This window comes from Crinia signifera, chromosome 4, assembly GCF_055691185.1.
Source record: "Crinia signifera chromosome 4, ASM5569118v1, whole genome shotgun sequence".
Classification (NCBI taxonomy): Eukaryota; Metazoa; Chordata; class Amphibia; order Anura; family Myobatrachidae; genus Crinia; species Crinia signifera.
The window spans coordinates 110,670,044-110,814,222 of NC_139220.1; the positions used below are offsets into that span (position 1 = coordinate 110,670,044).

At 44.8% G+C, this 144,179-nt stretch overlaps 1 protein-coding gene and 1 long non-coding RNA gene across 2 annotated transcripts; one reads left to right on the forward strand and one right to left on the reverse strand.

The window, feature by feature from the left end:
* Window positions 1-732: 732 nt before the first annotated feature.
* ARL1 (ARF like GTPase 1) lies at window positions 733-14,284 on the reverse strand. The gene is made up of 6 exons (XM_083182219.1): window positions 13,932-14,284; window positions 11,037-11,174; window positions 9,619-9,700; window positions 6,502-6,613; window positions 5,534-5,712; window positions 733-2,627 (listed from the first exon to the last, which is right to left on the reverse strand). The coding sequence occupies exons 1-6, from the start codon at window positions 13,933-13,935 to the stop codon at window positions 2,597-2,599; spliced, it is 546 nt and encodes a 181-aa protein (XP_083038345.1). The 5' UTR covers window positions 13,936-14,284; the 3' UTR covers window positions 733-2,596.
* A 3,647-nt stretch (window positions 14,285-17,931) lies between these two features.
* Window positions 17,932-87,890, forward strand: LOC146072390 (uncharacterized). The gene is made up of 4 exons (XR_014473104.1): window positions 17,932-18,072; window positions 84,718-84,762; window positions 86,439-86,573; window positions 87,803-87,890. It is a non-coding gene; the product is annotated as an uncharacterized LOC146072390 (long non-coding RNA).
* Window positions 87,891-144,179: the final 56,289 nt, after the last annotated feature.

Below are 144,179 nucleotides of genomic sequence, written 5' to 3' on the forward strand. Positions count from 1 at the left end.
CCACCCAAATCTAATTCTCTCTGCACAAGTAACATCTGCCCCACCTGCAGTGCACATGGTTTTGTCCAAATAAGAAGGAATTGGTCAGAAAGAGTGAAGCAAAATAACCCACACAAGCACTAGGTAGATAATGGACAACTTGTGCCCACAGGTGGTATTTCATATCCTACCATCCACTAGGGTGTGGAGTATGGCAAGCATCATACATGGATACGATGTCCATGTCGACGTGCGTCGAAATTCGGGACAAAAAAAAAAGCGTGATAAACTCACCCTTCCAAATCTGCAACCTCATGCTTATGTCGTCCTGCCAACCTAAGACATGTCGATATATATTTCATGTGTCCACCTAAGCCCTGTCGACCTTTAGTGGTCGATCCTATGACCCCATACCCGTGCAAAACATATACGCTCAAAATGCCAGCGTTGCTCGCACTTGTTATATAAATTCAAATAAATAAAGTGTAAAAATAGATTCTATTTCCTATATAAAAGGTAACATTACAGGTTATGATGATGAAAAGATGATGCCAATTTTCACACCTATTTTGACAAATTCACTTGGCACTCAAAGGGTTAACTTAAAGTATTTGATATAAATATCAAATCACAAAATGGTCTCTATTCGCTGCCAATGGTATTACCCTTCTCATAATCATGCATTCTTGCACACAAGAATTGATCACCGCAGGGGACAGATATGCTTAAACAAAGAGCAGCACAAACAACCTATAAATACAAATGACATTTATTTTTTGTTACAGAGAAAGTTTCTTCAATAATCATCTTTATACAGGTCTGCTTGAAGGCTTAAGGTCAATTTTCATCATCATTGGAAATATTCCAACAAACATCCCAGGTACTTGCAGGACCGTGGTCACTGTGCTCCTGGGATGAGGTCTACAATAGCAACAAACTGTAGCAAAAGTCAACCTCAAACTGCTATGATTATCACATAATATTACACAGTGCAAAGAACAGATTTCCCACCAATAAGTTATATGCATTTAGAAAACAAGATCCAGATATGACTGGTATAAATCATTTGTATTTAAGATGTATTCAGCCACGATTATGTGGTTCTAACTGCATGTCAAAATCTAGTGTTTAAAGTCCCGCGCTTCAAAATGGGTGCAGCTAGATTACCAAAAGCAGTCACCGCCTATTCGATAATAAAGTTGTGAAAGAGAGGGTGGAATCTGCATTCCCGATTGGGAAAAGTATCATACATATAGAACCTTATTCTGGTTGACTCACAAGGCTGCGAAGTTCGCAAGTCCACAAACGCCGCCAGCCCCTTCCACACACACGCATGCAAATGTTTTGCATAAACATCCATTCGCAGGTTGCATGCGGGGAGGAAATCATTCGATGGTTGCCGACCATCGAATGATTTCTACAGCGCTCACAGACCTAAGACACCTCTGTGGTGTCTTAGGTCTGCGGGCGCCCTGTGTGGAGCAAATAGACCAGAATAAGGTCCATAGTGCACAAAAATGAGTGAAATTGTCCAACTCAATATTGCTAAAGAAACTCTCCCTACAGGCCTGTCCACTGCAAGAGTTTCCAAACGTAGGAGTCTCAAGCTTGGGAACTATTCCAGGTGGAAATGCCTGTACGGAGAAGGTTTTCTTGGCGATGTAATGGTAGACAGTTTCACTCATTTTTGTGCACTGGATATTTATCCCAATTGGGAACGCCGACTTCATCCTCTCTATACTTTGGCCATGCCGTTAATGTAAAATTGTCCAATCCATAGAGTTCTGTTTTGAAATAGCCAGGGCAAGTTAGAATTCAGGAGACTTAAAAAATATATAAATACACTTTCTATTTAGTAACTTTTTTATATATACAAAGGTATTTTGAACAGTAATGTTTCTCCCGCTCAGTAACTCCGTAAGACAACACAGATGTTGTGCTATGCTCCTACCCTAGGATCCAGTTTTCTGTCAGGGGGAGAAATTACCACTCCTTTAACATTCAGTTAGTTCCTTCTTCCTCCTCAGCTGACCACTTGCCCAGCAAGTGTATACGGTTAAAAAGAAAAGAGTAGAACATAGAACAAGCATTTCTGCATTGGAAAATCTGGATGGTGTTAGCGAACAGGAGAAGGAAAAACAAAGAAGTGGGAGGAGATTTGGAGTATTACAGGAGAAGCATTTTCCCCCCAATACCATAACCTAACATCTGTACCCCCTCCGTTTCTAAAAGAGAAATTAAGATTTTTTTCATTACAGTATAAACAATTTATTTGTTGTTTTGTTGTACAGGCGGTCTTGAAAAGGAGTCAGGATACACATCAGGGCCATTCTTCCTGCTGACCATTAAAGGAAGATGCGCAGTCTCAGAACAAATGTGCATTCTGCAAACTACTAGAATCATTACAGAAAAAGGTTAAATAAATGTAAACTACACTACATAAAAAGGTCCAACTAAAAGTGCAGAATGATACATTGCTATTGGAGATTGGTATGTAAGACATCTCTTTCAGAACATCCTTTTTAATCACTGTGGGGACAACAACAGGCGGTGATGGTGCATTATGTACATCTGGAGGCATTCTTATTGTGATTCAAAATATATAGCAGGACAGGATTTATTGCCTGCTCTTCAGAGACTCCACCAACCTGCAACACATGAAAACAAACTGTAAGAATTGCACCAAAATTGATCTCTTACATCCTAGCTATTTACTTTTTTTCCCTTCAACCTACGGTGTACCACTGCGACCATGGGTATTGCAGGTCCTCTGACCAGGCACCAAGGAATTAAACTGGAGTGCAGTTGGGAGAGGTTCCTCCTCCCCAATACCCATCCTGCCCCAGGCCAGTCCGTTTTTTTCCTTGGTGCCTCAGGAAAACTTTTTTTTAACTTTAATTATCAATGTGCTGCAGGCGCTGTGTAAGCACAGTGTGCCTGCAGCAGTGTGACAGCCGCACTGTTGCTGGGTCTCTGACCTCCACGACCAGAAGCCCCAGCATCTCCACAGGCATTGGGTGAGCCGCTGCAGGGCAGGAATACGTCACTCTGCGAAGTCCCGTTTGGGGCTCTGACAAATTAAGTGGCGACCACCACCAGTGGTCCAGGCAGTGGGGTCCCGATCATTCAGTCTCCCCTCTAGGCCACCAGAGCTGACCTTTTTAGGCCATGTATGGGCTTTATGCCCTGGTATATGTCCCAGCGCAGATCTCTGTCTGCAGCTTCCTGTCTGGGTGACGTCACTCCCGCCCTCTCTGCTCAACGCGGCCATTTACTCACAGAGCAGTACGTGGGCAAGCCACTTTGCTGCAGAGGCATACGGCTCTTGGCTTTGTCACCCAGCCTGCAAATCACCCTGCATGGAGTGGGAGACACAGAAGGAGGGAGTAGCTGGTGCTGAGTGCTATCCTGCCTCCCTGTCCTACACTGCCCTGGTATCAAGTTGTATATTCCCCTTCCTCACCTCATGGTGTTGGGATTAGATGCCTATATAGGGGAGTTGTGTTTTTTTTTTTTTGTGTTTTTTTATGCACCCTATTTTCTCACTAATTTGGGGATATCTGTGATAGAGTTTTCTATGTTATATTCAATATACTGTTACCTTACAGTTTATTACTGCTGTGGTAGGATTACAGATACCAGATCCACTTATTCATATTTGTGGTTCTCCCCATTAGTGTAGTGCCTGTCATAACCCACTGTCCTATTTAGGTCTGTGTGTGATTTGTGTCTCTGTACTGTTTTATTGGTGTCATGACTTCCAAGAGACCTTCCCACAAGAGTAAAGGAACCTCTGCACTGCATGCTTACACCTGCACTAGGTGCAATGAAACCAGAGACCATGATGGTATTTATGATCTCCTGCGTGGGTGCGCCTAGCGAATCGCCACCCAGTCGCTCCGTGCCAGCTGAGCCTGACTGGGCTTCTAATTTGGCACAGGCTATGTACAATTTATCTGCCCAACTAGCGGCGCCTAGACCATCGCAGTCTGCCTCTGCAACGGACACGGTTCTGATCCAGTCTGCCCCAGAGCCAGCATCAGGGGTTAGCGCAGTCGGTACAGGGGTTGGTGCAGGTTTCGTCAAATCTGCAGCAATCCCTAGGAGACAGGCGCAGACCTCGGGCTAGGCCTCTCAGGGTCTTGCCTACGTCAGATGATATGGACTCAGAGGGTCCCCTACAGCAACAGGGATCCACTGGGGAGGAGGAGGAAGACTAGGAGGCACCTGATCAGGCCAAGCCTTGGGAGGAGCATATGATGCTCGCTAGAGTTGAGGAATTGGTAAAAGCCGTTAGGGAGGTGCTGCAGATTGCAGACTCAGACCCTCCTTCACAAATGCCATTGTTTAAACATAAAAAGAAGGATGCCATGGTTTTCCCTCCATCTACATAGTTAGTGGGACATTTTAAAGAGGCGTGGAAACACCCTAATAAAAAGTTTCTTCTTACCAGGCGATTTACTAAGTTTTATCCCATGGCGAAAGGGGATATAAAGATTTGGGAGACTCCTCCTCCCACAGACGCACATATTGCCCGTCTTGTCCATTCTTTCACTCCTGACGTGACTTTCTTGAAAGAACCTATGTAAAGGAAAATTGAGCAATTTCTCAAGGGAATTTACTCAAATGCGGGGGCGGCTATCATTCCTGCTACTGCAGGGGCTTGGGTCTCTCTGGCCATCAGTGGATAGCTGGATGCTCTAAGAGGGGGTTCCCGCAGATCAGACCTTATGATGTTCGTAGAAAACATCTGCTAAGCGAACTTTAGTGAGGCTACAGTAGACTAAGGTACCTTCGCCTCTAAGATCCTGGCAGCCTCTGTCACAGCCAGAGGCATGCTGATAGCGAATCCAAGGAGGCCTTGGAAGCTCTCCCTTTCTCAGGGGAGGTTCTTTTTGGTACCAAATTAGACAGTTCGGGAGCATTCTCACCCTTTAGGGACTGCTTTGGAACATATCATGGTCCCAGTGGTACACCATAGGCTGAAGGAAAAAACAGGATTTTTGGTCTTACCTGTTAAATATGTTGTTCTGAAGGCACCACTGAGTGCCCACCCTTCGCTCTTCTCTACAGAGTTTGTCCTAACTATCTATCTATCATGTCTTTACCAAGATTTTATGTGTATAGGCATGTCTATGGGTCTGCTTCACCTTTCCCTGTTCCTTTGGCTTTTTAAGTAAATATTAGAAATTTACATTTAAAAACAATCAAAAAATATAAAAAATTGCACACTGCATTAGAATTATGCCAATAAACATTTTCATACTCTGCTATGCCCATTACATATTCTGTCATAACAATGATGCATTATGGCACACACTGAAAGTTCTCAGCGGCATCTCAGCGCGGGGCAGCGAAAGGGCGCACACACAGAAAAAGGACAGGGTGCATTTTGAGGTTTTAAAAAACGGGCAGGGTGCAGCACCCTGCAACAGAAGCTTAGAACACGTCATGGGCTAGCCCTACAAGTATTGGCGAGCTCTAACAATCTAGATTAAGGTTGCTTTGTCAGTACAAAATACTAGATGCACTTGTGTGTCCATGTCCTACTTACCATTCCATTGCCTCATCAAGTCCAGTGCCCTTTGTAGCAGACGTCTTGAAAATCTGCCATTTACGATCCTTTAAAGCGGGTAATCCCAGTGAATTTGCTACCTCTGTGGGAGTCATTGCCTGTTCCATGTCTTGCTTGTTTGCAAAAACCACTAGAATAGCTTTCTTTAACTCTTCCTCCTGAAATTGTTATATTTGAATTAACTTTTTTATTTTGATGCCAACATCAATTACGTATGAAACACATTTAGTAACTATTCTGCAAGAACATTCACTAAATGTATTGAGTTCTGTAAGGACCCTTAAACACTAATGAACCACATTTTTTGCAGCAGTAATCTCACGTTCCAAAATATTGGTTGATTAACCTGTGCTTTCTCTGGCTAGAATGTGATCTGGGAAACTTCCTGGGGGTGCCGGACGGCTCCCCGACAGTCGGGATTCCGACAGTCCGTACTCTGACGTCGGAATCCCGACTGCTCCCTCGTGGGGGTCCACGACCCCCATAGAGGGAGAATAAAATAGGTGGCGAGCAGCGTAGCGAGCCCGCAAGTGGCTTCATTGCGCTATCCCCCGCTGTGCAGTTGGGATTCCGACATCTGAGTAATGACTGTCGGAGTATTATATCACACCCCTTCCTGGTGCAGAGTGTCCAGACACATATGCAATGGAATGCTGCACTTACACAGTCAGGGAACTGGGATATTCAACATGTTGAATTTCCCAATCTAAAAAAAAGGTCTGTAGTCAGCATATCAGAGGCTTTTTACATAAAGAATCAACATTACATGTAATATTACATGGTTGTGATAAGGTGCATTGAAATTAATTTGACCCGAACATTAAAATAACAGATTTATAATTATAAGTATTATGCAAAAGAATTTACACAAGTAATGTAAAAAAACAAAACAAAAAAAGAAAAACAATGAAAGGATATAAAGTTATTTAAATATATTTCAATATTACCTCTAACATAGCAACCAGTTCAGATTTGGAGATCCCAATCCTGTCTCTGTCACAGCTGTCTACGACGTAAATCACAGCATCTGTATTGGAATAGTAGCACCGCCAATATGGCCTGTAATACAACAAACAGGTCATTTACTGCACAGTTTTGTCACAAATTTCAGTATCTCCTGCATGCATGCATGCTTGTCTTATCCAGGTTTACTTCAACTCCAATTAAGGGCGGTTTTCAATCCTGATAAATATCTGCCATTTTCTACAAGAATTTACATTGAACCTATTCAATGTCCGTTCCACCCTACTAATTTTTGAAAACATTCTACAGCCTGTACAGGTGCAGCAGGCTGGGTTTCAGAGGCAGTTGGCACAGAGCAATGGCAGCTAAAAGATCCACTAGCTGTGTCCTGACCTGTGTTAGAGAAGTCAACCATGCTGGTTCCTGGTCAGATGTTGCTGCAGGGACCTCCCACTGTATGTCCCTGTCATATTGGACGCATGGACCTTCCTGCAGTGGGGGTGCGAGCAACCCAACCACCCATTAGCCAGCGCAGCTTGGTGGTCCACACACCAGAAGCTGTGAGCCGCAATCAGCTTCCTGCTTATGTGAACCATCCAGCTGTGGTCCTGTGTGTGCAGTGCATGTTCTGGGTCACAGTCGCCGCGCTGAGGCCACCAGCACAGGGGGTGTTGAACTGACAGTGCAGGCATCCTATGGGACACCCAGCACTGCACACTAAAACTAAAAGTAATAGTAAAAAGGTGCACTCCAGCTCCTGCCGGCACCAAATTGAAACTGGCTGCTTGGGCTGGGGGCAGGAGGAGCCTGGACTGCCCAGAAGCAAAAGTTTTAACTGTTTGTGCCCAGTCCTATAACAATCTATACACCAGCATCAAGCCCTGTGTCTCCTATGGAGCAAAGAATAAATAGTCAAATCCGCAGCAGCGAATCTTGTCCGAAAACATCGGGGATTGGATAGGTCTTGGAGGATATTTCCTACTATCGGAAAAATTGGTCAGGATTGAATACCCCCCTAAGGCATGACCCTATAAGACCTCTGCTTTTATCTACTGGCAAACGGCATAACTTACTCGTCATTTATCCTTATATAATTCCTTATTATGCAAAATTAAAATAGTCGGGCCAGCCGTGACCCGGGATTGAATATAGATTGTAAACTCCCCAGCAGCTTTGGTCTACCTTGTATGATCCTGATTTGTGATGTTATTTAAACCATAAAGTCTTGCATACAAAAAAGGAAAGGGATAGATTGGCATGTCATGAAAAGAGATGTTATTGCAAGGCTGAAATAAGACTAATTTATTTTCAGCATAGAGGTGGCACTAGAAGCCATAGTTTATAATTCTACCAAGAGAAGCATTGTTGTTGTTTGTTAAAGGAAGAAAACCCAGGACAGGAGCTGGATATCGGCATACATCTATTCAATGCAGCCTTTTCCGAACGCATTCATGGCATGCAGATAAGACTTTTTAAAAAGTCGAATCCACAGCTGTTATCGACAATCTGCATTTCCAACAAATTTGACGTCAAATTGACATCGGAAAAGGTTGATATTCCGAGCTGTACTATCAGTAGATAAATGTCAAATGCAATAATCAAGCTCAATTTTCACACACTGATCTTCAACATGTTTTAAGACAATTACCATATAAAGAAAACTACTTCTCTAAAATCTCTGCACAAATGTATTGATATCATAATCACCAGTCTGGTGTATGGCGATATTAAACTGCCAGCTCATATTAAAAATCAACACGTTAACCTTTCTGGCTTATTTATTTCAGATATCAGCAGGATTTCCTGCAAATGGGTTCTCACTATATTGACATGCTAGGAGGGATTCAGTATGAAATCCCGGCGGTCGGGATCCCGGCGTTCAAAATCCCGCCCGTCCCGAGGATCCCCAGGGAGCCGCGACACACAGTTTGGGAACGATTAAATAGGGTGATGTGCTATGGGACTTACTGAGTTCATAAGCGTAAAGGGGGTTTCTCCTATGAGATGCTAATACAACTCAACATTAATGATTCCGGAGGCTCCCTGATAAAAGGCGATGTAGGAAGAGCTTTAGTAGCACATTACAAGACAATGGGGGTTATTCTGGTTGATTTGCAAGGCTGCGAATTAGCAGCCTTACGAGACCACCATATCTCGCCTTGTGAATGGTCGTCTGGCCATTGGTGGCCTGGCGATTCCCTCGCAGGGCCTGCGAATGGATAAGTGTTCATTCTAGCACCTGCCATCTTTGAAAAAACATGCAGTTCCTTTTCCCTGCCTGGGCTGTCATTGTCTGCTGTAGTGCTTCTAGCACAGTGTGGTCTGTATATCAGCACCGATATGCAAACCAGACCTGTGCTAGAAACACCACAGCAGACAGCGACACCCCAGGCAGGGAATAGGAACGGCATGGGTTTTCAAAGATGGCGGGTGCTAGAATGAACATTATGGATGTTCCACAGTACCATCCATTCGCAGTCTAGGGGGATCCACCCACATCATTCGATGGTCAGCAACCATCGAATGATGGCGAAGGTGCACGCATATAAAAGGGACTCTGAAGTCACTTACATATGTGTGGATGCTCGGGAGGAAGTGGAAGGGCAGCTGACATCCAGTAATTACAGCTGGCTGCCCCCAGCAATCGCGTCATCAGGGCATTTGTATGAGAACGCCCATTGTTCTCATGAAAAAGCCCATGAAACTTTGGGTGTTCCCATATGCAAATGGCCCGCCCCGCCGCCCCATGCCAGCACACTTGGGTGCTTGCGCCCAGCAAACACCTGTTCCCCGTGGTCGCCGCACCCAGCGTATGCACAGAAATTACCCTGCACATGTGCCCACCATTGGAGCCACTGCCAATATTCTGGTCCATGTGAACGGACCAGAATAAGGCCCAATGTGGTTAAGTGAGGTCTTAATAGATCATGGAGGCGATGCATAGTTACAGGAACACTGTATAATAATTACTTTTGTATTCGAACACAGTAAAACCTTTCTATGATAGCTAAACTGCTATAGACCCTTCCATTTGAGTCAATTACGGTCATTGTATTTTACACTGAGAAACAACTACTTGTAAGCAGAAGAGTCATCATTACCGGATACTTGTTTGACCTCCCAAGTCCCATACTTGAAACTTAAGATTCTTGTAAGTCACCGTTTCCACATTAAACCCGATTGCTGAAAAAAAATTAAATAATTTACTTATTGTACTGAGTAGTTCAATTCAAAGCTAGAGACAGCATCAAAACCAATAACAAAAGTCCAATTCTGGGAGGGTGATTCTTATAAATTACGTTTATACGCCATTAATGATGTCCGTTATTGGAAAGCCAGCAATCAAAATACCAGTGCATGAATGCTGACCAGCCGACAACACCGGTGCCGGGATACTGGCATCATTAAAGATGCTGATGCTGGAATCCCCATTGTAAGCATAGAAACAACAATATTGATGGCTTCCTAATGGCGCTCTTATCACCTTATGTTAATGGTGTACCGAATAAAGGCCTCTTTCTGGGATTCTCCCCATTTCCACCTCTCTCCTTGTTCTCCAGAAAGTATATGAAAACAATAAGAGAGGAAAAGAGAATAGTGTAATACGTCCAAACAAGAATAGTCAGAAATGGTCAAAATCAGGGGTATAAGTCCTCCCCCCTACGGGTAGTGTTGAGTTGTTCTTTTTATAGGATCACCACAGTGTGAAGACCTCAGAAACGGCTTACATGAAGCTTACATCCATTCTGGTGTTCACAAGCTCATAAAGGTATCTCTCTCCTACTTGCATACACATACACAGATCATCAAAAAGGTGCTCACACAATTGCTTACACCAACTCGCTGTATCTCCTCAGAAACCCTGATAGGAGGAGATACAGCGAGTTGGTGTAAGCAATTGTGTGAGCACCTTTTTGATGATATGTGTATGCAAGTAGGAGAGAGATACTGTACCTTTATGAGCTTGTGAACACCAGAATGAATGTAAGCTTCATGTAAGCCCTTTCTGAGGTCTACACACTGTGGTGACCCTATAAAAAGAACTCAACACTACCCGTAGGGGGGAGGACTTATACCCCTGTTTTTTACTATTCTTGTTTGGACGTATTACACTATTCTCTTTTCCTCTCTTATTGTTTTTCATATACTTGATGGAGAACAAGGAGAGAGGAGGAAAGGGCGAGAATCCCACAAAGAGGACTTTATTCGGTACACCATTAACATCAGGTGATAAGAGCGCCATTAGGAAGCCATCAATATTGTTGTTTATGTATCTATTTTAGGAGATTTGGCGACCTCTTTATTTGATGGTCTCCATATAGCTGCTCTAGGCGCAGTTTCAAATCTGTCAGTTTTTGCCCATTGTAAGTATGCCAGGGGTCTTCTGGCTGGCGTTTGATAGAAGCATGCACAGATCAGTGAGATCCGTGCATGCTTCTGTCTGTGAAACTTATGAAAGAGTTAAAAATAAAAAAATGGATATAAAGATAAAATATTTATCGCTTTAATATATACATACTTGGTATTGTAGTGACAACTTCTCCGACTTGCAACCGATAAAGTATTGTGGTCTTTCCAGCTCCATCAAGACCAAGAATCAAAATCCTCATCTCCCGAGTTCCAAAAAGGCTGGAAAAGATGCTAGAAAAGAAGTTCCCTGCAAACAAAGAAATGTGTTCTAGGTTAGCCACTATATACTACATACAGAGCATATTATGTCAAAGTGCAAATTAAACATGGAGGTGATGGCATTATGCTGTTTAAGATGGTTTTAAAGCAAATTCAGTAACCCAAATTGACAAATTGAGTCCAGATCTTAACCCCACTCAGAACCTCTGTTATGAATTGGAGCAACGGGTGCATTCTAGGCAAGCTCAAACTTCTTCAGTGTCAGTTGGCCACTGTACTTATGGCAGATTTGCAAAACAGACTGCCTGCATCGTCCAGGAACTTGTGGACAGTTTGCCAAGAAGGGTGTCTACAGTAATCTGCCAACAACAATGGCTGGATATCGCAATTAATGACTGATGGTAATTTACTGACATTTTTTCTTCTTGAATACTCCAGGATTTAGGAGTAAATAGTTGATTGTAATTTTGGGCCTTATTCTAGCTCACTCTTTAATGACAAAATCCTTCTTAGATGGACAAAACCATGTGCACTGCTGATGTTACTTGTGCTGATATATTTAGATTTGGGCGGCGTTTTACTTCAAAGTGAGATCTATATTGCAGTGTAAAAATAAAGCAATCAGTATTTACCCTGCACAGAAATAAAATAACTCACCCAAATCTAATTCTCTCTCCACATTTTACATCTGCCCCACCTGCAGTGCACACGGTTTTGTCCATCTAAGAAGGATTTTGTCAGAAAGAGTGAACTAGAATAAGGCCCTTTATCCCATACATTACTACATTTTGCTCCCACCAGACAGATTGGACACATAAAGCTCTAGGCGTGTACCCAGCTTAACTGTTAAATATTGTAGGACACAATAGTTGCACAAGTCTCCTTTGCGAAATTGGGGTACATTTACTTAGCAGCAACAGTTATACTCCTTTCATATTGCACAAATAACCTGGGTCCAACCTGGGTTGTTGCCGGGTCGATGTGAAAGGGCCTTCTGAAAATATTTGGGTCCAGCAACCCAGCATTTCGGACTCAAGTTGCTGTGCAGTGTGAACACTATAGGAAGGAGGCAGTGTCAGCTCCAAGCGCTGCGTCCTCCCACAGACCCCCCTGCCGCACCCCCAATGACATCAGCGACCAAGGCATGTTGCTGGGTCGCTGTGGGGGACCAATCATCACATATGTTGGGTCGCTTGCAGGACGGACCCATGTCCAAATCCCAGGTGCGACACTGCATTTGTGATGTGAAAGGGGTGTCATCAAAAGCTGACAAACCAGGCTTTTGTTTTGTAGGGAGGAGGGGGGCTTATTACCCTTTTATATCACTCCCTGATTTTGAAAAATAAACAATCGTCCGTAAAGACACCAAATAGGGTGAGTATTTAGTTTAATCCAATTTTGCAAAGTGTGTATTTAACAGTGCAGTCTTGTGTATATACAGTTTAAATATATAACCCAAGTATACATGCAGCCAACACTTCTGCATTTCCAAATCAAAATTCATTGTACCGGTCCTGACAGAACCTGAAATTGAAAGCAATCAATGTGTCCTGATCACAACCAGTGGATAGACCTGATGAAGACACCTCCGGGACTATGTAAAAACCGGACCGGACTAGACTCCGGACCGCCGGACAGGACATCAAAATCTGCAGTCCGGAGCTTATAGGGTCCGGTCCTGGGGGTGTCCTGTTCGGGGGGTGTCTTGTCCGGGGGGGTCCCTGTGCAGTGCCGGTGCAAGGCGCCGGAGCGCCCCAGGTGGGGGGGCGCCCCGGCACTCACCCGCTTCACGGGTGGAGGTGGGGAGGAATAAGCCGCCGTGCTGCTCTGGGAGGGGGGGGGGGGGGATCCGGTGTATATATTACTCACCCTTCAGGAGGTGAGGCGCTCAGGTCTAGCTCAGCGGGCGGGAGGGAGAGCTGGAGAGCTTAGCAGGCAGGAGGAAGGCCTCACAGTTCAGTCCCGGCGCAGTGTGACTGACATCTTCCTGACTTCCTCCACCCGCACTGTGTACAGTCGCTCAGCTGGGCAGGAATGAGCACTTGGCTCACCCTCAGACGCTGCCCGGCTGAGCGGCTGTACGCGGTGCGGGTGAAGGAAAATGTCAGTTAACATGCACCGGGGTCCGGGACTGAACTGCACACAGCGCAGCAAGCCCTCCCTCCTGTCCTCTAAGCCAGACCTCCAGCCCTGCTCCCAACTACCGCCCCCCAGTGGCCGGCGCCCTAGGCAAATGCCTAACACTGCCTAGTGGTGGCGCAGGCCCTGTCCCTGTGATAGCTATCATCAGGGACATGGGGAGGGAGATTACAGCCTCCCCCTGTGGTCCGGACCGTCCGTTTTTTGCTACATGCCCGGACCATACAGGGAGACTTTATTCTACCCCTCCTCCTCTACCTGGTGACAGGTGTCACAGGCAGAACCCCCAGACAGGACACCCCCTGGACCGGACGCTACAAGCTCCAAAATGCAGAGTTTGATGTCTGGTCCGGCGGTCCGGGGGTTTTGTCCTGGTCCGGTTTTTACCCATACCCGACACCTCCAGCCAGTGGGATCACTGCTCCTGAACCTAGCACATTACCCTATGAGAAAATCTGTACAAGGGAGAGCCCATGTAATCTCAGGTCACTGCCCATCTCTAGAATGCCATGATAAGGTGTCACCGGTTACTGGTACAAGGGAATACCCGAGCTGTATACAGAGTAGTACCTTGGGCATGTATATATATATATATATATATATATATATATATATAACACTATGAAGCTGTACGCTGTGGTCTCACCCATGGTGGTGCCCAGGGACGCCGCTGCCTGGCCGGGCTACGCTGTGTGCTTCTGCTGGTGGTGGTAGTATCTCGCCGTCCCGGAAGCTCCGCACACTCGCACAGAGCTCCACGTCACACGGTGGCAGCAGCAACCATTCTGCGCATTGTACATACACGATTCGACTCGAAGTGAGGTCACAGATTAGTTGTTGAGTAGATGCGGCATAATAATTATAGGAGTAGTTCTGTTGCTGGCTTGACACATATAGGAAATAAAGATTCCGCCAATCTGGCTTCTGCCTATTGCGTATATTTTTGTTTTTGTAGCGAATGTGCGGGCTGCTGGTGTGTGCTCATGCTGTGTGCTGTTATAATGATAGAGAGTGGACGAGGTATTTCCGGGTGTGCGGTGTACCGTGTGTCAGGCGGCTGCAATAACATCAAGCCAGTTAGTTGCTGGGCAGGTAGAGCCTGTTCCCCCAGATGCAGCCAACGCAACAGTGTGTGGCGCAGGGTTACAGCTATACACCGGGTGCCACAGCGATTGTAACACTTGTGTGTGTATTAGAATCTAAGAAGGCGCATCAATCCTCAGTATATAAATAAAAAATCGCGTGTATCTGGTTGTTACCCATACGCGTTTAATGCATAGTTGCCTACCCCCCCTGTCTCCCTGAAATAGCAATCTCCCTCTCTCCCTCATTGGTCTAGCAATCTCCCTCATTTCACCTAGCCCACATTTGATTACACTGTTACATTTTAGGGGAAAAAAAGGAATGAAAGATAGATACATTTACATTGAATCATCAGCACCATTTCCCAGCACTTTAGCACATATAGTAGCTCTTAATTTCTGCTTTGGGGATCATCTACATTTGGATATAATTAATTTTAAAAGATTCTAAGTGCTACGTTCACAATCTTTTTTCACAATCTCTCCATATATGGAAGCAGACACGCCCCTTTGTGTGGAGCATGTCAAGCCCCCTTAATGGGGCACAGTGCAAACTTCTACTACCAACTATAATCTCCCTGAAACTCGTTTTCAAAAGTAGGCAAGTATGGTTTAATGTATGACTTTACTCAGCCTTGCCTATTGTACCTGGTTTCCCGGGACTGACCCAAAAGGATTCAAATATTCCTACCAGTAGAGTGATTTAAAAAAAAGATATGATTGTGTTGTGTATGTGGATGAATCAATATATATTTGTAGAAAGGGTAACTTACCACAAAAGTATTGTAAAGATTTAAGTGTACATCCAGAATTTTCTGCATTAGATGCTATCTGTGTAATAACCTGCAAAGTTAGGTGCAGCTGCATTAATAATAGAGATGGGCGCCAGGGCCGAATATTTAGATTGGATTTGTCACCGGGATTTACCTGTCAAGCGGCGGTGAAAGGCTTTTGATCTGGGTTATTTTCAAAAATGGTCAAAAAAAGCCTAAATCACGTAATTTTTGTGTTGTTTTTTTTGTCCCTAGAGTATTATTAACCTTAATGTCATTAATTTCCAGCCCTTTCCAGAAAATTTTGACCACTTTACAGCTCACAATGGCCCTTATTCTGATCTGTGCGGCCGGAGCCGCATACGTTGCTCCGGCCGCACAAACCAATCCCCGCCTACAATACGGATCGCCACGGCCGTCCGTACGCGGACGGCTGGCGATCCGCATGAAAATGGTGGGGCGTACGCCTCCACCATGGTGGGAGCTGCCCCCTGCATTCGATGGTCGGCGACCATCGAAGGCAGGGCCGCACGCTCCAGCAGCTCCCGCAAGCTTAGACCACACGGACAATCGTCCGTGTGAAAGCTTGTATGGGGGCGGAGAGCTGACATCCGGCGATGTCAGCTTTCCGCCCCCATCACTGGCGTCATAGCCTCATTACCATGCATACGCCCCGCGTTTGCATGGGAACGCCCATGAAACGCTGGGCGTATTCATAGGTAAATGAGGCTATTAAGCCCCTCACGCCCCTATACGCCCCCTTTGCGGCGTATAAAATTTTTGTGCGGCGATTTCCCCTGCACATGCGCAGAGTGACCTCTGCGCATGTGCAGAGCGAAAACATCGGCGGTACGGCCGCACGCGGGCCGTACCGCCCACATCAGAATAAGGGCCAATGTTGTTTTCATTCAATTTAGGTCAAGGTCTGCAGCAAGCTGGCTGTTTATTAATATTATACTAGGCAACAGAGCCTCGGCACAAACAGATGGTAGTTTGTTGCTACATATCTGCCTCCCAGCAGTGGGATTAATGGTGATGCAAGATGGAATTGTCCCTGGGCCTGGGCCCACCCACCCTTAGCTTGTAAAAAAAAGGACATGCGCATTGCACACTTGAACACAAACCAATCATTTCAGTTAGAGGGACTGCCGAACCTGAGACTGAAATGACTGGTTTGTTTGGGCCCCCCACAAAAAGCTACAGATTGCCTGATGTCATTAATTGCCATCCTAATCCTCACTCTCATCAGTGTGTACATCCTTCGAGGAGTCATCATCACACAATATCACAGTTCATCACTGCTGGAATCCTCCTAGAGCGATGTCTGTGTTTTCCGATGGCATTGGTGGGAAAGGTCTTCCTCGTGAAATTTGTAGTTCATTTTTATGAACATAATTTTTTCAACATTTTGAGGAAGTAGCCTCCGACGTCGCTCACTCACAAGGTTCCTAGCAATGCTGAAGACTCTATCCTAGTACACACTGGAGGGTGGGCAGCTTAAGGAATACAAAGCCAGCCTGTACAAGGACCTCCATATTACCTTTTTTTCTTTCCAGTGCGTGAAAGGACTCTCTGACATGCCTACTATTACGCTGTCCTGAAAATAATCCGCCACTAATCTTTGCATGGTGACCGTACCTGAAAAAGTCACGCTAGAGGTGTCACTAATACTGGGCAATTCCCTTAGACCCGACCAGATGTCAAAAGGACTGCTTTTCATCAGACTAGATCTTTTGGGAAAATTTATTTTTTTATGGGCAGATTCTTGATAAATTAAAGGAGGAGACGTCACTTCAGCTGCCAACTTGCTCACCAGGAGCTCTTTGCATGTCTTAGAATCTGTGTCAGTTGGAAAGAAAGACACAGCATAGGACTTGGATCAAGCACGGTTGCCAAAATGTAGTGTTCCGCTTTCAACATACTGTATTAACTTGTGTATCCTGTTGAATGCAAAAAAGGACTTGATCTATAAGTCCAGCATATTTTGCGCATGGGCCTTGTTTGATCTCCTTCTTCAATTTCTCAAGTTGTTTCTCCAAAAGCCTAATTAAGGAAACCACCTGCCTCAAACTAGCAGTCTTGGCACTAACTGCACAGTTGGCTACTTCAGAGGGTTTGAGCACCTTGCACAGCACAGAAATTAGTTTCCAATGCTGGGCTAAGGTACATACCCCCTCCTCTCCCAAAGTCATGGCTTGTTGTATAGCTGTGAATGGCTTTCTGCTGTTCTTCCATCTGCTAAAGCATATACAGGGTGGAGTTCCACCTTTTTGGCACCTCCTGCTTCAGTTGATTGAAAAGCAGATTAAAGTCCTCTTGCAGCTGCTGCAATCTCCTGCACACTGTTGCAGAATGCCAGAAATGCCAGCATCTCTTGCGTGCCCTTGTTGTTCCTTAAAAAAGCCTGAACCACTAAGTTTATCGTGTGAGCAAAACAGGGGATGTGTTGGAATTCACCCAGCTGTAATGCTTTCACGATATTACTGGCATTATCAGAAATGTCAAATCCTGAGGAGAGTCCAAGTGTCGCCATGACATCTCTCAGTTTTTCCAAGAGGTTCTCGGCGGTATGCCTCTTAGTAAAGCCGGTGATACATAGAGTAGCCTGCCTATGAATGAGCTAGTGATGCTTGGTAGATGCTACTGCTGCTGCTGAAGGTGATTGAACCACCCAGTGGGCTGTCACAGTCAAATAATCCTTAGTCTGTCCACTGCTGCTTGTCCACATATCCGTGGTTAAGTGGACACTAGCTACAATCCCACTTTTCATTTCAGGCCATGGATTACTTTTGACTTAATGAAATGGAACTGAGATGGAATCTGATACCAGGGATATGCCGCCATTAACTGTCTACAACCCACAGAATTAATATTGAACGACATCTAATACTATCATGGCAGTCATGGCTTCAGTGATCCGCTGTGCCACTGGGTGAGAACTAATATACTTGTTTTTCCTTGCCAAGCACTGCTTACCTTCAGTTGTTTTTTATGCGTTTTCTGGGTTGAAGAACTACCCCCAGCAGCAGTAACAGAAGACCTTGTGATCAAGGATTCTTCTGCAGAATCCTGGAAAGGGGGAGGATTCATCTAACATTACAATAGTAGTATCAGAAGAACCATCCCTGGTCATTACTGAGGATATTGAGGGTGAGGTCATTGGTGCCAGTGGTGGAGATTGCAAGTGCTGGGGTCCACTAAAGAGAAGGGACACATTTGATGCTGGACTGCTTCTTGATGTTCATTTTTGAGCACCAATTTTGGAACCCTCCCTATACTTCCCATGAGCTCGCTGCAGATGATGTAGTAGGGTAGATATTTTGAGATGCTTAATGTCCTTACCTCTACTTATTTTGTTTCCACAAAGGTCACAGATGACTTGGCAAATGTTTTCTGAATTAGTGTGAAGATATTTCCACACATAAGACATGCATTTGTTGGTCCTATGACCAGGCATGACAATGGCAGTCTTATTATGCCCAACAGATGCTTCAACTTGTGCCTCACTTATGCACACAACATCCTCATCCTCAATATCCGATTCCTCAGTAGTGCCATCATCTGTTACACCAGTATCTCCCTCATTCTCTTGCTGTAACTCGACGGGAGCAACTTCGAGGACTATGTTACCAGCAATACTAATGCTGCTCATCCCCACATATGCAGAGTGAGCAGTAACGGTGGAAGGTGGCTTCTCTGAGAGATTAGGCTCACATGTAGGACGCAAGGACACACTTGGACTCCCCTCAATGGTTTGTGACATTTCTGTTCCTAGACGCACAGTTTGTTTTGCAGACTTAATGGTTTGGACTGTTTTCTCACTTAGGAAAGCGGAATGACAAGGTCTTTCATTGTCAGACTCATGAGATACATGAGATGCCTCACTGACAGCTGCAGATTCCCAAGTTTGACTCAGAAATAGAGGGCAAGGCTGGTGTCTTTCCTTGCCACTGCATGATTTGAATGGCATTCTGGCAATTTTAAGTCTTTCAGCAACAGGAGGAACAAACTTTCATTTTACACCTGTTTGAGGTATTTTTTTAAACACTTTTTTTTGTAACTCTCCTTGCCTGGTTTGAGCATCAGTGATGGCTTTAGTAGATAACATAAAATCGTCACCAGCAGCTGGATCGGGAGTATTTGGTCCTTTAAACTGTTTGTTATCCATTTTTAAATTAAATTTAAACAAGAGAAAAATATATTTTTTGTTTTTGAGGACGCAGCTTGTCCAACACTGCATGGAGGCAAAACAATCACACACGCAACTTCTGACAGTATATCAGTATGAAGTATTGGGGTGCATATAGTATGGTGTATTTGGGTGCAGAACACACAAACAATAAAGAGCAAAAAAAAAATTGTATTTTATTTTTCTTAAGGATGGACCTTGTCCAACACTGCGTGGAGGCAGAACAATCACACATGGAACCTTTGACAGTATATCAGTATGAAGTATTGGGGTGCATTGCACACAAACAATAAAGAGAAAAATAATTGTTACTTGTTTCCTAGCACGGCCACAACGATCATGATCGTGGGCATCGTGAGGAAAAATCGGGGGCGATTTCCCCATAGGGAACAATGTTAAATGCCTCAATTTACCCGCAAAGCCCCCGATTTCCCATAGGAATCAATGTTAAATGGCTCAATTTACCCAAATCATCATAGGGAACAATGGTAAATGTCACACCAGGGGGCTTAGTCGACGAGACTGAGACCTCTGGTGGGGACCTGGACCGGGGAGGTTGGAGAGGACCCTTGCGCATGGAGTGCGCGACGGTGCACCCAGAGCCAATAAGCAGTCAGAGGTAAAATACAACCGGCGTTTATTTGCAGATGGTTGTAATATAAACAGACAGTAAAGTATGCAGGAGAAATAACAGAGTTCATGCAGATTGCAATACTTTACAGATGTGATGTGGGATCGATGGTGGAACATCGGATGTGAAGACTGTGGGTCCGGAATGACTTGAGCTTGACTGTGGGTCCGGAATGACGGACGGAAGCTTGGCTTGGAGATCCGGAATATCGGACTATCGATGATGATGTGGAAACATCGGATTCAGGTATCGGATATGGAAGATGACTGTGGGTCCGGAATGACGGACGGGAGATGAGACTGTGGGTCCGGAATGACGGACAGAAGCAGGAGATCCGGAATATCGGACTAGCGATGAAACATCGATGGTGGATGATGCTGGAGCATCGGAAGGACCAGAGTCCCGGAGCTAGGCTTGGTCGCTGGGCTGAGAGGCAGGATCACAGGCGGTGGAATAACCTGGACTTCACAGGAGATGGAACAACCTGGAACACACTGCAGCATGGAAAACAACACCAGCAGAGAAATACACTTGCACGGAGACAAGGACAGCTGACCATACACTGGAGACAACTGAAGCACTAGCACTGGTTCTGAGAGCTCCCAGCATACTTATCCCCACTGGGTGGCCAGGATTGGCCGAGGAAGTATGACAGGGAGATCAGAACCAACAGGATTGGACAGCACAGACATGTGACTGGAAAGAACATGGCAGCCCCCATGTCTGCTATGGCGGGAAAGTGTGTTTGTGCACACCATGCTGGATACTGGGAGCAATGGCGGCGGACAGGTGGATTGCCGTGCACTGGGGACTGTCACTGGGAGACAGGAGGCCGGCAGAGATGACGTCTGGACCGCAAGCTGAACCTGCGGAGGCACTTAGCCGGTAGGAAAGTCTGTCTGACAGCTCGGATCGTGACAGCACCCCCCCCTTTAAGGGTGGCCCCAGGACACCTTTTAGGCTTGCGGGGAAACTTGGAGTGGAACGCCCGGATGAGTCTGGGAGCATGGACATCGATGGCATTGGTCCATGATCGCTCTTCGGGGCCGTAGCCCTTCCAATCGATCAGATATTGCAGACGACCATATCGGATGCGGGAGTCCAAGATCTTACTGACCTCATATTCTGTTCCACGCTGGGTGCAAACCTTAGGAGCCTTGGGGAGCTTGGAATGAAAGCGATTCAAGACCAGTTGCTTGAGCAGCGAAATGTGGAATGTAGCTGGCACTTTCAAATAGGGCGGCAACTTGAGTTTGTAAGCTACTGGATTGACGACTCGCTCAACTGGGAAAGGACCAATATATCGGGGAGCGAACTTCATCAATGGCACTCTCAATCGAAGATTCTTAGTTGACAACCAGACACGATCTCCTGGACGGAGGGCTGGCACAGCTCTGCGTTTCCTGTCGGCAAATTTTTTGTACCTGCTTGAAGCCTTCAGAAGTGAAGAACGAATGAGCTTCCAGGATTTGACGAATTGCCGGATGGTCGTGTCGATCGCTGGAACAGAGGACACAGGTTGCAGAGTGAAGTCAGGAACTCGAGGATGAAACCCATAATTGGCAAGGAATGGAGTGACATTTGATGAAGAATGATATTGGGACTTCCGCTTCCGGCCCCGAGCAAGACGGCCGCGTGAGAAGGAGCTCCGTGGACGGCGAGGCGGGCGGCACCCCTAACTTGCCTGACCACGGTCCCCAGCAGCTCAGCCGAGTGGAGGACAGCACAGAGCGGCAGGCGCGGTGCAGAGAGAGGGGTCTCTCTCCCATGCCGAAGCGCCAGAGCCGCCGAGCCACAGCGCCAGCACAGACGCCGCAGCAGCCCAAGATGGCGACCGCCCCAGCACACGCTGACACAGAGTCCCTGCAGGACCAGCCAAGACGCTCCCCACCGCAGCAGGTACAGCCTCAGCCCAGCCAGCGGCAACAGGTAACAAGGGGACCCCCAGATTCCCCCACGGCATCCCTCAAAGGCACCCCAGAATGTTTTATAAGAGACATAAGCAGAGGGGATGAGGAAGACACAGGGAATGAGGCATACCAAAGCATGGTGCGGGCAATTAAAGCCACCATTACCCCTATGTTCAGGGAACAGGCAGAGGCATTCAACCAAAGCTTTGCTGACTTAAAGGGGCACATGTCGCAGCTCACACAGAGAGTCTCACATAACGAAGCACAGATAGGAGCAACGTTCCATGATGTCCAGGAGCTGAAAGCTCACAATAATGCTTTACAGAAGTCTGTGTACACACTAACCAATAAGGTCGATGACCTTGAAAATAGGTCTAGGAGATCAAATCTGAGATTGGTGGGCCTCCCAGAGACGGTCAGGGGACCGGCACTACATCACTTTATCCGCAATACCTTACCGGCCTTATTAGGAGTGGAGCAGGATTGCACAGATATGGTAATTGAGAGAGCCCACAGACTGGGACCCGAAAAAGAAGGGGTGAATGTCAGACCAAGAGTAACCATATTCAAATGTTTGAATTATTTGCACAAGGAGACTATGTGGACAGCATCGCGCAAGCAGAAATCATTACAGTGGGAGGGCCATAAACTGCACCTCTTTCAAGACTATTCAGCTGAGGTCACCAGAGCGCGTAAGGAATTCACTAGTATTTGCTCCAGATTGATTTCAGACAAGAGGAAGTTTGCTCTGCTCTACCCCGCTCGCCTTAGGGTATTTGAAGGAGACTCATTTAAGGACTTTTCCACAGCGGCAGATGCAAGAGCATACCTTAGAATGGAAAACACAGATGCAGCCCCGTCACGTGGCCCTTCAGGCCCGTTGGGAGGTGACTGACTATTGCCTTATAGACGCTATGCAGAATGACTGATAAGTATACTTACGATGGAGAATATACACGAAAACGGTCAATGCAACTGAATATTCACATAACTCAGCCCCTCATACATACGTTTGTGTATGACTAGTTATGCTATGTATATTCTAAAAGATACTCATGGAAGGATAAGGGGAACGTGGTTCAAATTGTTATAAGTTAATTGTTACTATTAGGGGTGCCGACCCAACTACGCAGTCTGGGAGATTGATTGGATCTCGCCAAACCAGGTGCGTAGAGGTAGACGGAAGTTGGGCAAACTGCCAATAGAATTGTGTTAGCAGGGAAAGGGCTAGTTGTTTAGGGCCTGATCCCTCGCTGCTAGAAGTTGCATTTTATACACTACGTGATATGGGAGTAAATACACTCTCGAGGGAATTCTTCCCGGTACAGGGAGGGGGGAAGGGGGAGGGAATTCATTGCACATCATTGTTGGGAAAGGGGGGTACTGGGTTAGGGAAGGGGAAGGGAGGGACTGGAGACTTGATGCACCAATGGTCAGATATTATTTTACTAGTAATGTTAAATGTCTAATATTAGACTGTGCTCGTGGAATGTGGGGGGCATAAACTCCCCGATAAAACGGAAAAAACTCCTGTTATATCTCAGAAAGCAGAGGGCAGATGTAATACTACTTCAGGAGACCCATCTTACAGATAGTGAACATGACAAACTAGGGACCATGGGATTTAAAGTAGAGGCATATGCCTCATATAATTCAAAAGCTAGGGGGGTGGCTATATTATCAAGGAGAACACTGGGAGCAACAGTCTCCAAAATAGTTAAAGACCCAGAGGGACGTTTTGTTATAACAGAAATGCTGATACAAGGAGAACAATACATCATATGTAATATCTACGCGCCCAATACCTATTCCAGGAAATTTTTTACCAGTTTACTTTCAAAATTGTACCCCTATGCTGACTCATGGTTAATACTAGGGGGAGACTTCAACATGGTGGCCCAACCGACACTAGATAAATCCTCCCAGCCCAAAAGCAAGCCAGCAAGGCCGCCACTGGGTATAGGAGAGCTTTCAGCGCAGCTCCAGTTGGTAGACAGCTGGAGACTGCTACATCCCACGGATAGGGAATATTCATGTCTCTCGGCGGCACATGGGACTCTGTCGCGTATCGACTACATACTCCTGTCCACTGGCCTCTGTGGCCGACTGCTTGAGGCAGGAATGGAGCCGATATGCGTTTCGGACCACTCCACGATATGGATAATTATAGAGACGGTCTTAGATGTTGGGGGCCATCGTCAGTGGAGGTTCCCCTCATATCTGGCGTCCTCAAAAACGTTTAGAGACGCCCTGGAGGCCAAGTGGATGGAGTATCAATTTAATAATGAGGAACATAATTCTGACCCATTACTTAAGTGGCAGGCAGCCAAAGCGGTGTTGAGGGGAGAGATCATATCCTTTGTAAACAAGCACCGCAAAGAGAGATCGGCGGATATAGTCAAGGCCCAGGAACATTTAACAAATACATATGCTACATATAGCTCCTCCCCAACTTTGGAACATAAAAAGGAATATTCCCAGGCAAAGACTCAGTTCGACGCACTACTAGAATCTCAAACGCTAAAACATGTGAACAATACTAATTTTCAGTTCTATAGACATGGGAACAAAAATGGGCGTTTGTTATCTAACTTAATGAGAGGTGCTAGACCCCCAACACTTATAAAATCCCTAAAAACAATGGACGGGGACAGGGTGCATAAGGGGACAGACATCCTAGAGACACTTAGAAAGTTTTATTCCAAACTGTACTCGCAGGGAGAGATTAAGCAAGAGGAAAAGGAAAAATTTTGGAGGGATATCGAGCTGCCTCAAATATCCAGTGAGGCAGCCGATCGCATTCTGGCTCCAATTTCAAGGGAAGAGATGGAGCAGGCCATAGCCAAGCTGAAACCCCTCAAAGCTCCAGGACCAGATGGCTATTCAGGAGAATTTTACAAAATCCTAAAACCAAAACTGAGCGAAACTCTAGTCACAGCCTTTAACATGATACTCAAGGGACAACAACTACCACTATATTTTAATTCTGCGGTGGTTAAGGTTCTCCCGAAACCGGGAAGGGATCTGGAGGACCCCGGCTCCTACAGACCTATCTCGTTCCTCAACACCGACTATAAGCTGTTAACTAAAATAATATCAGAAAGAATTAAACATATTTTGCCTACAGTCATCTCTGAGGACCAGACCGGTTTTATACATGGCCGACACTCGGTAGTGAATGTACGCAAACTGCTGGCGGTGGTACAAAAATTAGAAGAGACAGGCGGCTCGGGTGATCAGGTCATAATTTCTATGGACGCTGAAAAGGCGTTTGACCTGGTCACCTGGGATCACCTTTATGAAACACTAGGGAGATTCGGGTTCCCGCTGGCCTTTATTAACATCATAAAGTCCCTTTATACTCTACCCTATACTCAAGTAGCGTGCAACGGTTTCATATCTTCACCCTTCCTTATTCAAAAGGGGACAAGGCAGGGGTGCCCGCTGTCCCCATTGCTGTTTGCACTGGCTTTGGAGCCACTGGCGGTAGCGTTGAGAACAAGTCAGCAATATACGGGTATCAGAATAGGATCAGTAGAACTAAAGGTCAGTCTCTTTGCAGACGACATGTTATTATTTGTGACAAATCTAACTGAGTCTTTGCCAACTATTAGAGGGATTATTACTAAATTTGGGTCATTTGCGGGATATAGAATCAACTTCCACAAATCAGAAATCTTACAAGTACTAGGACCCCGGGTTGCTGAGGCCCCTGCTCACACTATATCCCCATTCAAGTTAAACACTAAAGCCATCAAATACCTAGGAATTAATATCCCAAGTAAGACAAGTGATTTATATCACATAAATTATTCCCCCATCATTGCAGAAATAGAGAGGCTACTGAAAATATGGAAACCACTACCACTTTCGTTACTAGGAAGGGCAACAGTATTACAGGCAATAGCATTCCCAAAGCTGTCTTACTGTATGCAGATGCTGCCACTAAAACTATCTAGAAACAGTATAAAAAAAAAAAATAAGGCTTTTTTTGAATTCTTATGGCAAAGTAAAAAGGCGAGGATTGCCAGGCACAAAGTTTATCTTAAAAAAACAGATGGAGGATTGGGGATCCCAAATGTCTTAGCCTTTAACCAGGCGGTATTTATGCGGTATATTTTAGACTGGATGATGGGGACAAATTCTTATACTCACAAAGGGTTGGAAGAAAACATGGTAGCGCCGTTCTCCCTGGCAGGATTGTTACATGTCCCACGGGCCAAACTACCCCAAACGGTCCGAAATAACATAATATTCAAAGACACATACTCCGCATGGTTATACATTAACAAACAACTAGGCTGAAATCACCAGAATACTAAATATGACACACTCTGGGGAAACCCAGGCTTCACACCGGGCTTGACAGAAATAGGCTATGATAGGTGGCGGAAAAACGGAATAATGGCAGTCAAAGATGTATTTGACCCCGGGGGACACCTTCTCTCATTCAGTGAGCTGTCGACCAAATATTCGCTGCCCAGCAGGGACTTCTTTATGTTCCTGCAGGTCAGACATTTTATTCAGGCGAAGGGAGGACCTATGTGGAATGTGGATCAACAAGATGTGATAAATCAGGTTTTTGTGCTGAGTGCCACTGGACCTTTTAGAATTAGATACATCTATGGAAATTTACTTCCAGCCACCCCAGAGGTGGTTTGGAAGGCTATGGTACCCAAGTGGCAGGCCGACATCCCGGGGATAACCTCGGCAGAAATATTATGTAAACATATGGAAAAAACATTGAAGGTATTACACTCGGCCATGCTGCAAGAGGTTCACATAAAAACTATACACAGGGCATACATCTCCCAAGCCCAGAGAAAACACTTTGTCCCTGGAGAGATGGGAATCTGTCTCAAATGTAAGGGGTCCAACGCCACATTCTTCCACCATGTGTGGGAGTGTGGGAAAATTAGAAAATTCTGGGACAAAGTTGCAGCTTATATAAATACAGTATGTGGTTTAAAACTTACAAAAGACCCACTAGCAATGCTTTGTGCAAACTTCTCTAACTGGGATATACGTGGTCGAAAGAAAGAACTGATCCCATTCCTGACTGTAACGGTAACAGTGGCAAAAAAAGCTATATTGAGGAATTGGACGGTGGCCACTCCTCCCTTTTTGCAAGACGTTAAAATAGCCCTGTTACAAATGCTTTACTTTGATAGGAGAGCCACTCTCCCATTGGTGGAGGAAGGGGTCAAAAATTTTTATGCTAAATGGGGAACGTATATTAAGTCACTGGAGGTGGAGGCACAGAAAAATGTCATGAAACTATTTGAGGGCACATCCTGGTACTTGCTTAAATCATTGTCTATTAATCAAGATGCACCGAGTCTCTAAAAGGAAGGGGGGAGGGGGAAAGGAGGGAGGAGGGGGGGATTCGATCAGTTTTAGCTTAAAGGGAGGGGGGGGGGGAGGGCTAAAGGGAAGTTAAGTATAAGTTAATTTTATGTTATGATATAATGCTGTAACTGAAGATATAATAATATACCACGGTTATTATAAACAGATTCATAGGTTATTATGACTGAGAATTTTTGGAGAAATTAGCTGGCATATACTATATAGAGTAAAAACGATACACAAATTGAGATTGATTGTACAATAGTGTTTTATTAATTACAACATAGTTTATTTGTTCAAACATGAGATGCAAAACCTTTATAATGCGAATGGAAAGTATATTGTATTTTGCTATGGAAAATCAATAAAAACGTTTAAATAAAAAAAAAAAGAATGATATTGGTTATTATGGCAGAACTCTGCCCATGGAAGGAGTTGAGCCCAGTCATCTTGGGAAGAAGAGACATATGTGCGGAGAAATGCTTCAAGGTCCTGATTCACCCTCTCCGTTTGGCCATTGGTTTGAGGGTGGTAGGCTGTGGAAAATTTTAACTTGATTTGAAGCAGGGAGCACAGGCTTCGCCAGAACTTGGCTACGAATTGGACGCCTCTATCGGAGATGATTTCAAGAGGCAGCCCGTGAAGCTTGAATATCTCTTTGATGAATAGCTGGGACAGCTTGGAAGCTGACGGAAGACCGGTGAGGGGAACGAAGTGAGCCATCTTGGTGAACCGGTCAACAATCACCCAGATGGTGGTGAATTTGTCAGACTCTGGAAGATCAGTTACAAAGTCCATAGAAATATGCGTCCAAGGACGATGTGGCACTGACAATGGCATCAATTGCCCAGGAGGAGACTGACGACTGATCTTGTGCTGAGCACATTTAGCACAAGAGGAAACAAAGTCCTGTACATCCTGTTTGAGGGACGGCCACCAGTAGGACCTGGTGATAAACTCGTACGTTTTCTGAATGCCTGCATGGCCAGCGAATTTTGCAGAATGCGCCCAACAGAGCAACTTCTTTCTTAGAGCTGGCTTTACATATCTTTTCCCTGTAGGGGGCGTGAGATTTGAAACTCTCGTTGCGGAGAATGCCACTGGATCAATAATAAAGTGTTGATGTGTGGACTTAGACTCACTTTCTTGCTCCCATGAGCGGGAAAGGGCATCAGCTTTTCGGTTTTGTGTCCCTGGACAGAACGACAGCTTGAAACGGAACCTGGAAAAGAAAAGTGTCCATCTGGCTTGACGGGGATTTAAACATTGAGCAGACTTGAGATACAGAAGATTCTTGTGGTCTGTGATAATTGTGATCTCATGAACAGCGCCCTCTAGAAGATATCTCCATTCTTCTAATGCCAACTTGATGGCGAGGAGCTCTTGGTCACCGATGGCATAGTTACGCTCTGCAGGCAGGAACTTACGGGAGTAGAACCCACAGGGATGAAGACGACCATCGGGCGCTTTCTGCGAGAGGACTGCCCCAACACCCACGGAGGAGGCATCAACCTCGATTATAAAGGGCAAGGTGGTATCAGGTTGTCTTAAAACAGGAGCGGAAGTGAACCTCTGTTTCAACAGATGGAAGGCTTCGATGGCTTCTGCCGGCCACTTCGCTGGATTAGACCCCTTTTTAGTCAAGGCAGTGATGGGAGCCACAATAGAAGAGAAGTTACGAATGAATTTTCTGTAATAATTGGCAAAACCCAGGAAACGTTGAATACCTTTCAGCGAAGAGGGAATTGGCCAATCTTGGATGGCCTGCAGTTTTCCTGGATCCATTTGAAGACCAGAACCGGAGACAATGTACCCTAGGAAGGGTATAGACTTCACCTCGAAGACACACTTCTCCAGTTTACAGTAGAGATGATTAGCTCGCAGCCGGGACAGAACCTCTTTGACCCAATAACGATGTTCAGTGATGTTATTGGCGTAGATTAAAATGTCATCGAGATATACAACTACATGACGATACAGAATGTCCCGAAAAATCTCATTGACGTAGTGCTGGAACACGGCTGGGGCATTGCTGAGCCCAAAGGGCATGACGAGGTACTCATAGTGGCCGTCTCTGGTATTAAACGCCGTCTTCCACTCGTCGCCCTCTCGTATGCGGATGAGATTGTATGCACCCCTCAGATCGAGTTTCGTAAAGATGGTTGCACCGCTGACACGGTCAAACAGCTCGGTGATGAGGGGCAACGGATATCGGTTCTTTACTGTAATGTCATTGAGGCCGCGATAATCAATGCAGGGACGTAGGCCTCCATCCTTCTTCTTGACGAAGAAGAATCCTGCGCCAGCAGGAGAAGTCGAAGGACGGATGAATCCCTTTGCCAGATTTTCCTTGATGTAATTGGTCATGGCTTGAGTCTCTGGAAGAGAGAGAGGATAGGTTCTACCTCTGGGTGGTTCTTTGCCTGGGATAAGTTCGATAGGGCAATCCCACGGTCTGTGAGGAGGTAGGACATCAGCGCCAGACTTGCTGAATACATCTGAGTACTCTTGGTAGGGAAGAGGCGGAAGGTCTGCTGCATCGGCTGAAGAATGACGAGCTGGAAGTACCTTTTGGAGACAGGTACCGGAGCAGGAAGGATCCCAGGAAAGGATTTCCGATGTCTTCCAAACAAGACGAGGATTGTGAAGACGGAGCCAGGGTAAACCCAGAACCAGAGCATGAGTGGCTCGGGGTAAAACCAGGAAGGACAAAAGTTCAGTGTGCAGGACTCCCACTTTTACTGTAAGTGGCAAAGTTCTGCGGGAGACTGTCGCATCAGGAATCCTACTGCCATCCACAGCAGTAAGGAAGACAGTCTTAGAAAGACTTTCAGTGGGTAACCCCCACTTGCGGACCAGTTCTGCAGTAACGAAGTTGCCAGCGGCACCGGAATCAAGAAGTGCGGAGACAGTCTTGAAATGCTGACCAACTTGTAGGGAAACTGGTAGGACACAATCAATTGCTGATGGAGAGGACTTAATTACTCCTAGCCTACCCTCTCCTTGACGGGCTAGGAGGAGGAGTTCTCCTTGACGCTTTGGGCATGCAGAAATTTGATGTGCAGGATCGGCACAATACAGGCAGAGCTGTGCCAACCGTCGACGTCGACGTTCTCCTGGAGACAAACGGAAACGGTTTATCTCCATTGGTTCTTCTTTGGAATGGACCGCAGGAGCAGTGGGTAAAGAAGGCGGAGGAGTTGGCACTTTAACTGGAGCGCTCTTGTGACGTTCTACTGCCCTTTCAGACAATGAATCACTTGGCTCTGCGCAGCCTCTTGCTGATCCAAGCGAACAGCCAGTTGCTGTACAGGGCTGGGTGGAGAAGCTTGGTTTGCGGCTGGATCCATTTGGCTAGTGCTTACTGTCACACCAGGGGGCTTAGTCGACGAGACTGAGACCTCTGGTGGGGACCTGGACCGGGGAGGTTGGAGAGGACCCTTGCGCATGGAGTGCGCGACAGTGCACCCAGAGCCAATAAGCAGTCAGAGGTAAAATGAAACCGGAGTTTATTTGCAGATGGTTGTAATATAAACAGACAGTAAAGTATGCAGGAGAAATAACAGAGTTCATGCACATTGCAATACTTTACAGATGTGATGTGATGTGGGATCGATGGTGGAACATCGGATGTGAAGACTGTGGGTCCGGAATGACGGACGGAAGACTTGAGCTTGACTGTGGGTCCGGAATGACGGACGGAAGCTTGGCTTGGAGATCCGGAATATCGGACTATCGATGATGATGTGGGAACATCGGATTCAGGTATCGGATATGGAAGATGACTGTGGGTCCGGAATGACGGACGGGAGATGAGACTGTGGGTCCGGAATGACGGACGGAAGCAGGAGATCCGGAATATCGGACTAGCGATGAAACATCGATGGTGGATGATGCTGGAGCATCGGAAGGACCAGAGTCCCGGAGCTAGGCTTGGTCGCTGGGCTGAGAGGCAGGATCACAGGCGGTGGAATAACCTGGACTTCACAGGAGATGGAACAACCTGGAACACACTGCAGCATGGAAAGCAACACCAGCAGAGAAATACACTTGCACGGAGACAAGGACAGCTGACCATACACTGGAGACAACTGAAGCACTAACACTGGTTCTGAGAGCTCCCAGCATACTTATCCCCACTGGGTGGCCAGGATTGGCCGAGGAAGTATGACAGGGAGATCAGAACCAACAGGATTGGACAGCACAGACATGTGACTGGAAAGAACATGGCAGCCCCCATGTCTGCTATGGCGGGAAAGTGTGTTTGTGCACACCATGCTGGATACTGGGAGCAATGGCGGCGGACAGGTGGATTGCCGTGCACTGGGGACTGTCACTGGGAGACAGGAGGCCGGCAGAGATGACGTCTGGACCGCAAGCTGAATCTGCGGAGGCACTTAGCCGGTAGGAAAGTCTGTCTGACAGCTCGGATCGTGACAGTAAATGGGCCAGAAATCCCCCAAAACACCCCTGAACAGTGAAATGTCCCCCCAAAAGTAGTTGACGCCACCCCACGATCAACGCGAACCCGAAGCGTGGCGAGCGGCGGCGGTACGCGTCCTCCGACCTTTTCATACCCCCACTATCCACGTCGGCGTGGAGTTGAGAATAGAATAGTGTGGCGAGCCACCGAGCCTGAAGCGGGGCGAGCGCACGCGGATACCTGTGAAGCCCGCGAAGGGACGCATTTACCTGCGAAGGTATCCGCGTCCCCTCGCTGGGCTCGCCACGCTTCGGGCTCGCTGCGCTCGCCACACTATTCTATTCTCAACTCCACGCCGACGTGGATAGTGGGGGTATGAAAAGGTCGGAGGACGCGTACCGCCGCCGCTCGCCACGCTTCGGGTTCGCGTTGATCGTGGGGTGGCGTCAACTACTTTTGGGGGGACATTTCACTGTTCAGGGGTGTTTTGGGGGTTTTCTGGCCCATTTACCATTGTTCCCTATGATGATTTGGGTAAATTGAGCCATTTAACATTGATTCCTATGGGAAATCGGGGGCATCGTGGGTAAATTGAGGCATTTAACATTGTTCCCTATGGGGAAATCGGGGGCATCGCGTCTGGACCATTTAAGCCTTTTTTAGCCGCATACGACGCGACCGACGCGATTTTGACTTTTTTCAATGCATTTCAATGGGAAAATCGGGGGCATCGCGTCGGTCGCGTCGCAGACCACTAAAAATGACACCCGATGCCCGCGATTGTGGCCGTGCTAGGAAACAAGTACCAAATAATTTTCTTTATTTTTTAATTTTTTTTGTTAAGGACGGGGCTTGTCCAACACTGTGTGGAGGCAGAACAATCACACACGGAACTTCTGACAGTATCTCAGTATGGTATATTGGGTGCAGTACACACAAACAATAAAGAGCAAAATATATATATTTTTTAAGGATGGACCTTGTCCAACACTGCGTGTACTCAGAACAATCACACACTGAACTTCAGACAGTATAACAGTGTGGTGTTTTGGGGTGCAGTATGGTGTAAACAGAAGCAAAATATTTTTTTTAGTTAATTTTTTGTGAAGGATGGGGCTTGTCCAACACTGCGTGGAGGCAGAACAATTACACACAGAACTTCTGACAGTATATCTCACTATGGTGTATTGGGGTTCAGTGCACACAAACAATAAAGAGCAAAATACTTTTTTTTTTGAGGATGCAGCTTGTCCAACACTGCGTGGAGGCAGAACAATCACACATGGAACTTTCTGACAGTATCTCTCACTATGGTGTATTGGGGTGCAGTACACACAAACAATAAAGAGCAATTTTTTTTTTGTTTAAGGATAGACCTTAAAGGCAGAACAATCACACATCTCAGTATGGTGTATTGGGGTGCATTGCACAAAAACAATAAAGAGAAATTTTTTTTTTTTTTAGTTTATTTTTGTTGTTAAGGAAGGGGCTTGCCCAACACTGTGTGGAGGCAGAACAATCACACACGGAACTTCTGACAGTATCTCAGTATGGTGTATTGGGGTGCAGTGCACACAAACAATAAACAGGAGCAAAATATTTTTTTTTTAAATTTTTTTGCTAAGGATGGGGCTTGTCCAACACTGCGTGGAGGCAGAACAATCACACACGGAACTTCTGACCGTATCTCAGTATGGTGTATTTGGGTGCAGTGCACACAAACAATAAAGAGAAAAATATTTTATTTTTTATTTTTTTGTTAAGGACGGGGCTTGTCCAACACTGTGGGTGCAGTGCACACAAACAATAAACAGGAGCAAAATACATTTTTTTTTTTGCTAAGAATGGGGCTTGTCGTGTATTGGGGTGCAGTGCGCACAAACAATAAAGAGCAAAATATATATATCTTTTTTTGAGGATGCAGCTTGTCCAGCTGTGTGGAGGCAGAACAATTGCACACAGAGTTTCTGACAGTATCTAACTATGGTGTATTGGGGTGCAGTGTAGTACACCAGACACCACAAACAATATAAAAAATTGGTACTCTTTACTTAGAAGGGCGCCCACGATTTTGATCGTGGGCATCGTTAGTAAAAAATCTCGGGCATCTCGGGCATTGAATGCACTAAAAAATCGGGTGCGATCAACCGACGAGATGCCCGAGATTTCCCATAGGGAACAATGTTAAATGTCTCAATTGACCCAATTTTCCTGTTCAATGCCTCAATTGACCCGATTTTTCCATAGGAAACAATGTTAAATGGGCCACAGAGGCCAAATAGGCACCCTGAAGTGTATAATGGCCACCCGAATTGTTAACGCCACCCCACGATCAACGTCAACCCGATGCGTGGCGAGCGCAGCGAGCCCGCGAGGGGCGGCGGTACGCGTCCTACGACCTTTTCATACCCCCACTATCCACGTCGGCGTGGAGTTGAGAATAGAAAGTGCCCGAAGCGTGGCGAGCGCAGCGAGCCCCGCGAGGGTACGTGGACAGCTGTGAAGCCCGCTCGCCACGCTTCGGGCTCGGTGGCTCGCTGCGCTCGCCACACTTTCTATTCTCAACTCCATGCCGACGTGGATAGTGGGGGTATGAAAAGGTCGTAGGACGCGTACCGCCGCCCCTCGCGGGCTCGCTGCGCTCGCCACGCTTCGGGTTGACGTTGATCGTGGGGTGGCGTTAACAATTCGGGTGGCCATTATTCACTTCAGGGTGCCTATTTGGCCTCTGTGGCCCATTTAACATTGTTTCCTATGGAAAAATTGGGTCAATTGAGGCATTGAACAGGAAAATCGGGTCAATTGAGACATTTAACATTGTTCCCTATGGGAAATCTCGGGCATCTCGTCTGTCGCATCGCACCTGATTTTTTAGTGCATTCAATGCCCGAGATGGCCGAGATGGGCGCCCTTCTAAGTAAAGAGTACCAAAAAATTAAGAGAAAAGCTGACTGACACAGCCTACCTGTGTGCACCTACACTCTACACTGACTGATAGCCTCTGCACTGACTGAAACAGCCTGTCTAACACAAGTACATTTAATGATACAGCCTGCCCACTATACTGATTAGTGTCAGTGATGATGATTACTGTCACTGACACAACCCAGCACAACCCCCACTGCAGAGCTGTACACTGCTCGGAAGCGTGGGCCAAATGGCACTGAATTCGCAAGATGCCGAGCCTTTAAAGACTAAATGTCACACGAGAATCCGACACTCGGGATTCCAAACAAAGCTGGAAACTCGGGAGCGCGGCTCGCAGACGACGAGACAGGCTGTGTTCAGAGCGGTTTGGATTCCACAGAATTTGAACCACTCATCTCTAATTAATAATAATGATACCTCAGTTTCTGCTTCTATTCCTTCTCTGTCAGTACAGTATGTCATGCTTGTACAGTTAAATGCCTAAGTGCAACTAAAACCTTTACTTCTAACAGTTCGACAGCTCTAACAGTAATATCTCATGCATAGTTGCATACCCTCCCACATCTTGCTTGAGACCCCTGGCTTGTCATAAATCCAGGGCTGGTGCTACCATTAGGCAGCTGCCTAAAGCGCCGGCTACTGGAGTGTGCATCCAACAGCAGGCACCTCCAACAGCAACCGCCTTTCCAACCTCACTTCGCTACAAGCACAGAGCATAATTGGGGCTGGTGAAGAATGGCGTAGAGGCGAGGGTGCTCTGCACCTTTTTGTACTCATTGTGTGGTTGTGCCGAACACCCATCTGGCGCACACCCCCTCCCCTGCCGGCACTGGTTACCAGTCCGCACTGACTCTGGTGCCTACAGGACGCTGGGAGGAGCAGCCTCCCACCACCTCCCGCTGTACCCAGTATGCTCCAGGCCTGCAGCTCCTCGTCTCCTACTACTGACACCCTCCATGTGCTCCCTGGCTGGCAGCTGTACCTGCACCAAAGACATTGTGTTTATGTTTTTTTTTTTTTTTGCAGTTTATACTTATATATTGGGGGGGGGGGAGTCAGAGGTTTTGGGGGATATTGGGGGGAGTCAGAGGTATTTTTGTGGAGGGGGACATTGAACGGGGGGAGGTAGTCAGAGGTTTTGTCTAGGGTACCAAGAAACCGATCGCCGGCCCTGCATAAATCTGCTGCCCTGCACTGTACTTTTTTTTCCTATATAATATTACGGGGTACTTGTTTAGTATTACGGTACTTTTTATTTAGACAACTGGCATAACAATTATGTAGTACATTGTGGCAGTAACAAAGAGAACAAGAAATTTGTGTGGACACAAGAAGCTGCATCCTTCTAAACAGGATTATTTATTACGTTTCTTATATAGTGGTGCTTTACAGAGAATATTTTAACCAAGGTTGCCTACATGACCCTCTCCTTCAAGGAGAAAATACTCTGTTCCTGGACTTCCCTGGTAATGTATGATTGCTAGCACCTGTGGTGAGCTAGGTAATTGATAAGAAAGGCGTTTCACCACAGGTGATGGCAATCATACATTACCAGGGAAGCCCAGGAACAGAGCATTTTCTCCCTGAAGGAGAGGGTCAGGTAGGCAAGTATGAAGTACTATATGTGCCAGTAACTTACCTGACTCCCCTCCCCCGTCATTTGGTTGGTATAGGTCATAGGGTCAACAGTCAAAAGGTCAATCACTAGTAGTCAACAGGCCATAGGTCGACAAATAAAAAATGTTGACATAGCTCAGGCCAACATGGTCAAAAGGTCAACACAATCAATAGGTCGACATGAAAAGGATCAACATGAGTTTTTAACATGTTTGTGTCTACGTCCACATGGACACCATATAAGTGTTTCACGTTCCCTCGCACATTGCTCGACATGCTTCGGGTGAAAAACTCAGACCTTTTTCATGTTGACCTATTGCTTGTGTCAACCTGTTCACTATTTCTACTTAAGATATGCTGACCTTTCTTATGTGTCAACCTATGGCCTGTCAACCAACAGTGGTGGACCTATTGACTGCCAACCGCAGCCCTTTGCGTGCAATTGCTGGGGCAGCCTTTGAACAGGGTCAGAAGTAAGGCAAGTGCAAGTATATACAGCATTGTGGTAGATAGGGGCAGAAAGATCATCAAAGCTCCTTAGAGTAAGGCCTGAAATCCCCCGGCAGACAAAATATTCTATCATGTAAAAAAACCCACAGCCCGTGATTAAGCCCCATCACGTGATTTGGCTCCGCCCCCTGTCAAACAGCCAGTAATCTTGAGTGCAATTTGTGCACTTGTCCAGGATGCAGCTGCTATGCTGCCCAATCTTTGTCCAAGGTCTGCCCCTGCACTCAGTCAAGCACAAATTGGGCAGTGAGGCACAGCTCCATGATGAGGCAGCTACTGCAACATCGAGCATTTGGAAATGGCAGCATATGGGGCCTTATTCTGGTCGATGCGTAATTTTACGCTAAACTGGGCGTAAACATGGGCCTACAGGAGGGAGTGCACTAATTCTGGTAGGCGTGCATTCGGACAGCACACCGACTGCACACGAACAAAAAGGCAGGAAATATGCTGTCTTCATAAGCAAGTATTGCTTTACGGGGCGGGGAACGTGAGCTCCGTGAACATCCTACATAAATATCCTGCCCCGGGACCTGCGGACGGTGTATGCATGCCCCAACTGCCTCCATAGACGCTTCTTTGTCACCTGTGCTCCCCGCAGCGCTCCTTGACGGCTTGTGAAGTCTCCGAACGCTGGGGCCTGCTGAGCTTCGCGCATCTACTCCAGGCGCCGGCGCCATCTTGGACCCTCCGGCAGTTCCGACTAGACGTGGTGCGCTGCTCCGGTGCCCGACTGCGTTGCTGCCGTTGACTGGGTGAAAAGGCGGGTGGGGGTTGCCGGTGACTCTCCGGAGGATAAGCGGGAGAGAGTGGGAGCTGTCTCCTTTGAGACACGCCGCTCAGCCGCACGGAGAGGCTGGCACCATCTTGCCTGTCTGTCCCCAGAGCTGCAGCTCATATATAGATCTGATCCTGCGCTGGGCTTGGCGGATACCTCTCACCTATACCTGCTGAAACCTGTAAGTCTCACACCTTCTGGACTGCATTATGCTAATGTGTTATCAGTGACACTGACTTTCCCTTAAGTCGCCCTTTATAACCCTGACGTCGTGCTAGCCGTCACCTTTTTACAGCTAAGGGTCGACTCTATTGCAGATTACACTTCTGCTGCCTACTGTGTGGTGTGTGCTGCCCTGTTTGAGACCTTGGTGCAGACTTTTTGTCCTCCAACTAACTACTTGGTCGAAATGGAGATGGCGCTGTGTCGGATCCTGCAGGCTATTGCCTCTTCTGCGGATAGGCTTATCAACAAACTCAATACTTTGCAACAGGCTACGGTCTCTATTCCCTACAATAATGCCGCACCTGCTGAAGCGCCAGAAGCCACTGTATCCACGCGTTGTGACACCGCATCTTATCTGACTACTTCTTATCCAGATATCTGTGATATGCAACCACAAGATCCTTGCTCAATAATTGAAAATTTGCCTACAGCTCTGCTTCACTGCTCTATATCCGTTGATGCCCGCCCGGGACCGTCCCACTCTCCTATAAAGTACCTGACATCATCTTGGAAGTGCCTGTATTATTATTGTGGAACTTATCCTACTCTTCCACCTGCCACTGACGAAGACCCGGGCCCTGGGGATGCCTGCCTGGGATCGTCCCACTCTCCCAAAATGTATCCAACACCATGGAACTGTTTGTACTCCTTCTGTGGAACTTGTCCTACTTTTCCAGTTGCTGCTGACAAAGACCCGGACCCTATGGACCTCTCTTCCCCTGGTTTTGAAAAATGGCCGGATTGATAATACACACCACACTATAACCTGAGATATCTCTTGCTGTTTAATTCATATTTCGTTATTTTTGTTATTCGCCAGATGATATCCTCCTCAGGTTATTTAGGGAAGTAAGCCTTTACTTGATTACATTTCTATTTCTTTCTCTACGGGGGGCGGGGGGGGGGGTGTATGCTTAGTTTAGTTTACTTAAGTTGCCTCTATATTCAAAAAAGTATCCTATTTTCTTTGCCCCTGCTAGTCATTCGGTCAATATCCTTTTTATTCTTTAAGTAGATGGGTGGGATGGGTGGGGGGGAATATTTTAGTAGTATGGTTAGGAGGGTAGGGGTTATGTTAACGGGATCCAGGTATACCTAGGTTGGGGGTAGGTCATACAGGGTGGGGGGTTATGGGGAGGTTTGTTTTGGGTTTTTGGGATTTTGCTTTAGTGTAGTTAGTGGGGGGTTGTTTTCAGGGATCCAGGTACGCCTAGTTGGGGATGGGTTGTACAGGGTGGGGGGGCTATAGGGGTGGGTTGCTTTGGGTTTTTGGATGGGTTTTGTTAATTTTCTATTACTCCTGTTAGACCAGACACTTGACTATGTAATGTCACATATAGTATACAGATTCTCCTTAATGGGTATTATATTGCCAAGCCAAACTACGTTAGTCACAAACGTTGATATTTGGCTACACTTTAGTGTGGTAATTAACTGTGGACGCATATGTATACAACTGATATTCCCGGAACCCAAATGGCGCCTTTGGGCAATGGGAACTTCTATATCCTGTGATGAAACGACTTCATTTTATTTCTTCCACACATAATACTCTTGATCTACTGTGATGTTTAAACACTAATTTTTTATTACTATTGACACTTTGTGTATCATATGTTTTATACGTACCCTGTTTCTTTATCTCAGTATATGAGGAATTTGTCTGTGTCTATTACACCCCATGCTTACTGTGTCTTGGGTGTTCTGTTTGTTTACTTAAAAATCACAATAAAAATTACTGAATTCAAAAAAAAAAGTATTGCTTTACGGACACCACTCGGTCGTGCGCTAGGCATTCAGAACGCCCAATCAGTACGGCCGCACCTGAACCAATGTCAGCTGAACACAATACAATCCACTCCTTTACTCATTACTCATTAATTACACTGTTTTCATTGCTTCAATTGGAACCATTGCAGCTTAAATGGATTACTAAACACACAAATATATGCTGAAAGCACGGCTGCATTTTTTACACACATTTACACTGTAAGCAATGGACAGAACTTGCTATCACTAATATAAATGTATATGTCACTTTTACATTCACCAATAACAGCACACATTTGGGGATAAAAAGAAAAAATTATTACAGGAAGATTTAAAACATAACATTTTAAAAGCATGTTCTTTGGCACATGCCAAAAATTAAAGTTACCATAACAGGAATTTTAAATAATAAAAAAAAAATAATAATAATAATGTATTCTTTTCATACATAACCACAGCAGAATCATTAGGAACACATCAGGTGGCTTCACAACAAAAGTATAGCACCAACACTTCAAGTACAGCAGACAGTAATGGTAGCCGAAAGAGGGCAACAGGGGAACCAAACAAAACATTTGAACCGAGGGCAAATATGGGTACCATGTGCACGGGATTGGGTTGCACACAGGAAGCTGACACACACAGCTAAATGAAAGATTTGAGAAGACATAAGGGTGGAGATTAATGCGGACACAAGTTCATTTGCAGGACTTTTTGGCCGTGGTAGGGCCCTTGCCACGTGCAGCAGCTCCTCAGCCACGGTCACGTTGGGCTGGTGGGGCAGGTGGAGCAGATGCTGTTGAAGGGGGGGATGGTGTTCCCCTTCTGCCAGCAGGGAGTGCTGGTGTTGGAAATGCACCAGAAACGACTGACAATAGGGCCCTATTGGTGGTAACTAGCTCCACCATAAGCTCATTATGGTGGAGGAGGAGGTCATTTTGGCGCAGGGCTTGATCTGCAGGCTGGCAGCTATGGCCTGCTGGGTGCCAGCCATGGCCTGCTGGGTGTCAGCAATTGCCTGCTGGCTCCCAGCTATTGCCTGCTGGGTGCTGACAATACCCTGCATGACCTCCTCGGTCCTACGCAGCCGCTCTGATGCTAACTCTCCCTGCTGGCGAATCTGCCCAAGCATCTGCACCCACCTGTCCAAATCCGGTGTGGCTGTTGGCTGCTGCTGCTGCACATGGCTGCCACTGGTGGCAGGTGGCACTGACTCCTCCGCCTCCTCAAGAGATTCACGACCAAACGGTGGGGATGCTGCTGAAAGAGAAACTTACAATTACAACACATTCCTTGAAAATTAGTAGAAACTACTTATGCCATGCAAACAAATTACCTTCTAAATCAGCAGCAAAAACGTCCACTGGGGCCTCACTATCCATGTTGCTCACCCCCCGGACATCCTCAATTGCTATACAGCCCTCAGCCATCTCCTCCAGGGGGGTGAGCTTCAGGCGGCCTGGCATGGGGCCATCCCCAGAGGTGTGGCTGTGTTCCCACTGTTTGGTCATTTTCTTCTTGAGGTTGGTTTTGAAGTCATGCCACCTGCAACCAAAGTTTACATATTACTACATGTCACTCCTGATGTTTGATGTAGCAGCCATTGCAATCTGCTACAGATTACAACATGTGCTTCATTCCACATAACTTACATTATTTTAAACTATAAAACCAACCCTTAGAAGATACATTCACACTCACCCTACAATAAATATAGACTAAGTGACATGGCAATCATGTCTGTTGCTCCTAGCAACGTGACCGACCATTTACCAACTCCATCTAACATCCATTAAAAACATTACTAGTCTTGTTCTGCTCAAATGTAACACACTTGAACTTGCCTCTTCTTCACATTCTCTGCCTCACGAACTTGTGGAGCTACCGCATTAATCTCCACAGTAATATCCTCCCAAATCTTTTATCTCCTTGTGTGTGTCAACCTCTCCTGTGGACACTCTATCCAATCCCGTGCACGGGGTACCAGTATGGCAAGCTCCTGCGGTTCGAATGCCATGTTCCTGCTGCTTGGTTCCTCTTTTGGCCACGGCCACAGTCGCTGTACTTGAAGTGGGAAGCCACCTGCTGTGTTCCCAATGATTCTGCTGAGGCAGAAGATGTCCCAGCTGCAGATTGGGCATCTGTAGATAGGGCTGATGTTGATGGCCCAGTTGCCTGCTCTCCTCCCAATGGCTGGTCTCTGTTGATGGGCACATAGGAGGTGCTGGAGTCCAGCCGAGCTATGAGGCCCTGGTACTCTTGCTCTCCCTCTGATTGAGAACCAGACATGTTTGCAACACCATTTTGTTATTCTAGCACACCTTTTTATACAATTTCTGTCATTGGCGTACATCAGCCACACCCTGTGTTCTTTGCGGCAGCGTTCCATACGGCAGCATTCCGTACGGCAGCGTGGACAAACAAAAGTACAAAACCAGGCATACTTTCAAAGTCTGATTTTGTACTTATTGGCAGATTTGAACATCAATAAACACCTACAACTTTGGCCAGACATAAAATCTATATGTGAATGTTCATTTGTACTGTGCACTTTTTTGGTATGTACAACAAATGACACTAACCCATTCCATATGTTAATCCAGTCCACAACTCATGCATTAGTAATCACTGCTTGCATCCAAATCACATGTGATAGGCCTATAAATACTGCCTTGATGCTAGGTACATAAATGGCACCATGGGAATAGGAAAAGGTACAGCACTATTTTGTATGTTAGTGGTGTATTGCTTTCTGAACAATAAGGCTGACTAATGTAGTACCTTGTACAGATATGTATAACTGTATATTGTGCCACACTATTTCACCTGTCGTTTTCTGCCATGTTTGGTGATTATATTGGTTTTCAAACTTCTTTCACCCTGTCTGTTTTGAATATACTAAGTACTGGCAAGGTTAGCTCAGCGATGCCAACCTACAGCAAGTGTTGTTTTGCCATGCGATGTTTTAGCCGTTTGTTGTGGCGCATACACGCTGTTAATGTAAAAATGAACAATAAAGTTAATACCAAATAACAATCTTACCAACCAATTACAGTCCATGATTGTTTGTGGTGCCCCATTGGGAAAATGGCGACCTCCCATCGTGCTGCGCCATTCTGTGCTGCTGAGCTAACATCCCTGGTCTCTGTAATGGAGACCAGGCTAGGGCGTGCGGGGCCCTTTATTACAAATGCACAAAAGCGCCAGGCCTATCGTGCAGCCCGCAGACGGATCTTCGCACGCACACAGGTGCGGAGGTCCGTGACCCAATTGGAGCGAAGGTGGTCAGATCTGCGGCGCCGGCAGCCTGAGCTACTGCAACGCCTAAGGCTACAGATCGCAAGATGTGAGTTTTTATGCAAATATTACATACTAGCTGACCCACCCGGCGTTGCCCGGGAAACCCTTGGGAATTCTTTATTTCCAAAATTGCTGAAAAATGTCATCTTACAATATGCTGTGCCAAAGACCCAAGATTGTAATTTGTTATAGATTCCACCATAATGTTAGAATGTGTTTGCATTGATACTCAATGATGGCAATGAAATCAGGAGTGATAACTTGTATGTGTTGATGAATTCCACATCCATTCCTGAGATTTAGCACCTACTGTATGACATATCCTCCAACATCTGAGGGTCAGAAATCGGTACAAAATCAGAAAGGGACGTGGCCACACCTCCATTTCTATACTTTCAAATTCTACAGTTTCTAGGGTGTGTAATTACAGGCGCTGAGTGCGAAGGGACCGGGGTGGGCGTTACTTACCCCGCCATAATTAATTAAAAATTCACTGCTCCCTGCCACTGCCACTCCCCTCACCGAACCTGCAGCAGTCTCTGAGGTCTGGGGATCTGTAAAGCACATGCACCGGGCATCTCTACCAAACAGTGGGGCAGCCCCTGAGTGTGGGAGCAGGTCCACGGGCCTGGCCACATGATGTCATGACGCGAGGCACGCTACCCGCACCACTGTAATGCCCCACTAGGAATGGGTGCAATGGGCCAAATTCTTCCCTACACCCGCCGAGCCAATCCACTGATCCAGCCATCACAATCATCAATGGGTGCATTGATAAGGTTTGAGTGTAAGAAGTTGAAGAATAAGACTGAGAAAAAGAATTGCCATGTTACAAAGTGTACAATTTACTCAATAAATCATGAAAAAAATGTAAGTGTACATAGAAGTACAATCAAGAAATTAAAGTAGGATTAAAAAATAAGTTCTGATTCAAACTGATAATTGTTTGGATGGGGTGGGTTGTGAAACAAATCTATAGGTGGGGGTATGGATATTGTGGGCATAATTGTTGTTTTTTACACCTACATGGGGCCCTCAATTGATGGGATTTTCACTACAGTGTCACGGTCATATTGTCACCATAGGGGGTTCCCAATTGGGGTCCAGGTGGTCTTTTAGGGACCCTTTACAATCCTGTAGGTCTCTTCTCCTTGAGCTTACGGTCTCCCTTAATGATAGTCAATCACTGAGGGAGACCATAGGCTCCAGGAGAAGAGAGCAACGGAATTGTAAAGGGGTCCCTAAAAGACCACCTGAACCCCAATTGGAAATCCCCCTACGGTGACACTGTAGTGAAAATTTCTCATCATCTGGGTACCCCCTGTAGGTATACCAAACACCAATTATGCCCACAATATCCATACCCCCTCCACCTATAGATTTGTTTCGCAACCCACCGCCATCCAAACAATTATCAGTTTGAATCATAATTTATTTTTTAATCCTACTTTCATTTCTTGATTGTACTTCTATGTACACATATTTTTTTCCCGATTTATTGAGTAAATTGTACACTATAACATGACAAATCTTCATCTCAGTCTTATTCTTCAACTTCTTATACTCATAACATTCAAACAAATGCATGCAGCGCTCATGCCCATCGACCAAACATTATCTATGAACCAAAAGAGTCTGGGAAACCCTTAAGGCAGAGCAGTGCCTGATATCCAACTGACTAACAGGGTGAGTGCAGTGTACCCACTTTGTATTGATCAATGGGTGCATTTCTCAGTACAACTGGAGGACTGGAGAGACGGATATGGGGAACAAAGTAGAAATGGTACATTAGGTACAGTTTTTATTTGCCGGTACAGACTGTTAAATAAACGGCAAATTATTTTTTATGTGTTCTGTGTGTTTGTGTGTGTTGTACTGTTTTTGTGTGTGTGTTGTAATGTATGTGGTTTTGTGTGTTATATTGTATGTATCTGTCCAATGCGTAAGTGTGTGAGGTGTGATATGTATATACAGCTTGCTCGAAAAAGGTCTTAAATACGCCCCCACTAACCATACCGATCCATTCAATTTTTATATTGATGTACAAAGGTTCATCTGCAAATTAACCTTAAAACGGTTTTTCTCCAAAGAAGAGGAAGCCAACAAATTAGAAGAAGGTAGGACGAACTTTAAACCAAAGTCCGTGTTCTACCCACAACACTGCAAAGGCCCCTTCTTGGAAACCTTTGCCACTATGGTGTTGGAAGAGGCAAAATGCATTGAAATAAATAAAAAACATTCCAATTTGTCTAAAAAAAGAAAAAGAGGCCATTAAATCACTAAAAAGCAACAACACCATTACTATCAAGCCCGCAGATAAAGGGGGGGGGGTGGTCATCTTAGACACCAGCAAATACGAGAAAGAGGTCATGCGACAACTCAATGATACGTCTACGTATAAAAAACTAAGAAACGATCCAACCACCACCACCCTCCCCAAATTACAAACACTTATCCAAAAGGCCGTCGAAAATAAAATAATCACCTATGTTTGGTCAACAAAACCCCCGGCTATGACCCGCTCCAAAATGTCGCTGCCTAGAGCATTTGGAGGACTTGATCTACCTGACTTATACCAATATCAAGCAGCCTGCCTCCTGGCCTCGTCTAAATACTATTCCGAAAGAGAAGCTCCGGTGGCATGGGTGTGCATTGAGCAAGCCTTCTCCCCTCAAATTCCTCTCCCTGACTTACTCAAGATCCCAAAGCACATCAGGCCTCCCCTAACTGACCTTCTTCCTGCAACTATTGCCACTCTCCACACATGGGACCAATTACTTACCACCCTCCGTGCTACGTCAGCCCTTATCACTACACTACCCATCACCACGGTGGCTAAGCTAATACCCAATCTCAACCTGAGCCGATGGAAAAGTGTCGGGATTAACACCCTGGGAGACGTGTTAGACGCCCACACAATTCTCACCTTCACCTCCCTTCGAGAAGCATACTCTCTCCCCCCCCAGGAACACCACCACTACTTACAACTGGCCCATTGGTGGACCGCCAACTTCTCCAACCGCCCTGCCCCAGATACATATAACCAAGCAGCCCTCTCTCGACCCACCCTAACGTTATCCAGGGGGGACATCTCCTTTTGGTATGGCACCCTGATTACCCCCTTTGAGTTCACTAAGACCTCTGCCCACAGGAAATGGGAGGCAGACCTGGGAACCCAGCTATCTGCTCCCCAGTGGCGTAGGATCTTTTTAACCTCCTACACAATGTCTCGATGCCTTAACCACTCGGAGATGCATATCAAACTAATCAACCGACTTTACCTAACGCCAGATCGACTTCACACATTTTGGCCTACATGCTCTAATAAGTGTTGGCGGCAGTGCGGAAATGTGGGCAATATCTACCATATCTTCTGGGCCTGCCCCAAGCTCAGGGAATACTGGGATGAAGTCTTTAAGTTAATCTCCACGGTACTTCAGTTGTCCCTCCTCCCCGACCCACTCATAGCCTTACTCCATATATACCCCCAAGGGCTCCCAACAGGGAAAACGTATGTTCTCGGACACATTCTGATTGCGGCCCGAGCAAACCTAGCCCAACAATGGAAACAGGCCCTCCCCCCCTCCCTCCTCCAGGTTATCTTAAAAACGAACCACCACTATTATATGGAGACTGGCTTTGCCCCCTCCCTGTCTAAGCCCTCCTCACTCCACTCCAAGTGGGCCCCCTGGAGGAGTTACATGACAGACGGGTCAGAGGCCGAGACTTCCACCCCCGATCATCCCGGGCAGGCACCACCGTTCAGTCTGAATGAACTCCCAGACCCAGATTCTCCCACGCTCCAAGAAACATAAGTACTACCATTAGACACGAGCTCCCAGATACGGAATACTGTACAGTCGGTTCTCTCTCTCAGGCTCCATGTTATACTGTATGCAACATATCTGATGTGTACTCGGCTCTGCGTAGTGCGAGATTGTCGCTATGTTATATTTGTAACTTTCGCCCTATTCATTGCACCCACTGTATTTATTGTATTGTTCCCCCAACTGAATGAAGTCCACCCCCCTCCCCCCCTCCCCTTTACCCCTGAGTACCCCCTCTTTTCTTTTGTACCCCTTATAAAACTTTATGTTAATAAAAATTTATTGATGGAAAAAAAAAAAGAAAATAAAATAATCACCAAAGGAGAAGCTCAATTTCTTGTTAACGACAAACCCCTCACACCGGTCCTATACATCTTACCTAAAGTCCATAAACAACTGACTGAACCCCCCGGGTCGCCCCATAATTTCTGGGGTAGACTCTTTAACAGCGAACTTATCTATGCTGATTGACCACCACCTTCAGCCACTAGTACTGTCAAATAAGTCACATCTTAAAGACACGGGGGACTTTCTCAAATTACTATCAACCATTGAGTGGGAAGAGGGGTACACACTCGTCACTGCCAACGTCAGTTCACTCTACACCATCATTGATCACAATGATGGTGTAGAGAGTGTTAAACGCTTCCTGGAATTATCAGACAAACCTGTGGACCTACAAAACTTCATAATAGAAGGGATCCAATTTATTCTCCAAAATAATTATTTCATTTTTAATAATGAATACTACTTATAGAAGGCGGGCACTGCGATGGGCACCAGATTCGCTCCGAGCTATGCAAACCTTTTCATGGGTGCATGGGAACTCGATAACATCTGGGTCACGAACCCCCTCGGAGCGGATCTGGTGTCCTACGCACGCTACATAGACGACATTTTCTTTATATGGAGGGGCAGTAAGGAAACCCTAGAAACCTTCTGCACATATCTAAATACCAACAATCTAAACATTAAACTAACGTTCGATGTTCAATCAACAGAAATAATTTTTTTGGACATCACGAAATATATTGAAGATAGCACTCTTAAATTCAAAAACTATGTGAAACCTACCGATTCAGGAACCTACATTCCCTATAACAGCTGTCACCATGACCACTGGTTAAATTCCATACCCACTGGTCAATTCAAAAGGCTTAGGAGGAATTGTAAAGACGATCATGTCTTCACAGAACAGGCAGAAAAAATGAAAAATAAATTCCTAGCCTGTGGCTATGAAGAAGGGTCGATACAAAAAGGCATGGAGGCTGCAACCCTGAATTCACCTCAACTCCCTAGCCAAAAGAAACAGCCCAAAAACAAAAATGAAAATAACCCTTTTGCCTATGCCTTTGTAACAACGTTCTCTGACGAACACAAAAAAATCGAAAATATATTTAAAAAACATTGGAACATCATCCTCAAAGATCCCATCCTGGGGAAAATTGTTCCACAATACCCTAAACATATATACCGCAAAGCACCAAACCTTCGCACCAATCTAGTAGGCAGCAACTTTTCCACAAAAAATACACCAGCTGGAATCACATCAAAAGGATTCTACCGATGTGGGAGTTGCCTGGGGTGCAAAAATACTAAGAGCACAGGAACAAATAAAATCCAAGAATACTGCATCAATGGTTATGCCATCAAAATAAAAGAATTTATATCCTGTAGCTCTAAAAATGTGATATACATGATCAAGTGCAGTTGCAACAAATACTATATTGGGAGAACGTCCAGACCGCTCAAAACCCGTCTAGAGGAACATCTCAGAAATATAAAAAAAAGGGATGGAAACCCATGCTTTCTCATTACTTTTTCAAACAGGTCCATCACTGCTCTACCAAGGAAATTATTGAATTTGGCGGTCTTCGGGCTGTAAAAGGAAATCTAAGACAGCCAGACTGTTCATCTTCCTTGGCAAAGGCAGAGATGAACCTGATTTATAATTGTAACACCTTAATACCTAATGGGCTCAATAGTGATTTTGAGCTCAAATGGTTTCTGTAAATAGTATGTTTTGCTCAAAATCATGTTTCACACATATATATATATATATATATATGTATATTTCTGCTATGAATGTTCGTCACTAATATTCTTAAGATTCTTAATATTCTATATGTTGTACACATAACTGTTCAATATCGCCATCTATATGTACAACATTATATATAAGAACGTGATATAACTATCCAATTTCTTTATCATCACTGCAGTGTCAACAGGTCCCGCTGTCATGGCAACACCTTCGCTTCCGGGATATCCCATAAAGAAGGGACAGCGTTACAATCACATACACCCTACGTTGGACCAATAAGAAAGCTTTCCCCCACGCAATGCGTTCCACAATGTTCTTCCGGACAACCTCGCCGGAAATCAGTAATCTCACCATGCGTTCCATGCTCAACCTATAGAAGAAGACTTCCGGCCAATACTTCCGGCGGCGTGCGTTCCACGGTTAGAGAACGCACCCCCAAACCTAATAAACGGAGGATATTGGGTGAAAATTGAGCCCTTCCAACTTCATCCTATAGGGCGCACCTAAGGCCATCCTGTACCCCACTCGGATTATTGCCAAATCTTCATTATAATGACGGGCTCCATTCTCAAAAAACGGAAGTGACACGGGTTCCCATGACAACGGCTCCGAGACACTAATCACCTTCTAGGGACTTCATAATTTTACAAATTTGTGCCATGTATTATGTTATACATGTATGTTAGGATTAAATATTGATAAACACAGATTAGTTTGGTGGGTGGAAATACCACTACACACTGTACACCCACCTCACTTCCTGTTGTTCTATGATTGGCTGTTCACCAGTTAAATATGAGCTGCTCACTCAGCTCCAGTACATCTTGAAAAAGGTCCTAGACCGAAACGCGTTGATGCCACTGGAGAGGAGTGAACAGCCACAAATTCCTCAGATGTATGTATTGGACTTTTAAAGATATTTTTATTTTTTTCTTGTTTTAAAATTTTTTCATGGTTTTTTCTATATGCATTGTTTTTTTTAAAAACAACTGTTGGATTTTATATTGATCTTGCTGTTTTGTGTTGATCCCCTGCATGGGAGATTTTTTACCCTGTGTATAAATTGGATTAAAGACTGTATTTTTGATACTTTTGATAAATACGGATTGGGCTTGAAGTTCTTTTCATAAGAAAAATTTGGGATAAAATAAACCGCTACAGGCTTTGCACCACCGTGTTAAACGGTGAGTAAGGTACGCTGTTTGGTGATTCAACAACACCCCATATTGCTAGCAGTGTATATATGACTGTCACTACATTCTGGCATATTCTTCCTTTATATGTAAACTGGACGGAAAAAACTCGTTAAAGAAAAATTTACCTCCACAAAAAGAAACCTTGATGAGCGGACCCCTGAACACACGAGTGTGAGTTAGGGTACGCCCACCAATTAATCTTTCATAAAATATTAAAACTAAGGGTAAGGTACACCATAAACCGGTGCAATAAAACCTTCACCCTTTGAACTAAACTGGTTACATGAAAAATTCTGATACATGGTATCTTTGATTCCCCCTTCTCTTTCGAGTAATGCCTGAGTGGTGAACCCCAACAGAAATCTGTAAGAACCAGGGACATCCTAAAGAAACCTTTTTGAGCGTAAACATCTAACAAACTCCGTGAGTAAGGGTACGCCCACAAACCCAAAGATACCTTTATATATGTAACTTCTGCATAATTTTGGTGAGTGAGGTACGCCATCAACTTTCTTCGGCTCCTCACAAATCAAATTAATCCCTCATACCTCAAAGAATCTACACATGTATTGTATTTTCCTTCTTTTTTGAGTACACTGGACAAACACCCCCCACACCCCAAAAAAAGGGAAAAGAAAGGGATTGCCACCACGTAAAGATACCTTGATGAGTTTCGTATCAACTTGCCTAACGTGAGTTTGGTACGCTATCAAATATTGGCCCTTCATAGATTGAAACCACTTTTTGCACTAGATGAATCCACACATGTGTTGTACTTTTTTCTTCTTTTGAGCACTCTGGAAAATCACCTTCCCCACCTAAACAAAAGAAAGAAATAACCACAGAAACCGCCACCAAGGGAAAAGATACCTTTATAAGCTTCGTACCAACTTGTTTAACGTGAGTTTGGTACGCACAATATATCTTCACCTCACTGAAAATCACTCAAATGTTTGATCACGTAGACGCATAACAAATAACCACACACACACGTTATAATTTACGTTTTTTTCATCTTTATTTTTTCTGCTCACGGACACCTACCTGGACGGAGAAACAGACATTAGGATCGAACACCATCAGAGACACCTTTGAGGAAGAAGAACTAAAGAAACTATTGAGTATACCTTGCGCCTTATTGTTTAAAAGTTCCAAATTGTTCTGTGTTGTATATACAGTATGTGTGTGTTGTGTCTTTGTGTATCTGTGCAATGTTTAAATGTGTGTTTTGTACTGTTTTTTGGGTGTGTGTGGTGAATGTGGGTGTGTGTTGTGCTGTTAGAGGTATGTTATGTGTGTGTATCTGTGCAATGTTTAAGTGTGTGTTCTGTGTATTGTTCTGTTTTTGGGTGTGTGTTGTAGTGAATGTTGGTGTGTGTTGTACTGTGAGTTGTGGGCTATGTGTGTGTGTGTTGTGTTGTGTGTATATCTGCCGAATGTGTAAGTTTGTGAGGTGCGCTACATATATATGTGTGTGTAGTGTGCTGTGCATATCCTGGCAATGTTTAAGTGTGTGTGTTCTCAGTGGCGTAGCTTGGTTTGGGGTGCCCCCCCCCCCCCGCCGTTAATGGGGGGGCGCCTCCCCCCCATCCCGCCGGCCTCCCCACCCCCGCCATTAATGGGGGGGCGCCTCCCCCCCATCCCGCCGGCCTCCCCACCCCCGCCGTTAATGGGGGGGGGGCGCCTCCCCCCCTCCCCACCCCGGCCGCCGGTGCCACCCCCCCCATCGCCGCAGGCTTACCTGTCTGCTTTATGGGGCGGCCATTTTATCGTGGTCCGTCTCCATAGAATTGATTGAAGCCAGGAGTTGTGTGTTTGTTGTACTGTTTTTGGGTGTGTGTTGTAGTGTGTATGGATTTGTATTGTACTGCATGCGGTGTGTTTCCAGCGATTTCAGCCCCTATCTCCCCCGTGTGTACACAGCTTAAGTGTGTGAGGTGCTCTACGTATAAATGTGTGTGTTGTGTGCTATGTGTGCGTATGTGGTGTACTGTGTGTGTGGGTGCGTGTACAATGTGTACGTGTGTGTGTGTTATGTGTGGTTTATGTATATCCTTAATTATTTCCTAATTGTTTAAAGCCTTCACCATAATGTTAGAATGTGTCTGTCATACTCAATGACAGCAATGAAATCAGGTGTGGAGTTGTTCTTTCGTCCACGGTTTCCCAGATCGTTGATCTTTTCCCCAGATCATCAATGAAGGAAAATTAAAACTTGGGGCGAAATGTAATGGGAGGCGTTTTTTTTTTTTTTTTGCGATTTTTCCCGCAAAATATGCAGTTTTCGGGCATTTCCTGAAAATCGCATTTTTTAAAGGTGCGATTTTTAGTGAGGCTAAAAATCGCATCCAGATGTTTTCCCATTAAAAAGGATAGAAGTCGCATATTTACTGGGTTGCGATTTTTAGTAAAGCTTATTAAAAATCGCAAAAAAAATAGACCAGGTTCTGCCTGGCGATTTTATCAGAAACATGCACAGATCATTGAGATCATTGAGATCTGTGCATGGTTCTGTTGTTAAAAAAAATAGTTAAAACAAAAAAAAAGAAAAAAAAACGGCGTGCGGTCCCCCCCCTAAGCATAACCATCCCCAGGCTCAAAAAGCCGGTGCTGGTATAATAAAATCAAAGGAACAGTCAAGTTGGGGTTCCCTGGATTTTATAAAACCAGCACCAGGCTCAAGGTCCGGCGCTGGTTCCCAAAATACGGGGGACAAAATGACTAGGGGTCCCCCGTATTTTAAGAACCAGCACCAGACCCAACCAGCCAGCAGGGTAATGCCACAGCCGGGGGACACTTATTATATAAGGTCCCGCGGCCAAAGCATTAACCCCCTGGCTGGTCAGCATGGGCAGGGGTCCTGGGGAAGTGGGGACCCCCCCAAAGAAGGGGTCCCCCCCCTCCAGGACTTACCAGCCCATGCTGAAAGTCCGGGGCTGTCCCCGATGCCCCTGGGCGGTGGGCATCGGGCTGATGTAAAGTGTAAAAAAAAGAATATAAACTATTGTTTTCTACTGTAGAACTATGAGTCCCAGCAAGCCTACCCCGCATGCTGGGACTTGGAGAACCACAAGTCCCAGCATGCGGGGCATTAAAGGGCCCGCTGGGTCTTGTAGTTCTACAGTACAAAAAATAGTTAAATAAAACACACTGACACCCTGAAAAATAAAAGTTTAATACACACATAACACACACACTGATGCTTACCTACCTTGAGCCCGTAGGTCGGTCCCTAGATCGAGAAAGTCGGCTCCTGATTGGCCGCTAGGCGGCCAATAGAATCATCCGGAGGAAAGGAGCGGAAGATGAAAATCTCTGCGCCTCTCCAGTCCGTGAGCGGGTACCACAGCAGCCGGGAGCAGCGCGTCTGGAGCTGAAGATGCCGGGGTCGTCGCCGGGGACCAGGTGAGTAGAATTTCCTTCCTCAGGTACCCCTGTGGACTACTTCGGATCCTGGACCCCGGATTCTTTAGCCCAGGAGCCCCGGACCAGCCCCGGAACCAGGACCAAGGCCCCGGAACCGGACTCTTCAGCCCTGGAGCCCCGGAGCCCGGACCAGCCCCGGAACCGAACTCTTCTGCCCTGGAGCCCCGGAGCCCGGACCAGCCCCGGAACCAGGACCAAGGCCCCGGAACCGGACTCTTCTGCCCTGGAGCCCCGGACCCAGGATCCAGGGACCGACCTACGGGCTCAAGGTAGGTAAGTATCAGTGTGTGTGTTATGTGTGTATTAAACTTTTATTTTTCAGGGTGTCAGTGTGTTTTATTTAACTATTTTTTGTACTGTAGAACTACAAGACCCAGCGGGCCCTTTAATGCCCCGCATGCTGGGACTTGTGGTTCTCCAAGTCCCAGCATGCGGGGTAGGCTCGCTGGGACTCATAGTTTTACAGTAGAAAACAATAGTTTATATTCTTTTTTTTACACTATCGATCAGCCCGATGCCCACCGCCCAGGGGCATCGGGGACAGCCCCGGACTTTCAGCATGGGCTGGTAAGTCCTGGAGGGGGGGGAGCCCTTCTTTGGGGGGGTCCCCACTTCCCCAGGACCCCTGCCCATGCTGTCCAGCCAGGGGGTTAATGCTTTGGCCGCGGGACCTTATATAATAAGTGTCCCCCGGCTGTGGCATTACCCTGCTGGCTGGTTGGGTCTGGTGTTGGTTCTTAAAATACGGGGGACCCCTAGTCATTTTGTCCCCCGTATTTTGGGAACCAGCGCCGGACCTTGAGCCTGGTGCTGGTTTTATAAAATCCAGGGAACCCCAACTTGATTGTTCCTTTGATTTTATTATACCAGCACCGGCTTTTTGAGCCCGGGGCTGGTTATGCTTAGGGGGGGGACCGCACGCCGTTTTTTTTCTTTTTTTTTTTAACAACACAGCGCACTGTACTGAAAATGTGCCGATTTTCAGGACTGAAAATCACACATTTTCAGGACTAAAAAAGCGCCCGAAATCGCACCATATCGCACTTTTTTGCCGCAAATTCGCATCTCATTACATATGCGAATTTGCGGCAAAAATTGCGATTTTTAAAGGTGCGATTTGGTGCGATTTTTTTCTTACAAAAAAAAATCGCACCCTATTACATTTCGCCCTTGGTGTTTTTTAAAATTGTAAGTGAAATTTCCCAAAAACGGCTTCGAGGTGCACACCACCAGGTCCAGAGGTATCTTGTTGCCAAATTTGGTGTCTCTGAGTGCCACGGTGTGTCCGCAATGCGACGGACACGCACACACACACACACGCACACAGACTCTTCAACTTATTATATAGATTTACCAGTGAATGTTTTAAATAGATTATTTATGTAAATGTGGGTAAATGGCTGTTAATGATTTGAAAAATCATTCACTATATATGTGTGACTTCCTGTTTGACATGCTGTAATGTAGGTATAATATGTCATTGTTATTGGTGAATGATGAATGAAAAAATCATGTGCCTTAATTAACACTCTGCATTTTTTATTTTTTAACAGCACGTGAATGCGCAAGACAGGCCGGGAGGGCCGGGAGGAGGCCGAGGAGGAGCAGGGCCGGGAGGAGGTGGCAGAGGAAGATGTTGTGGAGGAGGAGGTTGTAGAGGAGGAGGTTGTGGGGGAGGAGGTTGTGGAGGAGGAGGCTGCAGAGGTGGTGATCGAGGAGGAGGCTGCAGAGGTGGTTGTCGAGGAGGAGGCTGCAGAGGTGGAGGTTGCGGAGGAGGAAGTGGGAGAGGAGGTGCTGACGGAGGAGGAGGCCTGTGAGGTGCAGGTGGCAGAAAGTGGTAGGTATACATAATGCATCACTACTAATTTGTAGCCCTAATATTTGTAATGTAGCACTGCAGAATCAATTGTGTATTACTATAGTATTCAGTAAAAAAACAAAGTGGGTAACAACATACACACTTAGGGGTTAGATAGAATGACCAAGTCATCCCTTTCATCCGGGACACATCTTAATGACACAGGTTCTGGGGATGGCATTCACCTCGATTGAAACTGCCACAGATCCTGGATTAAAGGGATGAGTTGGTGACCTTAGGGTTACAGGCCCCTGCTGCAAGCGTACAATCTGTAGCCTCATATAGGTGATTAGAGTTTATAGTTGAATTTTATTTCTAAACAAGATTAAGTATGGCATAAATGGAGTATGGACAGGCGTGGCTTATAATGGAGTCACACAGGGCCGGTGTAAGGCTTCTCATCACCCTAGGCAAAACTTCAACCTACTGCCACTCCCCCCTCCCCCCCCCCCATAATGCCACCAATAACCATATTCCAACATCAATGCATACTTGCCTAACATTCTGGAATGGCAGGGAGCCTCCCTAAATTGAGTGGTCTTCCCAGCCCCTCAGGAAGGTGGGAAAGATCCCTGCTTTCTCTGGAGGCCCCCAGCACCCTCCCCTTTGCCACCCACAACAGAGTACAGGAAGAGAAGGCAGCAAAATAGGAAAGTATGCCTCAAGAGGAAGTATGGGGGTGAGGTCGTAGAGGTTCCACAGCAACCACCTGCATCCTCACAGACATCCTTGATTTTTTGCTAGGCAGACTTGGTGGTGCCACCCTAGATCCTGGCGCCCTAGGCAGCTGCCTAGTGGTAGACTCGGCCCTGCAGTCACAAGTGGTCAGTGCCCCTGGGCCCTCCTCTAGCTAGCCACCCCCTGTGGTTGGAATGTATTTTTGCCAACATAATTGTTGGTTGATTTTGTCTTAATAATGATTTTGTGCATGGGAGTGGGTTAGTGCTGCAGCTTCACCTAACTGGCAATATGACAATGATTTATGGAGCAGACCATCAGCAGCCAAGCCATCCATGATTGCACAAGAGTACTGTGCATTCCTGAGAGTTGACTAAGTCCCATGCCACGTTGCATCAGAGAACAGACACTGAGCGGTTTTTGATGAGTTGTTATTGGTGGAGCTTATTACATGCTTCTCATAGCTTAGTCATGGGTGGGTTGGGATTCAGAAGGAGCACTATGACTGTGAGGTCTTCTACAGAGTAAAGGGTAGAGGGACAAAAACAGGCTTTACATTTAGTATGTATGCATGTATGTATAGATGTATGTGTCATATATATTTATATATGTCTATATATATATATATATATATATATATATTCACACGTCATCTTGCATTTATTAGATTTATGTATGACTATGTTAAATGTATTCATGATTATCATTACTAATTTTACCCCCTTTAACATACCCACAGATGAGCCTACCCAAGCAGATGAGGGTGTACGTGGGGCCCTCCTGAGACTCAGAGAACACCTGCACCTGGTCATGGCAGATCTGCAGGACCTAACTGACCTGCTGCTGTAATTTTTTTTTTTAGCCAGTTTTAATTTTAAATATTTTGTGACACAAATAAATAGTTGATTACAGTTAGAAGTTGTCTGTGTGTTTTTTGACATTAAACAGTATATGTGTAAATTGTTTAGAATATTTGTAAGTAGCAAAAGGTACATACTGTATATAGATGTATGTTATTGTAGTGTGCACATCCTTGCAATACACAAATGTACTATAATTGTAGAGCAATTAACATTATCCGAACAACAAAATACACACACACACTCTGTTTATAACTGTTGTTAAGTTTCCTTTAGTATGTGTTAGTAATAATTAGCACATTGTAGAATATTGCATTTCACGTGCAATTATGATATAATATGCATACATAAAACCTAGATAAAGGGGTGACAATGAATAAATAGCACTTCACATGATGTAAGGGTTAATGTCTGTAATGAATGTGGTAGTAATGTTTTAAGTATCTATTAGGATTTAATTGATTTCAATTCCGATTTAAATTTTGCGAAAATACACCGCATCGGTGCGTATGGGCAGATTCCCGTCCGTTCTGACGCGGTAAGACCGTGCAAACGCTGAAAGACCGTGCAGAATATGTGTGTGTCCACCGCACACGCAAGGTTTGGATGTCGTCCGTAAACACGCCCTGTTCTTAAAGTGTGAGTCTGTCCGTATGCGGAGGACCGGTGGGCGTTTCTTCGTACGATGTCCGCACAGCGTGGCGTGCAGACCACTCCGAAAGAATTCAGAAATTTACGCACCAACCTGAATAACCTCCATGGTTATATGGATTAAGTTTGTGAGATAAAAGGGGCTTTGCTGGTATGCCCACTATTAATAAAGGGGTTGATTGATGTACATATGGGGCTGCGATGCTTTGCCCAATATATGGATAACTCCTGTGTGTCTCTCTATCCCCTCCCTGCCACCTGCCTCTTTCTTTCTACTCCCTATCACTCTGTGTCTCTGTATTCCCTCCTACTGCCATGCACCACCTTATCCCCTACCTACAACCCTTTATCATCTCCTCCATACTGCTGTGCTCCTCTCTATTCCATACTTGCCTACCTGACCTTCTCCATGGGGGAGAAAATGCTCTGTTCCTGGACTTCCCTGGTAATGTATGATTGCCATCACCTGTGGTGAAATGCCTTTCTTATCAATTACCTAGCTCCCCACAGGTGATGGCAATCATACATTACCAGGGAAGTCCAGAAACAGAGCATTTTCTCCCTCATGAAGAGGGTCAGGTAGGCAAGTATGCGCTATTCTATATCTGCACTGGCTTCCATTCCCCTACAGAATCCTCTTCAAACACCTCACACTCACATACAGGGCCATCTTTAATTCCATTGCTCCATATATCTCTAACCTCATCTCCATTCATACACCCTCCCGCCCTCTACGGTCAGCTGACGACTGTCGTCTCTCCTCCACCCTGATCACTACTTCCCATGCTAGAGTACAGGACTTTGCCCGTGCTGCACCCCTTCAGTGGAACGCACTCCCTCGCTCCATTAGACTCTCCCCGACCTTGCAAAGCTTCAAACGGGCACTGAAAACTCACCTATTCATCAAAGCGTACCCTTCCACAGCATAAACCAGCTGGTTCTCCGACCCCTTGCCTGTTTACATCCTGCTATCTAACCACCACCCCCTCGCTTGCACCTCTTGTAATCTGTCTGTCTCCCCTTCCTACTAGATTGTAAGCTCCTCCGAGTAGGGCCCTCTTCCCTCCTGTTGTCAAAGCCCACTTCTCTTCACATTTCACTCACAGCTCTCCTTTACTCCAACACTCAGTGACCATCTTCGTCTGCATACTCATCTCCATCATTGGCCTCAAGCCTCTAGTTGTATGTTGATTGGGTCCTCACTACTTACATTTAAGCTGTAATGTGTATTGAACTGTGGTGCTCTTTATTTGTACTGTATTTTTGTTATTTATTCAATGTTATGCCAAGTTTTGTCTCCCTGTATTGTTCCTTTGTACGGCGCTGCGAAACACTTGTGGCGCCTTATAAATAAAATTATAATAATAATAATAATAATATTCCAGTGGTTCCCAAACTGTGTGCCGTGGCACCCTGGGTTGCCTCGGGACACTTGCAGGGGTGCCCTGAGTTGATGGTCCAGGACCAATTAAAAATTGTTATGGTCAATGGTATAGACAATACTAGTGCTTGTGGCTACCAAGCATAAAATATGTGTGCAAATAGAAGCACAGCCCTCTTCACCATCAAATAACTAACCCTAAGGATGACATATAAACACTATCTACTTAATTTTATATTTATTTTCTACTTTTTGTTTTACTTAGGGGTGCCGCAAAATAATTATGATATTCTAGGGTGCCATAATTCAAAAAAGTTTGGGAACCACTGCTCTATTCCCTACATACTTCTATTGGCCTCTATTCACTCCCTACTGCGGCACTACTCTCTAGTCCAGGGGTAGCCAATTCCAGTCAGGGCTGCTATCAGGAATTTTGGGGCCCGGGACTCATTTTCAGTTCGGGCCCAGGGCATCCCCTCCTCACTTGACTTAACCCGGCTCCTGCTCCCCCATCTCCTCTTCCGCTTAACTGCAGCCTTGAGGTCCCGGAGCACAGGCATCTTCAATTAAGGATGCCGGCAGTCAATTAAAATGCAGCACTGGCTGTTGAGCCATTCAGAGCTCGTGCACCATCAGCCGCTCTGATTGGCTGCTGGTATGTGAGCTGTGAGTGGTTCAAAAGCCGGTGCAGCATTTTAATTGCCCGTTGGCGTCCTGGGTTGAATAAGCCTGAGCTCCAGGATCTGCTTTGTTCAGCACACTGTGCACAGTGCAGTGGAGGCAGTCTGGGGTTGCAGTGGGCAAAATTAGCTGCCCTCCTAGCTGCTGCAAAGGTGCACTCATTACTCGCTCACACATTTTAAAAGATCTACAGGTGAAGCTAATTACTTCACTTGTGATTCTGTGAGGAGATCTGGAAAACATTAACTGTTGGTAGCTCTCGAGGACTTGATTTGGCTACCCCAGCTCTAGTCTATACCCCTTACAGCCCTGCATCTCCCCTCAGGGAGGAACTGATGTGCTGCATCTCCCCTCAGGGGGGAACTGATGTGCTGGGTATATATACAGTATATTTATTTATTTATTATTTATTAACAGTTTCTTATATAGCGCATACATATTCCGCAGCGCTTTACAGAGTATAGTTGAACACTCACATCAGTCCCTGCTCCAGGGGAGCTTATAATCTATATTCCCTACCACATGTACACACACAAAGACATCCTAGGGTTCATTTTTGTTGGAAGCCAATTGACCTACCAGTATATTTTTGGATTGTGGAAGGAAACTGGAGTACCCGGAGGAAACCCACGCAAACACGGGGAGAATATACAAACTCCGCACAGTTAGGGCCATGGTGGTTATTGAACCCATGACCTCAGTGCTGTGAGGCAGTGATGCTAACCATTACATCATACATTATGTACATATATATATGCTGCTTCTTTGGGTGGTCTTGAGGAAGGTCCCCCAGTGGACCGAAACGTCGACCTGTACCTGATGTTTGAATAAATCTGCTGTTTTGAAAATTTACCGGCCTGGTGAGTGCTCTCTGCCTTCTGCAAACTATAAGTATTTATGAAAGTGGTCCTATGGATTCTGCCTTTCTGAGATTGTCACCCCAGCAAAAAAAGTTTCTATACTAATGTAAAGTGCCACTAAGCTATGGATTTTCTATATATATATATATATATATATATATATATATATATATATATATATATATATATATATATATATATATATATATATATATATATATATATACAGTATATATATATATATATATATATATATATATATATATATATGTTTAGGCAGAAGTCTTTTTTTTTTTTTTAAGGAGGGGAAGCCCTTTTAAGATAACAGTAGTTTAATGGACCCAGCATACACTGGATAACATCTGTCTTCACCCACCTGCTAAGCTTCACCCCTTTTTGCCATTGATACGCGCTTGATTTAAAGTACCAGCAAAAATGAATAAGACTGCTATTATTGTTATCAGCTTTACGATGTAGGCTAAATGTTAGGACAGAAAGCAAATACCAGGTAAAATAGTGTTATATTTTTTCCCCCTTTTTATGTATTCCAGATGCTAAATTTAGTTTCCAATTACTCACAATGTAACTGTTTAAAAAGTGTTTGAGGGTTTTTGATTTAACATTTAGATTTGCCTGTGTTATCTGAGATTCTCTAATATTGCGGGTAGCACTGATTAGTCAGCAGTATCTAATTCTAGACATAATGCTTTGAGGTTTGTGGAGTCACAGAGCCATGATGTCACAAACCATGAAGAAAGAAAAAAAAAACAACCTGAAAAATATATATTTGAGGCAGGTAAAATAAATAAAAAGTTACAATAATGAAGTATTAGCTAAGGCTCCTGCCAAGCCAACAAATCAGTGTTACATAAGTTTTGCATTTTACTTTGGCAAGATTTAGTTTTGTGGGGCCTTTTTCAGATGTGTTTGGAGTTGCTTCCAAGGAAGCAGCAGTGGTAGCTCTGTATGTTAACGCAACTTGTCCTCCCTGTTTGACTCACTTCTCTTTCCTATTCTCTCTCCTTTTCTCTCTCTCTCGTGCTGTTAACAAGCCACTTCCCTATACAATGCATCCCTTACCTCTGCACTTGACACTATCGCCCCACCCACCACAATTCACCCTCACAAATCAACACCACAACTATGGCCCACCAAATGCACCAGATATCTTCAAAAATGCTCATGCACTACTAAGGTGGAGGAAATCAGGTGAAAGACTTTGCTGAAAATCTTTCATATAAAAGGCTATTTACATAATGGGCTGAGTTAGAATTCCAAGGGTGGGAGCAGGGGCTATTTTATTTAGTGCATTTCTTTTCTTGGGGCCTGATTCACAACTGATTGCTGGGCTGCGTGTATTCGGAGCCCAACGATCAGGTAAATTCCACCCTGCCCAGTAAAATCCCGCCCATGTGCATAGCTACGATTTTATTTGCAGCTGTGCAAGTAGGGAGAAATCCATGCACCTGCGCCAGCAATGTATACGCTACTGCCATAATAAAATTATCATTACCACCTTTGTGTTGAGAGATTCCCGGATAATGGCCTGCTCCTTGCCCCGCCCCTTGCCCCACCTTATGTTTTTCTTAACCTTTGCTAAACTTCTATTCTTGATTTTGCACACCATATTGCCCATTACATGATATGCCACACATCATAATGCCCATTACATGTTATGCCACACATCATAATGCCCATTACATGTTATGCGGCGGCACATCATAATGCCCATTACATGTTATGCCACAAATCAAGATGCCCAGTACACATTATGCTACACACTATGATGCCCATTAAGGCACATACCATAATGCCAGGGGCTGCATGTTCGACGCCAGGGCTGCATGCTCGACGCAGGGGGGAGGGGTGAAGTGCACATTGCAACGGGGGAGTTTAAGAGCGTCGATAGTGGCAGCCCAGCCGAGAGAGTATACATTGCTGCCATAAAAAATATTCATTGGTGCCCAGCGGTGCCAGTAATATATATATTGCTGGCATGTGCTGGTGCAGGAGACAGGACTCAGGAATGCAGCCGGGCAGCGTGGGAGCGAGGCAGGGTGAATATATGAGCAGGGGGAGGGAGTGGGCAGTCCGATGGGCTGAAAGTTTGTGACCTTTCAGCCTAGCCATCATCGCTAGATGTGCTGGTAAAACCAGCAGACTTCCCACTTCGCTAGCGTTGATGGGGGAGCGCGCATCATCGCTAGTCGGGGATCTCTGGTCCATACACACTAGGCTATTTTCAGCTGAAAATCGTCAAGTGTGTATGGGCCTTAAGATTTACTCCATACATCAAGACATCGTATCCCACCAGAATGCCAGCAACCAGCCACCTCCTATCCCTTACCACTCCTCCCATTCCCTCTCACCAACTCTGTCAACTTTCTCCCATGTATAAGGCAAAGTATTGCGTTAGAGCGGAAGAAAAGACTGAGTGTGTCTTTTCTGTGGCACATTTTGTAGTAAATTGATATGTTTGTTAGGTTTAAAATTTAACTTTTATTAGTTGTACTTTTAAAAGGAAAGGTGACGCATGTCACATAAAAATACAAAAAATATACCATATTAATATTCCAGTTCATGAATGTGTCAATACAATGTTCCACAGCTAATAAGATCATGCATCAAAATCTAATAAAGATTCATTTGAATTATTGACTCCAGCTGCGAAAGTTTCAAGAAAAATGGATAAGTCCCCTTTCCTGCTGCCAACATTTTTATTGGATTTTATTTTTATTTTAGTAGACTACTGGGACTGTCCTTTTCTATAAATCATAATAAAATTTAGCATATAGAAGTTAACCACAATCTTGTGTTTAGGTGTCAAATGTAGCTAAACTTTGAAGTGCTTTTTCATTTGATACTTTGTAAGTATTTGGCTATACATTGGCTCTTTGATCTAATGTCTACACCACTCTATCACTTGTGACTTACCTCCCAGCGCAATGGCAGGGCGCGGGTATTACTGCAATTTAATACCCACGATCAAAAGGAATAGCTGCATGTAGGGGAGCAACAATCCTGAGTGCTGTGATTAAACGGCAGCTTCCCCATACATCCTTGTCCTTTGATCTATGCTTTTTGGTGGTAATATTTCTCAGTAAACATAGAAAACTGTACTCTGGGTGTTTGCATTTGGAAAATAGGGGTTCCTTTTAAACTAGCAGAAGTATTTCCTTCACTTATCAAGTGTTTCAGGCTGCTACACACATGCTAGATGCAGTTACACTGTATGACAATTATTTCAACAGGCTCATGTTTGATAGTATTTGTATAGTTTTAAACAAGCTGCTTAAGAATCTTATTTGACAAGTCTCAAATGGCTCTAATTGTAGATTTCAATACTTCTTTCCAATGGTTCTCTCATTCTGACAGCTAAAACTCTTGTTTCTGCAATGCTGGAGCACCAGAAACAGTGAATATAGCCAGGGCAGCCGAGAGCAATGCTGGGCCCGGGAAGACTTTGGGGGCCTGACCTAAGTGTGGGAGGTGTGGCCACCTCCCGCGCTTATGCCACGCCCCCAACATGTTTAGAGGAGGGTAAAAGAAAACTATAAAACTCTAAACTCAGCAGCACACACCTACAGAATGTGCTGGGCTGACAGCAGGCTCAGCATAACCTCTCACACTGTCAGTGAGATGCTCATGCTGAGTCTGCTGTCAGCACAGCGCATGCTGTAGAAGTGTGTGCAAGCCTGGGTAATTAGTACCCCCTCCCCCCCCCCCCCCCCCTCTCTTGGCTGCCCTGAATATAGCCAGTCCAGGACAACAGAAACCATTATCTTCTCCTGTCATTTCAATCTGAGGATAGACAGATAAGTCTCCCATCTGATATTTGATGCTTATACAAGCAGATGTCAAACAGCAGAACAGACTCTGTTTAAAACCTTGGATTCTTTCTTCCTGCAGGGATATATACAGTGGTTATATTCCCCACTCTTAAAATCCTCATAGCAAGCTCTCTCAGTCAGACAGCCGAGCGGACACGGGGGGCCAAATGTAATAGGGTGAGAGTTTCAGAAAGTGAGAGATTTTGGGAGCGTTTTCCCTTTTTTTTTAAAGCGGCAATCATTTACACTGCAGAACCAGGATGATTTTGCCATGTAATTGATTGCTGCTTTAAAAAAATTGGAAAACTCTCCCAAAATCTCTCACTTTCTGAAACTCTCACCCTATTACATTTGGCCCTCTGGGTGAGATTTAATAGGATGAGTGATTCAGAACGTGAGAGATTTGGTGAGAAATCTCCAGTTTTTTTAAAGCAGCAATCATTTATTTTAGACTGCAAAATCAAACTGGTCTTGTAGTGTAAATGATTGCCGCCTTAAAAAAACTGGAGATTTCTTACCAAATCTCTCACTTTCTGAATCTCTCATCCTATTAAATCTCACCCTCTGCACTGCAATAAATGCAACAGAGACACCCTGAGCAGTCATCTATGACAAGCAGAAGCTAATACTATAATACATCTATATCTCAGTGCTATGAAACGTGGTTGTATCTCTCTCTCTCATCCAGTATCTCACATTAATATATGATACCGGAAAGCAGAAGAGACATACTGCGAAATAAAAGCACGCTATATTCATCTCTGCATCTCTCCTCAAGCAGACATTAAAGAGCCAAGAGCAACATCTGAGACTCTGGGTGACATTCTATGGGATGAGATTTCTGTTTTTTGGCGTTAATTAGTAAACAAAATGGCGATATCGCATTTTTCCGTCAAATCGCCTATTTAATAGGATGCGCTAAGGGACTGAAATCGCATATTATGTGCGTTAATGCATGCGGACCAAAAGTGCGAGATAAAATAGCATTTATATCACATCCAGATGTTTTCGTACAGAAAAGTATACAAATCGCTTATTTAATGCAATGCGTTTTCCCAAATCGCACTTTTACGGTGTCTAATAATCGCACTTATTTCAGACCAGGTTCTGTTGGCCGATTTGGCCCAGAACTCACTGTAGTCAAGTGCACACATGGTTAATTTCAGCACAGGTGCCCTCATTTTCCCTCTGAAACACCCCTACATAAACCCCAACATCATTAAGGACACCTGTGAGGGTTTGAGACATGGAGATTTTGCAGAGTGGTTTGGAGTTGCTTATCTGTGATGTGGCCCATTTGGAGGAGCTGCGCAGGAGGGAGGAAGCTGCGCGCCAGATCCAGGTAGCCCCCCGACTACTGCGTACCCCACGTATGTATCGTGCTCGGCAGTACCTGGACTCCCTCTCGGATCAACAGGTTGTGGGGATGTTTAGGCTGAACCGCATTAACCTGTTGGACTTATATGAGCAGGTGAGAGATGATTTGGACCCTTTTGGGGGAGGCAACTATGCAGTGTCTGGGCTGCACAAATTAATGTGTGCCCTCTACTATTTGGCCACAGGCTCCACTCAGTCTGTGACCTCATGGTCCTTGGGGGTATCACAGGCCACTTTCTCTAAGCATTTTACTCAAGTGTTACTTGCTTTAAAGAAGTTGTGGCAGACATACATCAGATTCCCCATTTCTGAGTTGGAGTGGCAGGACCACAAGTTGGCTTTCTATAGACTCTCAGCATTCCCTCACGTGCTGGGAGCTATAGACTGCACACACATTGGGATTAGGGCACCGCACGTGCGGGGCCACGTCTACGTCAATAGGCGTGGGCGGCACTCCCTGAACGTGCAGGTTGTTTCCAATGCTCACCTCAAAATCCTGAGTGTTGTTGCAGGCTTTCCTGGGAACTGCCACGACGCCTATATTCTGAGGCACTCAGCCCTCTGGAACCGATTTACCGACCACCAAATGCCAGAGGGCTGGCTACTTGGTAAGTACCTTTTTACATATTACCCTGTCTGTCCTTATTTGTACCTGCTGTAATGTGTGTGTTTCCTGTTTCACAAGCATATTGTTCTTCTACCAGTGTCTCCTGTTTGCAAAAAACACATACCTTACCATATAAGGCAATCACTTCCTATCTGTGTTTTAGGTGACTCAGGATATGGGTGTGTTTCCTGGCTCATGACACCTTTGCGCTCCCCAGAGGGCCCTGCACAGCACCGGTATAATGAAGCCCATATTGCAACCCGCAATGTGGTAGAGCGCACATTTGGCGTTTTGAAGAGTAGATTCCGGTGTTTGGACCGGTCATCGGGTACGCTGCTTTACCACCCTGCCAAAGTAGTGATGATCATCCAGGCTTGCTGCATGTTGCACAACATAGCCCTGTCCCAACCTGCCTATGTGGAGGAGGAACATGCAGAAGTCGTGCAGGAAGCCCAACCTACCACACCTCGGGTAGTGAGGGGTACGCAGAGGGGGAATCTGGTGCGCACACACATCATCAGCCGTTACTTTTCTGGTAAGCACATGTGCCCTGTATTCCAAAAATGTACCTTTGCTGTAAGTGTACTCATAAACAAATTATTTACCAATACCATCTGTTTCCACCCACATTTAGCCTAATACACAGAGCCCAATGGATGCAGCTGGTGGTGCTGACCTATCCCTTGCTGGTATCAAGCTTGTAAGTACATTTGATACATGTATGAATGAAGTTTGCAGTAAAACATGGCTCACTGGTGTTGTGGAACTACACGTGCCAGCATGCCCTGACACACTATAACCATTACAGTCCAAACCATGAGTAGTAGTACGTTTATTTATAAGGCGCCACAAAGTGTCCGCAGCGCCGTACATAGCAAACAAAAAAAATTACGAGGTAACGTACAGGGTGTGTTGAAAAATACAGTATAAATAGGGGTATAGCTGGTAGAACTAAAATCAGCATCAGTTCAGAAGTAGGTGTCAAAATTGTCGAGGAGACTGAAGATGAAGTGGAGGAAGGGAAGAACAGGACAGGAGCACAGGTGAGGTAAAGAGGTAGGGTGAGTACGTGAGGAAGGAGGACCCTACTCATAAGAGTTAACATACTAAAAATAGGTGGGTGGACGAACGAAATACAATAGGATAAGTAGGAATGGAGGGGAACGGAGGCAGGATAGGAGGATCAAAAGAGGTTAGGAGGAGGGATAGGCTAGTCGAAAAAAGTGGGTTTTGAGGGAGCGCTTGAAGGAGGTAAGGGAATCAGAAAGCCTGATGGGTGGCGGGAGGTTGTTCCAGTGCAGGGGGGCAGCGCGAGAGAAGTCTTGGACACGGGAGTGGGAGGAGGTGATTAGGTGAGAGGTCAGTCGGCGGTCAGTGATGGAGCGAAGAGGACGGGAGGGAGTGTGGATAGAGATCAGTGAAGAGAGGTAAGGAGCGGTGGAGGAGGAGAGAGCCTTGTAGGTGGTGGTGAGGAGTTTAAAGAGAACTCGGAAAGGAATGGGGAGCCAGTGAAGAGATAGACAGAGGGGGGAGGCGGAGGTAGAGCGGCGGGAGAGGAAGATTAGCCTAGCAGCAGCGTTAAGAATGGATTGGAGAGGTGCGAGGCGGGTGAGAGGTAGCCCAGAGAGAAGGATGTTGCAGTAGTCAAGGCGTGAGATGACAAGAGAGTGAATGAGAATTTTGGTCGCGTCAGTGGAGAGGAATGGTCTGATGCGTGAGATGTTGCGTAGGTGAAAGCGGCAAGACTGTGAGAGAGCACGAATGTGGGGGGTGAAAGAGAGGGAGGAGTCAATGATGACACAGAGGCAGCGCGTTTGGTCGGTGGAGGTGATCTCGGTTTCACCAATACTGATGGAGATAGTGGGAGAAGAGGGGATGTTCGGGGGATGGAAGATTAGAAGTTCAGTTTTAGCCATGTTTAGCTTCAGGAAGCGTTGGTTCATCCAGGCTGAGATGGCCGTGAGGCATTCAGAGACCTTGGACAGGAGTGATGGGGATAGGTCGGGGGAAGAGAGATAGATTAGGGTATCATCAGCATAAAGGTGGTAATGAAAACCATAGGAGCTGATGAGGGTGCCCAGAGAGGTGGTGTAGAGAGAGAAGAGGAGAGGGCCAAGGACAGACCCTTGGGGAACACCGACTGGCTGCGGGGTAGTAGGAGAGGAGGAGCTCGGAGTGGAGACGGAGAAGGAGCGATCGGAGAGGTATTAGGTGAACCAGGAGAATACCGTGCCAGTGATGCCAAAGGAGCGGAGGGTGTTGAGCAGGAGAGGGTGGTCAACAGTGTCATGAGTGTCAGAGCTTGCTGGAATATGTAGTTCCACAACCTTTGACGGGCCAGGAGTTACCCCACACTACTTTACAGCAATCCCATTGTCATATACCATTACACTATGTCATAATTCACACAACAATTGGTTGATAAATAATACACTGACACAATGGTATGCGGTTAGACATTTTTACTGCAGTATACTATGTCAGAAGCAATCTGCATTTTTGCATGTAAAACATTAAAACTGTCTGGGGATGTAACAAGATGTATTGCATATTACAAAATTATCAAAAATATGAGCTATCTTCTCCCACCATCAGGCAACCCTACACCACTTCTAGAACCTGCACCCAGCCCACCACGGGTCCTAATACTCCGACGGGGTGGGGAAGTGGGGGAGCCACTTATTGGGTTGCTAGATACACTACTGAGAGTTGATGCTGCGCCACCTCCGACATTGGCTTCCAGCTGCTGTAGTTGGGCCTGCATACCTATTAAGGCATTGGTCTGCGCTATACTTTGCGCAAGGCTGCCAATATGCCTATTCTGTTCCCTTACAGCAGAAGTTTGTTCTGCAAAACGGGTGTCAATGCTATTAGCAATGCGCACATGAGTGCCTACACCTACCCGTACACTACGTGCAATTTTTCGTAATTGAAGAAACGTGTCACGCATGTACCCCTGTATGTTACCTATTTGCAGGCTTTGGGAGGCCATAAATTCGATTTGTTTCTCCTTGAAATTGACCAAGGAGTTAGCTACTTGGGAAGCAGAAGCTGCTGTATGGGGTGTGTTTGTGGGTGGGGGTGGGTTGGAAGACACCCCACTTGGGGGAAGATCACTCTGTGATGAGGTCTGTATTTCCTTCTCTGCCGCAAAGGTCTCCACGGGTTCAAGAATGATGTCCATTTCGTCCAACAACATCATTGAAGAATCAGTTTGATCTGTTCCTAGTTGTATAGTACCTGTGGATACAGATGAGGAGGTAAGTACTGATGCATATATAGGCCAGACTCTCTTCAGTACTGTTTTAGAAAGGGCTTGATATGCTGGATGCACATACCTAGGGGTCTTATGTACTTACACATGTACCCCGATACAGCATGTAACATTGACATTAATAATAAGTGAGATGGCTTGGTCAGATTACATTCATTTCCGTTGCAATGTAGCAGCAGGAGATGAATGTAGTGTGACATATTGTTGATGTGATATGGGTGTGTGTACTGTATGTGTAATGGCGTGTTTTTTGATAATTTACCTGCTTCCACAGATTCAGCAGCAACGGGCCTTCTTGTCTTGGATGCGTGAGCACTTCGAGATGGACAATCTGTGAAAGGAAAGATGGGCAGCCATTATGTACCTTGCAATGGATAAGCATTTACGGCAAACATGCATTGAAATGACATTAATGGACAATACTTCATTTGGATAAGGACTACATTATTTATTCCCCACATTCTTTTTTTTTTCCAGATTATTTTGTTAGAGTATTATTAAACTATTGTACACATGACAACTATTGCATAATCTGTGGTATGTAGGCATGGCAGCTAAACCACCAGTACACCTCTGTGTTTTTGGCCACATACATGTTAGGCTGCTAGAAAGAATGTTACAGTGTTGATCAATATGAGCAATTGTGGAACTACAAGGCCCAGCATTATGAGCAATTTGAAAGTAGGAGCAGGCAATTTCTTGTGCATGACCTTGCTGGGCTATGTAGTTCCACAGCAGCACTTTACTTAGCATAACAATTCAAGTGAAGATTACAGTTAGAAAACATTGGCATGTTTGTTTAAGATTGCATGTGGTCACACTAACCAGCTCTGGATGGCGTTTGCGGCCTATCGGTATCCGCTACGTGCATGCCAGGCAGGACCTCAGGGGGTATGATGCCCTTCAACTTCACCTCATAGGATGTGTAGCACACAGTGGTGGGGCTTCCTCCGCCAGTCTTGGTGGCCTCCTCCAACTCCATGGCCATTTTACTTTTCAGCTGCCTTTTGATGTCATTGAATCTCTTCTTGACATTTCTGACCAGGCGCTTGTGCTGACTTCCTGGGTGATGTCCTTCCTTATAGCCCTTTTGCGCTGTGCAGTGGTCTTGTGGTGAGTTTTCTCAAGTAACCGGTCAAACACAGGCATGATAGCCCGGACAAGCGAAGCATTTTACTCGTAGGAGAATCTGACCTTTCGGACACTTTTTGTGCGGCCAGCTTCTACCTCCTCCTCATTTTCTACTCCAGCCATGTACCCCTCCTCCTCCATGCCAGTGTCTTCCTCCTCCACACCTCCATCTTCCTCCACCTCTGACATGTGGCCCTCCTGCAGATGCTGTGGGGTATGGTCAAGGTCTTGGCTATAGGATGGGGATGCCAGCGGATCCTCCACCTCCTCCTGCTGGGGCTGGACGGCCAGGGCCTGGTCTGGGGCTGGCCTTGCTGTGGCCATGCTGCCTGCCACACTGCTGGCTCTCCCACTTGGCTGGCTGCTGCCACTGCTCCCTCTGCCACTGCTCCCTCTGCCACTCCTCACTCTGCCACTGCTCCCTCTGCCACTCCTCACTCTGCCACCAACACCTCTTCCTCTACTCACACTGCCACTGCTCCTCTCCATGCTTCTTACTTCCTATCAAAGAGTGAAATGGCGCCAGTGCCCCTTTATATAGGGGGTGTGATGCATAATGGAGGGGACAGAGGTGGGCCAATAGGTTGGGGGGTTCTAAATCGCACTCCGGTTGGTCCAAAACTCGCACATGACCGGCGGAAGAAATCGCACTTTTTTGTGACTTAAATTCGCACCACTTCGCCGCAAATCGCACCACTTCGCACTTTTCAGCCTCCAAAGCGCATTCCATTAAATATGCGAATTATTACAAAAAAATGCGATTTTAAAAAGGGCGAATAGCAGCGATGTGGTGCGAAAAAAAAACATGCGCATTTATCTCAATCCATAGAATGTCACCCTCTATGTATAGCCAAATACTTACAAAGTTTTAAATGAAAAGCACTTCAGAGTTTAGCTACATTTGACACCTAAACACAAGATTTTGGTTAACTTCTATAAGCTAAATTATTATGGAACATACAAGTGGAAGGAGGGAGCAGCCAGGACAGTCCCACTAGCCCACGGAAATAAACAATAAAATCCAATAAAAATATTGGCAGCAGGAAAGGGGACTTATCCACTTTTCTTGAAACTTTCGCAGCTTGAGTCAAAAATTCTAATTAATCTTTATTATATTTTGATGCATGATCTTATTTGCTGTGGAACATTGTATTGACACATTCTTGAACTGGAATATTAATAAGGTATATTTTTGAATTTTTATGTGACATACGTCACCTTTCCTTTTAAAGGTACAACTAATTAAAGTTACATTCTAAACCTAACAAACATATCAATTTACTACAAAGCATGCCCCAGAAAAGACACACTCAGTCTTTCTACATTGTTTGCTGCCACCTGGATACTTATGTTGCAGTAATCAGCTGATGTTCCTATAATCATTTACCCTGTACTTGTCCTGTATTGTCTTCAACTGTAATGCTGTGTACAGATTCCCTTGCTATTCGACTTAAGATTCGAGTGCTATACAATCTTTGCTAACTCTGTACTTTTTACATACAATTCATACAATCTACATTCAATTTGCACTATATAGTCATTGCTGCCCTGTCTATCTGGGTTTCGATTTGTGCTGTCACGGGAGCGCGCATCGGGATCGCAAGGAAAAACACCTGTGTGATCTGCTTATGATCTGCATGCGATTTTGACTATATTGTCAAAATCTCATGCTGACCATAAGTCACTGTTTTCCTGTTTTGATAATGTATACTCTGTAATTTGGCGCTGCGGAACCCTTGTGGTGCCATATAAATAAAGGATAATAATAATAACAGGAGGCATCTAGTACAGGAAGACGCCTCCTGCTGCAGTAGAGATCGGACAGCGACTTGTGGCACCCAAGGGAATGAGCAACTTACCTTTTAACATTTTCCTTGTCGATGCTTAGCCCGTCGACCTATTTACTTCGACAAAATTTTCCACACCCTGCGGGACACTGTGACTCACGGGAGGGACAGCGGGACAGTCTCCAACTATGGGACTGTTCTGCTGTAGTCAGGAAAGTTGAAACGCGTTTGTATTGGAAAGAGTTTTTTTCTTTGCGATCCATGCAAAATTAGGCCAATAGCTAGATTGGGGGAAGGGTTTCCAAAATGTCTGGTGCTGGTAGAGCTGGACCTTAGAATAGTAGATAGAATGAGAGTCTAAAGCCCCATATTAGCTAATCCCCGCCAACACCGATATTGGTAGCAGCAGGGATCTGGCGGGGTGCCAGCATCAGCAAGTGCTTACATATTTGCCAATGCCAGCATGGAAGGGTGCGATGGTGGGGGTGCGACAGGATGAGCAATGGCTATGCTGCAGCATATAGGTACCAGCAGGCCTGCTGATACCTATAGTCCCCCTCAGTGGCAAGCGCAGGATTTTAAACGGGGGGTTTCCCATAAGATAAGTGGTCAGGAATAATAGAATAGAGCCAGTACTGCACTCTCTAAACTCAATCTCTCATTTCATGGTAAGGGTCCTGTCTTTTCCGCCTTGCAGCTATTCTCTGGTCGACTGTGATGTTTGAAGGTTCAGATCCACACAGACAGTAAATGTGGTAGAAGAAGGTGGTACACTAGGGATGTGCAGCAGCTCTGCTCTGACCCTTACACTGCATGATATGGTGGCAGCTCTATTGACCATATTATATACCAGTGCTATTGTTGTCATAATTTAAGGCCAAGAGGAGGGGGATTTCTGGGCAACCAGAACACCCCCCCCCCCTGCATTTGCCTATGCCCCTGCAAAGGGAATGTTGAAATAACCACACACCACCTTCTGTTTTAATATTTTATTTATCTGAGCCTTCACATGGGGACCACCATCTCTCTAGGGCTTTCCCTGGCATTTTCAGTTGTAGTCTTCACCTGGGGTTGTTGGCTTTTAAGCTCTTTTGCATGACCGCCGCCTCCCTAGGGCTTTGCTTCTTCAGGAGCTCTTCTCTGGTTCTCTTCCGCCATTGGATTGCCTGTCCCCTCTCTCATGCTGGCTAATATAGCCAACTCAAGGGGGCCAATGATTGGCTGCTCTCTCTCTACACTGCAAGGGGACCCGGACCATCACCGTGGCTGATGATGGGGAGCCCAGAATGCTGCTGCTGGGGAATCCAGACCGTCGCCAATGGGGCCTCTGGTCACCACTGTAAGTTCCACCCTTTTTCCCACTGCCGACCAGATTTCAAGTAAGTGCCGTACAGCCGCAATGTGTGAACACATGCATTGAAATGTATATGTTAACCTTGAAATCAGGTTGTCCTGCTGGCCTGTCAAATCCCAGCATGCTGTGGTAGGACACGGCGGTTGCCGCTCTGCCACATATGTGAGGGCATCCGCATAGGAGACTGTGTACAGTCTCCTTCCAGCCAAGCGGGTCCTGCTGAACGGGACCCACTAAAATGCTATGTGGGACACCAGCCTTAACTAGGTGAGGTCACATGACAAGTCGGCTAGATCAGGTAGGCCACCCACTGACCATGAAAAGTCCCAGTAAGCCCTATGGCCAATGCACCACAGCAAATGTTATGCAAAAAAATAATCATAATAAGTCATAATAGCGCTTATTATACCACTTGTAATACCAACTGCAATTAAAATATATTGTTTAACATATGAATACAAATGTATTGTCATCAGCAAAAACAAAGCAAATTTGAAATAAAATAATAATTTAGAGACGGAATGAAGCTGCGCAAACATTATTCATTTATTACATTGAAACAAAATAGTGAGAGGAGTGCTAGTGATTGGAATCTTACTCTAGCAAAGACATCTGTGATAACATCACATAATAGCAAGAAAATATTAAAAGAAGCCACAAATTTACATGTAATCAACAAGTGCTGAGTCATAGCTAAAACAATATCTGTGTCACAAATACATTTCTCAACGGAAAAAAAACAGAACCCCAAACCATGTAGAAGAAAGAGATTGAATTATACTTGCTGGCCTTAATTGTAAAATGTGTTTGGTATTATGACAACACATTAAAAACTCTAACCTACATAACATAAACATAACCTACTGCGAAGCATTGTAATGGCAGTTCTTTCAGGCTGCTTCTCTTCAGCTAGAATGGAGTAGAGTCAGATAGAGTGCTAATTAGTTGCGGATTTTACCTATGGGATGCAGGTCTGCAGCCCCTCCAGGTGAAATCCACCACCCACTCAGTGTCAGTAAGCCAGTTAAGGTCTGTGAGACTGTACTAAATACCTCCTGTTTTTTGGAGATGTTCGTGCCCATGGCCGGCAGTGTCCTGTGGGGGCAGTTGGGAGTCCACCCTGTCACCCGTGTGCACATGCCGTTGCGAAAACTGGGCGAGCACCACATGTATAGGCCACACCTCCACACCCGTTCCCATGCCTTCTTGTCCCTCCTCAAAGTTAGGATGTATGCGCTGACTTCACTGTGACTGGCAGTGACTTCCTATTGGAAGCCAATTGGAGAGGAAGCCAATTGGAGAAGATCCCAACATCGGGTAAATGACTGTCGGGATCCCGACTGTCGGGACCCCGCCCGGCACCCATGCTGTGTGCTTTGATGTGTATTGGGCATAATGTGTACTGGGCATAATTGTGTGTACCATAATGTGTACTGGGCATAACGGTGTGTGCCATAATGTGTACTGGGCATAACGGTGTGTGCCATAATGTGTACTGGGCATTACGGTGTGTGTTGTATAATGTGCACTGGGCATTACACTGTGCGCTATAATGTGTACTGGGCATAATGTAGTGTGCCATAATGTGTACTTGGCCTAACGGTATAGGCCATAATGTGTACTGGGCATAACAGTGTGTGCCATAATGTTTACTGGGCATTATGTGTGGTGTAATGTAAATTGGCACTAATATGTGGCTACACCCCTTCCCTACAAAGCCATGCCCTAAATTTAGAGAAGGATAGAGGAGGCTTAATTCCGCTGGGACCCAGAAAAGATCAGGTACTGTAGGACCCCAATTTTTCTAAGTGAGGGGTCCCAGGGACCCACAATTTTTGGGGGTTTTCGCGATCACTGTAGGCTATATCCATACTCCTGGTTGCTGGGGCCTATGGAGCATGTGGAGGATAATGTGGATAACGCGGATGAGGCGTATACCCCAAGAGCAAATATCCATTCCAAGAAGGCCATTTGTCTGTCCTGCATGTCCTTTAATTGATCCAAAAAAGAGTGCTTGAATGTCGGACTCCATTTCCCGCAGCTGTTCTATTACTACGGATGAGAAAGCTCCTGCTGCTTGCTCGGGACGGCCTTGTTTTTTCCTCCTTGGAAGCATGTTGTAAACTGCACGTGGGACAAACAAAAATGAAAAGCATAGATGAAAATATGAGAGGTGTTTGCATACATGTGCTTGTGGCCCTCTCCCACCTACACTCTAGTGGCACTCATATACCGTTTGGACTACTGGAAAAAAAGTTTTTGTTACTATTTAGATTTTATTAGTTACTATTACACCGCAGTTGTGGTGTTTGTCTTCTGATCGGCTGCTTCGTTGTTGCCTCTGACTTCCCCTCCAACAAGGACTGTGTGTTGTTGGACAAGAGAGACCTATTGAGTCCACTGCACTCTTCACCACAATCATCCAAAATCAGTAGCAGAAAAGATGGGCAGTATGGCAACGTTGCCATTGAGGACTGCGTGCCATGTGGCACCTAGCTACTCTTTATCTGGCTGGCCAATGAGGATGACATTGCTGCAGGATTACACAGGGCTGTGTTGCCAAATGCACTGCAGTATAGATCGTAATGGACCAAGTCGACACGTGCAGCACTGCTTTTTTTCCTGTTCTGTTTGGAGACCTTGGTGAACTGCTTTTAATTTGTTCAGCACTTGCTGATGAGAGTGGTATGTCCCCCTAGACACCAGCATCTGGGAGATATTATGGTACCAGTCACCTGGCGCTTGTTTTCCTCCACCACTCGAATGAGCAGCGGCTCCTTAACTTCAGCGTCAGGCCAATTGCTGGCAGCCTTCAGAAATTGTGAGGCCCAGGACAGGCAATTAGGCAGCTGCCCACCCCCCACCGAAAAAAATAATAATAATAATTCTAACGCTGCTTAGGGGTACCTGGAACCAGATGGTGTAATTCTAGCATTATCTTAATCTTTAATCAACTTATTATACTTAAACCCCTGACAATTAAACCCAGCATACCCAGCATTCCTAGAACTCCTGGTCAACAATACAGTATGCTCACAATAGCGTAACTATAAATTTTGCATCTTTCTGACTCCCCCCATGGCTTTTTAATGGAATTTTACAAACACATTGCCCCCAATAGTGCCATTTACACACCATAGTGGTCACCTTACACAGCCTCTTTTCTTTGCCCTGTGGAAATAGTGAGGAGAGAGCTCTGTAGTGCAGATAATGGTGACACTGTAGCAGGAATCTAATTACTGTGGTGGATCTAATTACCGACATAAATGGCGCACAAAACCACAAAGCAAAAACACAGCCAAGTATTCCCCTTTCATCACCGGTACCCAGTGTATACATGATCTAGTTACATGTCTGTCTTACTCATGGTAACGTACACTGCTCCACCTAATTGTGCATCTGTACTGTATGTGTTACATGTACAGAGCACTACATGTATACTGTACACATATATATATATATATATATATATATATATACACACACACACACACACACACAGCACTTTATCTATAGAAAAGCCTCCCATTGCACCCCAAGCCGATAATGAGCCCAGCATACATTCCCATTATTACTCACCTGCCCTTAATATGAGACCCCCATATACCTCCACCACTCATTCTTATAGCAGTCACGCTAGTCCCCTGTATGACGCCTGCACCCAAATGCTATCAACCAGAGCACCCTAACCCCCCAAGTACAGTGTTCTCACCATCAGCTCCAATCAGCCCACTCTCCTGTTCATGGCCCTCGCACACAGACCATGCACTGAGTGTGACTGCCATAGCACTTTCTTTATGGCATTTAATTCCCCACCCCTCCAGGTGTCCCCATTGATCCTTAGGGTGTACACCAGCACTCCATATGGGCCATATGACCCCTCATTTACCAACATTGGGCCCCCATCACCCCCAGTTTATCCCCCCAACCCACTCTTGCACTCAATGTACGCCCCTTCCTACCCCATCGCTCCTCACCATCAGCCATTGGCGTTTCCCCCTGTGGCTGGGCTCTGAGTCCTGGAGAAACCCCTCCACCTGTGCTGTTGGCTGTGATCTAAGAAAGGGCGCCCTCATACTCATTCCATCGGTGACACACATCGGTGACTCACCCTCCAGCAGCCACAGCAGTATCCCACACACCTCCACAGAGCGGGACAGCAGTGATAGGAGGTGGGCAGGGCGGTATCAGGAAGTAAAGCATGCTCATATCCGCGCATGGCCCCGTTGATTGGTGTCCCGCTGATGTTGAGCCAGTCATGAAGGAGCTGCACCCGGGTGGGCTGGCCGCAGCGTGGACTACAATACGCGGATGGGGCAGCAGTTTTCTACTTTTTAAAACAAAATTACAGTGGGTCGACTAGGGGGACACATGCATGCCATACCCCTTACTTACAGCACTGGTGCCACATACATAATGCAATGTAGTGCAGTGTGGGACGGGGACGGAGCTCCCACTGCTGAGAGCCGGGCAGAGAAAGTGACAAAGTTGCAGACAGAGGGGGAGGGGGCAAGAGCAGGCTGGCCACCCCCATGCTGTCTATATGAACAGGCCGGGGGCTCCAGGCTCCACAGTACCCCCATGATGGCAGCCCTAGCCATGCTGGTGTTGTGCTGCAGTCTGTGGCACTGCTGGATGAAGTGCTGCTGCTGGCTGAATAGCAGTGTGGTCTGGGGCAGCCTGTGGTACAGCAGGGGAAAGTCAGGAGGAGAGACATGTAGCATATATACACAGTAGGCTGTCCTCCCTACCATGTGCACTGTCTGCGAGGCTCTGAGTGATGACATCACTCACCAGCAGCACCAATCAGTGCAGATTTTTACATTCCAAGTCTTATAACCCGGGTCGGGAGCGTTTGTACTGTCCCTGAATCCGGGTGCACACTGGGTCCAACCCTAGTAATTACCTGGGTTCGATTGCTGAGGAATCCAAACTGGATTATTTGACAAAAGAGCATTTCCAATAGCAGAAAACCCTGGTTGATGCGCATCCCCGCGAAATTACCGGGTTATTTTTGTTAGGGGAAAAGGGGTATGACAGACACTATAACTTCAGTTGCATATCTTTTGTACATGGAAAAAAGTTTATTTTGGTTCCTGTGCTCCTGGAATGACGTCAGCAGCCACCCCGAATCTGAGGGCATAATAAAAGTCAGTATAGACTGACTTTCATTAGGGAACGGGTGAAAAATCATTCGATGGTAAGCGACCATCAAATGATTTTTCACCTGTGTGGCTGCATGCAAGGGGATGTGTAGTGTACAGATCCCCTCGCATGTTTGAGAGGAGGTGCGGGGGTGTGGGTATTTGGCCAGATGGCGTTTGACCTCTTCACGTCTTATATTATAGTTTTTTTTAAATCCTTCAGCTTAAATTGGAATTTTCTGTACCCTTCTGTAGATACCTTCAGCTCCGAAATGCATTCAGTTCCCGGATACACTTTTGTACAGTATCTCCCCTCTTAAAGAAAAGCTTCTGTCTACAGTTGTCACCTACCGTTTTGTTTCGTATGTGTACTCCTTTATACCACACAGCTCATGCATATAGTCTTGTTTTATTTTTCATATGTACTTTTTAGATTTTCCTTGAAAACTTTCCAATAATATATATAGCATCATAGCAACATAGTAATTAAGGCTGTAACTAGAAGTTAGTCCATCAAGTTCAACCTATCTGACTTGTAACTACTGACTTTAGCAAGTCATACCTACCAATGGAGCGCCTCTCAGCCAGCGCTGGGGCTCCATCTGACTAGGATGCGCATCCCAGTTTCCTGGCGGCGGGGGACATGAACCCTGCCCTTCTCCACTTCAGGGAGACAGGCAAGGTTAGGGGGGAGTAAAGAGGTGGTATTGGGCAGCAGGGACCAGCGGCGAATCGGTGGGGACCGACTGGGAGCTACGTAGTAAGGGGACGTACGCACGTCTCGTGCGTATGCATCCCCTTCCGGCAGCTGGTGGGAGCTGGCGGCTGGTGAATGTATCGCCAGCCCCTGCAAGAATGAAGGGCGCTCCATCTGTATAGGATTCCCGTAGTGGCCAAAAATGTATCAATTTTTGATTTAAATTCATTAACAGTAGTTGCTGTAATCACCCCCACTGGAAATGAGTTCCAGAATTTTACTGCTCTAATGGTAAAGAATCTTCTTCTTGATCCAGTACGGAATTTATTTTCCTCGAGCCTCAGTACATGCCCGCATGTCCTAAGTATAGGACTAGTGGTGAACAAATCATCCATATGGTTCCATATGATTCCCAATCCTGTAATTGAACATGTTAATCATATCACCTCTCAACCTCCGTTTTTCCAGTGAAAACATATTCAGCATGGTTAACTTATATTTGTATTCTAGTGACTCAAGGCCTTTTACTAGCTTAGTCACCCTTCTCTGTACCTGTTCCAATTCATTTATGTCCTTTTTAAGGTGCGGTGCCCAGAACTGAGTGTGGTCTCACCAATGCCTTGTAAAGAGGCACTATCACATTGGCATCCCTTGAATCCATTCCCCTTTTAATGCATGCCAGTGTACTTTTATAGAATAAATGTGAATTGGGGAATTTTCTATTTAAATGCATGTTAAATAAACATTTTGTGATGTAATTGGTCTGATGTTCTCTTTAATATTCAACTCACAATAGTAACTCTCTGTATTAATAATGATGTCCTCTCCAGGGATGATACCACTAGTATGATTGGTGTGCTTGTGTAACCCCATCTTGTTGCTGTGTATGAGTAAAGGTGCCCATACACAGATCCGATTTGACCTGTTTACACCCAATTCCGACTAATTGGTCTGATGGATCGGGTGAAAAGTGTCCAAATCGGACCTGTTTTGACATCTGATCCTATGCGTGGTTCTCTACGCATTGGAGTCGAAAATCATACATGCTGCATGTACAAACCCTGACTTGGCCCCACTCCCTGCAGTGGGGAACAGGGATCGCATGAGATACTGTTAGCCAGGTCATGCCACATCACTTCCGCGCGCCCGAGACGCGTCACATCCGCCCAGCCGAGTGATGTCAGTGTTGCCTCATGGCATTTCCCTGCAGCCTCTCGGCGGTTGCTGTAGCCACAGGGGACACTGGGCGGCGCGTGCTCGGCAACCTGATTTATCAGCTTTGGGGGGGGGCTGGTCTTCAGGGCGGCGGCATCCCTTTTAAGGGATACAGCCTAACTCAGCCCCGCCGGTGACACTACCTAGTTCTAGGTGTTCACTTACCCCCGCTGGTTCTCTGCTTGTTCAGGTCCTTCCTGAGCCTGTCAGTCAGTTCAAGTTTCTTTGCAGGCTGCCATTCCTCATCTGCAGCTGCTGGAGGTCTGCCAGTTTTTCCCCTGTGTCTTTTTGGGTCACGAAAGTGCTCAATTGGAGCCTGGTTCAAAATGTATCTAATTTATTTGCTCTCATGATCCATTGTTATTCATTTCTCTCATATTCTTTTGTGGGGGGGTTTTCCCGGCTGTTGGAAATGCCCCACCTTCTTTGTTTGGTACAATTGTCATTATTGTTGTTTGGGGTGCCTTTGTCGTTTTGTATTGCATCTGGGTCGCAGTTTTCCCATTATTTGGCCAGGTGCCGTTAGTTTGTTTATTTTCCCCAGGTAGGCCCCTGTAGTTAGATCTCCTTTTGACTTTCACCTCAGATGATCACCGTCACCTCATAAGACCTGGTTACACTGGAGTTGGTGCGTTAATTCGCCCCTCCAAATGTAGCGATTAAAGGTGAAGCCTTAGTTTCTGCACGTTTCAGCCATCTGTCTGAGGGGGAAAAAAGTGAATCTGTGAGATAGCGCTCAAAGGTAACCAAGTTTTTAAGGTGAATAAACCTTATAAAGATAAATAAATATACAAAACCATACAAAACTCCTCAGAGATCAACAGGTTAAATGTATAATGAGTGGAATGGATGGTCCAAATCCGTCAGATTCTCCCCTTTTTCTGTGTGCAGGGGAGACATAATGAAAGGCAACATAGTGCAGATCAATCAGATATAAAAGGTTTTAATTAAGACAACACACTTACAAAGTGGTGACTTGTATAAAAGCATAAACAGGGGGTCCGAGGTAAACAGCAGGCATGCAGATGTTAGGTGAAGTCCTTCAGTCTGGGTCCCTTGTGTCTGGAAAACAAGGGGGGCTCAGTCCAGGGTGCTCCACTGCCACGATCTTCTACCAGGGAACCACGCTGTCCAGATACACGCTTAACGTGTTTCGGAATCAAGGGACCCAGACTTAATGGACTTCACCTAACATGCCTGCTGTTTACCTCGGACCCCCTGTTTATGCTTTTATACAAGTCACCACTTTGTAAGTGTGTTGTCTTAATTAAAACCTTTTATATCTGATTGATCTGCACTATGTTGCCTTTCATTATGTCTCCCCTGCACACAGAATAAGGGGAGAATCTGACGGATTTGGACCATCCATTCCACTCATTATACATTTAACCTGTTGATCTCTGAGGAGTTTTGTATGGTTTTGTATATTTATTTATCTTTATAAGGTTTATTCACCTTAAAAACTTGGTTACCTTTGAGCACTCAAGTGAATCTCACAGATTCCCTTTTTTCCCCACTGTATCATGTATCGAGTAGTCTAAGGTGTTTTCTACTCTGTGTATTTGTGTTTAGCAGCACCTTGGTTTAATTGCGCACCCTGTAGCCATATCTTTTGCATCTTGTATCATCTGTCTGAGGGGGTCAACAGAGGTAGTGCAGGGTGTGCCGTGACCGTTCTAAACAGTGATCCCGGCTGTGGGTTCACGCCCAGAACCAAAACTACATTTTACTACAACTAAAGTCATTACAGATACATCACATACAGAAGGACTGCAAGGGCCATCGGAAGCCAATACACTGCTCTGTGATTAAATGCACATAGGCAGTATGAATGGCGAGTCCTTCAGCACCCATACAACAGTGTTTAACATCATTACAAGGCGGGGTTGGGATCATTTGGTTTACAGCATGATGGTCGACAGTAATTAGGTCAACACCATTAGGGAAAAGGTTGACATGGGTTTAGGTCGACATGGGAAAAGGTCATCATGGTTATAGCTCAAAAGGTCATTAGTTCGACAGGTCGTTAGTTCGACAGGCCATTAGTTCGACAATGTCTAGGTCGACAGTCAAAAGGTTGACATGGGGGTTTTCACAGTTTTTTTTACCTGAATGTCAACACAGTCGACATGGGCACAGTTTAAAGTGCACCGCTGCACTTGCTATGCGTCGGGCACACTATTTTATTTTCCCACCACGCTCTTTTGGATGGTAAGACATGAAATACCGCCTGCCGGCACATGTCAGCTCAAAAAGCAGTGAAAAACCCCATGTCAATCTTTTGACTGTCGACCTAGACACTGTCGAACTAATGACCTGTCAAACTAACGACCTGTCGAACTAATGACCTTTCGACCTAGAACCATGTTGACCATTTCCCATGTCAACTTAGACCCATGTCATCCTTTCCCCATGTCAACCTAATTGCGTCGACATAATGACTGTCGACCATCATGCTGTAGACCAAATGACCGCATCCCACAAGGGGAGCCGAGCTACATGTGTATTAGCCTAGGGCACCTGGAACCTTTAATCAGCCCTTGGTCTGAACCACTCTCCACTACAAGCCCTGCTTCATGGTCCTCTAGCAGAGGAAAAGTGAGTATAGCTGTACTACCAATTGCACAAGAAACCAAACTACCTTGTTAAACTACACTGAATTGGTTATTGTGCTATCTAATAGTTGCTGGTGAGTTCATTTAACTCTGCTAAAAGTACCACCTGTAATTTCCAACATGATGAGACTATGGTCATAATATTAGACTGTAGGTGGCCATACAGCTCTGGCTCTAACAGTGTGGGTTTTACTTTGTATGTTATCACTATTTCATATGTCACTTCTGATATGAGCTTTTCTTAGAACAAATCAGTTCCAAAACTATTCCATTCATGCATTTGTTCCAAGAAAGTCTTTCAAATATATTTTCCTTTTGAATACACTTATCAGATATTTTTACATTAGATATTTACCACTAAGGCCAAGTCAGCAAACCTCCATGTCACTTCCTTTTGAGGTTTGTAACTTGTATAAAACTCAGTCCAAGTTGATCAGGATAACACAGACATCCAAACCGAGCATCTCTTGCTGTTGAGCCATGAGTAACCTGCTGAAGACCCTTTGCATTGTGCTCAGCCTGGTTTATAGCAGTGTTGAAAACCCTATAGACTCTACAAGAATCTCAAAGCTAGCATTTAGAGAGATCATCCATGAATTGGTTAATCTGACATCAGTGTACAGGCGACCGGTAAGAATATTCATCTCAAGCCGATATGAGTAGTCCTATGATGTCTATAAGACAGTGTTTTCGAACTTCAGTCCTCAAGTCACACTAAAGCTGGGTACAATATTAGAAGATGTGTGCCCAGGGTGATATAGGGAGTGACTCGACCCAGCAGGTAGTTGGCATTGTGCAATTGTGTGGTGCACCGAGTGATGGCAGGAGAGCGGTGGGAGGGGGTACCGCAGTCCACAGCATGGCTCTCGCTAGAGATATTCTCCGTCACACTGCACGTACAGATGACAACGGGAATCGCTAACGGAAGCGCACATCATGCATACGCACTAGATGATATACACAAAATTATTGTCATGTCGTCATGGTGTATATCATTGACTATATCATCTAGTGTGTACACATCTTAACAGTCCTGGATTTATGGCCATGGTTCAATCAAAATTAACGAGGTACTGTATTAAATAAGTCACTGTTGCTCAAGTATGGATATCCTTAAACCCTGGACTGTTTACGTCAGGATATATATAATGTCAAAATATGCTTTCATATCTAACAGGTTCTGTACTGTAGTTATCAGCGGCAGCCATGCTGCTATACTGTACTTGCAGTTCCAGTGCTCAAGTGATGGATCTTTTTCAAAGCAAACATTTTGAAGTAGTATAACAAGGGCTAAGGACTGGCATATGTAATTGCAATAAAATATGCATAAATACTACAATATTTTCAAACAATATAAATGTATATATGTCCACGGCACATTTAGGATTATTTTAAATTGTTACTTTTACATTTTGTTTATCTCTTCAAAGAAATGACTTTATCCTTTCTTACAGATCCAGTGCAACTCATCACTTGTACCGACTATCGGCATTTTAATGGTAAAAGCTCTAAAATTCTTATTTCAGCTTCAATAAGTTATGTTTGACTGTAGTTGTGCTCTGTTGCATTAATCTAATTAGTGTTCTATGATATAATGTAAATAATTGAATCCCTACGTTTCCCTCTTATTAAAAATTATTTGGTAATGTGCAAAAAAATATTTGATGCAATCAGTAACTTATTTTTAATTATCTTGTCTATAAAACAATATATATATATATATATATATATATATATATATATATATATATATATATTGTTTTCTATCTATCTATCTATCTATCTATCTGTATATATATAGATATATCTATATATATATAGATATAGGAGTTGGCCGATACTTACCAAATTGTTGGTTTTCTACCTGACTCTACATGTCGTTCCTAGTGTACACACTGGACGATATGCACCTAGTTGTCAGAGACATTGTAGAAATGGGGTTGCATGTACAGACGACAGACAACCTTATTAACGACAGACAACCATATTAACAAGACACGGGAGTAGTCTCAGTATAAAGCGCACACACTGGGTGATATAACAAATGTGTTGTTACAATTTGTCATTATGGCAAAATTGTTTTAAAATATTGTCTAGTGTGTTATCAGCTTAAATCATAAATAGACTTGTTATATAAAACTTATCAAATTAAGTACAATACCTTAGATTACATAATTTCTGGCAGAAACAAGTACCATTGCTATCATCACACATGCAACTTATTACAAAGCAATAATTTTCAGATCAATAGTTTTGCATGATACAAGTTCAAAGCTTTAAAAGTGCATTTCATTTACAAGGATCTTGCACCACTGCTGGAACAAAGAGTATAAAGAGCTGCCACTCCACTAAAGTTATTTTAAGATGGTTAAAGGTCCTTCGCCAGGTATCCAAACTTTAACCAAATCATTGGCATGGAAATATATCTGTCGACAGAAAAATGTTCATATAATGAGGAAGCAGAACAGCTTTGAACAGAAACAGGGCAATGAATGGTCTGGAACTAAATGACCCATTCAAATGCCATCTCAAATGTAGGAGGAGATTTATCAAAGCTTGTAGAAATAAAGAGAGGAGGGATACAAGAACAAAACAATCATCCCCTAACTGTCATTTTATATGCTGTGTTTGAAAAATTACAGAAGCTGATTTTTATGGTTTTCTTTAGAGATAAAGTACTAGCCAAACAGCTACTAACTGCTGTATGTTACAGGCTGTAGTTTTAAAAATGGCAGTTGGTTGGTACTTTATCTCTGTCCATTTTAACTCTCCAAGACTTAGTACATTTATCTTTATCTCTGTTCATATTTATCAGAGCATTAATAAATATCCCCCATAGTCCACATTCATTCCTGATACCACATACCTATTTGACTAAGCAGGAAATCATTTTCCCCAGATTTACAAATAGCCCAATATGATGCCAATTCAGTATATATGTGTTAGTTAAGGACCTGTTGCTAAAATTAAAAGCCCTTTTAACTTTGTGGTCTATTCATTGCTATACATATAGGTTACATATTAAAAATGTAATTGCTTGTAAAAAAAAATGAACATTGATTAATGCAGATATTACTTTTTAAAATGTATTACTCTACTTATTTAATATCTCATATAGAAATATACTGAACATGTGACTGTGATGAGCTTTACTTAAAGGAATTCTTTCTTACAGAACACATCCGTTGCAGAGATCTCCTGCAGAGCAGTTAAGTCTCTGGAGACAGTTTGTAAAGGCGAAAGTGTCAATTTTCAAAAACTGATAAAAGCCCTTTCTCCGTTGAGAAATGACTCTCAGTCTGAAAATGATGTAAGTATTATTTATCTACAAATAACAATAGGAACAGCTATAGATGTATCCATTTCTCCTAACTGTGACACCTCCCACGTTTTACAAATTAATTAGTTAATTACATTTTTATTTTATGCTAAAACATTTATTTGGGTATAAATAGTAAACGTTTCTGAATTATAGTGTTATGAACTGAGGTTTCTTTACTGAAATGTATATTTTAAATTCAAAGTCACATAGAATTATCATCACTTTAAAACTGTTCAGTTGACTCAGTTGACATTTTTAGTCTGGCCTATAAGTATATTCTATTTCCATAGGCTACTCCACTACCCCTTCCTCCTCCCAGTATAGACTTCTCACTTCTGTGATGTCAATATTAAAAACGTGTTATGTCCTTGACAAAATAAATAGTCATCAAGCATTCACCTCATACATAGCAGAATAAATCAGCACTTCCACCTTACCTAAAATGCTCTCAAACAGCATTTAAGTGTTGATGTTCTATGTTTTTTTTTGTGTTTTTATATCTTAAAATTGACAGTAGTAGGATATAATGGTTAGTAGGATTTAATGTACCAAAGTAATGTACATTAATAATGTAGCATTTATTAATTACAAAATTGTGAGCAGACTTTGTTAAACAAATTGAATAATTGATTAACCAAACCTACACCTACGCAACACAACACTTAGTGATTTGTTCAGGTGACCACGTATTAGTTTTGGTTAATCTAATAATTAAAAAATTCATCTTTTAATAATCTTTACTTAAAAAAAAATAATGCCTCTATGGGCGGTGTTCACTGCTGCCGGTGAGGAAGTTTGTGCAGAGAGGATGGCTTGTTTTTGGCGAGGATTGCTGAAAACATGCTATCCTTGCCATCAAACCACCTTGCCAGCTGCTCGCTGTATTCAATGTTCCAGAGAAATCCTCACCATCAGAGGACAGCGGGGATTCCCCTCACCTGTGAGGTTCGTCACAAATGCAGTGACCCAGCTGCATTTTGTGGTGAGCCCCGTCTTTTTGATGGCCGCACTCGCCATTACCACCTCACTCAAAGAACCTGCGAGATCGAAACATCAAGTGAAGGGGGGTCAGTTGTATACTGAGAGCGAGCTTTCGGCACTGCTCGCCGTCATAGCTCGCCTAAATGGCATTGAATATACCCCTTAATGTTTTTTGGTAATTAATCTGAATAATTGTTGTATATATGATATTGATGGATTTTTAACTTATTTTGCAGATGAAGTGCAGCATTAATTTTCATGAAGAGCAAGATATACTTTCAGTCATCAAATCTCTTCTCTCTTACTTCAGATACCGAATGTTGCACAACTATTTCGACTGATTGATTGCAAAGTCAGCAGAAGTAGTTAATAAAAAAGACTTAACTAAATGTATTCAAGTATGCTTTATAAAATATAATACTATAATGTTACACTGCAAAGTATGCAATTAGAAAATATTTATTTTATTAAAATTTAAATAAATGTTTTTTTTTTTCTATAGCATTAGTATAGTCTTTTAATGTTGCTACCGCTAATAATCTACAAAAGTTTGAGGGTTCAATTTTCTAAATGTAAAGGTGCACATACACGTTCCGATGCGGGCGGTGCGATCTGTGCTTTGAAGTGCGCGCTCCCGCGGCACTTCATCGCACAGTACAAAAAATATGTGCTGCACATACTTTTTGTACTTGCTTTTTATCACATCACATTGCATGCACAACGCATGCACAAGGCATGCAATGCAATGCGTGCTAGTTAAGCTGAAAATGCACGCCCGCATTGGGATGTGTATGGCCACCTTAAGAAAACATGTACTTACTTATTACTTTAAATATATTTACATTTATTTATTAATTATTTAACCATTCCACAATTTTGAATATAAATAACTGTTTAATTTATTTAAAGGTCTAATTTGTTTATTTAAATAATATGGGTTGTTTATTATTAATAATAATAATAATAATAATAATGGAATATGCTATAGGAACATTTTTTAGTACTTTAATATCATGTAATGCTATAATATATTTGTGGAAATCAGAAACTGGAACTCATTACTCTGACATTTTTTGAGAACTTGTCCAATAAAAAAAGTCCTGTTTCAGTATTGCCATTAAGTACAGTATTATCCTTTTGTCAAATGCATAACAGGACATATTATTTTATTTATTTCAAAATAAATATCTGTAAATTACATATGTGTCATTTATGCGTTAATAATACTAAAGATATGAAAGCTCACTTGTAACTTACAGTTGTTGTTTGCTGTGTTTTCTGTGTGATATATGCTGCTTTCCCACTGCAGACCCGTTTTAAGTTACAGGTAATCTTAAACGGTATTTAGCATTCCCACTGCAGCAGATTACAGTTTTAAATGCCATTTAAGTACCATTCCCATTGCAGGTAAAACGTTTTAGCTCTTCAAAACGTTTTTACAGTACAAATGAGTGCCTGTGACTTTAATGGGCTTTTCAGGGTTGTGGGGAGTGTCACAACACAGGCAACAACCAATCGCTTGAATTGTAGCCTGTTTACATTAAGAATACCGTTTAAGATGCATTCCCATTGCCTCTTAAACGGTAGATTACCGTTTAAAACACTGCTTTTAAAACGGGTTGAAATACCGTTTAACTTTAAACGGTATTTCAACTCTGGCGCTTTCCCACTGCAGCCTTAAACGGTATTTTGCCCTCAAAAATCGGCAATATACCGTTTTAAGGCTGCAGTGGGAAAGGGGCATAAGACTGCAGGCCCATACGGAAAAAAAATAGTAAAGAAACATTTACAATGCAAACCTCTTTACAAATACAGTAACTACTGTATATATTGTAGAAGATAAATAGTTGGTAATAATTCTTATGTTACACATAAACACTATACACATACTCTATATTTTCTTCAAATGTTAAACATATTATTCCTGATTACATCTGGGTGATCATATTTTAGCATGTTTTAAGCTTTTATTCATAATCTCAGCCTTGTCTTTAACCATTTATTTTCTTATTTACATAATCTATATTTTCAGTCCATTTATGTTACTTTTTTTGGCTTACTAAGTCCTTATCTTGGAATTTATTGATATTACAACTCTTGTGCTAAGAACCATATTTTGGATCTCACTTAACTACAATTTGCCCTATTCTAATTGATACTAAGGGGGAAATTTACTAAAGGAAATTTGTAAAAAAATAGGTGTATTTGTATCCAGAAATACACTTATTTTTGACATTTACTATCCCGAAAATACGGCAATTCGTATTCGTATTGATAGCACATCAATCCGACTACGAATTGCCGTATTTTCGGGATAGTAAATGTCAAAAATTAGTGTATTTCTGGATACAAATTCACCTATTTTTTACAAATTTCCCCCCAAATGTATTGTTTAGAAATCATTTTGGAGGGATTGTTATAACAAACTTTTCATACATACTAATTAAATGTGCATGTTTTATTTACTAAACTTCTTTTGCTGCCTTACTGTATAACTAAGAAGTATGTAAAACTGATTAGTTAATAAAACAACATCAGAATGATTGGATCATGCAACTATTGGTTTAAGAAAATTTAAAACGAAACAATTTAAAAAAAATGTTTTTTTGAGGAATGTTTCACACCAAGTATATAGAAAAGCTTACACTAAGTGGGAGCTGGTAATTACAAAACAATGGATGAAACCGTGATTATAAGGAAAGAAATAGAACTTCAGAATACTGTATGAGCATGATGCAATATTAATTAATCGAGCAAGGGAATCACCCCCATTGTACAGTACATCTTTCCTGCAATCATGCCAAGCAGCCCCTCTTGTCACCGGGCTGTCTTAACAGCATTGTAGATCCGCGTATGAGTAGACAAGAGGACACTGAAGGTCGACATGCATCAATGTTGACATGGGGTTAGGTCAACAAGGTCATTAGGTCGACACAAGCATTAGGTCAACGTGGGGAAGGTCGACATGAGGTTTTCACTTTTTTTTTGTCCCTACAGTTAACATGAACATCGTAACGTTGCACCGCATCCACTGCCCATGCTTCGGGCACAGTGCTTCGCTGCGCTCCACACACTATTTTATTCTCCCACCTTACCCTAGTGGAAGGAAGGGCAGGAAATACCACCTGTCGGCACATGTCAGCTCAAAAAAATTGAAAAACCCCATGTCGACCTTTTGACTGTCGACCTTCCCAATGTCAACATAATGCATGTGTCGACCCAATGACCCTGTTAACCTAACCCCATGTTGACCAGTTATGTCAACCAATGCATGTCGACCTTCCTCTTGTCAAAATAGTGACCATATAACGCAGAAGCAAATGCAGTGCACAGGGTCCTCTACCCACCTGTTCATGGTAACCAATTAAAGACATATCATCACATGCCCCTCCTGCTTCCATATCGTGAATGGCTGTCAGCACATTGGTGAATAGCTCCAGCCATCCACCAAACAGCTTGCTGACATTCATTCACTGTCTGGCTGCAAGCTGGCAGTGGGTAGAAAATGCTGCCTTGCCGGTCTGATTACCACCTGCACCTGCTGAAAGGTCCCTAGAATTGTGGGACCCTAGGCAGCTGCCCAGTGTGCCTATACAAGAAAATGTCCCTGAGGGCTGCTGAAAGAGAGTGGTGCTGGCAAGGGACCAAAATAGATACATGCTGCAGACACATTTTATTAGCACTTTTACACCTAAGAAATAAACGAGTAGCGTTATATTGTGGCAATGGGTATCTATATAGGGATTGTGGTATTTGGATTATACCTTACCAAATACTGAGACCAGAACAGCATTACAATTATATATAGTATATGAGACTCATAAGTAGGGCTGTGTAAGGAAGCTGCATTTGATGTGCAACAGAGATAGTATATATGGCTTTGCATATAATTCATTACTTATCTAGAATCTTGCAATATATGACAGCTGAATATATTGCACAATGGTACTTTGAAAAATGTGAAAAAGCGACTTATGCCATGTTTTACACTAACAAGTAGACCCCAAATCTGGCACCCCCTTCTCAGTAAAAATTAGTTCCAAGATCTGACATCTTTCTCCTTCATTTAAAATCAGACCGCAGATCTGATAGAATCCTTTAATTATGATCATATCTCATACTTGTCTATTCCCCTCCTCACTCAATTATAATCATACCCAAACCCACAACTGGGGCGAGGCATGTTTTAAATCTGTCTCCTTCCTAAATCACTGTATAATAAACAATCTCAAATCTGACAACATCCTTAATTAAAATCATATCCCATAATTGCCCCTCCCCCAGATTAAACAACCCTTATTTTAACTTAATTAATATTATGTCCCAAATACTGATCTAATAACCCTTCTTCCTCAGTTAATAGTATGACCCAGTACTACCCCAGCTAAGCCTGACAACCCCAATCTCCTTTAAATAATATACAGTAAGTTCCCAGTTCCTCAGACCTAATAACCCCGTTTCTCCCTCAAATAATATAATGTTCCTGTACTGCCCCACAGATGTAATAATCCTCATTCTCCCTAGATTAATATAATATCCCAGTACTGCCCCACCCCATACCTAACAATTTCTTTATCCTCAATTAATACAATGTCCCAGTACTGCCACCCAGATATAATAACTCCCCCAAATGCAAATACTGTCCTCCCAATAAAAAAAATATTTTCAAATGGGTGTTGCCCAACACACACTCACCCTCCTTTGACTTTTGCAATCCGTTCCGGGAGAGAGCAGCCATATTCCATGGGAGGGGTCACGGAGAAGGTCACCTGGGGGCATAGAGATGCAATTATGTCATCATAGCATGCTGCCATTTTACAATGCCCACATTACCAGCATTGTAAAGCGAAGGGTGAGCTAAGATGATGCAATTTACCACAAATTGTGCCATCGCCCCATCTACTTCTTCCATCGGAGCTGAGGAGGTCAGGGTGAGTAGCTGATGGTAGGAGTGAGTCGTTGAATGGGAGATATTTCTAGACAAGAGAAACCACACAATGGGCCTGATTCTGGTTCACTCACAAAAGCAAAATCTCTCTCTAATGGATAAAACCATGTGCACTGCAGGTGGGGCAGATGTAACATGTGCAGAGAGAGTTAGACTTGGGTGGGGTTTGTACTTCAAAATGATATCTATATTGAAGTGCAAAAATAAAGCAGCCAGTATTTACCCTGCACAGAAACAAAATAAGTCACCCAAATCTACATAGGAACATAGAACATAGGGCCAGAACCACTATTTCCTGATTGACATGAAATCCCTAAGGAAGGTATGATGGCTTTGTCTGCAGGACAGCGCTGTCTTCATGGAACACCAGAAATGGGGAATGACATGACAAGGCCCCCAAATCTGATACCCTCCTATCTGAGGCGATAGCCATCAGAAAGACTACCTTGGCAATAAGCTATTTTAACTCCACTGAAGTCAAGGGCTCAAATGGAGGTTCTGAGAGCTTCCAAAACCACCAATAGATCCCAAAGGAGCCATGGGAGGGGTATATGGAGGTTGAATCCTGAGAACCCCCTGAAGGAACGTACCTACATCCGGTAATGTTGCCAATTGTCTCTGGAACCAGACTGATAGTGCAAAGACCTGAACTCTAAGGGATGCCAAACACAAACCCTTATCAAGGCCACTCCGTAGGAAAGCTAACAGTCTTGCTACTTTATTATTATTAAAATTATTTAGTGTCATAAGCTCTCGCATTGCACCAAGAAAAATAAGTGTGCCACACCCTATAGAGTATTCGTGCCGAGGCCGGTTTCTGGGCCTGAATCATCATCTTTGCTACCTTTTCTGAGAAACCCTTTATTTTTAAGATGGCTGTCTCAAGAGCCACATCTTCAAAGCTAACCTCTTCAGATCCGGGTGCAGACACAGTCCTTGACTGTAACAGAAAAAAAGGAGCAGCTGACAGATTAAGTAGATCTGTGAACCAATGTCTCCTGGGCCACTAGGATTAGGCTTTCCCCCTTCTTGTTTTAGCTTTCGGGGTACTCGAGGAAGAAGTGACATTGGCGGATAAGCATATGGAGGATGAAAATTCCATAAAGTTTATCAACTGTTGTTTTATCCACAGATGATCTTTCATCAGCCAATTCTCCGCAAATGATGTATATCTTTTTAAAACTTTATCTGCGGATCCCAGATACCAATATATGTACAAACACCTGAAAGTGATACAAAATCTAAGGAGTACACAAGCACTTATTTGTTCGCTAAGGAAGTAGAACAACAGCTATAACACGCACGATATTATCACAGTGGGAGTATATAGAAAGAGTGATACATACAAGAATGAGTATGAAAACAAGCACTCAAATGATGATAAGAAATAACTCTTCTCTAGAAAGATAAATAAAATGAATCTCCCCTGTAAACAGGAAACAAATAAAGACACATAGAGGACACTGACAACCACATAAATATATTAAAAATGTAAAAATTGAATTAATTATATAAAAAAGATAAAAAACTTTTCTTACATATCCGGAAACATTTCACTCATAGGACAGTACCTATTTTAAATACTATTGAATTAAAATATTGAAATTTAAATTTAAAAATATATACAATCTTTTCAACTCATCTTTGTGCACCAACAAAAAAGACATTCTTCTCTGTCCTTTTTTCTATTGCTGCCATGGAGGATACTATATTGTTTAGTTCTTCCCCAAAGAGGACGTCGCCTGAAAAGGGTAACACCTCCAAGGCTCATATAGACTCCGCATCCACCTTCCATGAACGTAGCCAGAGCATACATCTGGCTAGCACCGAGACCCCTGAGACCTTGTCTACCAATTGACTGGCATCCATAATTTCTTCAGTGATGTATGCAGTCGCCTGTTGCACGTATGATAGAAACGCCGTGCATTCCTCTGATACCTCCTCCAGAAATTCAGCCTCAATGACTTTCGACCAGTCCTGCACCACCCTTGCCATCGGCGCCCAGGACGTTGTGATAGTGGGTCTTTCAATTGCAACTGCCTTCAGACACTGTTCTAGATGTCTATCTGTTAGGTCTGTGACTGGCAACACTGGGGTTTAACAAGGCGGGTCACATGGGAGTCTGCCCGCGGTGGGTTCTCCCATAACTTGCAATCCTAAAAAGGGAGAGGATACCTAGCGGCTACCCTTTTAGGGATTGGGAATTTTCCCCCCGGGGTTTTCCAAACCACTGTCCTGATCATTAGATGATCAGAATGTAGGATCGCCCACTTTACGTGATTTAAATACGTCAACCTTCCGTGCCACCAATGCCGCTTCCTCTTTGTCACGATCCGGAGTCTAAAGAACATTTACCTTTCATCTAAATGCCTGTCCAGACTTGCTCTGAGGTATACACCTTAATAGACTTCAGTGCAGTGATCTGGCTTTCTCTCACATGACATTCAGAAACCAAAACCTGTCTGCCTGATTCTGACATCATCCAGCTGGGTCCAATCAGCCCCCCCCTGATTCCTATAAGTATGCTGGGGAAATGGTCTAGAGTTGTCAGTGCAATGGTGTCTACAGCCTAAGTAGCATCTAAGGATCTGCTCCTGTGTTATTCAGCCTCCAGACCAGTGCTATTGTCATCTCCAGCACAGCCTGACTCCTGGCAGTTCTGCTGCATTCTCTCCTGCTGATTCCAGTCAGTTCTGCTCCTGCAGTTACCACAGTGTCTATCTGGTTCACCATCGGTTCACCATCGGTTTGCCATCGTTTCACCAACGTTGTCAACAACCACTGCGCTTCCCATCCACCTACAGCTCTACTACCCGGTACCATCTTCTATTACCAGACACCCTTCAGAGAGTCATCATCGATTACAGCCACCATCGGTGACCTAACATCGAACAGCTATCATCATCGGTGTACTTTCTTTCAGTGACTGTGTTATTGGTACTATCCCGAGCTACATACTTACCTGCAGTGCTCCATTGTTGTCTCCGACACACCATCGATGTTCAACATCGGTTTCTGCAAAGTGAACCTCCAGAATCCAGATCACTGTGATATTGTGTTATTGAACATTTCTAGTTACTGTATTGCTGGCTCCAGTCCAGTCCTCATCATCTCAGTGATGTTTTGCTTATTTCCAGTCTTCTGAAGTACTTACCTGTCTATATGTGCAAAACTCATTAAACAACCAAGTTTTCATTTTACCTCAGCCTCAGTGTCAAGTCAGTCCTCAAGTGTGACACTCTTCTTTAGAGTGGAGTACTTCTGAGGTAGGGGAACCTGACACAGAACAAAAGAGAGTGCTTTTTCTTATTTCTTCTTTCCCCTCTGAGGTGTCTGCCTCATCATCCTCAGCCCCCTCCCCCTTTTGAGCCACCAGGGACTGGGTCAGTGAAAGCATTGTGTCCGACAATGAGTTGTCACACCCATGGTGGGGCCACTTGCATTACAGGTGCTGGTGCTGAAGGTGCAGGACTTATGATGGGTGTCAGCCTGTCCCCTAGTGTGCCTAGCAACTGAGTAAAGGCCGTCCAAGGAGGCTGTTGAGCCTGGGAGGCTGATGAAGGGCCTGCAGGAGTATGGCATTTAGCATACATTCCATCATGCCAACTGTCCTGATCAGAAAGTCCCACTGAGCATGCAGTGCATGAATGCAGCATTGGGGAATCTGTCTGTTGGTGTTCCTGCTCACTAGCCATGTTAGCAGTTAATTAGGAACCCTGGTCACACGTGAGGCCCTATGCCTTGACAGTGACCCGCTAAGCATGTGACTAGTGCTACTGCTTCCCCAGTACACCTGTCCTAGGAACACAGTGACAGAAAATGCACAGTATATGCACAGTTATACACAGGGGAAAACAGTAGAAATCAGCAAGTTTAGTCAGATAGCCATACAGTAGAATATAAGCCCCACAAAAACGACTGTATATGGCACTATGTCAGGGTTGCCGACCCTCCCGGAATTTCCGGGAGTCTCCCGAAAATCGGGTACCCCCTCCCGGCCCCCGGAAGGGTGGGCAACCCTCCCGGATTCAGGGGGGACCCCCGCTGACCCCCGGATCGCGGCATTAAAATGCCGCAATCCTCGGGTCTCAGAGGAGGGGGCTGAGCTAAAACGGCACATTCGCGTCATTTTAGCCCCACCCCCTCCACGGAGATACATGAATTCGATGCTTTACCAGCATGGGGGCGGGGCTTAGTGATGTCACTCGTAAGCCCCGCCCCCTGAGCGGCTGCTGAAACTCTCCTCTCCGGGCTTCTCCCAGAGAGGAGAATCTTAAAGTCGGCAACCCTGCACTATGTCCAGTACACCATAAGCCAGAGGCTGGGTAAGGACAGTGAGTGCTGTAAAAACCTGTCAACAGGTGATGTTTTTACAGGGGAGCAGCACTCAGCGTTCCAGGAGTCTGCACAGCGTTTTGAAGATGGCTGCCGGCATCTCTGCGGGGAGCTGATGGCACAAATCTGCAGCTAGTAGGTGCGCAACACTGAGGTGAACTTGCGCCTACAGCTGGGGGGAGGGGCTGAAATTCAGCGCCACCTCCCCCTGAGCTGGACTTCCCCACCTGTGTAATGGAGCCTAATGTAAAATGGAGGACAGCTTTCTCTGTAAGGAAACTGACTCCAGCCCTGGTGGGCTAGTGGAGTCAGTGCTATGGGGAGCAATGTCCACGCCAGCGCTGTGACCTGCTCCCACAGAGTGCACAGCTTAGACAGCGATTTTTGCTCTCACAGAGAGTGCTTACCCTCCCGCGATCCGGCCATGCTGTCCTTGAAGTTTGCGGTGCCCAGAGATGCTGCTTTGGGCTCCTCTCCCGTCTGCTCTGCCTGAGTACACCCCTGGGGATGACAGGAGGTAATGGACTCTGGCGGTGGTGACGGAGCGGTAGCACTGTAGTCACTATGACTACCAGTGCTACTTGCTCAGTGTAAAAAGAAGGAAAAAAGTTGAAAAAAAATTAAGTTGAAAAGTAAAAAGCTTGGGATTCCTGGCAATCCCAGGACAAAAACAATGGTGCACCTGCTTCCAGCAGGCACCAACAAAAATCTGAGTGACCTAGCATGGAGGCGGGGTTATAGGGGAGAGGAGCCAGGCATGATGGGAAGCCTAAAGCTTTGGAGAATTGGTGCCCGGTCCTCTGGATCCACCTACGATGTTAACCCTGTGGGACCCAGGAACCCTGAAGAAAAAAAATGGTCAATTAAATAGCTGTAACCAGGATGTTCTCTATAGTACAGAGAGTAGTGTCCATCCGCATGCTGTCATTATGTGGCAGTCAATATATTGCTCCTTGTATTGTATGGTGGTCACTGGGTAGCTTTATGCACTGCACGGCAGCAAGATGCTCTCTGTCTAGTATGGCGATCACTGGCATGATTTCCATTTAATGCAGAAGTTACTGATTAGTGAAGGAGTAACTGTGGGTAATTTTTCAGTGGGTGAATTATGGTGTCAGTGAGTGATGGTGAGTGTGAAAAAATTCAGTGGGTGTAGTATAGTGTCAGGGAATGATGGTGAATGTAAAGAATTTCAGTGGGTGTAGTATAGTATTAGGGACAGGTAGTGAGTGAGGAATATTTCAGTGGGCAAGGTAAGGTATCATGGAAAAAAAATAATTTCTGGCCCGAACTGTGTGTCAGCAGCTCCAATAGTAATGGATATACAACAACTGAAAAACGGACTTGGTATCACATTGGGCGGTATTCAATGAGGCTGATTCGCCAGGTTTTTATGGCGATTTTGTGCTGTAAGGCGAATTTCTGACTAAAAAGGTGAATCACCCTATTCAATGACCAGATGGCGAATACATTTCAAGATTTTTTTCGCCATGATTCACCGAGTAGCAATCGCTATCTTTTTATGGTGAAGTGGAAGGTGAACTTTTAAAATAAAGTGTTTTGTTTATTACAATTAGTGTCAAAAAATCTGGAATTTTATTCTGAGGAGGGGCATGCTATTTTTATTCATGTGCTGTAAGCACATGAATATATATTTAATTAAAAAAAAAAAATATATATATATATATATATATATATATATATTTTTTACACAGACCAGCCAGCAGGGGGCCGGAGCCGAGCCGCTCATTAGATATTCATATATTCACTTCACCCGATCATTACATGTGCATGATCGGGTGTAGTTAATATAACCGGTCCCCTGCTGGCACCCCCGGGGGGCAGCCTGTGATGCCTGGCTCCCGGGGAGCCCACCTCCCCCCCACAAACGTTCGGGGGCAGGCAGGGAGACTTCCATCTCCTTGCCTGCCACCGTCCTCAGGCTCCCTGCGGCGTCCGCCGCAGGAGCTCAAATTCGCCAGTCAGGGGCAGCGAGCCCCTGACTCGTTGAATACCGGAGCCGGCGAGGCTCCGGAACGCAGCGAGCAGTGGCGAATGTGCAGCGAATCCTAAACAGGATTCGCTGCACGTCGCCAGTATTCACTGAAGGGTTAAAATTAGGAATCCATGTAGCTTATAAGAAATGGCACGTAGACTGTCTTTGCTATGGTTACGTTGCAAGGTCATACATTGTAAGCGTGCCTTATCTTTCGATACTGAGTTTTTACTCCCCCCCTTGGTTTTGGTATGCAGTGTGCTCCTGCATAAACTCCCTTATAATGGAAACCCCCCTCTGTTACCCATTCTCTTGTGTATGATATTTTGTATGCCCCCTGTTGAATCTGCCCAGCAACTATTAACAAACCAATAAGAATGTAACATAAACTTGTACACTCCCATGTATTTTGCCTTTTTAACTCAATGCTTACCCCATAATAAACAGAGTGTTTCTTAACTCGCCACCGTGTGTTTGGTGTGTAGTGTTAAGTTCCATTCTCACGGGTACCTAAGGGGCTTATCACATCGAGGGGCATGAGATATATCCTTACAATTTGGGGGCTTCGTTCGGGATTTAGCTGGCCGTCCCCTGCCACGGGATTGCGGTCACCTGCTGAATCTGAACTCACTCCGTGTTCCGGGAACACGTGACAAGGTAATATTTAAGTCCGGGACTTAATATTACGTAATTGTATGTAAGGAAATTTAAGGCGCCATAAAACGTATCAGGGATACAAGGACCAGGGGTCCACGTTATAAAACAGGTATCCGGGATACCGCAATTGAACCAGGGGTTCACATAGAGAAAGCCTCCTCGATTTGATCGCCTAAAATATATGTTTGTCTGTTAATGTTGCAACTGTGTATTTGTTTAAACGCTCAGTAGACGGGTGGTAAGTGCACGTACGCTGAAGTGTTCTGTCTGTCTTATATACAATTGTACTGTATATTTTGTATTAAGGATACTCAGTAGACGGGTGGTAAGTGTACGGCCACTGAGTGTCATTTTTGTTTAGAGCGATTCTAAGTAGATTTGCAAAGTGATTTGGCTACTGAATGTCATTTTGTTTAAAGTGATTTTAAGTACAATTGCGACTTGACTTGTGACAGATATTATTGTGACCATATTGACTGACATACTGTTATATTATGGAATCACATCAGAGTAAAGAAACAGAATATCCCCCGCCTTTACCAGGAGAGACATGTAAAGAATATGTTGCCCGTGTCTCCCCCACAAATTACTATTTTATTAACCCTTGGGTAGACAATTTAGCGGGATGGATAGGATAATTAAAAATTGTCCCAAACCAATGATAACACCAATAGGATGCATAACATATTTAAAGAAAGCATGCAAAGGACGCAGCTTTACCCAAGAAGATTTGAGACTCATTGTTGATGGTATAATTGACCATTACAATGGATGGGACTGGGAAAAAGTTCCACTTATCAGTGTACCCTCAGTCACACAAACAGCTGTAGGTTACCCACTTAGCACACAAGAAGGCATAGATGCTATGTGGGATCAACTTGCTGCACATATGAATGAAGTGTTTAAAGCACGCTCATCTCTCCCCATAGCTGTAAGTTGTAAACAGAAAGTGTCAGAAACAGTGACAAATTTCTGGAAGAGATTCAAGAAGTGCTGGACCGAGGAAGCAGGTCTGCCGCTTCTGCATAATGATAATTTACTTGTTTCTACTTTTATTAATAATCTGCTGCCGACACATATCCTCGCTGTGAAGCAGTGTGTTTCAACTTGGACCTCTGATACAGTGAAGGATTATGAAAAACATTTATATGAAAAGGAAGCAGCAGGTTGTTTTGAAGTTAAAAGAAACACTGTCACACCATCACATACCCCGTTCATACGCTTCCAAAATCAAAACAATCCTAGGAGACAGAATAAACCATTCCGTCCTCCTAGAGACAGACTACCTCAGAGGGTTCCTACGGGACCCCCAGCCAACAGGCAGACAAGCTGCTATAACTGTGAAAGGGATAGCCATTGGGCTAGAGACTGTCCGTTCCCTTCAAACAAACCCCGACAGGTCAGTAACCCCATGCAGCCCAGCCAACCCAGACCTAGAGACAACCCCAGATTTCAGATTGACTGGCAGGGACAGACCTTAAAGGGCCATGACATGGGAAAACATGAATTTACTGTAATACCTGACTGCCCAATCAATTTGCTAGGCAGAGATCTTCTCTCTGTGCTAGAAATCACAATCAGTGCATCACAAGCAGGAAAAGGAATTGATGTTTCATCACCACACTTGCTCATGACTGACAGTTCTGACTCAAACACAGAATTAGACACTGTAAATCCTCAGATATGGTCAACAGGACCTCAGAGCAATAAACCAATTAATTGTTCCCATTGCACCCATTGTACCTGATGTAAACTCACCCATCTCAGCCATCCCTGTAGATGCCGCCTACTTCTCAGTAACCGATTTGAAAAATGCATTTTTAGCATACCTGTGGACACCCAGACACAACTGTTATTTGCATTTTCTTTTGAGGCCAGCAGTTAACATGATGCAGACTGCCACAGGAGTATATTGATTCCCCTGTTGTGTACAGCATTGTGCTCCAAGCCACATTAACCCCCTGGCACCCCCCCTATGGTTCAGTCCTGCTACAGTATGCAGATGATCTGCTTATCTGTAGTTCAACAAAGGAGGCATGCCGAGAGGATGGTATATCACTGTTAAACTGGCTCTGTGAATGTGGGCACAAAGTGTCAAAAACAAAAATGCAATGGTGCAAAAAGAATGTTGATTATTTAGGTTTTGTCTTGACAAAGGGAGAAAGGAAAGTCAGACCACAACGCATACAGTCTGTACTGGGTCTGGTCCGCCCAGCCACTCAGAAAGAAATGCTATCTTTTCTGGGAATGATAAACTACTGCAGACAGTGGATTTCTGACTGTTCCTACTATGATAACATTTTGAGACAAGCCACACTCAATGACAAACCTAAACAGATACAATGGTCACAAGAAATGTTAAATGCATATGAAAGCCTTAAATGTATGTTGATGAAAAGTCTGGCATTGGCCCTCCCAAACTATGTACAACCATTTCATTTATATGCAAGGGACAAATGTAAAACCATGGCGGGTGTGCTGACACAAGAACATGGAGGTAAGCTGCGCCCCGTGGCATTCTTTTCCAAAGTGATGCCGGTGTCGGTCCAAGGTATGCCTGCCTGTCTTCGGGCACTGGCGGCCTGTGCAATGGTAGCTGAGATGGCAACCACACTCACCCTAGGCCACCCAACTGTCCTTCACACAACCCATGATGTCATGACAATTCTTAAAGGGCTACACACACAACATATGTCAGCCCAGCGTCTTAGTGGAGATGAGGTCCTGTTGCTAGGGAGCCCCTCACTCACCATTAAGTATGCAAACGCATCCTCAGGCCCCGCACCCATTCTAAATGCACTTTTAGGACTAAAGGGCCCCCAGGATGACATTCCTGACGATCATGACTGTTCTGCATCAATAGAGTCAGAGACCTCCCCTAGACTTGACATGTCCCCTGTACCAATACCAGGTTCTGACCATGTTTTTGTGGACGGCTCATGCAGCAGACCCAATGACTCCACATACCAGGTGGGCTACGCTGTTGTACGCCCCCCGAATGACATCCTAGAGGCTAAACACATACCATACCAATCAGCGCAAGCAGCAGAGCTCATAGCCCTTACAAGAGCTCGCCAAATGTACCAGGACAAGCCTGTAACAATTTACACAGACTCCAAATACACCCATGGCGTGGTTCATGATCATGGCATGATCTGGGCCCGCCGAGGATTTGTTGGGGCTGACGGAAAAGGTATTTCCCACGCCCAGCTTATCACAGACCTGCTCCATGCTATCACACTGCCCTCTGATGTTGCAATTTTACATTGCAGGGCACACACTGGTGGCAAGGATGACATTTCTATAGGTAACGCCCTTGCAGACAAAGCTGCCAAAGAAGCATAACTGCAACCTGTTACCCAATCACATCTGACAGTCATGACACCCCCTGTGATTGATGATCAATACCTGATCACTGAATTACAGGCCTCAGCATCACCAAAAGATTTGGATGACTGGTTGTTCCCGATATTGCAGAAAAATCCTAAAACAGGATTGATCTGCAAAGAGGGGAGACCATGCATACCACAATCAAGAGCTCCATTGTTCATTGCCCACTACCACGGGGTAGGACACCATAGCAAAAACACCACAGCTATGCTTTTAAACAAAGATTTTTACATCACAGATGCGAAGAATTTGGTAGACCAATATGTAAGTAGATGTATTACCTGTCTACGCAACAATCCCAATAATCCAATGAAAGCAAAGCATCAATACTTGGAGTATCCTACCACTCCTTTCACACCTTTGCAAATTGATTTTACACATATACCTAACAAAGGTACAAAACAGGAATATGCTTTGGTTATAGTGGATATGTTTTCACGATGGCCAGAGGCATTCCCAACAAAAGCAGAAGATGCTAAAACTGTAACAAGAATTCTAACACAAGAAATCATCCCTAGATGGGGATGCCCGCTGCAGATAAATAGTGACAAAGGAGCTGCATTCACAGCCAAAATCACACAAGCTTTAGTAAAAGCACTGCAAATAGATTGGAAATTTCATATCCCCTATCATCCCCAAAGTTCAGGAATTGTGGAAAGGATGAATAGGACTTTAAAGGACAAACTTAGGAAAGCCACAGGAGGAACATTTAATAAGTGGAAACAAGTTCTCCCAATAATACTTGCAGAGGTCAGAATGACCCCACAAAAGACATTAGGCTATTCACCCTTTGAAATTCTGATGGGAAGACCTTTTCCCACACCTTGGGCCAAGAAACCAATGATAGTCCAAGAGGGAGACCTAGAACAGATTAGAGAAGAGTATGTTAGGTCCCTCATCACCAGACTTAGTGAAATTGAACATGATGTCATTTGTAAAAATCCTTCTAATCCACAGGAACCAACACACCCCTTCCAGATTGGAGACAAGGTCGTTGTGAAGGTCCTCACCAAAAATAAGAGTCCAGGAGACTTCACCTATGGTCCAGAAACAGAGATCGTAGCGGTAACAAGGACGGCTGTCCCTACATTACCAGCACGCAGGCCCCTACATTCTGTTAGATTCTCTCTCATTCCAACATAAATCTCGTTCCTGGAGATTGGATGACAATTTATTGTTAGATCCCACTATTCTACAAGATATAAAATCTGCGATATCGGAATATTTTGAATTTAACCATTCTGACGAAATTGCAAAAGGAGTAATCTGGGAAGCTCACAAAGCGACAATTAGAGGTAATCTGATTAGTAAGGCAGCTTTTCGGCGAAAACAGGCTCAAAGAGAAATCTTACACTTAGAAAAAGAAATTTCTTTGCTTCTTGAGCAACATAAACAGAATCCTACTTCAGTGTTACTTACTCAGATTAACTCCCTCAGAGGGAGACTAAATACAATTCTATCACGAATCTTCTTAAAAAACTTCAACAGAAATACTATGATAAAGCATATAAAGCTGATTCGGTTTTGGCCAGTAAACTTAGACAGAAGAAGTTGTCTAGCTTGATAAGCAGGATTAAGAACCTTAACTCGGGAATAATCACATATGACCCAAAACAGATAGTAGAGGAATTCCATGAATTCTATAAAAAACTATATAATTTGAATAGTCCCTGTCCCCAGAATAAATCTATTGGTCTCCCTTCTCTTTCCGCCTTCCTTACTAGTGGCCTACTCCCCTCCCTTAATGATCAGAAAATGACTGATCTAAATGCAGAAATTTCTGAAGAGGAAATTCGTTCAGTAATTGGGGGTCTAAAAACTTCCTCTACACCTGGCCCGGATGGGTTTACCCCTCAATATTATAAAAAATTTGCCACAGTTCTGACTCCTTTTTTGAAAAACTTCTTTAATGGCCTACTTGATGGTGATTCCTTTGATGCTTTGACCTCATTGGCCAGCATAGTGGTAATTCCTAAACCAGACAAGGATCCATCTTGGTCTCAAGTTATAGGCCCATATCTTTGCTTAATGTTGACATCAAGATATATGCAAAGGTTTTGGCCAATAGACTGGGCCCCTTGCTACCTGATCTAATCCACCCTGATCAGGTGGGCTTTATATCTGGTCGACAGGCATTTGATAACACGCGTCGTACAATTGACCTGATTCATGCTATTCATGAACAGAAAATTCCGGCCCTGGTATTAAGTTTAGACGCTGAAAAGGCCTTTGATCGGATTCAATGGCCTTTTATGTTTCACACACTTCAATCAATAGGTATTTCTGGTAGATTTTTGCAAGGAATCTCGTCCCTTTATGATAAACCACGTGCGACAGTATTGGCCAATGGGTTGGCTTCTTCTCCATTTTTAATTACTAATGGGACTCGTCAGGGATGTCCCCTGTCACCTCTCATATTTGCTCTAACTATTGAACCTCTTGCAGCTCGCATTAGAGCCAATCCCAATATAAAAGGAATAAGAATAGGTGATGCGGAACATAAAATCGCCCTTTATGCCGACGACGTCCTGCTCACAATCACCGACCCAGCTAACTCGCTCCCTCACCTTTTCCGTGAGATAACAGATTTTGGGGAGTTATCGGGATATAAAATCAATCCATTAAAAACTGAGGCCCTAGATCTTTATGTTCCCCAGCACATTAAAAAGACACTAGCGTCGACCTATGATTTCCGCTGGAACAATAACCAGCTCACTTATTTGGGTATCGCTATTACTAAAAATTACCGTAAACTGTATCAAGCTAATTATCCTAAATTAATTGCTCGCTTACATAAAGATCTAGCTGATTGGAGAACATATCATATTTCCTGGTTGGGTAGAGTTAATGCTATTAAAATGAACGTACTGCCGCGACTACTCTATTATTTCCAAACACTTCCGATCCGCGTTCCCCCATGTATCTTTAAACTTCTTCAAAAAAATATTATGGATTTTATTTGGGCAAAAAAAAAGCCAAGAGTGAGTCGTTTAGTAATTCAAAGACGCTCATCCTGTGGTGGTCTCGGAGTCCCAAATTTAAATTCATATTACTTAGCAGCAGGATTGGCGCAATGCGTTCTTTGGAATAGACCTAACTCTGAGAGGGTTTGGGTGGGGATTGAGTCTCAGGTTCTCAAACTCCACTCGGTTTCTTCTCTCTTATGGTTACCCAAATCGGTCCGTAATAAAAATTCAAAAGCACACCCGATTATATCACACTCTCTAGAAATCTGGGACTCTGACAATAAAAAATTTAATATTGCACCCTCCCCTAGCCCACTGATCCCTCTATTTAATAATCCGAAATTTCACCCAGGTTGCACCCCAAGTACATTTAGAAACTGGTGGAAAAATGGGATAAGATTCCTTAATGACATTTCTCAAACTTCCTCCTTCCCCACATTTGCAGACATTCAAACAAAACACCCTATCCCTCATAAATATTTCTTTCAATATCTTCAAATCAGACATTTTCACTCCGCAGTTAAAAGTCAAGTCACTGCTAGGCCACTCTCTCCTATAGAACACTTAGCCTTTAGTAAAGCACCTGCAAAAGGCCTAATTTCATCTTTATATCTTTCTCTATTACCTCAGACTGCTAATATTAATGATTTGTATGTGAAGGCTTGGGAATCTGATTTGGGTGAAACGCTACGAGATGAAGAATGGTCTGACATTTATTCTAACGTTGCCTCTAGTTCTATATGTGTAAAGCTGAAAGAAAATGCATATAAATTACTATATAGATGGTATTATGTCCCAGTTAGACTTAATAAAATGAATGCAGATATATCCCCCCTATGCTGGAGATGTAAAAAATCAGATGGCACTTTTTTACATATTTGGTGGGACTGACCGGTTTTGTCTCCTCTTTGGCGGAAGCTAGCTACCTTAGCTAACTCTATCCTTTCTTTGCAAGTTCCATTTAAGCCTGGCTATTTCCTCCTCTCTATGGATATTCCAGAAACAACTCGTGCTAAGAACAAATTGTTCACTCACATGGTTCTGGCGGCCAGAACTTGTATAGCGAGTCACTGGAGATCTTCAGCTGTACCGTCTCTGGATGAAATAACTGCTAAGATCTGGCATATTCATTCAATGGAGTACATAACTAGTATCTTAAAATGTTCTTCCGCAAAATTTATCAAGATCTGGGAACCCTGGACCTCGTATTTCAATATACCCCCAGCCTTCCACTAGAAAAACCAGTCGGGTAGGAACCCCTTCTTTCCGGCCCCCCCCTTCCCCACCCTCTTTTCTTCTTCTGGTTTTCCTTCTCTTTTTCACCCACCTTTTCTTTCCTATTAACTTTCAAAAAATTCTTTCTCATTATGGTTTCTGTAACTTATAACAGTATTTTTATGTAATTTTACATGTGTATGTATGCATGGATATGTATATTTAGAAGTAGATGTATGTATGTGTGTGTATAAGTGTATATATATGTAATTTATGTAGGTATGCATGTAAGTATGTATGTGTATATATCTTGTATTATTTATATCTGTTTATAAGTATTATATAATATCACCCTTAAAACCAAAAAGAGATGCCTCTATATTTGGTCCAGATTGTGGAACCTTTACATAGATCCTTCAATATTGTGTTGATTGTACTCATTTGGACCGTTATAATGTCTTTATATCTTACATTCTTTTTATGTTTTTTCATACATGTATCCTTGGCATCTCATTAATAAAGTTTGTTAAAAAAAAAATTGTTAAAAAAAAAAAAAAAAACAAGGACGGCTGTCCTTACAGAAGAGAGTCCAGTGTGGATACACGCATCCAGGGTAAAGAGAATCCCGAGTAACGTCCCGGATAGAGAACAGATCGAGGAAGGGGTACTAACGGGAGTAGACAACTCTGACCCCCAACAAGGAGAGGTACTAACGGGGGTAGACAGCCCTGACCTCCAACATGGAGAAGAGGACCCATCTTCTGATGCCACAAGCCCTGAGCCACTCTCTGGCCTGGACCCTGATGATTTTGTTCGTCATTACTCCCTATATCCCTATGTATAAGACTGAAGTAGATATAACCCAAGATGGTGAACTACTAACCCTATGGTTTAACTCATCTAACACTTATACTGCCACATTTGTACTTGATTATTTCCAGTTCCCAAAACTAGCTGAACGAAGGGAATCTGTTGACCAAGCCATACGGTGGGCCCAGACATCCAATATGAGGCCAGAAACTATTTATATTTGTGTAACAGGCCACAACTGAAGAAATAACTGTGATTATTGGAGGGCGGCAGCCTGGAATTCGGGGGATAGATGGGGTTACCGCCCTGCTGAAGCCCTGGATAGGAAGGATAAACATGGTAAAGCCCTCATAGATAGAATGACTATCTTTAAGCAATCTACCCCGTGCCACTCTACCCTAAAGGAAAGACTCCCCATTTTTAAAGCCTCCAAACCCTGCAAGTTTAGTAGATACTCCTTGGCAGGGACAGTGCACTCTGGCCAAAATAATTATGCCATTACACATATGGCCCGCTGAAATAGAGGCACCATCTCAACCTACAGACCCTATTAATAGAAAGAAAAGGGAAACACCTTTAGGGAGTTTTGACCCACATGTATATATTGATGCAATAGGGGTCCCAAGAGGGGTCCCAGATGAATTTAAGGCCAGAGATCAAGTTGCGGCTGGCTTTGAATCCATCATACCCATAATCACCGCAAACAAGAATGTTGCTTGGATTAATTACATTTACTACAACCAGCAGAGATTTGTAAATGATACAAAAGATGCTTTAAAAGGTATTGAGAACACCCTTATGTATGAATCTATTGCCCCTGCACACGCAAATTCCCCTGAAGGCTACAAGCAATACCTTGCTAAACACAGAAATAAAGAGTTTAGTAAGAAGAATCATATCATTTAAATGTATGATTCTAAGAGGGGATTGAAGGGTTAAAATTAGGAATCCATGTAGCATATAAGAAATGGCACGTAGACTGTCTTTGCTATGGTTACGTTGCAAGGTCATACATTGTAAGCGTGCCTTATCTTTCGATACTGAGTTTTTACTCCCCCCCTTGGTTTTGGTATGCAGTGTGCTCCTGCATAAACTCCCTTATAATGGAAACCCCCCTCTGTTACCCATTCTCTTGTGTATGATATTTTGTATGCCCCCTGTTGAATCTGCCCAGCAACTATTAACAAACCAATAAGAATGTAACATAAACTTGTACACTCCCATGTATTTTGCCTTTTTAACTCAATGCTTACCCCATAATAAACAGAGTGTTTCTTAACTCGCCACCGTGTGTTTGGTGTGTAGTGTTAAGTTCCATTCTCACGGGTACCTAAGGGGCTTATCACATCGAGGGGCATGAGATATATCCTTACATTCACATTGAATACCGCCCATTGATGTGGAGGCCAAATAAATAGGCACTGACACCTGATTCCTGGGTGGGAACTGGGAAGGAGTAACTATGTATGTGGGACAAACCAAGTGGTAAAGCAAGGGGTTCAAATACATGTTCTGTTTTTAATGCAAGATACATTTCTGCTGTGTTTGCATGCAGCTAAGAAATACTAGACAGCTTTACTTTTATATTGCAATTTAGACTTGATTTTGGACATTTACCCCTAGATGTTTGCATATTTTACATCTGCCCATCCTGCTGCAGTGTAACATGGTTTTGCCAAGGATGGCTGTTTGTTGGCTGCCTAATGTGTATGTTAACTGTGTGATGGCATGTATACCTATTTATTCTCATTCTCTTTTTCTGGGAACGGGTAGAAACCAAAATGGTCTGGACCATGGAACGTCTGACCAGAACTGGCAATTGTCCATGTCTGGCCAGGCTGTAAGCTCGCCTCCCCAGTGACAGCTGTCATTGGCACCAGCAGGACATCATCCACATATAGGGACAAACACTACAGAATCAATAAAACTAATAAAAGGTATCCCAGTTTTGTACATTTGTTAAGTCTTAAAATAAAAATGATAAAAAGTAGCTTGTAATCTATTCAGTGGCTAAGTACGAAAATATACATGTGTGGACAAAGGAAATCAGGGTCATGCAAGTTGCATAACAATGGTCCCGCGGATGCTTGGGCTAGCGAGCAAAGGTGGAGTGTACAGGTAGCGCCGAGAATCGGGATGCTCCTGAGCTGACAAGCGGGCGGTTGCTGACTGTTTGCAGAGACATCACAGGGGCAACTGGCGTATAAAGTCGCATACACCGAGGTCGAAGAAAATTTCAGATGTGGTGCCTGCCGCCAGACAGTCAGAATTCGTGGACCACCATCCGTAGTTAGTGATTGGCTCCCAGACCGCAAACTCCAAGAAAATGTGATATTTGAAATGTCTGCCTAGAAATACATTGGTCCACCACAGTAATAGAAACACATTGGCTCCACACAGTAATTGAAAGACCTTGGACCCCACAGTAATTAAACAATCACACTGGCCCCCGTAGTAACATGATAGAGTAGAGATATAGATTCTCACCATTATATATACATATATACGTATAAGCAGTGGCGTAACTATAGTCCCGCAGCCCCCGCGGTGGCGGGGAGGCGCTAGGCAGGTGTGGGCGCCTGGGGGGGTCTGCGGGACTATAGTTACCACCTGGTCCCGGCTCCCGACTCCTGCCCTCCCCCTCCTTACCCCATTGCCGCCGGCGCCGCTGCCTCTAACCCGACACGCAGATCTGTGTCGGGTGACGGGCGGTCCCCGGCTCTGGCTGCAGTGCTAATATAATAAGAGACACTCGGAAAATGGCTGCCCCCATAATGCTGTATGGTGGCAGCCATTTTCCGAGTGTCTCTTATTATATTAGCACTGCAGCCAGAGCCGGGGACCGCCCGTCACCCGACACAGATCTGCGTGTCGGGTTAGAGGCAGAAGCGCCGGCGGCAATGGGGAGAAGGGGGAAGGCAGGAGTCGGGAGCCGGGACCAGGTGGTAACTATAGTCCCGCAGACCCCCCCAGGCGCCCACACCTGCCTAGCGCCTCCCCGCCACCGCGGGGGCTGCGGGACTATAGTTACGCCACTGCTTATACGTATATATGTATATATAATGGTGAGAATCTATATCTCTACTCTATCATGTTACTACGGGGGCCAGTGTGATTGTTTAATTACTGTGGGGAGGAGGGGGTTAATATTTCGGGGGGGGGGGGGGGCGCCCGAAATGTCTGGTGGGGGGGCGCAAAAAAAGTAGTTACGCCTCTGGTATAAGGCCTTAGGTTATATATGATATTCAGTTCTAGCATAAATGTATTATTGTTTCTTTAAAAGAGATATATTCCTTAATATGTTTTTAGCAGAATAGTCTATTTCAGCGTGGCTGAGAATCTACCAGCTCCTTGCTGTTCCAAAGGTTGGCAGTACGATGAACCAAGGCCAGAAGATACACCCAAACTAGATATTGCAACTGCAATCTGTACATAGTGTTTTGGAATGTGAAGGAGGACATCTAAAGTTATGGGAACTAGAAGGAGATCGAACACGACTAAAAGTTGACATGACTGAAGGTCGACATGGGTTAGGTTGACAGAGTCACAAGCATTAGGTCGACATGGGGTAGGTGGACAGGATCCGATATGTAATGCCGGCGGTCGGAATCCCGGCGGTCGGAATCCCGACACTGGAATCCCGACCGCCGAAATCCCGACATGGGGGGGACGTGGAGCGCCCCCCCTTGCGGGCTCACTGCGCTCGCCACGCAGCGGGCCCGGTGCCTCGCTACGCTTGGCATGCTATTTTATTCTCCCTCTATGGGTGTTGTGGACACCCACGGAGGGAGAAAGTTTCGGGATTTCGGCGGTCGGGATTCCAGTGTCGGGATTCCGACCGCCGGGATCCCGACCGCCGGCAAATTGACTGCATCCCGGTGGACAGTCAAAAGGTCAACATGGAGTTTTTCACATTTGTTTTGTCCCGAATTTCGACACAGTCGACAATGACACTGAAACGTAGCACAGCGTCCCCTCGCATGGCTCGATGGTCTCACCATGCTTCAGGCCTGGTGCCTCGCTACGCTTGGCACACTATTTTATTCTCCCACCATGCCCTAGATGGTAGGGCATGAAAAACCGCCTGTCGGCACATGTTGGCTAAAAAAAAAAGTGAAAAACCCCATGTCAACCTTTTGACTGTTGACCTAATGATGGTGTCGACCTAATGACCCTGTCAACCTAACCCATGTTGACCTTCAGTAATGTTGACCTTCCTGCATGTCGACCTTCCTGCATGTCAACCTAATAGTGTCGACCTAATGCTTGTAGACCTAGTGACCATATCCCATGCATGTGTGATAGGAGCCAACTCTAAGCCTTGAAAAGTTATCAAATGGAAAGTTATAAACCACCAACCAATCAGTTCCTGACTGTCATTTGGTCAATCCCAGCCTGTAACCTGGCAGTTAGGAACAGATTAGCTAGCAGTTTATCAAGCTCCATTTTATCACTTTTCAAGCTTAGTACATCAGGCCCACTGTGAGAAGGGAGCTTCACAGATTTGTATGAAACAGTTGGGCAGAATGACAGGCGGACGGGCTAGTGGGGATCACAATGCAGTTTATAGGGCAGACAGTTGGGCAGGTTGACAGGCTGGTCAGTGGGATTGCGACGATACGTGCATGACCAATAATGTCCATAGGTTACGGCATGGGCTGCGTCTGAGCCACTTGGGCCTGAAATTAAAATTAAGTTACAGGGCCGGCCCCACCACTAGGCAGCTTTAGGCATTTGCCCAGGGGTGCCGGCCACTGGGAGTAGGTCATCATCCATACCCCCTCCTCCCCATGTAGCAGGTTGATGGCACCCCCATGGAGTGACTCTTAATATGTAGATGCAGGGCCGGTGAAAGGAATCTCAGTCCCCCCTGCCTGTGGCGCTGAGATGCCTTGCACCGGACCTGGTGGTGGCATCAGTGCACCTGGCTGGTTACACAGGCGGCACACTTGATAACCATTCATAGCACACTAGTGTTCTTTGGAACAGTAGTTGAAAAATGCTGCTCTACAGTAATTGGAGGTCTACGTGTTCAGGTGTCAACATTGACACCAAAAAATGTGAAAAGCAGTCTTTTGTGTCATCTTTTTCCATGTTGAGACTTTGCTTCTGTCAACCATTTGTTACTGTTGACCTAGTGCAAGTCCACCTTCTGTCAATGTCGACCCAGTGTATGTCTACCTTGGCTGATGTGAATGTCTACCTATACATTATCTGTGTGGTAATCAGCTCCCTTCATTATAATAGCAAAGACTAAAAAAAAAAACCCCAGCACCTCAGATAAACATTGTGTATGTTCTTTATATCATTGATATCACCAAAGCATAAGAATGTGAGCTAGGAAAGCCAATTCTGGGATTGACGTGATCCCATGATTAGCCCCTGGCGGCAGCTGAAAGTAATCTTCCAGTGGCAGGCAGGCTCAGGAGGCAGCGTCAGCTCCACAGCCCCCTCCAATCCTCCGCAGCAAGCTCTGATTCCCCTTCAGTATCCTCCTCTCTCCCTGGGCATAGCACAATTATTGCAATGCCCAGGGAGAGAGCTGTTGTGGCCAACTTTCAAATTCTGCCCGAATTACATCAGTTCAGACTATGTGTAACATGGTTAAAGCTTCCGATTTTTAGTGAAAATCTGACATTTCTCAAACTCTGACCAAAATTCTATTACATCCCACCAATTATGTCAATTTTGCATAAGCTGGCAAGTTATTACTTGCTGTTGATGTTAGAATGCTGTCTCTTAAGAAGACAGAGGCTGCCACCTAGTGGCAAATACTAATTGCAGACTGGCATCTTAAGCTATATAAACACTATGGGCGGATATTCAATGTGTGACAAAATTTCTCATAGTTGGAATATCAGCATTTATCTATTCAATGCGCCCATTTCCGACCGCATTGAAGCCTGTCAGATTCTATTCTAAAAAGTGGAATTTGCATGGTCAAAAACGGCCTCTGGATTGATGAATCCGCGGGTGTATTTGACTGTTGGAATGCTTCAGCGTACAATGTAGATGCCAACTGAGTATTAAAATGCATTGATAAGGGGGATATCGATGGGACAGGAATCCTATGGACAGTGCATGTTCAAGGAACACCTGTGGGTTCATTACATCATGCTATCATAGTTTGCATTTGTTTGTAGACATCACCAAAGGGGGGGGGGGGATTGTCCAATCTACCTTCCTATTGTACTTTCTTGTAAACATTTGTATATTGGGTGTTTGGTGACACTTAATACCTGTGGGACTAGAGGAAGCGAACACACTTTTTTTTTCTAAAATCTTCTTGTACATTGTATGATATTTACTTAGCTGGGCAAATTGGGAAGGGCTGTATTTACCCCTCATATTGTTTTTGTGTGTCTCCCGGATTTGCAGCTATCTCCTTGCTACTATGCAGAAGTGGTCACTGGATAGTGTTATTAAGGAAACTGGCAAAACCTGGTACCTCATACAGCTGCAGATATATAGTACACTGGGATTGCTACTAAATCTTGCGGTCCTAATCCCGGCGTTCAAAATCCCGATGCCAGAATCCCAACCGCCGAAATCCCGACAAGGTGGGGACGTGGATCGCGCGCGGGCTCGCTGCACTCGCCACGCAGCGAGCCCGGTACCTCTCTACGCTCGGCACACTAATTTATTCTCCCTCTATGGGTGTCGTGGATCCCAATGATCCCAACCCGATAGATAGATGTATTCAAATCATCAAATCACAAAATGTTAAGTAAGCATGTGAAGGTCAACAGTTTCGGGGCTTGCACCCCTTCATCAGGATAGCCGACATAAGTGGATATAGCAAGGCAAACGCAAACAGAATTATAACAGAGGACATACTTAAGTACCTATTCATACATATGGATAGGTATTTAATTATGTTCTCTGTTATAATAAAGTAAGTGCCGCCTCCTGTCCCTTTTTCACCCAAAGGGACATCCTATCTATACAGCAATTTTAGGAAGGCACCACCAAATCATACGTTTGCTACAGAGTGACGGACTTACTCTCTCTCTCTCTCTCTCTCTCTCTCTCTCTCTCGACACTCAGAGACGTGATAACCCCAGTTAAACCATAAAAAGGTGACCACATATTATATACACAGCACGTTACACCGTTATGCTTTCATAGTCCTACATAGCTGTAGGAATCACCACAATTCTCAATAAGAGCACTCACACACACACACACACACACACCAGACTTATAGTCACGCTGTTTGTATAAATGTTTTTCTCCACACATGTTTTAGATGTTATACATTGAATGTCTGTTTGTTGTTTATTCCTCATCACCTAGGTAACATGGAAGCCGCGTCCCCAGCCCGGCTCACGGAGCGGCTCAGCTAACACGACAGCTTCCACCCACGTCAGAGGTCTGGTGAGAGCAGACAGAAGACGGGACGGAGGGAGGAGATGTCAGCGTGCAGCACGTGCACGGCACTGGTAGGAGGCGGCAGATGCTTAGATTAAGGTATTTATTCTGTGTTTGTACAGCGTGTCTCACTTGTTTGTTTTGGCTTGATAAAGGGGGTCATCCCCGAAACGTTGCCTCATCTTTTCACAATAAACCTTTTTATGGTTTAACTGGTTATCACGTCTCTGAGTGCCGCCTGCTTTGGACTTTTATCTATAAGCCGTCTGGCTCTTCTGGAAGGCACCTGGGCACAGTACTTCATCTGAGCAACCCCGAGTGCCTGCTCCCTCGGACTATATATATATATATATATATATATAAACACAGTATGGACCTCGTATTGCGCTAACAATTCTTAATATCTGCTGCTACTCCGATAAGGCTCCCCTGTTAGTGGGAGTCAGGCAAGAGATACACAAAAAAGGGTTTATCGGAGAGCGCTGAATTATGTACCACCTAGTCACTTCAGTACAATATAACACACTGGTAAAATTTATATAACGACAATTGATTATTGTCCCTTTCCCGAATGAAATGTGGAATTCTGTTCAAGGTAAAAAGTTCTTTATTGAAACCCAACGCGTTTCGTCAGAACGACTTCTTCAGGGGTAAGACAGAATAACTTTTGAGTGTATGATTTGATCAACGTTTAGAATTCATACAGGATAATGATAAAATCTGTGAAAGGTAAGTGAAAGCCAAACTGGCTAGGTGATTAGATGTCGATGAAAATCCGTGAATATCGGAGTTTTAAGGGTCCCCAATCAGGTGATTCAGGGGGAAGCTGTCTTTTAGCTAATAAGTACCCGGTCCTTAAACGCTAAGGCACAATAGGAAGATGATTTCATATGAAGAATCCGTTTAGTTGGGTGTAAATGGGCGTGGTCCTAAATTATAGGGTTCACCATACCAATATGGTGGACGAGATAGGAAGGCTACCCCGGCCTTAAGAATTTAAAGAGAAACAACGATCATCGGGAGCAGGACTCACAGAATCGTGTAAAAGTAGGTTAAATTTTCCAAAACCAGTGGAAAATCGAAAAGTGACTTGGTTTTGAGAAATCACTTCACAAATATATGTCACCAAAATGTAGCAGTATTCAGTAGCTAGTCAGCTAGTCAGCCAGTGAAGGAGCTACTGAATACTGCTACATTGTGGTGATATACATAATTTTATATGTAAATAAGGCACTGTCTTTTATGTAGGTATATTTAGTCGCTAAACCTCTATCCCTTTATCCTATATCTTGTATTATACACCACTCACCAAGGTGTTAATTCTTAGAGGATGGCTGACACCTGTTATAAATAAGGGAATACCTGCACGTTACTGTCACTTTTTACACATTATCCCACTAAAGGGACATTTTCCAGTTTAGGAGTTTAGGACACAAGTGGCGCCTTACATCTTTTTCTTTGTATATATATATATATATATATATATATATATATATATATATATATATATATATATGTATATATATATAGTGCAAAAATGCTATTAGTGCAAAAATAGCATACCAACGTTTTGGGGCATAAGGTACCCCTTTGTCAAGGTGAACAGTGCAGTAACAGTTACTGCACTGTTCACCTTGACAAAGGGGTACCTTATGCCCCGAAACGTTGGTATGCTATTTTTGCACTAATATACGTTTTAGAAAATTCCCAAAGTGCCGCTGTCTGCTTCTTTGCCTACTCCTGCACAACTGTTCCGGAAGGCACCTGGGTCCCTGACCAGCTGGGGGAGTGCCAGATCAACACACACCTTGCTATAAATATATATATATATATATATATATATATATATATATATATATATATATTCAAAAGGAATAGAGACCACGCAGGTTTCATCAACATCTTTCGAGATTTATTCTCTTCATCAGAATTAATCTCAAAAGATCTTGATGAAACCTGCGTGGTCTCTATTCCTTTTGAAAGTCGTCTGACTGCCGCCTGTGATACATGTACCTATGCCGCCCTGGACACAGGTTTGAGCTAAGGGGGGCTCCAGGTGCAATTACTTTAATTAAAGCAGTGGAGTGCTGGCTATCTCCTCCCATATATAGATATACCTATATTTATTGTATAATACATTTATATAATTTTATTTATACATTAGTTTCAGCCAAACCCAAAAGATCTATATTTGTTTCCTTGATATTCCTTTTGGAAGTCACCAAGGCAGTCCCATTGGGAGGTGTTCCCTCCCTCCGGGATGCCTCTCTATGGGCTGACAAGCAGCAACCCATAAAATGCGGGGTTTTTGCATTCGCAGTACCTACGTCTGTATTATACAGGTGCCGGGACCGTGATTTCCCTTCAATGGGCTGTTACCAAAGCAGCCCATAAAAGCTGTCCGCAAGCGCAGCACAGAGGTTTGTACTGCACATGCGCCAGTCCCAGTGTCTGTCATCCTAAAGGACCAGGAGGAGCAGCGGGGACCTGGAGGAGCGGCGGTGGTGGGGGTGCCTGCATCGTGGCCAGTGGCAGCCCCCTCTTGCCATAAGGTACTAGCCACCACTGGTCACTACCCAGACAGAGTGAAAACCCACAAACGCCAGCTTCCTATCAGTCTTGTTGCCAAAAGCAATGTGATTAAAAAGAATTGCTGTTTTTTTGTCGCTGTTTGGCCTCATGTATGCACGCTACGAACCGTACGACACAATAATCGATCACTGTGCGAAATCATACAATAGCGATCAGCACTGAATAACCCCCATAGATCTGTATATGTTCACCACTACGCAGTTGGTCAAAGATCTTGTGCAATGGCATAAACTCCCGCGATGCTTTGTGCTGAGAGATTGCAAATAGGTAAAGCCCTGCTATCTAGCAGGAAAGCCAATGCAATCATTGGCTTTCTCTGTGGGCGATAGCGACGCACAGAACTGCGCATCACTATCGCTATGGGGCATACACACGGATCGATCAGTTCTCTGTTTCTAAGCGTTACATAGAAACATAGAAACATAGAATTTGACGGCAGATAAGAACCACTTGGCCCATCTAGTCTGCCCCTTTTTTAATCATGTTACCTCAAACCATATTTGATCCTTATTTTTTTGTAAGGACATCAATATGCCTATCCCAAGCATGTTTAAATTGTACTACTGTATTTGCGTCTACCACCTCTGATGGTAGGCTATTCCACTTATCTACTACTCTTTCTGTGAAGTAAATCTTCCTCACATTTCCCCTGAATCTTCCTCCCTCTAGTTTCAGTGCATGTCCTCGTGTTCTGTTGCTCCTCTTCCTGTGAAGAATGTCTCCCACCTGTACCTTGTTAAAGCCCTTGATATATTTGAAAGTTTCTATCATGTCCCCCCTTTCCCTTCTCTGCTCTAAACTATACATATTAAGATCTTTTAGTCTTTCCTGGTACGTTTTGTGATGTAGGCTATGCACCATTATAGTTGCCCTTCTTTGTACAGTCTCTAATGTATTTATATCCTTCTGGAGATATAGGGCGGGATGTACTAACGGGAAAATGCGGTAAAACACCCGTTTTACCACATTTCCCTATGTATTAAAACCCCGCCGCCCCGTCAACGCATTGTAGAGTATCGCCACCCTCTGGGTGGCGATACCCTATAGAAGCCTATGGGCTTCTTTCGCCGTCCACACGCCCCCCCCCTCCCATCCTCCTTTGATCTCCTCCTCCCCCAGGTGTCACAGCCGGGAGGACATCCGGCTTCAGGGGGGAGGAGGAGGCGCAGGGGGACGCTTGCAGCCGCCGGGAGGTGACGGAGACCCCCCGCAGACCACATCACAGGTATCGCAGGGGTCTCAGTCACCGCAACCCGATGCTAGCCGCATATGTTAGTACATATGCGGCAGCATCGCGGCGGCTGCCAGGCGAAGGGCGGCGATGTATATTAATACATCCCGCCCATGGCCTCCAGAACTGAACACAATACTGTAGATAAGGGTCGTACCGATGACCTATGCAGTGGCATTATTACTTCTTTCTTTCTACTTCTGATACCTCTGCAGCCAATCATCTGACTTGCCTTCTTCATTGCTTTGCTACATTGCCTACCTGCCTTTAAGTCCCCTGAAATAGTGACACCTAGATCCCTCTCTTCCTCAGTAGTTTCCATTATGGTGCCATTTATACTATATTCTAGTCAGATTACTTACAAATGAGGCTGAAATTGCCCCTTAAGTCTGTCACAGCTTCTACCAACCTATTTTATTTATTTACTTATTTACAGATTTGCAGATATATTTTATTCTTCCAAGGGTTGTTTTTTCAGAGACATCCTGCTTGTAAGCCCTTAAGAAATACTGGGTGACATTCTATGGAGTGAGATTTTTTTTTTTTGCGATTTTTTTCGCAAAAACGGCCGAAATCACATGTTTTTCCATTTTCGCATATTTAATGAGCTGCGAAAATGTGAAAAAAGTGCGATTTTGGCCAACAAATTGGACATTCTGGAAATGCGATGGCTGTTTCTCGCAGCACATCGCATTCAGATGTTTTCACATTGAAAAGTATACAAATCGCATATTTAATGGTATGCGATTTGTATAAATGTGTCTAAAATTTGCCCAAAAATCAGACCAGGGGCCTTATTTTGGTTCATTCTTTCTGACAAAATCCTTCTTAGATGGACAAAACCATGTGCACTGCAGGGGGGGCAAATGTAACATGTGCAGATAGAATTAGATTTGGGTGAGTAATTTTGTTTCTGTGCAGGGAAAATACAGACTGCTTTATTTTTACACTGCAATATAGATCTCACTTTGAAGTAAAACCCCACCCAAATCTAATTCTCTCTGCACAAGTAACACCTGCCCCACCTGCAGTGCACATGGTTTTGCCCATCTAAGAAGGATTTTGTCAGAAAGAATGAACCAAAATAAGGCCCCAGGTTCTGATGGGAGAATTAGCCAGAACCCTGCACAGATCATTGAGATCTGTGCATGGTTCTGGTGGAAAAAAAGGGTTAAACAGTTTAAAAAAAAAAACTGCGCGGGGTCCCCCGCCAGAGCATAACCAGCCCCGGGCTCATTGAGCCGGTGCTGGTGACATAAAATCACGGTCCCGACAAATAGGGGTCTCCTTGATTTAATGAAACCAGCACCAGGCTCAAGGTGCGGCGCTGGTGCCCAAAATATGGGGGACAAAATGACTAGGGGTCCCCCGCATTTCAAGAACCAGCACCAGACCCAACCAGCCAGCAGGGTAATGCCACAGCCGGGGGACACTTATTATATAAGGTCCCGCGGCCAAAGCATTATCCCCCTGGCTGGTCAGCATGGGCTGGGCTGAAGATTCCGTTCAAGATGAAAATCTCTGCGTCTCTCCAGTCCGTGAGCGGGTACCAGCCGGGAGCAGCGCGTCTGGAGCTGAAGATGCCGGGGTCGTCGCCGGGGACCAGGTGAGTAGGATTTCCTTCCTCAGGTACCCCTTTGGATTACTACGGATCCAGGACCCCGGAATCTTCAGCCCAGGAGCCCCGGACCCCGGAACCAGGACCAAGGCCCCGGAACCGGACTCTTCAGCCCTGGAGCCAGGACCCCGGACCCCGGATCCAGGGACCGACCCACGGGCTCAAGGTAGGTAAGTATCAGTATGTGTGGGCTGTGGATGTATTAAACGTTTATTTTTCTGGGTGTCATTGTGTGTTTTATTTAACTATTTCTTGTACTGTGGAACTACAAGTGCCAGCGGGCCCTTTAATGCCCTGCATGCTGGGACTTGTGGTTCTCCAAGTCCCAGCATGCGGGGTAGGCTTGCTGGGACTCATAGTTCTACAGTATAAGACAATAGTTTTTATTATTTTTTCACACTTTTCATCAGCCCGATGCCCACCGCCAAGGTGCATCGGGGACTGCCCCGGACTTTCAGCATGGGCTGGTAAGTCCTGGAGGGGGGGACCCCTTCTTTGGGGGGGTCCCCACTTCCCCAGGACCCCTGCCCATGCTGACCAGCCAGGGGGATAATGCTTTGGCCGCGGGACCTTATATAATAAGTGTCCCCCGGCTGTGGCATTACCTTGCTGGCTGGTTGGGTCTGGTGCTGGTTCTTGAAATACGGGGGACCCCTAGTCATTTTGTCCCCCGCCGGACCTTGAGCCTGGTGCTGGTTTCATTAAATCAAGGGGACCCCTATTTGTCTTAATGAGCCCGGGGCTGTTTATGCTCTGCGGGGGACCCCGCGCAGTTTTTTTTTAAAACTGTTTAACCCTTTTTTTCCACCAGAACCCTGCACAGATCTCAATGATCTGTGCAGGGTTCTGGCTAATTCGCCCATCAGAACCTGGTCTGATTTTTGGGCGAATTTTAGACACATTTATACAAATCGCATACCATTAAATATGCGATTTGTATACTTTTCAATGTGAAAACATCTGGATGCGATGTGCTGCGAGAAACAGCCATCGCATTTCCAGAATGTCCAATTTGTTGGCCAAAATCGCACTTTTTTCACATTTTCGCAGCTCATTAAACATGCGAAAATGGAAAAACATGCGATTTCGGCCGTTTTTGCTAAAAAAATTGCAAAAAAAAAAAACTCACTCCATAGAATGTCACCCCAGGTATCAGATAAGTTGTTTTATCTAAAAGTATTTATTAAATGCTTAAAAGTATATACCCATTTGAGACGTCAACATAATGATCATTATTAAAGTACAGTTGTTGTAACTCAAAAAACAAAATGTATTGGATTCGCTCTGTTTTATCTTATTCTTTTGTGTATATATACTGTATTTGCTGGCGTATAAGACTACTTTTTTCCCCTGAAAAACATGCTTCCAAGTGGGAGGGTCGTCTTATACGCCGGGTGCACTTATAGAACAAACTCTATATTTTGAGTGGAAATGTTGGGGGTGTTAGGCATGTCTGTATTCCTGTGCATCAGGCACCTGTGGACTTGTCTCTCTGGGCCTTATTCTGGTCTGTGCGTACTGTCACGGCTAAAGGGCTGGATGGAGTCGTGTGGTGCACAGAAGCCGGAGACGGACCAGGAGGAGTAGGATTGAAACGTGCAGGTTTAATAACAGATTTCATAAATGATAAACTTCACTCAAATACTTCTTTAAGTGACAGTTGGGATAAATTAAATAGAGTCCAGCACAATATTAATAACGAGCAGGTAAATCTGGAAACGTGTACTTGATGAGCCAGAGTACATAGAGGAAGATCCGGAAAGAGGTTGATTTGATGACAGAAGAAATGGATCCGGATGACTGAAAGATGATGGAATGAATGAGTTGTATGAAGGAGAGCAGTGGAATGCTGTGCAGGGTAATTCTGGGACACAAGCAGGAACAAGCACTAGGTAGGACTTGCAGCATTGGTGTCAGGAGAAAACTTCCTTGTAGCAAGATGCAGGGAGCAAGGCACCAGAGTCAGGAGGGAAAGAGCCAGGATCCGGGAATCAGCTAGGAGTTGTGAATGACTCCAAAGACTCATTGCACTGAACAGCCTAGGCAGATCCCTTATATCCCCAGGGGACGGCTGCCATTGGCTGTCAGCGCAGGATGAGGAGGGAACCTCCTCTCTGGGCCAATCTGTCTCCTGCCCTCAACCAAGATGGCGACGCCGGCCTCCCAGCACCACTATCTGCAAAGACACCGCTACCCGACGCTCCCCTGCTGCCATCCATACCCAGAGCTGCCGCTACCCGCACACCGCAGACCGGAGCCTGCACACGCTAGCCGGCGGCGGACGCGGACGGGTGAGTACTGTACCCGCCGCGCTCCGTCGCGGCTACGTGTGACACGTACATTCGCGCACTTTTTCGGATGGCGTTTTTTAGCCATCTGCGCATGCGTAGGCAACGCTATGCGCATGTGCCACGCATGGTCTCCGTACTTGTTCTCACTAATACCGTACAGAAATGTGCACCGCAATCCCTCGGGAAATATGGGCGTATTATGGGCGTCATTCGGAACTACACAGGGGCGTAGTTTCAAAGTGGGCTAAACTGGGCGTAAACATGGGCGTACACGAGGGAGTGCACTCATTCTGGTAGGCGTGCATTCGGACAGCACACCGAATGCACGCGAACCAAAAGGCTAGAAATATGCGGTGTCCATAAGCAAGTATTTCTTTGCGGACACCACTCGGTCATGCGCTAGGCAATCGGAACGCCTAATCACTACGGGCGCACCGCAACCAATGTCAGCTGAACACAATACAATCCACTCCTTTACTTATTATTCATTAAATACACGCTTGTCAGTGCTTCAATTGGAACCATTGCAGCTTAAATGGACCATTACTAAACACACACATATATGCTGCAGTTTGGACACACATTTACACTGCAACCAATGGACAGAACTTACTATCACTAATAGAAATAGACATGTCACTTCTACATTTAACAATTAAACCACACATTTGGGGATCAAATTATAAATTTATTACAATAACTTCAAAAAGAAAATGGAAAGCATGTTATTTGACACATGCAACAAATAAAAAGGTACCATGGCAGGAATGTACAAAAATAAAAAATATAAATAAATGTATTTGTGACATACATAGCCACAGCAGAATCATTAGGAACACATCAGGTGGCTTCACAACAACAGTATAGCACCAACACTTCAAGTACAGCAGACAGTAATGGTAGCCAAAAGAGGGCAACAGGGGAACCAAACAAGACATTCGAACCGAGGGCAAATGTGGGTACCCTCTGCACGGGATTGGACACAGGAAGCTGACACACACAGCTAAATGAAAGATTTGGGAAGACATAAGGGTGGAGATTAATGAGGACACAAGTTCATTTGCGGGCACGTTTGGCCCTGGTAGGCTCCTTGCCACATGCAGCAGCTCTTCGGCCACGGCCACGGCCACGTTGGGATGGTGGCCCAGGTGGAGCAGATGCTGGTGAGGGGGGGGATGGAGTTCCCCCTCTGCCAGCAGGGAGTGCTGCTGGTGGAAATGAACCAGAAATGGATGACAATAGGGCCCTATTGCTGGAAACTAGCTCCACCATAAGCTCATTATGGTGGAGGAGGAGGTCATTTTGGCGCAGGGCTTGATCTGCCAGCACCTGCAGGCTTGCAGCTATTGACTGCTGTGTGCCAGCCATGGCCTGCTGGGCCTCAGCAATAGCCTGCAGGCTCCCAGCTATTGTGTGCTGGGTGCTGACCAAACCCTGCATGACCTCCTCGGTCCTACGCATCCACTCTGATGCTAAGTCTCCCTGTTGGTGAATCTGCCCAAGCACCTGCACCCACCTGTCGTAATCCGGTTTGGCCAGTGGCTGCTGCTGCTGCACATGCCTGCCACTGGTGGCAGGTGGCACAGACTCCTCCACCTCCTCAAGAGATTCTTGACCAAGTGGTGGGGATGCTGGTGAAGGAGAAAATTACAATTACAACACATTCCAAGCAAATTAGTACCAACTACTTATGCCATGCCAAATAATTACCTTCAACAAAAGCAGCAAAGACTTCCGCTGGGGCCTCGCTATCCATGTTGCTCACCCCCCGGACCTCCTCTACTGCAATGCAGCACTCGGCCATCTCCTCCAGGGGGGTGAGCTTCAGGCGGCCTGGCATGGGGCCAGCCCCAGAGGTGTGGCTGTGTTCCCACCGTTTGGTCAGTTTCTTCTTGAGGTTGGTTTTGAAGTCGTGCCACCTGCAATCAAAGTTTACATATTACTACATGTCACTCCTGATGTTTGCTGTAGCCCATCTTTCGCATCTTTTTAGCAGAGCTCCTTAGCTCTTTAGATTTGCAATATCATGTCTATGCTGATTGCACTCAAATCTAACTTTCCTCCCCTGACCTTTCCCCCTGCTTGCTTAACTTAAGGCCCCCATACATTAGGCCGACTTGTCCTTAGGACAAGTCGGACCCAATTCTCCTGTGAGCCGCCCGGCAGCTCCCCGGGAGGCTCACATACAATTTGGCACTTGATGAGCCAGTTTTTACATGTGATAAATCGCTTGCGATTTATCACATGTAAAACAAATGGGGAGCTGCAGGGCGGTGAGGAGCAGTGGGGGCGGGCGGCGGCAGTAGTGGGGGCGGGCGGCGGCAGTAGTGGGGGCGGGCGGCGGCGAGTGATGCTGACCTGGCTGGGCAGCTGTGATCACAAATAGCAGCGCTGCCGCTGCGGGACGGACGGGACGCACAGTGGCGGCTATTAGATTTTCAAAATACCTGTCAAATGACCGGCCGTTCTGTGATTGGCTGAGAGAGCTCTCAGCCAATCACAGAACGGCCGGTCATTTGACAGGGATTTTAAAAATCTAATAGCCGCCACTGTGCGTCCCGTCCGTCCCGCAGCGGCAGCGCTGCTATTTGTGATCACAGCTGCCCAGCCAGGTCAGTGTGTCTGCCCGCCGTGCTCCCCCGCCCCCCGGTGTCTGCATGCATATGCCTGACAGGTGGGCAGGCATATGCATAGCATACAGGGAGGTCGGATGATCTTATGTGCTGACCGTCCGACCTCCCTGATCCGGTCCGATGCGCACGGGACCGCGCATCGGATCGGATCATACATCACACACCTGCGATTTTGGGGTGATTTCATCCGGTTATCGGCCCAAAGTGCCGAAATCGGATGAAATCGTCCCAAAATCGTATAGTGTATGGGGGCCTTTAGGCATTCAAGAAGAGATAGCAGAAAGTTGGAGACCCAAGCACTTTCTTACACGCTGTTAATGACAAAATGAACAATAAAGTTAATACCAAATATCACTCTGAACAACCAATTACAGGACATGATTGCTTGAATTGTGCCATTGCTAAGATGGCGGCCTATGGGAGAGCAGCCTCATTCTCTCCTGCGGAGCTGAGGGCACTGGTCTCCGCTATGGAGACCAGGCTGGGGCGTGCGGGCCCTTTTATCACTAATCGGCAGAAGCGCCATGCCTATGCCGCGGCCCGCAGGCGCATATTCAAGCGCACCCAGGTGCGCAGGACGGTGGACCATCGCTCAGCTGGAGCGGCGATGGTCAGATCTGAGGCGGAGACAGCCGGATTTGCTCCAGCAAATCAGGGCCAGCATTGCACGATGTGAGTGTTTACACATTAAATGGGCAATTGTACATTATTGCTTCCATGACCTTTTTTTAGCCAATAAGGTAACCTGGCTGATCACGAGTTAAACATGGCATACACTATATGTGTGGTACTTCCTGTTTGACATGCTGTAATGTGGGTCTAATATGTCATTGTTTTTGGTGAATGATGAATGAACAAATCATGTGCCTTATTTAACACTCTGCATTTTGAATTTTCTTACAGCACGTGAACGTGCAAGACAGGCCCGTGAGCAGGGCCAGGAGGAGCAGGCCCAGGAGGAGATGGCCGAGGAGGAGCAGGGCCAGGAGGTGGTGGCCGAGGAGGAGCAGGGCCAGGAGGTGGTGGCCGAGGAGGAGCAGGGCCAGGAGGTGGTGGCCGAGGAGGAGCAGGGCCAGGAAGTGGTGGCCGAGGAGGAGCAGGGCCAGGAGGTGGTGGCCGAGGAGGAGGCGTGCGAGGAGGAGGCGTGCGAGGTGGTGGAGGTTGAAGAAAGTGGTAGGTAAACATAAGGCACCATTAATAATTGGTGGTACTACTATTTGTTAGGTACCACTGCTGAATCTAGTGTGTTTTACTCTATTATTAATTAATAAACAAAAGTGGGTTACAACAGACACACTTAGGGGTTATAGGCCCAAGCTGAAAACGTGGAATCTGGAGGCTCACGTAGGTGATGAGTGTTTATTTATTTAGGGTCTTTCTATACAAGCACAAATAAAACATCAATGGAGTATGGTCAGGCCTGATTTATAATGGAGTCACAAGTGGGCAGTTCCCCTGGGCCCCCCTCTAGCCAGTTGGCCCGTGTTGTTGCCATGTATTTTTGAAAGCTATTATGTAGGATGGATTGACTTTAGAAATTGTTTGGTGTATGGAAGCGGATTAGTGCTGCACTTTCACCTATCTGGCAATGTGACAATGATTCAGGAAGTAAGGGGTAGAGGGACTAGGCTAGCCTTTTAATGTGGTATCTATCCATCCATCCATCCATCCATCTATCCATCTATCTATCTATGTATCTATCTATGTATCTATCTATCATGCAGTTTAGCTATTAAGCAGTGACATGCAGGTATATATGTATGGCAACATGTGGCATGTTGTAGTGGATGTAGCTTTCTAGTAGATTGGTGAGTGTTTTGGCAGGATAAGTGTGAGTGAGGCTCAAGTGTTGTTGTGATTTTGATACATACATTGGCAATTTTATCACTCACATATTCTGTAGTGTAACCCACTGTGTGCGTGTGTGGCACCATCTTGTTTTTTTCCATTAGAAACAGTATTGCCTATGTAATTGTTTGTATGTATGATTTATCATGCTGTAGGTACTTAGGATTGACTGTACAAGGTCTACCTGAATAGCATAATTACTGTTGAACCCCCTTTAACATGCCCACAGATGACCAGAGAGAACAAGGCGAGGGAGTGAGAGGGGCCCTCCTCAGGCTGCGGCAGCACCTTGTGGTGATGGCTGCAGAGGTGCAGGACCTGTGCGACCTCCTGCTGTGAATTTTTTTTTTTTAAGTTTATGTTAACATGTTAATAAATTTTTGTGAAAAAAGTTAGAAGTGGTCTGTGTGTCATTGTATTATTTTACAGTATAAGTATAAATATAAGTATATAAGTATAAATAGTGGTGTTTATTTATGTAAGGTGCAAAAGGGATATACAGTATATATAGATGGGTTTAGTGCATACAAGTGGTTGAAAGTTAAGGGTAATGTAAAGATGTACATAGTGTGTTGATGTGTATGTGTGTGTTTGAATGTGAAGAATAATAGATGATGTAATATGCATACATAGCACATGGGCTTAAAGGGGCGAGAAAGAATGTGGTGAACTTAGCATGATGTAAGGGTTAATCTAAAGTGGTAGTAAAGTCTTTAATTATCAATTAGATAAATAATAGATGACCATTTTAAACAATCCCTTTTTAATGAGGTTGCCTAATTGCATAAGTGGGTCATGGTACAGATTTGGGTGTTCTGATAAGAGTGGTGATTTGTGCGTAAATACACCGCATCGGTGCGTACGGGCAGGTTCCCGTCCGTTCTGAAGCGGTAAGACCGTGCATACGCTGTAAGACCGTGCAGAATATGTGCGTGTCCACCGCACACGCAAGGTTTGGATGTCGTCCGTAAACACGCCCTCTTCTTAAAGAGTGAGTCCGTCCGAATGCGGAGGCTCGGTGGGCGTTTCTACGGACGATGTCCGCACAGCGTGGCGTGCGGCCCGCTCCGAAAGAGTGCGCGAATGTACGCACCGACCAGAATAACCTCCTCTGTCTCCAGACTCTGTGGAATCAGGTGCCTGATGATTGGAGACAATCAGCTCAATTGGACACCTGTGAGCAGCCTATTTATTCCTCCTGAGACCAGCACTCAGAGCTGGTCATTGTTTGTTCATCCCTGTTGTGGAAAGGAGTGTTTCCAGCCTATCCCTTATACCATAGCCTTGGTCCGAAGTTCCTGCCTGAGATTCCTGCACGTCTGCCACTCTGCCTGAGATTCCTGCACGTCTGCCACTCTGTCTGAGATTCCTGCAAGTCTGCCACTCTGCCAAAGATTCCTGCACGTCTGCCACTCTGCCAAAGATTCCTGCACGTCTGCCACTCTGCCAGATTCCTGACACTCTGCTTTATTCCTGCCACTCTGCCAAGTTCCTGCTAAAGATTCCAGTATCACTGCACATTCCTGCCACCCTGCTTTGGTCCTGCCACTCTGCTTTGTTCCTGCCACTCTGCCACGTTTCTGCCAAAGATCCGGTACCTCTGTCAATGTCCTGTACTTTCATTATCGCACATGTTTTGCATCCCAGCCTGTTACCTGCATTGAATTCGGTTAGCACTAAAGTCTGTCCCAGTAGTCTCCTGGGTATTCTTTAATAAACATCCTGCATTTTCCTACCATCTGTTTGTTCTGTGGAAGTTTGCTTGGAGCTCCAGGGGTAACCGTAACAGGGGGGTCGTCTTATACGCCCAGTCGTCTTATACGCCGGCAAATACGGTATATCATACTGCATGCATGACAGAGTTTTTGAGAAACATAATTATAATAAGTATTATATAATGAATGTTTGCTATTCAAACTGTACATAATGATGGTTTAGATGACGTGTCTGCAAAGAACTTCTCCATGGTTTCAGCCAACTGAACAAATGTACATAGCAAAAGAGGAAACATTTCCTTCTGATGTTTGACATTCATGGCTGAAGCTGTTGGTCTCTGAACCCATATTGTCACTTATCAACTAGCTTTTATTGGCTGAATGTTTTTAAGTTCCAGTGCATTGTTTGAGTCTGTTTGCACTAGATTGAGATCAATAGCTGACTTAAATAAGCATTGCGATAAGACTAATTTATCTCCAGTTTAACTATCTACTGTATATCTATAGCCCCTTTCACATTGCAGTTTTAACACGGCATATTGCCGATCTTTAACTGCTTTAAAACGGTACCAGCTACAATATGAAAGCTCAATAATCAATTTACCGGTTACAAAATACTGGTATTTTGAAACGTGTTAAAAGCAGGGTCCTACACTTTTCAGAGCCGTTTTCCCTGCAGTCTGAACAGCTCAGAAACGGTATTTGCTACAAATGATAACCACACTTGATCCCCGCCCACAAGCAAGAAAAAAACATTTAAAATTACATTGCATGGCTTTCTATGGGTGAAACGGGTGGAATCTGAAAGGTACAAAAACGGTATTTAAACTGCAATATACCTTTACAACATGCAATATGAAAGAAGTTTAACTGGCTTTTGACCTGTTTTAAGACACGTTTAGAAAAACGGGTTGAAAGCAGGTTTTTGCAATGTGAAACCAGCTTAAGATGATAAAACACTATGGGGGAAATTTACTAATATGAATTGGTAAAAAATAGGTGTATTTGTAGGCAGAAATACACCTATTTTTTACACATTTGTATTTTCGGGATTTACTATCCCAAAAATACAGCAATTCGTATTCCTAAAGATGGGACATTCATATTTGTATTTACAAATACGAATGTCTACACCATCGATAGGATACAACAGGAATCACCATTCAAAAGAATGGTGGTTCCTGATTTACTAAGCGGCCATATTGATAATACGGCTGCTAATTGTCGCGAAACAGCCACGAAAATACGGCAGGAAAATACGGCAGGAAAATACACCTTGTTTTCCCTGTCGTATTTGCTTTAAGCCTGCACGGATCAGTCAGATCCGTGCAGGCTTTAGTGTAAAAAAAAATAGAAAAATAAATAAATATTATATATAAAAAAAAAAAAACGGCGTGGGGTCCCCCCCACAGCCGCAACCAGCACCAGGCTGACAGAGCCAGGGCCGGTAATAAAAAATCAGGGAACCCGACAAATAGGGGTTCCCCGATTTATTTATTTATTATTTTTTTTTACCGGGGCTGGTTCCCAAAATACGGGGGACAAAATGACTAGGGGTCCCCCGTATTTTAAGAACCAGTCCCAGGCCAAACCAGCCAGCAGTGTAATGTCACAGCCGGGGGACACTTATTATATAAGGTCCCGCGGCCAAAACATCACCCTACTGACCAGTCAGCCTGGCCAGGGGCCCTGGGGGAGTGGGGACCCCCCCCCAATAAAGGGGTCCCCCCTCTGGGACTTACCTGACCAGGCTGAAGCCTGGTGGTGGCCCTGTGCGGTGGCCACTCGGCTGATTTCAGTGTAAAAAAATAGATGAAAAACGATTGTTTAAAACTGTGGAACTATAAGTCCCAGCAAGCCTCCCCTGCAAGCTGGGACTTGGAGAACCACAAGTCCCAGCCTGCAGGGCATTAAAGGGCCCGCTGGCACTTGTAGTTCCACAGTAATAAAAATAGTACAATAAATACACACTGACACAATGAAAATAAAACTTTAATACATCCATTACACACATACTGATACTTACCTATCTTGAGCCCGTAGGTAGCCCTCGGTCCTGGTGTCCGGTGTCGTCCTCCATGTCCATGTCGGCATCCGTGTCGTCCTCCAGGTCCATGGCGGTTTCCGGGTCCGAAGTAATCCATGGTGGAGCTGTGGAAGGAAATCCTACTCACCTGGTCCTGTGGTGAAGATGTCTTCTCTTGATCCGCCGTAGTCCAGGTATTCTTCAAGCTGCCGGCGCTCCCCGCACTCTCCGCATCGGACTGAGAAGACACGCAGAGATATTTCATACTCTGTGCCTCTTCTCAGAATGATTTCTATTGGCCGCCTAGCGGCCAATCAGGAGCCGACTTTCTTGGCCGTTTTTGTAAACGTGTCTTAAAACGGGTCAAAAGCCAGTTAAACCCCTTTCATATTGCATGTTGTAAACAGTATATTGCAGTTTCAATACCGTTTTTGTACCTTTCAGATTCAACCCGTTTCACCCATAGAAAGCCATACAATGTCATTTTAAATGTTTTTCTTTCGTGCTTGTGGGCAGGATCATTCAGGGAGATAACCTATCACACTTGTGTGGTTATTATTTGTAGCAAATACGTTTCTGAGCTGTTCAGACTGCAGGGAAACGGCTCAGAAACGTGTAGGATCCTGCTTTTAACACGGTTCAAAATACCGGCATTCTGTATCCGGTAAATTGACAATGGAGCTTTCACACTGCAGCTGTTCCCGTTTTAAAACTGTAAAAAAAGGCAATACACCGTGTTAAATCTGCAATGTGAAAGGGGTATACGATGAAAAAACATAGCTAATGAACCATTCATATAGAACCGGCCAATGGTCCTTCAACTTTGCTTTGTACTTTTTACCTACTTTTGGAGGCGAGCTGGAAGGACCCGCTGGAATACCACGATGTGTAGGCCATGCCCTCTTGCCCCCAAATTTCAGGCGCATGCCTTCGGCACATGTAGGGGGCCTGTCTGGCATCATTCTGAAGTTGGGAGCTATGTGTACATAACAAATATAGGTCATCTACTGTAGATGCTGACTAAACAGAAGACCTTGCACATTCAATTGGAAATCTCATTAACTACAAACCATCTCCCTCCTGAGCATAAGGGCATTGAGCAATTTTTTCTGCTCCTCAGAGGTATATTGTATTAGTCTGGAGGCAGTCTTGGCTAACAAAAATGGAAGGATATCGGGATTAATGGCCAATGGACATTATTGCTGTGTCCAATGATCAGCCGAAAATCTACCTGCCAATGGGCAAAATTACATCAGGGCTAAGTCTCCGATCCCATGTGCTATCGTGGTGTATTGTGTTGTAATGGAGAAAAGGTCGCCGGCATTGGGGCTAACAGGATAGCCCGGTGAACATATTAGCAGCAGTCAATAAGATCTGCTTAGTGTCAGATGCTAGTCATACTTGTCTCATCAGTAATAGAAGAGTAGATCTGGCTGGTTGGAACAAAAACATGGTTATGGATGAGTGACAGTTTGTCAGTTTTCCAGCATTTCCAAGCAAATGGTCAACTGTCATTTGCTCTCACCCATAACCACGTTTTTGTTCCAAACCAGACAGATCTGCAGATAAATCTGTGTGTGTATGGCCACCTTTAGGGTGTCGGAGAGGTGTATAATGCTTTGAGAAGGCGTTAGCAGCAGAAGTTAGAATCAGTGAAGGTTTGCGAATATTTCTAACTTTGCTCAGGTTCTCTTGTAAATATCTAGTTTAGGTGGTACAGACAGGGCAGCCGAGAGGAATGCCGGGCCCCGGTAAAATTTGGGGGTGTGGTCTAAGTGTGGGAGGTGTGGCCACACCCCCAAGAAAACGCTAAAAACTCTAAACTCAGCAGCAGCAGCAGCACACACCTACAGCATGTGCTGTGCTGACAGCAGGCTCAGCAGGACCTCTCATGCTGTCAGTGAGACGCTCATGCTGAGCCTGCTGTCAGCACAGCACATGCTGTAGAAGTGTGTGCTGCTGTTGCTGTCCGGGAGTGGTCGGACCAGGGCCACTGCCGGGCCCCTCCAGCAAGCCGGGGCCCGGGTAATTAGTACCCGCTCCCCCTCCCTCTCGGCTGCCCTGGGTACAGACGATAATTTCAGTAAACTTTAATGTGTGACATATTTACTCCACATCATAAGGTAGCAAATAGGAGAAGATCAAGTGACGGAGAACAATTTTTTTAGAGAATTTCCGTTTTTCTGCATGGTGATGTCATCGTAATAATGAGAGGGGCTCCATCGGTAGCAGTAACTGAATATTAGGATCAGCTTTGGATTGGACAGTGAAGACATTACTTCTAAGTGTAAGTGGGTGAGCAGTCATCTATCCATATTTATCCTACAAGTGTTTCATTTGAAGGTGAATAGAAAGGAGGAATAGGAGGGGGGTGTGGTCTGGACGAGCATGGAGTAGCAGCAGTACGCTGTAGCTCCTGCACACCATTCGTAATGTAACCCTGATCTCACTGGAAAAATTATCCCTCTAGCAGCAGGCACCATCCGCACCTTCCGTACAAATTAAATGCCAGCGGTTACTTACTGCATGCCGGCTGGAAGAGATTGGTTCTCCTCTTACGGAGGACTTGGAGCGGGGAGCGTGCTGCCGGGTGAGCGGGGACGAGAAGAGAGCCAGGACCCGACTTCCCAGTGACGCGGTGCAGCGCTTCCGGCGGAACGCACAGAAGGGAGAGAGTGCGACGCCGGTATCCTGACTCCGGCCGACTGGGCGCACGGGTGAGAGAGAGCCGGCAACATTGTGCGAGACGCCGCATTCTGACCCCGGCAGACCCCTGGCGGACTGAGCGCACAGGCGGGAGAGAGCCGGCAACATTGTGCGAAGCGCCATATCCTGACCCCGGCAGACCCCCGGCAGACAGAGTGCACAGACGGGAAGGAGCCAGTGACACTGGGCGGGATACCGGCATCCTGATCCCGGCCGGCTAGGTGCAGGAGAAAGTTGGCGACGCTGACGACCTGAGGCCACGTGGATAATATATTCTCTGTCCGCAATAACGTTATATGAAAAGGCTGTTCAAACGACTAGATGCTGGCTGTGAGACGTAGGAGAGTGTGCTGAGGCGCTGAAATTTAATGCTGATAAAGCTGCGGCTAGAGGAGTGTTAGAGAGACCGGACAAGTGTCTGCCAGCAACAAAACTACTCAAGGCTGGAGGCCTGGTGCAGGACCCGGCCCAATATACCGCTGAGCCCCAGACACTGCCCCGTGTGCTACAGGAGACCCGGCTAGAGGGTCAGGCAAGGAGAGATTGTTGTGGTCAATAACCAGTCTGCTGGGCACCGAGCTGCACTATTGGGTGGAGGAGATAGCGAAGCAGAGGCGACTACATCCACGGCAGACAACACAATACACTGTATCACGGACATACGCTGAGCCAAGAGTCCAAAGCAGGTAATCTGCAATTTACTTCCTTTTTTTTTTTTTTTTTTTTTCTCTATACCGGGACACTCTGCTGCTGGAACATTGTGACTGTGATTGAGGAGAACTGGCCAATATTATACCTTCAACTGTATATTGTTGATGCGGTTTCCTGTAACAGAAACAAAAATACATGGTGTAATATTGAGCCCTGTTTCTCAAAGCAAATACAAATAAAAAGGCGGAAAAGATGGTGAAAGGCGCAGCAGCAGCAGTAGCTGCCGCGGCTAAATTAGAGAAATTTGCCCGTAACACACAAACTTCTAAGGCCGCCTCACAAAGTGTATCAATGTCTCCCTCTTCCCGGGTAGAATTGGAAACCTCAATTGTAGAGCCGACACAGTCGACACAACAAATCCTGCAGGCAATAAATGCCTCAGAACAAAGATTGGCCAAGTGCAATCGGATGTCTCTCTACTAAGGCAAGACCTTCAAAATATTAGAGAAAGAGTACAGGAAACGGAGACTCGTATTTCACAATTGGAGGATACAACAGCTCCACTGATAAAAAAAGTGGAAACTCTCTCCGCTCAAATCTCAAGTGTACAAACTAAAGTGTCAGATATGGAAGGGAGGCTTCGGCGAAATAACATTCGTATAGTCGGGCTCCCAGAGCGAGTAGAGGGGAGTGACACAGAAAAATTTATTGAACAATGGCTCAAGCAGACTTTCTCAATTGACATATTCACTCAGCAGTTTGCTGTAGAGCGGGCACACAGGGTACCTTCGAGACCGCCATTACCCGGTGCCCCCGCAAGAACACTGATAGCCCGACTATTGCATTATAAGGATAGAGATGCTGCCTTAAGAGCAGCCCGTGAAAAAGGGCAGATTACATATGAAGGCCACAGAGTGTCGCTTTATCCAGATTTCGCCATCGAAGTGCAAAAAAACCGCGCAGGATTCATGCATGTTAAAAAGGCTTTACGAGACTTAAATATCCAATACTCTATGATCTTCCCCGCAAGATTGCGAGTAATATATGAGAATAATACAAGCTTTTTCTCAAACCCAAAAGAAGCCGAGGACTGGCTGGAAAAAAGAAAAAAAGGTACTTATGTAATATCTGGGCTCCCGTTTTTCTTATGAGACCGCGTCCCCTCGCGTGGCTCGCTGCGCTCACCACGCTTCGGGCACGGTGGCTCGCTGCGCTCGCCACACTATATAAAATCAACTCCATGCGTAGTTGGATAGTAGGGGTATGAAAAAATGGGGTGCATTTAACATGGGAGCCCAGATAATACATAAGTACCGAAAAAAACATTAAAAATGTATAAGTAATAACTGCTAGGGGGAATGCACTTGGGAAGAGGGAAACTTAAAAACTTTTTTTTTTTTTTTTTTTTCTTTAACATATTCACGAATTTAAATAGTATTAAATGGGCACGATGCCTGGGACAAGGGAGAGACTACCCTTTACTGGAATTCTCTTGTTGATTAGGACCTTACTTGGTAGATCATTAAAACCATCTCCTCCCCCTGATCCCATGATCCATAGAAAATCTATATAGGATACATAGCATACAAATGTGATAAATTACTGGGTATAAAAAACCCTTTTTTTTGTTTTTTTTTGTTAGGGTTTCCTCTCTATAACTAAAATATGAGATCGGGAAAAAGAAATTATAATAAAAAGGTGTGTGGGAGCCCCATGCTCCATTAAGATCATGGGAGCCTGTGGGCTCTAATACCCACGAAGAAGAAAGCACATGGGAGTTTATATGGTACAGGGATTCAGGTATACCTTAACCCCTTCCCGACATTTGACGTACATTTACGTCATGGTCGGGAAGCACTTCCCGACACATGGCGTAAATGTACGTCATGGATTTAAACTGTCACCGCGTCTATAGACGCGGTGACAGTTTCAACATGTCTGCTGTCCCTGACAGCAGACATGTCCGTGCATGCCCAGGGGGGGCTGCGATGCCGCCCCCCCGTCGGCGATCGCTGTGATTGGCTGTTCAGTGTGAACAGCCATTCACAGCGTTTTCCTGTGTCACCGGCGAATAACGTTCGCCGGTGACACGGGATCAGAGGTGATTGGTGCTGTAAAGTACAGCACCAATCACCGCGGGGTGTAAGGGTGACACTGGTGTCACCCCACCTCACCCCGCCCGCCCCCAAAGGCCGTGATTGGTCCGTCGGACCGACGGACCAATCACAGCCAAGGAGGGGGATTTAAACTAACGGTGACTGCACTGCAGACGCCATTCCGGTCTGGAATAGCGTGCAGTGCGGTCACCGAACCCCCCTGCCGCCATACTGACCAGAACCTTGCTCCATACTTGCTCCATACTTACCTGATCGCTGCTTCATCACTGCTTCCTGGATCCTGTTGCTACTTGTGCCTTCCTGTGAAATTGTGCTGCTGCAGTGTACTAGCTAGATAGAGAGATAGATAGAGAGATAGAGAGAGATAGAGAGAGATAGAGAGAGATAGAGAGAGATAGAGAGAGAGATAGTGTCAGAGAGTGCTATATTTTGTGCTGCTGCAGTGTGATATAGTTATAGATAGAGAGAGAGAGATAGAGAGAGAGAGATAGATAGAGAGGCCTAGTGACAGAGTGCTATATTTTGTGCTGCTGCAGTGTGATAGTTATAGAGAGATAGAGAGAGATAGAGAGAGAGAGATAGAGAGAGATAGTGACAGATTGTGCTATATATTTTTTATATAACTGACTGCTGCCCCCTCCTTTTGTGCTGATCAGTATAAATTAACTGATCAGCAACTTTTTGGGGGCGCAGGTTTTTTTTTATATATAGATATACCTGTCAGTGCTGCTGCTGCAGTGTCATAGAGTGATAGATAGTGAGAGATAGAGAGATAGAGAGAGATAGTGACAGAGAGTGATAGAGAGTGCTAAATTTTGTGTCTGCTGCCCCCGCCTTTTGTGCTGATCACTATATCTGAGGTGATCAGCAACTTTTTTGGGGGTACAGAGGTTTTTTATATATACCTGTCAGTTGCACCAAAGGTTGTGCACCTGCTGCACCTCACTGGTAATCAGTGTCGCATCACTGATCACCTTTTTTTTTTGTGTGTGTGCTGTGGGGTCTTTTTTTAATTTTTTTTTTACACACACTGTGATTTTGTGGGTGTCCTGTGGCCGCTGTGCGCTGATCAGTGACGTACATCACTGATCATCTTTTTCGGCACAGGGTTGATCTATTTTTTTTTTTTTTTGATCAAATTCCTGTTGCCTTTGAGCGCTGTTCAGTGACAGACGTTACTGACCAACATCTGTGCTCAATTTTTGGCGCAGGACCTTTTTTTTTTTTTTTTAACCCCTTAAATTTTTTATTTTTAACCCCTTCATTTTTTTTTTTTTTATTGGTATAAAGTATTTTTTTTTTCTGCACCACATACACACTACACACTACATACCCCCCGGATTGAAATAAAGTTTGTACCCCCCCCTACACTATACACGTGTTGAAACATTTCACTACCAGTAACACAAAAATAAAAATGGCATCCCAAATGTCCTCCCAAATGTCCTCCCAAATGTCCTCCCAGTCATCCAGGAGAATGTATTCAGTGGAGGAGGCATATGCCATGCTTGCTTCTGACTCTGACACAGCCAGTGATGCAAGCGGGGAATTTGAAGGATTTGCCTTAAGCTCCTCTTCCTCCTCTGGTGATGAGGGACCCCCTCAAAGACGCCCCCGTAGAGCAGCTGAGACCCCCCCCCCAATAATTGATCTCGTATGGACCCCACCACCAGACAATTTTGAGCCCCAGGTTCCTGAGTTTTTGGCCATGCCAGGAATCCAATTTGATTCCACAGGTCTCAGAGAAATTGACTTTTTCAAATTATTTTTCTCTGATGATTTTATAAATTTAATGGTGGACCAAACTAATTTATATGCCCAGCAGTTTATTGCTCAAAACCCCACGTCATCATTTGCTAGGTGGACCCCTGTAGATGCAGTAGAGATGATGACGTTTTGGGGTCTGGTGTTTCATATGGGCATAGTAAAAAAGCCAGAAATTAGGCAATATTGGAGTACAGATGTTCTGTACAGTACTCCATTTTACCGTATGGCCATGACCCGGACTCGATTTGAGACAATTCTTAAATTTATACATTACACCGATAATGCACAGTGCCCACCCAGAGATGATCCCACCTTTGACCGGCTATTCAAAGTCAGGCCGGTCATTGATCATTTCAGGGCCAAATTTGAAGAGGTGTACATCCCTGAAAAATTTATTTGTATCGACGAGTCCCTTATACATTTTAAAGGAAGGGTTAAATTCCGCCAGTACCTTCCCAGTAAGAGGGCAAGGTATGGCATAAAAATGTATAAACTGTGTGAAAGCACCTCAGGGTACACCCACAGGTTTAGGGTTTATGAAGGGAAGGATTCAAGAATTGTACCGCCAGAATGCCCCCCCTCCCTCGTAGGTGTTAGTGGGAAAATTGTCTGGGATTTAGTGCACCCCTTCCTGGATAAAGGTTATCACCTCTATGTGGATAACTTTTACACCAGCATCCCCCTGTTTAAGGCCCTTGGTTCAAGAGGTACAGCAGCTTGCGGTACTGTGCGCAAGAACCAAAGAGGCCTCCCAAAAACGCACATTGCCCAAGTAATGAGAAGGGGTGAAAGCAGGGGAATATGCAACGAAAATATGTTGTTGGTCAAATATAAGGACAAGAGGGATGTCCTTATACTGACAACAATTCACGGAGACAGTACCACCTCCATCCCTGTACGAGGTACCAGTACCCACACCTCCAAACCTAATTGTATCCTGGATTACAATAGGTACATGGGCGGAGTTGATCTTTCAGATCAGGTACTGAAGCCGTACAGTGCCCTGCGGAAAACAAAAATCTGGTACAAGAAGGTGGCCGTGTATATCATCCAGATGGCACTGTATAACGCTTACGTGCTATTCCGTTCTACCGGCCAGAGGGGGACATTTATGCACTTTCAAGAGGAAGTCATAAAGGGCCTAATATTTGGGAACCAGCAGGCAGAGGGCCCCAGTACTTCTAGTACTGGTCCCCGTATTGTACCAGGGCAGCATTTTCCTGATGAAATCCCCTCCACTGGAAAAAAGGGCAGGACACAAAAAAGGTGCAAAGTTTGCTATAAAAAGGGAATAAGAAAGCAAACTATTTTCCAGTATGACACTTGCCCCGACAAACCCGGCCTATGTATAAAGGAGTGTTTTAAAATATACCACACATCTATGGAATATTAGGTTCATAATTTCACCGTGCTTCGGGGGTCTTGCTAATGCCACATAGCACCCACCATTCATTCCACCAGAATCTGAGCCGCAAAATCCAAAAATCACTCCTTCCCTTCTGAGTCCTGCCATGCACCCAACTGGTATTTTTTGGTCACATGTGAGGCATTGCCGTACTTGGGAGAAATTGGGGCACAGATTTTGGGGTGCTTTTTCTCCTTCATTCCTTGTGAAAATGAAAAATTTTGAGCCAGAACTGCATTTTTGTGTAAAAAAATGTAATTTTTCATGTTCATTGCCCACTTGTATCAAAATTGGTGAAACCCCTGGGGGTTTGAAATGTACACTATACCCCTAGATGAATTCCCTGAGGGGTGTAGTTTGCAAAATGGGGTGACTTGTGGGGGGGTTCCACTGTATTGGTGCAACATAGCACCCACCATTCATTCCACCAAAATCTGTGCTGCAAAATCCAAAAATCACTCCTTCCCTTCTGAGTCCTGCCATGCACCCAACTGGTACTTTTTGGTCACATGTGAGGCATTGCCGTACTTGGGAGAAATTGGGGCACATATTTTGGGGTGCTTTGTCTCCTTCATACCTTGTGAAAATTAAAAATTTTGAGCCAGAACTGCATTTTTGTGTAAAAAAATGTAATTTTTCATGTTCACTGCCCACTTGTATCAAAATTGGTGAAACCCCTGGGGGTTTGAAATGTACACTATACCCCTAGATGAATTCCCTGAGGGGTGTAGTTTGCAAAATGGGGTCACTTGTGGGGGGTTCCACTGTATTGGTGCTTTGGGGGTCTTGCTAATGCGACATAGCACCCACCATCATTCCACCAGAATTTGTGCTGCAAAATCCAAATATCACTCCTTCCCTTCTGAGTCCTGCCACTTTTTGGTCACACATGAGGCATTGCCGTACTCGGGAGAAATTGGGGCACAGATTTTGGGGTGCTTTGTCTCCTTCATACCTTCTGAAAATGAAAAATTTTGAGCCAGAACTGCATTTTTGTGTAAAAAAATGTAATTTTTCATGTTCACTGCCCACTTGTATCAAAATTGGTGAAACCCCTGGGGGTTTGAAATGTACACTATACCCCTAGATGAATTCCCTGAGGGGTGTAGTTTGCAAAATGGGGTCACTTGTGGGGGGGTTCCACTGTATTGGTGCAACATAGCACCCACCATTCATTCCACCAAAATCTGTGCTGCAAAATCCAAAAAACACTCCTTCCCTTCTGAGTCCTGCCATGCACCCAACTGGTACTTTTTGGTCACATGTGAGGCATTGCCGTACTTGGGAGAAATTGGGGCACATATTTTGGGGTGCTTTGTCTCCTTCATACCTTGTGAAAATTAAAAATTTTGAGCCAGAACTGCATTTTTGTGTAAAAAAATGTAATTTTTCATGTTCACTGCCCACTTGTATCAAAATTGGTGAAACCCCTGGGGGTTTGAAATGTACACTATACCCCTAGATGAATTCCCTGAGGGGTGTCGTTTGCAAAATGGGGTCACTTGTGGGGGGGTTCCACTGTATTGGTGCTTGGGGGGTCTTGCTAATGCGACATAGCACCCACCAAAATACCACCAGAATCTGAGCTGCAAAATCCAAAAATCACTCCTTCCCTTCTGAGTCCTGCCATGCACCCAACTGGTATTTTTTGGTCACATGTGAGGCATTGCCGTACTCGGGAGAAATTGGGGCACAGATTTTGGGGTGCTTTTTCTCCTTCATTCCTTGTGAAAATGAAAAATATTGAGCCAGAACTGCATTTTTGTGTAAAAAAATGTAATTTTTTCATGTTCACTGCCCACTTGTATCAAAATTGGTGAAACCCCTGGGGGTTTGAAATGTACACTATACCCCTAGATGAATTCCCTGAGGGGTGTAGTTTGCAAAATGGGGTCACTTGTGGGGGGGTTCCACTGTATTGGTGCAACATAGCACCCACCATTCATTCCACCAAAATCTGTGCTGCAAAATCCAAAAATCACTCCTTCCCTTCTGAGTCCTGCCATGCACCCAACTGGTACTTTTTGGTCACATGTGAGGCATTGCCGTACTCGGGAGAAATTGGGGCACAGATTTTGGGGTGCTTTTTCTCCTTCATACCTTCTGAAAATGAAAAATTTTGAGCCAGAACTGCATTTTTGTGTAAAAAAATGTAATTTTTCATTTTCACTGCCCACTTGTATCAAAATTGGTGAAACCCCTGGGGGTTTGAAATGTACACTATACCCCTAGATGAATTCCCTGAGGGGTGTAGTTTGCAAAATGGGGTCACTTGTGGGGGGGTTCCACTGTCTTGGTGCTTGGGGGGTCTTGCTAATGCGACATAGCACCCACCAAAATTCCACCAGAATCTGAGCTGCAAAATCCAAAAATCACTCCTTCCCTTCTGAGTCCTGCCATGCACCCAACTGGTATTTTTTGGTCACATGTGAGGCATTGCCGTACTCGGGAGAAATTGGGGCACAGATTTTGGGGTGCTTTTTCTCCTTCATTCCTTGTGAAAATGAAAAATTTTGAGCCAGAACTGCATTTTTGTGTAAAAAAATGTAATTTTTCATGTTCACTGCCCACTTGTATCAAAATTGGTGAAACCCCTGGGGGTTTGAAATGTACACTATACCCCTAGATGAATTCCCTGAGGGGTGTAGTTTGCAAAATGGGGTCACTTGTGGGGGGGTTCCACTGTATTGGTGCTTGGGGGGTCTTGCTAATGCGACATAGCACCCACCAAAATTCCACCAGAATCTGAGCTGCAAAATCCAAAAATCACTCCTTCCCTTCTGAGTCCTGTCATGCACCCAACTGGTATTTTTTGGTCACATGTGAGGCATTGCCGTACTCGGGAGAAATTGGGGCACAGATTTTGGGGTGCTTTTTCTCCTTCATTCCTTGTGAAAATGAAAAATATTGAGCCAGAACTGCATTTTTGTGTAAAAAAATATGTAATTTTTCATGTTCACTGCCCACTTGTATCAAAATTGGTGAAACCCCTGGGGGTTTGAAATGTACACTATACCCCTAGATGAATTCCCTGAGGGGTGTAGTTTGCAAAATGGGGTGACTTGTGGGGGGGTTCCACTGTATTGGTGCAACATAGCACCCACCATTCATTCCACCAAAATCTGTGCTGCAAAATCCAAAAATCACTCCTTCCCTTCTGAGTCCTGCCATGCACCCAACTGGTACTTTTTGGTCACATGTGAGGCATTGCCGTACTCGGGAGAAATTGGGGCACAGATTTTGGGGTGCTTTTTCTCCTTCATACCTTCTGAAAATGAAAGATTTTGAGCCAGAACTGCATTTTTGTGTAAAAAAATGTAATTTTTCATTTTCACTGCCCACTTGTATCAAAATTGGTGAAACCCCTGGGGGTTTAAAATGTACACTATACCCCTAGATGAATTCCCTGAGGGGTGTAGTTTGCAAAATGGGGTCACTTGTGGGGGGGTTCCACTGTATTGGTGCTTGGGGGGTCTTGCTAATGCGACATAGCACCCACCAAAATTCCACCAGAATCTGAGCTGCAAAATCCAAAAATCACTCCTTCCCTTCTGAGTCCTGCCATGCACCCAACTGGTATTTTTTGGTCACATGTGAGGCATTGCCGTACTCGGTAGAAATTGGGGCACAGATTTTGGGGGGCTTTGTCTCCTTCATTCCTTGTGAAAATGAAAAATTTTGAGCCAGAACTGCATTTTTGTGTAAAAAATTTAATTTTTCATTTTCACTGCCCAGTTGGACCACAATTGGTGAAACCCCTGGGGGTTTGAAATGTACACTATACCCCTAGATGAATTCCCTGAGGGGTGTAGTTTGCAAAATGGGGTCACTTGTGGGGGCTTCCTAAATTTTAGCATCTTATGGTGCCTAGAAACCTACATGGTGCCTAAAAAATAATCTCATAAAAAGGAGGCTCCAAAATCAAGTAGGTGCTCCTTCTATTATGAAGCCTGTGGTTTGGTCAACGTGCACACTAGGGCCACATATAGGATATTTATGAAAACAAAAGATTTGGGGGAATCAATTTTTAGTCACATTTCTCTAGTAAAATGTACTGTGTTCCTTAGAAAAATGTATTAAAATTGCAAATCTGCAAAAAAAATGAAATTTTGAAATTTCACCTACACTTTGTTTTAATTCCTGTGAAACACCTAAAGGGTTAACAAACTTCCAAAATGCTGTTTTGAATACTGTGAGGGGTGCAGTTTTTGAAATGGCATCATTTATGGGGGTGTCTCACATACAAGTCCCTCAAAGTCACATCAGAACTGAACTGGTCCCTAAAAAAATCAGTGTTTGAAATTTTCTTGAAAATTTGAGAATTT

What these genes read in the sequence shown, in the direction of transcription:
- ARL1 (XM_083182219.1), bottom strand. An exon ending in AGTTGTCACTACAATACCAA is followed by an intron (nt 9,701 to 11,036) that starts GTATGTATATAT and finishes ATTTTTTTTCAG; the next exon opens with CAATCGGGTTTAATGTGGAA. An exon ending in GGAGGTCAAACAAGTATCCG is followed by an intron (nt 6,614 to 9,618) that starts GTAATGATGACT and finishes GTTGTATTACAG; the next exon opens with GCCATATTGGCGGTGCTACT.